At 54.5% G+C, this 136,619-nt stretch overlaps 8 protein-coding genes across 10 annotated transcripts; 2 read left to right on the top strand and 6 right to left on the bottom strand.

Moving 5' to 3' along the window:
- Positions 1-16,694: 16,694 nt before the first annotated feature.
- RPN1 (ribophorin I) lies at positions 16,695-24,238 on the bottom strand. Of its 2 annotated transcripts, XM_030956777.1 has the most exons (11): positions 23,914-24,238; positions 23,244-23,308; positions 21,751-22,057; positions 21,298-21,507; positions 20,142-20,334; positions 19,716-19,815; positions 19,308-19,446; positions 19,016-19,135; positions 18,299-18,544; positions 17,064-17,280; positions 16,704-16,974 (listed from the first exon to the last, which is right to left on the bottom strand). In XM_030956777.1, the coding sequence occupies exons 1-10, from the start codon at positions 24,139-24,141 to the stop codon at positions 17,098-17,100; spliced, it is 1,791 nt and encodes a 596-aa protein (XP_030812637.1). In that variant the 5' UTR covers positions 24,142-24,238; the 3' UTR covers positions 16,704-16,974; positions 17,064-17,097. The 2 variants fall into 2 exon arrangements, with proteins under 2 accessions (XP_030812636.1, XP_030812637.1); XM_030956776.1 differs by having other exon boundaries at positions 16,695-17,280.
- A 12,194-nt stretch (positions 24,239-36,432) lies between these two features.
- Positions 36,433-55,674, top strand: RAB7A (RAB7A, member RAS oncogene family). The gene is made up of 6 exons (XM_030956666.1): positions 36,433-36,550; positions 51,328-51,388; positions 52,476-52,602; positions 53,370-53,588; positions 54,079-54,207; positions 54,338-55,674. The coding sequence occupies exons 2-6, from the start codon at positions 51,336-51,338 to the stop codon at positions 54,431-54,433; spliced, it is 624 nt and encodes a 207-aa protein (XP_030812526.1). The 5' UTR covers positions 36,433-36,550; positions 51,328-51,335; the 3' UTR covers positions 54,434-55,674.
- An 8,834-nt stretch (positions 55,675-64,508) lies between these two features.
- LOC115908249 (histone H1x) lies at positions 64,509-65,834 on the top strand. The gene has a single exon (XM_030956712.1). It carries the CDS (start codon positions 64,740-64,742, stop codon positions 65,394-65,396), a length of 657 nt encoding a protein of 218 aa, XP_030812572.1. The 5' UTR covers positions 64,509-64,739; the 3' UTR covers positions 65,397-65,834.
- A 3,553-nt stretch (positions 65,835-69,387) lies between these two features.
- Positions 69,388-71,867, bottom strand: LOC115908250 (histone H2A type 2-B). Of its 2 annotated transcripts, none has more exons than XM_030956714.1 (2): positions 71,849-71,867; positions 69,388-71,629 (listed from the first exon to the last, which is right to left on the bottom strand). In XM_030956714.1, exon 2 carries the CDS (start codon positions 71,561-71,563, stop codon positions 71,183-71,185), a length of 381 nt encoding a protein of 126 aa, XP_030812574.1. In that variant the 5' UTR covers positions 71,564-71,629; positions 71,849-71,867; the 3' UTR covers positions 69,388-71,182. The 2 variants fall into 2 exon arrangements, with proteins under 2 accessions (XP_030812574.1, XP_030812573.1); XM_030956713.1 differs by lacking the exon at positions 71,849-71,867 and adding an exon at positions 71,701-71,752.
- A 1,381-nt stretch (positions 71,868-73,248) lies between these two features.
- Positions 73,249-78,697, bottom strand: HMCES (5-hydroxymethylcytosine binding, ES cell specific). The gene is made up of 6 exons (XM_030956736.1): positions 78,515-78,697; positions 76,651-76,794; positions 76,192-76,311; positions 75,494-75,654; positions 74,835-75,027; positions 73,249-74,420 (listed from the first exon to the last, which is right to left on the bottom strand). The coding sequence occupies exons 1-6, from the start codon at positions 78,695-78,697 to the stop codon at positions 74,214-74,216; spliced, it is 1,008 nt and encodes a 335-aa protein (XP_030812596.1). The 3' UTR covers positions 73,249-74,213.
- Positions 78,698-78,826: 129 nt separating this feature from the next.
- Positions 78,827-98,326, bottom strand: COPG1 (coatomer protein complex subunit gamma 1). The gene is made up of 24 exons (XM_030956734.1): positions 98,099-98,326; positions 95,579-95,631; positions 94,722-94,802; positions 94,553-94,624; positions 93,667-93,746; positions 92,341-92,416; positions 92,130-92,222; positions 91,711-91,797; positions 91,403-91,560; positions 90,651-90,784; positions 90,012-90,079; positions 89,103-89,291; positions 88,551-88,646; positions 86,922-87,165; positions 86,478-86,553; positions 86,096-86,199; positions 85,858-85,983; positions 85,393-85,461; positions 84,885-85,027; positions 83,265-83,436; positions 82,223-82,320; positions 80,781-80,919; positions 79,741-79,839; positions 78,827-79,176 (listed from the first exon to the last, which is right to left on the bottom strand). The coding sequence occupies exons 1-24, from the start codon at positions 98,133-98,135 to the stop codon at positions 79,046-79,048; spliced, it is 2,625 nt and encodes an 874-aa protein (XP_030812594.1). The 5' UTR covers positions 98,136-98,326; the 3' UTR covers positions 78,827-79,045.
- A 2,085-nt stretch (positions 98,327-100,411) lies between these two features.
- Positions 100,412-102,334, bottom strand: LOC115908422 (urocortin-3-like). Its single transcript, XM_030956972.1, has 2 exons — positions 102,320-102,334; positions 100,412-100,888 (listed from the first exon to the last, which is right to left on the bottom strand). Exons 1-2 carry the CDS (start codon positions 102,332-102,334, stop codon positions 100,412-100,414), a joined length of 492 nt encoding a protein of 163 aa, XP_030812832.1.
- Positions 102,335-103,059: 725 nt separating this feature from the next.
- COL7A1 (collagen type VII alpha 1 chain) lies at positions 103,060-135,387 on the bottom strand. Its single transcript, XM_030956764.1, is given in 121 exon segments — positions 103,060-104,062; positions 104,162-104,329; positions 105,025-105,141; positions 105,234-105,317; positions 105,667-105,756; positions 106,176-106,211; positions 106,310-106,358; positions 106,562-106,615; positions 106,695-106,772; positions 107,107-107,223; positions 107,510-107,572; positions 107,675-107,737; positions 107,813-107,866; positions 108,082-108,135; positions 108,209-108,289; positions 108,370-108,405; positions 108,491-108,562; positions 108,800-108,871; positions 109,101-109,157; positions 109,246-109,281; positions 109,399-109,434; positions 109,511-109,555; positions 109,717-109,776; positions 109,983-110,018; positions 110,341-110,412; positions 110,551-110,676; positions 110,803-110,862; positions 110,962-110,997; positions 111,121-111,165; positions 111,698-111,742; positions 111,890-111,931; positions 112,028-112,063; positions 112,146-112,214; positions 112,302-112,382; positions 112,471-112,506; positions 112,592-112,654; positions 112,813-112,845; positions 113,078-113,122; positions 113,318-113,353; positions 113,630-113,665; positions 114,162-114,206; positions 114,293-114,355; positions 114,496-114,540; positions 114,662-114,733; positions 114,902-114,946; positions 115,126-115,161; positions 115,255-115,464; positions 115,600-115,731; positions 115,973-116,008; positions 116,128-116,175; positions 116,345-116,380; positions 116,558-116,593; positions 116,752-116,856; positions 116,950-116,985; positions 117,124-117,159; positions 117,343-117,387; positions 117,582-117,653; positions 117,824-117,859; positions 118,039-118,119; positions 118,204-118,239; positions 118,336-118,371; positions 118,531-118,611; positions 119,220-119,261; positions 119,338-119,364; positions 119,471-119,515; positions 120,548-120,619; positions 120,716-120,760; positions 120,847-120,882; positions 121,008-121,088; positions 121,230-121,265; positions 121,382-121,441; positions 121,539-121,610; positions 121,783-121,812; positions 121,913-121,939; positions 122,019-122,054; positions 122,158-122,202; positions 122,313-122,348; positions 122,535-122,579; positions 122,713-122,748; positions 122,891-122,950; positions 123,071-123,133; positions 123,246-123,299; positions 123,442-123,468; positions 123,766-123,879; positions 123,965-124,033; positions 124,227-124,280; positions 124,354-124,389; positions 124,680-124,751; positions 125,074-125,166; positions 125,369-125,413; positions 125,529-125,555; positions 125,702-125,743; positions 125,845-126,002; positions 126,074-126,217; positions 126,295-126,421; positions 126,503-126,639; positions 126,716-126,862; positions 126,947-127,066; positions 127,229-127,375; positions 127,454-127,582; positions 127,663-127,809; positions 127,884-128,009; positions 128,091-128,234; positions 128,304-128,429; positions 128,593-128,739; positions 128,823-128,951; positions 129,173-129,322; positions 129,397-129,513; positions 129,675-129,821; positions 129,939-130,058; positions 130,746-130,895; positions 131,450-131,572; positions 131,651-131,780; positions 131,878-132,041; positions 132,244-132,402; positions 132,486-132,579; positions 132,673-132,702; positions 132,704-132,836; positions 132,919-133,099; positions 133,208-133,298; positions 135,290-135,387. Coding segments are annotated over 121 exon segments (9,159 nt in total). The 5' UTR covers positions 135,368-135,387; the 3' UTR covers positions 103,060-104,012.
- Positions 135,388-136,619: the final 1,232 nt, after the last annotated feature.

Here is a 136,619-nt window from a genome sequence, read left to right as displayed (position 1 = left end):
CACCATGAAAACCCCATTCCCTCTATTTCAATGAGTGCTTTGCTTTTTAACATAGGACAGTGCTCTCAGGCACATGGTGGGATTCTTGGGGTTTTCCTGGGCAGAGCCTTGGACTTGATAATTCTTGTGGGTGACTTCCAACTCGGAATATTGTCTGACTTTATGATTTAATTATATTTGCTTGGTCAACAGAAGAAAGAGATAGGTAGCGATGGCTGTCCTGCAGCAATAAGCATGCATGGTGACCACAGGTTGCCATCCTGCCTGAGACACTGACAGTGTCACCAGGTGGGAGGAAGCTTGTCCCAGGTAGGTGCTGTCAGGCTGGATCTTGGCTGTAGACTCCCCTGTGGTCCCTGTGCTGGATGACTCTCCAAAGTTTCCTGATTCTCTTTTTGACCTGTCCAGTGAACTGGGAGGTTTGCTGATAACAGAGATTGTGTTGATCATCATTTCTGGAAGCTGGAGCATTCTCTGGGATGATTGCACCGACCCTGATGATCAGGAGTAAATGGGATAAATGGGCTTTTCAGTGGAATTGTGCAGGAGTGACTACTGCCCCAAAAGCTGCTCAGGTGGAGCTTAGGGACCTTTCTGTGCTGGTCTGTGTGTTACCAGAACATCAAAGGCTGAAAACTTCATTTCTTGTGGCATGGGAGTGGGAGGAGATGGGCAGAGAGTGGAAAGTCACCCAGGGGTGGGAAGCATTAAAGAGGGCTGGGCAGAGGGGTGCTCCCCACCCAGGCTCCCTGCTCTGGAAAAAGCCAGCTGCCCAGGTGGAGGAGGAAACCGGCGGTGATGGTGTGTTCCGGATGTCACTGTGCAATCAGGGAGGCTATTCAGAGGTCACTAATTGATTAGGGCAGCCACAGCAGGAGGAAATTACTTCCAGGAGAGACAGAAAACCACACTGCCCAGCCAGCTTTGGAGAGGTCTCAGGGAGAGCACAAAGTCCTGAAACAATGAAAACACTTCGGAAAGAGGCCATGGTGGCCATTTCTCTGCCATGGTGGTTGACTTGGGATATGGCCTGGAGAGAAGTTTTCCACCTGCCTGTGCTGGTTTTGGGGACCCTGGGGCATGGCAGGGCTGTTGGTCTGGGAAGCCTCTGGAGATGCTGGTGGCTGTACTTGGTGCTGGGGCATGAGATGGAGCTTTTGGCTCTCCCTGTAGCCATCCCTCAACAGACTTATCATCTCTTCTGAGCTCCATTTAAGAAACTTCATCACCAGGAGGGGATCTCAGGATTAATTAATTAAATGCTGATAAGCAGAATGGACACCAGCTCAGAGAATGCCTTAAATGCCAGCTGATGTCCACCCAGGCAGGATGCTTTTTTTGGTTGACTTCTTGACACACAGATTCCCTCCAGTCAGAGGCTGACCTCACAGTTGGCCATTGGGCTACTCAAGCCAGAGCATCTCAAATGTAGCTTTTCCTTGCAGCCTGGAAAATGCCAAGTTGACCTCAAGAGTAAACCTGGGCACTGTCTTGAGCTGTGAGGAGGGAAGAGCATGTTTCCTGGAGGTGCTGAAGGGACATCCCAGCCTGCAGGGGTGAGTAGTGGGGAGCTGGTCCTGCCTGCTGGGGCTGCCTGAGGCAAGTGTGCTGAGCTGGTGAGAGCTGCAGGAATGCACTGTCTCCGAGTCTGCTCGTTTGGAAATGGTGCTCTTTTCAACGGTTCTGTTATCAGATGGAGCATTTCCTTCATCAGTGTTAATATCCATGTAGTGAAACAATGAAAGGGCTTCCTATCAGTTCCAAATAGGACGTGAAAAGCTCTCAGCGTTAAGAGTAGAGGATGCTGGAATAGGGCAATGGGAAACGCCTGAGTCACTGAAATGCCTCTTTGATTCCATGAGGCTGATACGTTCAAAAGGGAAGAAGAAAAAAATAAAAAGAGAGAGAGCAGAGCTAGTTAATGATCTGTGGGACAGAGAACAGGAAGGGGCAGCAATTGCAGCGTGGGCTCTGCAGAGGGGAGTCACAGGGGGGGATGTCTGGCAAAGGCTTTGGAAAGTAGAGAGTGCAGCAGGGAACTGAGCACAGTGAGCTGCCTGGCTTGTTTTCAGAAAGGGGGAAGGCATGATGGAGAAATCCATTCCCAGCCTAACCCTGTAGCCCTTATCCTGCTGCCACTTGGCCAGTGTGTGCCAGCTCAGTGTGGGATCTATGAACTGCAAAACAAACTTTCAAACCACTGTGATTTAATGGTGCCCAAAGCACTGCAGATTTGGAGTAGGGGAAGGAAAATACTGCTTTGCAAAGCACCCAAGGCCACGAGCCCAGTGCTCAGAGGATCTGACACTTTCCATCATCTCTTGTCCCAGCTGGGGGACATGCACAGCCACTTGTGCCAGAGCTGTGCCTGCTACCCTGGGGCAGAAGGAGCAGGATATTCCGACCCCACAGAAATCCCTGGCCTGGAGTAGGGCAGGCAGCCAGGGCAACACACTTTCTGCTCTTTTCTGGAACTGAAGGTCTCCCTGCCTGTCCCCACTGGCCAGGTGTAAAACTCAAGGCCACCAAACAAACACAGGGGCTGTGATCTGTGCCAGGTCAGAAGCTGTGGGCAGCGTTTTTGTTGTTACAGGAAGGGCTGCAAATATTTCAAACATAACCTGTTTTCTCTCTCTGTTTTGCAAACCCCCAGTTGCCTGCAGGCAAACAGCCCACTGGGCATAATGGAAACTGCCTCACTGTTCTCTCAGGGAAAATTCCTCAGTGGAATGAGTTGGAAACTGTGAAGTGGAGGAGGTCAGACTTGCTCCTTCATAGTGGTAAGAAGCCTTGGCCATCAAGGCTCAGTAAAGAGCAAACCACACAGAATCAGGTTTCTCCCCACCCTGAGAAGCCCCACGGTGGGCTGTATCCAAGGCTGCTCCCTGTGGGGGGTGATGGAGCAATGCACACCCTAAATCATTCCTCTCCTGGCTGCATGGCCACAGGTGGGATGTGTGCAGGGGTCCCTCAGAGCCCACCTTTCAGGGCTGTGTCCCACCCCCATCGTGCCTTGCCCAGGAGAGTCACCTGTCTCCCTGTTTCCCTCCCTCCATGGGGCACCCAGTCCCAGGAGAGCCGTGTGTGATGTGCAGCACACACCACACAGCTCCCATTGCACACAGGACAGGGCTGCTCTTTGTGAGGAGCAAGAGGCAGGCGATGAAAAGCCAGGGGGACGTGCAGAGGCTGGAGGGAGCGCAGCAGCGGGCAGGAGCAGCTGAGGAAGGCTCACACACAAAGGGCCGTCCTGTCTTCACACCTGCAGGGCGGCAGGGCGCTGACAGGGACAATGACACCACTGACAGGGACAATGACACCACTGACAGGGGCTGGTCGCTGGCAGGCAGGGGTGAGGTGCCTCAAGTAAAGGCAAGCGGTGCAGTGACAGGAGACAGGGCTTGAGTGCAGAGGGGAAGGCAGCTCTTGTGGGCATGGCTGGGGACAGGGATGGGTGCAGGTCAGGCGCTTGTCTCTCCTCCTCTCTCTGCCTGTCCAAGCCTGGATGGTAATTTGATGTGAATCCACAGCCATGCTGTGCCCTTTCTGTGCCATTTACACCCAGGAGAGCAGGTGGGGCTGGGGTTCTCTGAGAGCGCAGAGTCCAGGTGGGTGCTCAGCAATGTCTAGTCCCCACCACACATGGGTGAGTTCCAGTATGGAGTTGTGGTGGGCACCCATCACCAGAGGGGGATAAGCCCCAGTTACCAGCCCTTTCCTTGCAGCATGCACCAAACCTCACCACTTCTAACCCCAAAATACCAGTGTGGCCCAGCTCTTGCTCCCCAGGAACTGGGTGTCTGGTGCTATGGGATTGCTTCCTCTCACTGGGGCCAGCATCTCTTGGGTCCTGCTCCCCTCAGCCTATTGTCACGGGTGTGGGGACGCCTGTGATCACTTCTCACACATTCCCCGTGCGTGGGGTTGAGCAGAGATTAGGGGTGCTGGGGAAGGAGGGTCCTTGCGTTAGAGAGCAGGCTGTAGATGTGAACATCCTTCGCGTGCCTTTGAACAGCTCGGTGTCCCGGTGCTTTGGGCACAGGCGGGCCGGGGCCGATCCTCGGGAGCTCCAGGCAGCGGGAAGAGCGGGCGGATGGTGCGAGCTCCAGGCAGCGGGAAAAGCGGGCGGATGGTGCGAGCTCCAGGCAGCGGGAAAAGCGGGCGGATGGTGCCCTCCGGCGGCCCCGGGGCCGCAGCCGCTGCCGGGGACCCCTCAGGCTCTGGGACAGCGAATTGAGATGTCCATCCTGTTCTTTTAGTCTGTAGGGATGCTTTCCCTCCTCTGGTCTCTGCTTTTCCCTGGCTCCCCGATGCTGAGCTCTACTCCCTGTCTCTCGACCCGGGGGATGCTGTGCGAGCATCAAGCTGCTCCCGAGCTGTGCGGCCAGAGCCCTCCCTGGAGAGGAGCCATGGGGTCCCTGCAGCCCCAGGCTCTGAATCGCCCCCAGGATCCTGAGCCTGGTCAGCTGCCACCCAAGGGGTGGTAACAAACCCCAGTCTTAGGCTCAGGAAATCTGGGGATGATCTGGTCCTGGGTGGGCAGTGAAGGGGCCGTACAGGGATGGGGTGACTCTGAGAACAGCCTGGTGGGATGGACACCCCCAGCGTGGGCTCTGTTTGGTGCTTGGGTGTCCCCATTGTGGCTGCTAGCACAGCCAGCTTGGACCCTGAGTGGACCCAGAGTGTCTCTTTCCTGTCCCAGCTGGAAAGGGCTGGTGCCTGACAGTTTTCCTGTTTGGGTTACACCCCACAGTTCCCTAGCAGCCTGTCCCTCACAGGCTGGGTGGGGAGGGCAGCTCCCCTCCTGCTGCACCAGTGCCATGCAACAGACCTCCTACAGAAGGAATGGTGGAATATTTGGGCTGGGCAAATCAGCCACTTCTGAGATCTGAGCAGCCCGAGAGACCATTATGAGGCTTTCTGAGAAAATGGCCCTTGGGTCCCTGCGGAAGGCACATCCCTAGGTATAACCCTGACCCTAGGCAGAGGAAGAAACGAAGACTAGGGCTAAGAGTGGTTCCAAGGAAAAAGCCATGGAGGCAGCCATGTTGTGGTAGTTTTGTGCTCCCCTTGGGATGCCTTTCCAGCTGCAGTGTGCCTGGAGCTCTGGGCTTTGTGGTTTTCAGAACGCTAACCCTAGGCTTAACCCTAACCATAGGTGAGGCAGTGAAAGGTGCATGGGGGTGTGGCTGGTGCCTAGGAGAATGGTGTGGAGGAAGCCATTTTTTGGCTGTTCTGTATTCCCCCGGAATACCTTTTGTAGCTGCAGTGTGCCTGGAGCTCTGGGCTTTGTGGTGTCCCATACCCTTACCCTTGGCATAACCCTAATCCTAGGCCAACCTTTAAAAGCCATTTTGGGTGACGAGCTTTAAAAAGCCATCATCTCTTTCCAAGCAGAAATATGGGGATGGAGCCATGGTTTTGCAGTCCTGTGTTGCTCTTGGCATTCCTTTTGCTGCTGCAGTGTGCCTGGAGCTCTGAGTTTGTGGCTTTCAGAACCCTGACCCTTGGTGTAACCCTGTCCCAGTGGTGGCTTGGAGGCACCTTTCCCCTCCAGCTGGATTTGCTGCAGCAGGGATTGGTGTGGGGGGTGATGGGTGCCCAGACTCCCCCCAACAGGCTTTGCTGGCTCAGCCACACGCTCACACCAGGCCAGCGGTGACAGATGTCTCCTGGAGCTGTCACAGGACGACAACAGAGCACAGAGCTCCCTGCCCTGCCCCACAGATGGGCTGAGGCAGGGCCGCCTTCAAAGCAAAGCGTGCATGTTCCCCAGCCTGCTGGGATTACAAAGTTAAGGGCTGGCATTGTTTTCCCACTTTCAGAGGGGGTGGATACCAGGCAGGATTAGTCTGGCAAAGCTTACCAATGTGCTCAAAGGGGCACAATAGGACCTTGAAGAGAAGAAGCTGCACTGATGACAGACAGAGGAGCGTCTCTCAGCAGCCTCTGCCTCCTGACGCAGGCAAGGATGTGCTCGGAGCAGGTGCTGCTGCTTTGTGGCTCTGTCTCTGCCAGGACACCCCTCCCGTGTGCCCCAGGACCCCCCAGCACCACTGGGGCTGTGGGCAGGCCAACAGGGCACAGGCCTCTCTGCAGGGGAGAGAGGAGGTGGTGATCTGAGTGCCTCTGTGCTGCTGACAGTCCAGGTCACCCCTGCAAGCCCCTGAGGTCTGTGCTGCCCACCACTCACTGCAGACAGGGGTGAGCCCTTTGCCCTGGCAATGTCTGTTCACAGAGGATGAAGCTGCCTGTATTGTGGGCCAGATGTTTGCTTTTCCATTTCTTGGTTTTATAAATTAGATTTGGCTCAAGAGGAACAAAATTCCCTGTTGGACTCAGGGACTCTGACAATACCTTGGAGCAGGGGGAGCCCACCATGGCAACCAGCCTTTTCCCAGAGCATCGGTGTTCCACAAGGCCATCACTGCCATCTAGGTGCTCTGGAGACCCCTGGGATGATGGGACATGTGTGGAGACACCAGGAGAGCCTGGGAAAAGGGGGACATGCAGGTAAACAGCTAATGTGTGCCTAGGCGTTCTTTTTTATTTTTTATTTTTTTTTAATCATTTGCAATCAGGAGCAATTAGAAATAAAACCTGGAGAGCCACAAACCCCCTGTATTCCTGAGTTGCTGCTCGCCAGGGCTTTCCTGCCCAGAGACCCATATCAGCACAGCCAGTGCTGCTCTGTGCTTGGTGCAGCTCTGGAAACTGTGGTCACAAGGGAATTGGCAGCCTGTGCAGGCAGCCAGCACTGAGGTAACACCTTCTGCCTGAAAACAGGTCCTCTGTGGGCATGGGCAGGGGCCTAGGTCTCCTCAGGGGGCAGGGGTCAGGCGGACTGGATGCAGCTCCAGGAGTGGGGCTGTAGGGAGGGTATTACATGCAGGGTGTTGTTTCCCTGGGGTGACTGGTGACATCCTGAGCAGGCACTGGGCAGAGGAGAACCTGTGTCGCCTGCTCTGTGCAGGTTCTTTTATGCTTGCCCCATGATGTTCCTTCTTATGGGATTTTTGCTGACGTCTCAGTAACCAGCAGCCAGATCTAACTGAGTAGAAACACGTACCTGAACAGGGCTGCAGAGCTCAGCAAAGCAGTGCCAGGGGCATTCACTGCAGCACAAGGAGCTGCTCTCCCAGTCAGCTGCAGTGATTGCCTGGACTCCTTGCTGAAACCACAGCCTGGCAGCACAAGCTTTTGTTTGTCTGTGATAACTTATTAGCTCTAATAACTCGTTAAGTGGCAGGGTGTGCCATCACTTGCCTGGCCCAGCTCTGCCAGCATGGGCTTGGCACCATCCTGCTCTGCAACAGCCTGTGCCAGCTGAAGGCAGGTGCCACAGGTGCACCCAAACTGCCACCACAGAGCCTCTGCCATGCTCATGGCCTGCCACATGCTGGGGCACTGCAAACCAGGTTGAGAACCAAAGAAGCTCAACACACCTCAGGTTTCCTACCTAGCTAGCCTCAGGATGGCTGTCCTGGAGCAGAGACACCAGCCTCAGGCTGGGCTCTCTTTGGGGTGGCTGCAGGGGATTTTGCTGTCAGCATGGTCCCTGGAGCAGCTGGAGCATCCGTTGGGCTGCGTGGGGCTGCCATGGTGTGTTTGTGAAACCCAGCACGCCTGCGGTTGACCAGAGCGCTGAAATAAGCCTGTCCGGAATTGGTGCACTGCTCTGTATCCTGATGTGGTGAGCAGCTCCGACTGGGGAGGGTGGGGGCAGCCCCACTGGGGTGGCTGGTGGCAGAGGGACTGCAGGAGCTTGGCAGCAGCGGCATGGGGACCACGCGCAGGGCCCCGCCGGCACCCGGAAAGCTCAGCCAGGCACCAACGGAACTGTGATAAAAATGAATGTGACCAGGACAGCAGTGCGGGGGAGATTAATGTCAGATTGTCAGAGGGGAGGAAACTCAGGCAGACAGCACTCAAAACAGATACTGGAGCACATTTGGGGGGGCCAAAGGGGGTAGATGCTGCTTTTCTCAGCATTGCTGCATCTGCAGATCTGCATCCCCCCCTATAGCCTTTGAGGAGAGAGGAAGGGACAACAGGTTTACCTGAGGTGTGTCTACCACCCTTGTCAGCCCTGTCCTGCAAATCCTCCCACCTCTGCAGGCAGGGGACCTGCCCCTCTGTACCAGCCTGAACAGAAACATCAGCACTGCTCGCTGCCTGAGACTTTGATGTACATCTCTTGTGGGTCCTGTCCAGGCCGGGGTTGCTCTGCTGCCTATCAGCAAAGCTTTGACTGTGACGGGAGCACTCCCTGCTGCAAGAAGGTGCTTCTCCGTGGCTGTGTGAGGAGCAAAGCTCCCCTCATCACTGGTATCAGCTGCTGTGGCCTTGCCCAGAGACAGACTGGTTGTTCACTGTCTCCCCCACTGCCTGGTCCCGGTATCACCACAGCTTCTTCAGGACCCCACAGCTTCCACCCATGCAGCTACAACAGCCTCCCAGAGGCCTCCTTTGCTCCATCACATTTGGTGCACAGGTTTTCCCTCTGCCCTCCTTGCTGCTCTGTCTGATGGCGCACTCCATGTCCTTACCTAGCCTCCAGTGTCTCACCTTCCTCCCAGTTCCCATCTGTGCCCTGGGCATTGGGTATGCATCTCCCAAAAAAGTATCCAAGCCCCTTAACACCTGCCTGTGGCATCACGCCAAACAAAAGCCTCGCTGGGATAAATCAGAGAAGAACAGCCCCAAAGCAAGTCTTAAATAAGTAGTTACAGGAGCTGGGGTTCAGTGGGGCTATGTCCACCCTGTTCACAGCTTTGGCCTATCTCTCTCCCTCATCCTTCCCATTTCTGCCCTGCATTCCGAGTTTGGGGTTCAGCTCCGTGCTGGCCCGGCTGAGCCAGCAAAACCCCTGGAAACACCGGCCCAGGGTGGGCCGAGGCAGGGGAGCCAGGTTGTCCCTTTGTCCCCGTGGCGGGCAGGGACAACCTGCGGGCCTGCAGGGACCCCTGGTGGCAGCCGGGAGCCGGGGGACCTGCGGGGACAGCCCTGCATCCCGCGGAGATGGGGAGCGCCCGCATCCTGGGAGCAAGGAGGGGGCTCCTACCTACAGCATTCCCCGGGCAGCCGCAGCTCCTGCTCTTCTGCCGGAGGAAGGAGAAGGGGAACTTTCTTCTCCTCTGGGCTGGATGAAGAGTCAGGGAGAAGCATTTTCCATCTCAGTATTTTTCTTTCTCGCAGGTGTGCAGGGCAGTGGTGGGAGAGGCCGGCTGCAAGCACATGCTCCTGTGCTGGCTGAGCTATTGCCAAGGTGATGCCCCACACCTCTGGCTGTGAGGCTGGAGGTGGGCAGTGCCAGAGTGGGAGCTGACAGTCCTGGGCACAGACAGTAGGGCTGGGTGACAGAATCTTCTTCTGTGACCACTCAAGGGTAAATCCTGTAGGAGCAAGGTGTGCAGTGCCTGTCTGGGCTGTCTCGTTCCCTCACTACCTGCACTGGGCATCCAGGGATGCTGAATGCACGTGATAAAAATTGAAGTCCCCTAGCAAGTCATCAGTGAAGTGTAAGGATAACAAATTTTGGCACTGTCCTCCAATAGAATTGTTGCCAGTTCACGAAGCTGCCGTGTGAAGGCACCCCATGGCACAGTAACTGGTGTCCCAAAGGTAGCAAAATCTGCTGCCTGTTCTAATTCTCTGGCATGGGAATGTCCCAAGGTGGAGGTTACCCCCAATCCTGTGGGCAGAGCTGACCTAGGACCCCCAATCCTGTGGGCAGAGCTGACCTAGGACCCCGCGTGGGCCGTGCAAGCAAAGGCAGGGGGCACTGCGGGCACAGGAACCAGCAGGACTGGGGTGAGCAGGGAGGGCAGGCAGGGTGCAAGCCCAGCTCACTGCCCCTGGGATGGGCATCCTCCCGTGTTCCTGGCTCCTGCAGCTGCTGCCCATGCTCTGCACCCATCACTCACAGAGCTGGTGCTGTTCACAGGGTGCTCCCGGACTGCTGGATGGGATAAAGCCAGGAGGATTTTGGATCCATCCACCTGCTGGAGAGCTGCAGCCTCATTCAGAAGTGAGTGTCATTCATTTATCTGGATGATGAGGAATCCTTCAGCCCCCGTAGTTTTGTCTCACAAGCTCCTTTTCAAACAAGCCAGGTGTTATGTATCCCAAACAGCACCCCCTGATATGAAGGACACTCTGATGCTCTGGTCGTGTTATTTCTTTTTAGCCTTACCACCTCTGTAATTCACCTGCCCAGAACTGGTACTCACTTGATCCTCCATTCCTCAGCTCACACCTTGTCCCACATCATGTGGATGTGCTCTTTTACCACCAGCTTCTCTAAATCCTCCTCCTCATCCCTGTCTGAATGCCTTGAGCTTGTATGATCTCCCTGCGTGCCAAAGAGGCACACAAGACACCACATGAGAAGTGTGTTGGTGTGCCCACTGAGCAGCAGAGAAGTGTCTTGGTGTGCACACTGAGCAGCAGAGAAGTGTGTTGGTGTGCCCACTGAGCAGCAGAGAAGTGTGGTTTTGGCTGCCTGAGACCCCGAGCAGCTGGATCAGGCTGAGGACACCATCCTGCCTTTTAGTGGCAGCAGCCCCAGGGGCTGACCCTGAGCTCCTCGCTGTCGTTTCCTGCACCAGTCCCTATTTCTCTTTGCACAGCAGGTTTACCAAAGAGGTGCCAAGCATCCCCATCACCTTCCCCATGCCTCTTCAGATCCACTGCCACTGTGATGCTGCTCTGTGGGCAGTGAGCATGAACATTTCACCATGGGAGGGTATTTGGTAAGCTGGCATCTCCAGACCTTGGTCCAAGCCCAGCGAGCCCTGGACCACCCCAGCCAGGATCAGTTCAAGAGTCAAAGGGCAAGAAGTACCCATGATCTTTTTGCTTGTGAAGCTGGCTGAGAGCAAAATGTTTTCCTAATGACAAGCTCCAGGCAGAGCCTTGCACAGCCACCCAGTAGCCTTGTGCAGTCAGGAGCTGTGAAGGACAGCGGGACACCACCAGGCTGTGTCTCCAGCAGCTGGATGTGGCAGGGTGTGGTGGTCAGAGGCACAATGACACGGAGAGAACCTCACAGCCTGAGCCAACGTCTCCCCTCGTGGGGAGGGACCCAACACAGTGTGCAGTGTGGCTCCTGCTTCAGCTGTGAGCTCACAGCTTCTCTGCTCTCCACCTCTCAGCTCCTCTCTTTTGAGTGTCCCATGACGTGCTGAGCTCAGAGCCGTGGGACGCTCTCGGCTCGCTCTTTACCCGGCTCAGCTTTCTGCATCCTGCGCTGTCGGGCTGAGGCAGCCGCCTCCCTCCCTGCTGGCCAGGCGCTGCTCTGCACCTCAGGGCTGCGCCTCGTCAGCCACTGCCATGCTCAGCCCTCGTGTCCCCATGGCACAAGGATGCCTCCCATCATCTTCGGAGTCCCTGGCACAGCAGAGGCTTCAGGCTGGGCACTGCAGAGAGCCACACAAGTGACACAATTGGAGGACATCCCCAGACACCAGAGCCATCAAAGCTGGCTCTGCCATGGCAGGCAAGGCCCACACTGACCCTGTGGTGCTCCTCCAGCATCGGTGTGCATGGCTGCTGTCCTTGGGAGGAGGACAAAACTCAACAGTGCAGGTTGGAGCCCTGCACAAGATGGCAGTGGGGCTGGGCAGGGAGGGTGGGGGTCCCAGCCAGCCCACCACAGCCCCAGTGGGGTGGGCTGCCTTGGCTGTGCCTCAAGGCCCTGGAGCAGCCCCAGAGGAGCTCCCTGTGCCCTGAGGACGTTTCCTGTTTGCTGAAGCATCAGCCCTTCAACCGCCGCCAGTCCTGTGCTTCCGGCAGGGGCTCCCGCCCGGAGCCCCCCTGCATTATCAGCTCACCAGATGCCTTTTTCAGGATACTGTGGTAAAACTGTGCCGGGCAGGCGCTGTCATTTGGGGTTTTCTCTCATGTCAGCTTTGAAGACAAATTGGATGAGGAGGAGCAAGAAGGGGGGGAAAGAAAAAAATAATAAATTTAGGCCAAAAAAAAAAGAAAGAAAGAATGATGCTTGCCACCATCCTAGGCCAGAGCTGGCCCACGTGCCAGCGTGGCAATGGGTCCCCCAAGCGGTGTGGGCAGCAGTGGCCAGGGGCAGGGCAGGTGGGGGTGTCCAGTATGGCAGTGCCAGGGTGTCCCCTGGCACTGTCGGCCTCTAGTGGCAGTGGAGGCAGTGAGGTGTCACTGCAGCACCCCAGGCCTCAGGGCCCCACCAGCACCACAGGGATCCTCTCCCATCCCTCTGTGCACTGCCGCCCACCGGGACATGTCCTCATCCCAATGCTGCTGCCTGGTGAGACATGGTCCCCCTCTAGGACACAGACCCCCTTGCAATGGTGAGGGAGCGGGTGCTGGCAAAGAGGGTACAAGAATCCCTTACCCTTTGGCCAGAAGCAGCTCAGACTGGCCAAACCAGTCTCTGGGCCTCTGGTCCAAAGCCACCAGATGGTGCTGAGCAGCTGACAGACTGGGTAGACTGGGAACCAGGCAGCATTACTGGGGATGGAGGGAGGGAAATGGTGGAACAGGAGATGGGAAGTCTGTCTTTCCATTTGAGGAGCCTGGCAGGGAATGCTCACCAGGTCTGCCATGGGGATGGGGTACCCAAGGTTGTGGGCCCCACTGCAGGAATGGTCCATGGACAGATGGAGGGGACAGACCATGGATGCTGCTGACACTGAGGACTTGCCAAAACTCCCTGTGCTGGTGCAGGGTGTGCACAGCTGTGATGAGGGTGTGCTCCCTGGGGCTGCAATGCAGCAGGCAGCATTAAAGCATGACTGCTTGCATGGCACTTGGCATGTGCTCCAGCTCTGCTTCCTGCTGAAGTGGCAGGCTCAGCTCAGCTGGAGGAGATAAAACAGGTGTGCTTTTGTACGTGCACTCCCAAGGTGTACAGGGACCTGGCAGCCCCAGAGCTAACCACAGACCTGCAGGATTTGCTCTGAGTTAAGCCCAGTGATTTTCTTTTGCTGGATGAAAAATAAATAAAATGTGGTTGGTCCTTGCAGAGCAGAGGGGAGGTGTCAGCATGGGGAGGGGAAAAAGGGTCCATGGTATGGAAATAGTACTGGGCTATCCCCACCCACAGAGGATGGATGAGGGGCTGGCTAGGGCCACAAGCTATGGGTGGGAGTTACCAGGCACTTAATATAAAATCTGATTTTTTTTCTAGCGCTTGAGTTTGAGCATTCACTGGAGGATGGGTTGGACGTCCTGGGCTGGTCTTCAGGTCTAGATTTTCCCTTGGAAGACTCTAAACAAGAAGCCAAAGAGGGAGAAGCTGTTCTCTGGCTGCCTGGGACCACAGGAGAAGCTGTGGGTATCACCCTGGTGAGCAGGGGAGGTGTGGGAAGGTGGTGGGAGCAGTGAGATGTCTGTGCAAGGCAGGTGGCTGTGCTGTGCTGGGATCTGAAATCATGGCTGCTCGCTTTCACCAGCAAATCTTGCATTTGTGTGGTTTCCTTTTCCTTCTGCTCTGTACACTTTTTTTTCTTCTCTCTTCGTTTCTTTTGCTTCAGGGGCAAATTTCAGCCCTTCCAACCTTTTGGCTCCAAACTCTGTACAGGAATACAACTAAACACAAACTCACACAAGGGCTCAGCTTTAATTACATGTGAGATGTTAATCTGCTGGAGGGTCTCAAGTGCTCCTATATTTGAGCCTTTCCTTCTGCTGTTCTGCAATCCCCCTGGCAGATGCCTCCCAACTCCTAACAACCTCCCCAGGCTATTTTCTCTGAGAAAGATCACAAGTGAACTTCTTAGCTCAGAAAAGCTTCTGTGAAGAGCAGCAGAGACAGTCCTTCAGCAGCTCCCACCTTTCTCTTGAAGGCCTTGCTGTTTTTGAAGGCAGCAGGAAAATGGAGATGGTCCTCTCCACCAGCTTGGGATTCCCCCTGCCCACAGGTCTCAGGTTAAATGGCACGAGTGTGGCTGAAAGGAAGAGAAGTCCTCGTGCCTGGATTCCCTGGTGGCAGTGCCTACATCTCTGGCCAGTGTTGGCTGTGGTGCTTTGGGAACCTGCTGGCTCCAGTTCCTCACACTTGATGACCTGCCAAGCCTGGAAGAAACAAAGGATATCCTTGCAAAGCAGCAGCTGGAGTTCAGGGAGATCCCAAAGCCAGCCAAAAATGGTGCCAGCAAGGCCAGCCCTGGCCAGGGACCTGCTGGAGTGGCCCAGGTGGCAGAAGCCAGCATGGTGACAGTGGCTGGAGGAATAAAGCAAGCCCCACCCGAGCCACATGGATGAGAGACTGAGCTCCCTGACAGCTCCCTTTGGGCTGCCCTGCAGTGGCTCCTTCCTGTCCTCAGTGGGCACCTTGGGTCACACATTTGGCAAGGAGCATTACCTGGGCACATCATAGAGTCTGAGCAGGGAGATCATTTAAAAACCTTCTTGGATGTATTTACAGTTTGTAAACCCCAACCATGGGAGAGAGATTTTGAAGCCAGATCCCCTAGAGCCCTCAGAGCTGATGAGGAGACAGCAAACAGATGATAACCTTCCTGACCCAATAACCCTCATCCCTTGCCCCACCCTATGGACTGAAAGCTGCTCCCTTTAAATTTGGCAGGGACAAACAGCTAGAGCCCTAATTAGTCCATTTGCTGCATCAGGTGCTGCTGTTCTGCCTCTCCCCTGGCTCCTGCAGATCCTAAGCTCCCGGTAGGTGCTGTGGTTTTTCTTTTTTCTCATTTATTCACATTAGTAAATGTGCAGGAATCTAGAAATGGCTCGTTTCTAGGTCACTCTGGTGCTGTGTGTTTGTTAAAAGGTTCCCTGGTGTATGTGCTGCTGCAGGAGCAGCACTGGGGCAGAAAGGGCTCAAGGGAACAGTGTGGGAGGCACATCCCCCCACGGAGAGCAGCAGAAAGGAGCAGTGTGGAGAGCAGTGAGGCATCACTGCTGCACTGGCTGTTTTATTCTCAGCCTCAGGAACTGGGACAGCTCTCTTTGGGGACCTTTCCAGCTCTCCTTTCTAGCTGGGGCTGCCTGCATTCATCCTATTTTAGCCGCTGTCTTTGCAGATGCGGTTTCCATTAACAAGCAGTATCTGAAGCTGCCCAGTAGCTTTGTGGGCTGAGGTGTATGCTGATTGACCAGATCCCCTTGGGATACAAAGGCACAGGCACTGTCAACCCCAGAGGGCTTTCTAATAGGCACCACAAGCTCCAGTGTGCCCTGAGGAGTCTGAGCTGTGGCTCCAGCCAGGCAGAAGTGGTCTCTTCTGAAGGGTGGTACTGCTTTTCCTCTGCTGGGGGAATGGAAAGATAAGGGTATATTTGGGATCACCATTTTGATCCCTCTCCTCATCCTCTGGACCTACCTGCTTTGGCTGGCTGCAGCAGGCAGCCCTTGTCTGGCTTTGGATGCCCCTGGTACTCTGAGTATGGTGTGTGCTCTGGCTCAATGGATCAATGACAATTTATTTGATTTTAGCTATTTGCAGTTGGTCAGGCAGGACTCACTGTCTCAGGGTGCCCACAGCACCTGCACAGGGAGCAGATAGGCAGGGATTTAGGCTTGCTCACTCTGCTGCCAGGTGAGGTTTGTGGGCATGGGACAGAGCTGGCACCTGGTGACAATGTGGTGGGTGCCTGGGCTCAGGCCTGCTGCAAAACACTCCTGATTTTGGAAGCTGTGCTGTCTGGGGCAGAGGTCTGCATCCTCTGTGTAAGGAGAAAAGTATCCCAGGAGAGGAGACAACTTTTATCTCAGATAAAAGGGGCCAGTATGGAGCAGAGACAAGTGTCTGTGACAGACCTGGGCTGTGTAGGTCCAGCACAGAGGGACAGTAGTGCAGGTAGCCTGGCAAAGGGCTGGAAAAGTGTCCTGCTGCTTGTGCAGATCCAAGCACAGGGCTTGCAGGCAGCACTGAGCCATGGGGGCTGTATTTGCTCAAGCCAGTGTGCCACACGGGGTGCCAGTGCAGGTACTGTGGCAAACCTCCACTCCCCAACACAACCACGTTTGGCACTAATCTCCTCACCAGCCACTGCTCTGTGGGGCAGCCACGTGCTTTGCCTGGTCTGCAGGCAACCTCCAGACTCTCTGCAGAGTCTGCTTCCCACAGGTGCCCAGTGGAGAAGGCTACACAACACTTACCAACCCCTGCCCTGCACACACACCCACCCAGGGGCAGCTGCCACCACCTGCAGCTCAGGACAGAGGGACACACAGCCCCTTCTGCCCTTCTGGTTTCTTCTGTATGAGGATCACTAACCATGCCAGGCAAAGGCAGTAGGGGAGAACCATATTGCTGTCCCTGCAGCCACGTGGGGTATTCAACAGTGAACTGAGGCAAAGATGCACAGGAAAAAATCTTAGGAGACTGGTATTAGAAAGGGATTGCATACACCTCCCAAGGTGTCTGTAAGGACCTACATGGGCAGCACAAGTGATGCAGGGACTTTCGTCACATGCAGCACACAGTAAGAGGATGGCAGGACAGGATCTGTTGTTTTCTCCCTGTAAGGGTGTAGGTGCATGCACATCCCTGGGGAACAAGGGCTTGGCTTCTTCCCTGTCTGGGTCAGGGCTGTGTGAGGTGGCAGAGCTCTGACTTCAGGGCACACAGGAGGCAGGTAGTGGTCAGGGCTGAACTCGGTTCCACAGGGAACTGCACTCCTGGCCCTGGGCAGGATGGGGTCACCCAGCCCCTCCACCTCCTCCAACCCCAGTACAACACATAGACACAAGGCAGTGACTGTTTTATTTCAAAGTAGAACAAAGGTATCTTTTATTATTCTTTCCAGAGCTGAGACATTCAGCTTTGCCATAAGCATGTCAATGCTCAGACTGGCTCCTTGTGTGCGTTTACTCAGAGCACATCTATACAGGGCAAACCAAAAGCAGGAGATGTTTCATAACTTGGCTGAGTCTCACCTCTGGTAAAGAAATCCTGTTACCCAGCCAAACATGATGGCTTGGCTCCTTCCACAGCACGTGCTGCCGAGCAGACAGGCTCTATAGAAAAATCTAAAAACAAAATGCACTTTCAGACATTCCACATCAACTTTCCCCCTAATTTTGGGAGTGAGTTTTGGCTCCAAGTGTATCACTCTCACCTCCCTTCACACCTCTGCAGTTGCTGAAGCACAGTTAGAGTGCATCGAGGATGTTGTCGATTTTGGAGACCAGGTCCTGGCGCTTGTTGGAGTGCATCTTCTCGTTCTCAATGTACGTGTCCTTCTTCAGCTTGCCTGCCACCAGCCGCTCCGCCTCCACCGACGACTTCAGCACCAGCTCCTTCACCTGGCCATCCAGCTTCTGAATCTCACTTACCTGGCAGGGTGACAAACCCAGGGAGCATTAGAGGAGCAAAACAGAACAAAACAATCCCTACACTGAAGCTGGAATAGAAGAGATGGCAGATGATAGCACTGACTTCATCTTTTGCTAAGTAGAAACATCTCTGATCCCTAAATGTTGCTTCCTGAGCCATCACATTACGAGGAATATTCCATGAATGGGTAACTAAGGAGTGCAGATAAAAGGGCCTCCAAGGACCCAGGAGCTATAGTGGCAAGACACTGTGAAAGAGTATTTAATGATGGATTTTAAAGGCTTCAACCTAAATCACAGCTCTGACAGCTGGAAGCTGTGTCCCTACAGTTAATGTTCATGGTGTGTGATGGGAGGTCTGCAATGACAGAGCTACTCTTTGAGTTAAGTAAGAGATTAACCAAGGTGGCTATTAGCTAACAGATCTTAGAGACTGGAGTGTCCCTCACTTGGGGTTAAGTGGCTGTTTCAGGTAAGTATAAAAATACATTGAAGGGAAGGACAGTGGGTGTGTGCTTATTGTGCCATGGCTTTCAACACAGCAGAGCAAAACACCCCCAAAGGAGCATCATGTTACCAAAATTCTGTCAGCACCAAATGTAAATGTGCAAGAAAATAAGAGATGAGGGCGAAGATTTTGGGTTGACTGGTGTGAGTAGTAGAGTCAGAACTGTTAATTTGTTGATAGTTTCCATTTTTTGCTTAAGTGTCACTGCCATGAGCTTGATGAGAAGTATTAGGATTGTGTTACAAAAGCATTAACCTGTACAAATACAGCTGGTTCAAGGGCTGCTTAAGAAACAGCACAAGCAGCTGTTTACCAGCAACACTTACATGGCTGCATACATGAGATTACTGCAAAAATAACACTTTTCACACACTCTTGCAGAGATCAAGCCATTTTCAGATGGAAAAACCCAACCTAGACTGGCTGCAGAAATCTCCAATTAAAACATATGCAGAATACTTGACAGAGCCAAGAACAGGAGAGCTTATAAAATAAATTTGAATTCCTTACTTTATCACATAAGTCGGAGCCTTCTGTCTTCAGTTTAGACTGCAGAGAGGCTATTTCATTTGTCAGGGCCTTGTGCTCCATCTCCAAAGACTTTTTGCCACTGTTGAGGGTGGAGATGTCCCGTGACTGCTTGTATTTATTCACTGCTTCATCAAAGTGACGGTACAGCCCCAGCCTCTTGTTCACCAGAGTGAGCACCTGCTCTGTGATGCAGGCAACCTTCATCCTGGCTTCAGCAGCTGGATCCTGCAAGAGGGCAGGAGGGAAGATTAAAGCAGTCATATCTCTGACCTGCATCAAGCCATGCCTGCAATCTGCCACAGGACTGTTATAAAAACTGTTCCCTCTACAATTGAGTCAACTGACAGTAATTAAGTGAATGGTGCAAGTGCTGATTAGGGGAAGCACCTTTCAGCACTCATTCCATCCCAACAAATAGTTTAACAGTGAAAGCACTGCAGAGGGAGAGCTGCAGACATCCCTTCTTCTAAGGGGGATTCCTTTTTACACAGCAAGCAAAACTCTAGTTAGCTTTATGACACCCACCAGATCGGCCCTACAGGAGTAAGGCTCAGGTTGAACAAAAACAGGACTTCAAACAACCAGTAAAACATAAGAATGGCAGGAACATTCAGTGAGAATTACTGGTATGAAAAATCATCATTCAACAGCTGAGAAATCTGCTTATATTCCCACAGGGCTCTTCATCATACAGACCTTGGTGATGGAGAAATCCAGCCTGACATAGACAATCACAGTGAAGAACAAGATGTAAAAGGCTCCAACTACCAAGAGAGGCTCTTGCAGCATCAGGATTTTGTTGAAGGTATAATGAACCTACAAGAGAAGTTCCAAACACTGAGCAGTGCCCCATGTTACTGCAGGGTTTACTCCTCTCCTCAGGCAGCAGCAGAACCACCCAAGCAGTCCAGTCAGTGTTTATTTCTTGGGTGTTTTGACCGAGCTGCTGAATTCAGAGGAGGCACAACTGCTCAGAGGCCACACTCACCACGATGTCCTGGATGTGCTGCTCCACCAGGTTGCTCTTGTGTGCCACAATAACAGGACGTCCAAAAGTGTCCAGATATGTGTAGTGAAGCTCATCTGAGGCACGATTGATTTCATAGGGGCTGTCCACATGGATATTCCTGTGGGTAAAAGCAGACAGTCCCATATGACTCTATGGTGTTTGAGATGATGTAACCCAAGACTCGTCTGGGCAGTTGTAGCCTCTTGCACAAGGTAGATTATGCAGTTTAAACAATGCTCTAGAAGGAAGCAAAGCTGTTTTCCAAGATCTCCTCCATATGCACAGTCATGGTTTTGATTCACTGTCCCCAGGCCATTAGAGCAGACTGGAGAAGTGCCACCAACACAGCACTGTCTGCAGTAATAAGCCAGGAGGAATCACACTTACTTGGCTCCTTCTGGCAGGACAATCTTGACAGTCAGAGAGTCTGTAACTTGCTCATCAAACACGTGGTCAACAAACCTCATCTTAAGGGCATACTGATCACCTAAAAGTGCAGAGCAGAGAGTGGTTACAGATCCTCATAGAACAAGGGACAGCCTTGAAACTCAGATCCCACTCAGAGCAGGAGCATAATTTGCATGGATAATTGTGCAGCAGGGGGCACTAACTCACTCAGATATGCTTTAACCAGATGTCTACAAAAACCTGAAGGAAGCACAAAAAAGGTAGATTTGCATATTCTAGAAAAATACCTGGCAACTGTTGTTGCTAAGGTCCTGTATACCACAGCTTTCAATTCTTTTCTGTACAACAACTACCTTCAAACACACGGGAGGATGTTTTTTATTCCCTTCCCCCTCAGCCACCCACCAAGATTGTAGAGATATTCGTAGCTTGGCAGGTTATAGCCAATGATGTAATGGGTTTTCCAGCCCCCAAAAAGCGGGAATCGGGGACGGATCTCCATCTCCACAGAGTCATCCAGGACAAGAAGGTGGCTGGTGGAGATGTTCCCAATTTCATCTCTGTAATAGACGTCCTGAGCAGCAGCTGGGAGAATGGTCTGTATGGAGAGAAGCAGCAGTGAGTGCATCAGAGGGGAGTTACTTTCAGTGTAACTGGCAAAACCAATAAAGGCTGGTAAGGATTGAGAAACTGTGCTCCCACATGAGACATGACAAAATGGCCATTCAGTTGCACTGAGTGGTAAAATTGTGCTATTATAAGCAATCCCACAAGTGGCTGCCAGCACTAAAATCGCTTGGCGTCCAAATGAATGTGCTTTCTCCAGCTGAGTTTCAAACTCCCCAGACAGCAAGGGATCATCATGCCCACCAGGACAACAATTCCCTTTTCACTCCAACTTGCTGCCCTAGCTGACTTGGCTTGCTAGCTTTACACTCAGCAAAATGAGATTTCAGTTTGGCTGCACCACCCTAGAGAATTACAACAATCAATCCTGAAGGCACCAAGCAGCGAGAAAGCTTTTGGTTCAGATGAGAACACATAACACTTTTTACATCTGGCTAGCAGAGCCACAGCTTTAATTCTTGTTGTGTGCTTTGTGAGCAAGGAATGAACGGGTGAGTTTCCAATTAATCCCGTTCAACATGAGGAAGATATGACAGAGAGGCAACTCTGAAAGTAAAGGGGTGGGGACAGAATGAATGGTCCTTGCACGGTGGAAAACCAAAACAGAGATCTCAATATTAGGAGTAAGGGATTTAGAGGGTCCCTGAGATAGATTGGAGGGGTGGGAGTGTGGAAAAACACTGCATGCCCTGTTATGTGCAGTCTATTGGACCAGCAAATGCAATAAAGTGTATAACCTCCTAATGCTGCTTCCAAAAGCTATTCCTATGCAGCACAAGCTTTTTCTGAAAACAGACCAGAGTTTTAATATTCCCTTATTACTGAGGTATGGTTACCAAACAAAAGGCAAAGGACAACTTCATTTGTTTTTTCCTCTGGGGATCTAAGAAAAGGGGAAGTCACAGTTATAAAAATACACGTGCAAAATATCAACCTTAAAAGACTTGACAGAAGAGATCCCACTGTCTGGCTGTCTCTGGTAGTCATATCTGGAGAAAGGCCCTTTCAGCACTGCTCCTGTGTGCTTTAAATCAACTGTCTCTTCAACAGCAATGTTCCCCCAGTGAGACACCTCAATGACTCGTGTCATGCTGGTGATGGTCAGGAAGGGACTGTTATTTTCATAGTGCACCTTCAGAGTGTCCTAATGAGGGGGAAAAAGATGAACTGTCAGATTTAAAGTAGCAAGCTTCCCTCACAATGATCCACTCCATGTGGCACAGAGAACCCTCCTTGGCAGATGCACATGTTCCTGGCACACAGTTTAACTCATGCCTGACCTGCGATTTCTACGTGAAAGCTTCCCACTCTCCAGCCTCTGAGACACATCTTCCACGTCTGTAAAGTGCTCTCTGCAGAGCCACAACCCCCTTGCACAGAAATTTACCTGGCTGTATGGAGGGATGTCCTTGAACGGGCCATATTCAATCGTGTCCTCAGTGCGGGAAGGGTTGCCCAGCTTGGTGTAACTCTCCACGTTCCTGGAGGCCAGCTTGACACGAGTTGTTTGGGTCTTGGTGACGTATGGTGAGTAAAAATAGTGATTTCCTTCAAAGACCACAAACTGCTTCTCACTTTGGGTGATGTGGGTGGGATAGGGCTGCAAGACGTGCGTGAAAACCATTTCAACAGAGACACGGACCTTGGCTCCTGGGGCCAAAGGAGAGGGCAGCTTCACCGAGAAGAGCTTCCCACTGGAAGGGAGAAGAACAGGAGTGTCATGTGGGATCTCCCTGGAGAGAACATTCAGCTCCACCCACTGCAACATCCCCTGGGGACAGCTGACCACATAACACGTGTGTAATGTGTGATTTGGGCAGGTATTTCAATTGCTCCTCCAAGACATAGAGATGTCTTGTCCCAGCAGGTGTGATTACTGTGCTGGGGAAGCAGTACAGGCTCAACCGTGTCCAGGCACAGTTACAGTCTTTGCTTCACAAAAAAACACCTAGTTCCCTTTTGGGAAGAGGAATGGTGACATACTCCTCCCTAATCCTGCATTTATAAAGCTTCAGCAAGAGTTTTTTCCATTCTTCTCCAGATGACAGGAATGATCTGCATCAAAGGAAGCATAGGCACAAGTCCAGAAGACAAATCACAAACATCTTAAGCACTTGTTCCCACAAAATCTGTTCATTCTCAGATTTTTGCCCACATGATCTGAAATTAAGGAATGGCCAGAACGGGAGCAAGGTTTTGGACTGAGGTTCTACAGAATGGATTGAGACTCCACCAAATCTGTAAGGATTTGGACTGGACAGACCGAGGTGATGCCAGAAGCAAACATACTTCACGTCATACCTGGTGGCCCAAGGGCAGGATCAAATGAGACATCCAGCCATGTCAGAAGCTAAGGTCTCCCCTGGCATCTTAACTCCACGGGCACTGTATTCTTCAAACCCAGCAGCACTGTGCTGTCATTTTACAGGCACTGCTCACCTCTCATGGCTCAGAGAACACCTGCCTGCAGCACCTACATAATATTCTGAGCTTGGCTGTACAGAGCCTGATGGAAACAGCAGCATCCTCTCTCCTGGCAGCAGGAAGAGCCTGCACTGGGCCATGGTACCCAGCACTCTGTGGTGCTCTACACACTGCCACAGGGCACTAAACTCTCTGTAGTCACCACTGCCAACCACCTGAGAGCTCAGAATGGAGGAATGGGTAAGAGCATGACCAAACGCTTCTCTCACCTGGTGTCCCAGGGGGCCAGGGCATTACTCAAGGCACTGAGTACAAGAGACTGAGCACAGCTGAGGAAGAAAACACTTCTGATCTCTAGGTGCATGGAACTGGGGGATTATCTCTGCTTCACTGTGAGGACAGCTATGAACCCCCCATGCACACCTCCTGGTATTCGCCTTCGAGGGTAATACTCACCTTTTGCCCTTAACTTTGGTCTCTTTCACTTCCAAGGCATTCTCTTCCTCTTCCTCGCCTTTCACCTGCTCCCAAGCAACATACAGGATCAGTGTGCTGTGTGTTCCCATGTTCCCTCAGCCTGGTTCCCAAGCTGGCACAGTCACCGTAAGTTGCACAGATGAGAATATTGATCAAATGCTTTTGTGATTTCCCTTGTGACTGAGGAGTGAGCAGACCACGGGGAATATGGCTTCACCCATCAAGGTATACACTACAGAACTCTGCACACAGATATATCACAAAGCACTGCATGTACCTCTCTCTGCAGTATGTAGAGTTATCTAAAGTGACAGTATCTCTGGGGCTAGGACAGAAGTATTGCTCTCCTGCTCCTCCGACCCTCCTGCGGGTAAGGGCCGTGTCCCCCGTCCCCAGGGGCTGCCAGCCCTGCTCCGTCCGTGCTGGCGGCGACCCCAGCCCAGCCTGACGGTGTGAATCGCCCCCTCATGGCCTCCAGGCCTGCCACTCCCGCCCTCACCCCGCCACACACACCCCCATTCCCGGCCGGCCGCGGGATCCGGGAGCGGCGCTGAGGACCCGGCAGTGCCGACGTGTCCCTTCGGGCGCAGGGCCGGGCAGCGCCCCCGGCCCCCGGGCGCGGCGCTCGGTGCCCGCTCCCCTCGCTCACCTGCACGCCCAGGTGGGCCAGGCGGGGCTCCAGCCCGGGCTCCAGCGCCAGCAGGAAGGTGGAGGCGGCCGCGCCGCCCGGCGCATTGGCGAGGCTGAGCTCGGCCGAGATCTTGGCCAGGTGCGTGCTGAGGTCCAGCGAGCGCCGCACCTCCTCCAGCACTAGATCGGCGCTGGCCGCGGCGGCCGCCAGGCAGAGGAGCAGCAGGCGGCACGGCAGCCCCGCCATGGCCGGCACACCGCGCGGGGAGGGCACAAGATGGCGGCGCCCGCGCTGTACGGGCACAGCACAAGATGGCGGCGCCCGGTGGGGGAGGAGGCGCGCGATGGCGGCGCCCACCGGCGCTGGAGGCCCGGCCCCCTCCTCCCCGCCTTCCGCCGTGCCTGAGGTGAGAAGCTGGGCGGGCTCTGCCGGAGTCCCGGGGGTGGTTGCGGCTCGCGCAGCTCCGGCGCTTCCCGGCGGCCTGGCCCTATCGGCGAGCTTGGGTGTTCCCGCTGGGCGTTGTGCCCCTGCCGGTGCTGAGCTCCCCGGCCTCGGCAGGCCTCGGCGCCGGTCAAACGCTGCTTGTTTGGCCGTGCTGGGGTTTCCCATTTCTTTTTCTGCCCGAAAAAGAGCGGAAAAACAACTATATCAAATATTGCGGTGTTGCTCAGGGCTTTCAGATGCTCCTCAGCCTCCTCTCCTACCACGGCACAAAGCAGTTCTGTTTCTCCATGATTTTAGCAGTGGCTGATTCTTGACAGGGCTTCCAGGGGCCAGAATGTCAGTCCTGTGTTGGGCACAGGGATGGGAAGGCATTGGGAAATGTTGGGCACAGGGATGGGAAGGCATTGGGCAGTGTTGGGCACAGGGATGGGAAGGCATTGGGAGGTGTTGGGCACAGGGATGGGAAGGCATTGGGAGGTGTTGGGCACAGGGATGGGAAGGCATTGGGAGGTGTTGGGCACAGGGATGGGAAGGCATTGGGAGGTGTTGGGCACAGGGATGGGAAGGCATTGGGAGGTGTTGGGCACAGGGATGGGAAGGCATTGGGAGGTGTTGGGCACAGGGAGGGGAAGGCATTGGGAGGTGTTGGGCACAGGGATGAGAAGGCATTGGGAAGTGTTGGGCACAGGGATGGGAAGGCATTGGGCAGTGTTGGGCACAGGGATGGGAAGGCATTGGGAGGTGTTGGGCACAGGATGGCTCAGAGGAGCTGTCAGTGTGGATGGCACTGGGATGTAGCACCAGGCACTGCAAAAGGGATGGACTTTGGTGCTTTTTGTGCTGTTGAATTAATGATCCTCACATTGGCACAGTTCATCACACTGGCCTGGCACACATTGTTGAAGGTGAGGTTTAACACAAATAGAGTTAGGATGAACCCAAATTTTCTGATAAAAAAACCACAGATAATTGACAGCTAGGTGATGCCAGAGTGGAAGTGCTGCAGGTAGTCAGAGCATGGTAACCAGCCCTGCACTGACTTAAGGCAGCTGGGAAAGGAAAATGTTAGTGGTTTAACACATGACTGGGGAAGAGGTGATTGACACTTTATTCTCAAATATCTAAGGCAGATAAAAGCAAGGAACGGATGTTGTCTGCTGTGATTGCCAGAGCAGGGCTTTTGCCTGTGAGCCCTGTGGGACAGCAGACCTTTCATGTTTGCATAATGTGATCCAGGACTCAATCTTTCTTTAAGATCCTAATAGAGTCACAGAGATAATTCTTTGATTTGGCCTGAGATTGCCAAGTATCGGAAGAGGATTTCCTAAATTACGTGTTTGGATATGGAGTCAAACAGCCCCTTGGCAAAGGCTAAATAGAATGGGATGTCTCCTGGTGTGCTATGTTCAAAACAGCATAATTTCTCAGCTAGCTTTTCTCTTCTTCCCTTACCACCCCTGCCCCAACCCCAAATTCCTGTCATGGAAATTTTCTTGGCAAATTACTTGAATTTCCCTTTGATTTATGTAGGTAAATATATAAATGCCTGTGAACTTGGCAACTCGCCTGTAAGTATATCCTAGCACAAGCAGGTAGTTTTGTCACCGTGTTTCGGTGACAGTGGTGTTCTCTTCCAGCAGCACAGCAGGAGATGCCTGCAGGGGTGGGTTCCACCTCCTCAGCCTCATGTTTCCAGCCAGGGAAATATTCCAAGTCCCTCTGCTCTCCAGGAAAAGCCTGTTTATCTTGGCCTTGTCCAAAGAGCTGGGCTTTGGGGCCTGGAGCTGGGTAGGCATGTTCAGGGGGAAGCAACTGTGAAACATGAGAGGCTGAGCAGAACAGCCACCTCTAATTAAGGGCTGGCCAGCAGTGCTGCATCTGGGGACTCCCTGGTTGGGTCTGCAAGTTCCTCTGCTAGGAATGGCTGTCACTGTCCTTCCATGTGTCACACGGAATAAATGAACTCCAGTTGGCCTCTTTAATAACACATGCAGCTCTTATTTCCCTCTTTCCCTTAGGGCAATTTCTCCTGGTAAAGGGAGGGGAAGAAATAAATGCCTATGTCCCTTATGTCTGGAAATAATTGGGCTTCAGTTGTCCTAGGCCAAAAATTTCTCTCCAATGGGTTCATCTCAGAGGCTGGATTTGACCTGGCTGGTGAATGCCAGTTTCAATATGTGACCCATCCCAGACCCTGGTGAGCTCTGAACCAGACTGTTGTACACTAAGCCCGTGTTTGAATCCATTTCTAATTGTGATAATTGAGTCATGCTGAGCCTGTGCATCATCTGTTTCAAGACTTCAGCCCTACCACATAGACTAAATTTGTCTTTGGGTTGAAAAGGTGCTGCCTTTGGGCTTGTTCAAGGCTGAGTTTGGCTCTGCAGGCCCTTCTTGCCACTGCCCTGTGAGCAGAGCCAGGCTGTCCTTCATGCATGGGGTCAGTCACAGCTGCAGGTGGCCCCTGGCTGGCTGTGATGGTGGCTGGGACAGCTCCAGGGACAGCCTGGGGACAGCTTGCAGGCTATGCAGTGCCTGTGTGCATATCTAGCTACCCAGGCGTGGTGCCAAGTAACAGAGAGAGACAGGAGTTCAGAACTGCTTTTTTTTTTGTCTCTTTATATGTTTTTTTTTTTTTGTTCTCTCATTGCAAGGAATGTCCCCCTCCAGCAGAGAGCTGCAGGTCAGGAAGCAGCATGAGAGGTGACCGGCCCCTGGTGCCCTGCAGGCACTGGCAGAGTGCCCCAGCTCCCCTGTGCTGTGGAGAGGGTGTGCCAGCCCCAGAGCTGGAGCAGTGGGAGGGAACAGCCGGATGGAGCCATCTGCCAGGGCTGAGGGACCATCGTGGGCCAATAAATGCCTCTGGCAGGAAAGGGCATGACCAGAACCGCACCCCAGGAAAGGCTCTGTGCTCCTGTGTTTACACAGGGCTGATGCCAAACTCAGAGCTATGTCATCTGTCAGAGCAGTTTGCTCTCAAGGAGGGAAGGAGAAGTTGTTTTCTATGAGGAGTGGTTGGCTGTGACCACAGAAGCACACTGCAGCCTGTAGCAGCAGGGAACAGGATTTATTCTGCTGTGATCCTCATGCCAGAGGGGAGCTTGCACCAGGAATATGCAGGGACCACGATACAATGTGTTGCTCTCTGAGGAGCCCAGGTCAGGGACAAAAGAGAATAAACAGGGCTGGGTATGTGTAGCAGAAGTCATCCTGGTAACCCCTTGAAGATTTGAGTACAAATCTATCAGTGATCCTGAAAAAAACTCCCTGCTTCAGATTTTATTGGTGTTTCACTGTTTAACCCTGTGTAGGTAAAATCAGCCTTTTGGCTGCCAGTGGGAGGCAGAGGGCATTTCTCTCTCTTTATTCAGTCCTAAGCAAGGTGTTGGCAGTTGCCAGCCATGAGAGCACAGGTATGAGGTGGCTGAGTGGTGGCAGAGTCTGCTTAGCTTTGCTAAGGCCCTCAAAAAGCAGCTGGAGAAAAAGAACAACAACATTCTTCCAGTTTCATTATTTTTACAACCTCATTTTTTAACTTGTCAGCAAAACTCACACTGAGCCTCTGCCAAGCAAAACACACTATTATTCTTATTTGGGGTTTGCCTGTGATTTCCATGGAATGGTGGACTTAGGGGGGCTGGTTGGAGCTTGGTTCCTACTCTTTGTTTAGCTACCCGGGAAACACATCATGCCTTTGCAGAGAAAGTGGTGATGGGGCACTGTCTGTCCAGGGACTGCTCCTCTGGATTTTTTCAAGTTAATTTAGTTATCTGCAGTAGCCCCTCCCTCTCCACTCCTTATACAGTTCACCTTTCTTTAAAATATTTTTTTCCTGGTTTTAAAAAAAAATCTCTTTTTCTCTCCTTGTCAGACCACAAGACTCAGGAAAAAATAATGAAAGAAACCTGCCTGTGCACAGCAATTGTATGAAGCATTGGGAAACATTCAGGGAAAACCTCCTGGAAGAATGTGGGAGAGCATCTGTGAGTCCTGCAAGGGGTGAGACTACTGTGTGATGAGTGTTGTTGAAATAAGGAGAAAAAAATGTGGAAAAGAGGACATTTCATCTTTTTAAAGGTACTTCAAACTCTTCTTAAAGCTTACTAAAAATGTAACTGAAATAGCCATAGGCAGGCACTGGTAGGCTGTCAATGAAAAAGATCTGTTACACGTGTACAGTTAAAATGGAAAACCTGAGCAAGGTATGTGGTCCACACAAGGAGAGCTGCCTTGGGCTGGGTGGCTCTGGATTTTGTCACAGGATCACAATGTGTTTTGGATAGAGGGAACAGCGGTATTTTAACTATATTTTAAAAATGAGAGTGTGATCAGGGCTGCCACTCAAGTATTTCACAGTTCACACAGGACCGGGCTACACCCACAGCTTGAAAATGCTTTTGGTGGACTGGCAAAGCCAGAGGAGGAGAGAGGAGGGCAAAAGAGCCTATCTTGGAAAGGACAGATGCTGAGAACCAAAGAGGCAGGGAACCTGCTGTCCTTCCAGGCTCCAGAGGAGGAGGCTGGGAGTCCTAGCTGTGGGCAGAAAGGAGACCTGCTGGCGCCTGGGCAGCAGCTTCATCTCACCCTTGTGCTGCAGATCAACAAATCCTTGTACAGCCTGATAGAGAATTACACATCTTCATCTGCTTGTTTGCCCCAGGGCTGCAACCTCCCAGGGCCAGTGATGGAGGCAACAGCAGCCGCGTTTGGCTGAAATCACAGCGATAAATACATTGAAAGAGCCTGCAGCAGAATCAAGGTAGGAACACCTGAGAGGCTGGTGCTGAGATCCCTGACCTGGGCTGGGCGTGCTGCGGTCCTGGCCGGCAGCTGCAGGCAGCGGAGACACTTGTGCCCCGTCCAGCCTGGGCGATGGAGCCGGTTCGCAGCTGTGAGGGGTGACAAAAAGCCTCACCTGCGCTCTGGCCGTGTCCCTGTCCCCTCGGCCATGTCCCCTCGGCCGCACCCCCGCCATGCCCGCGCGTCGCCGCCAGGGGGCGCCCGTGGCGCGCCGGAGGGGCGGTGCTGGCGGGGGCGCGGTGGGGAGGCCCCGCCCATCGGCCCCGCCCATCGGCCCCGCCCGGCGGTGGCCGCCCCGCCCCGGTCGCTGCAGCCTCACCTTGGCAACGACAACAAACAATGGCAGGCAGGACCCGGCTCCCCCCCGCAGCATCTCCGCAGCAGTCCCCGGCGAGGCTGTTTGTGATGCGCTCTTTGTGAGAACGCCCGGACCTGCGGGGCAGCGGGCACCTCGCGCTGCAGGGATCTGCAGGTTTCATTGTGCCTTCCCGCTAGCTGCCAGGCTCTGGGTGTGCAGTGCCTCTGCTGGGGTCACTTCAGGAGGTGGTTTGTCCCCAGGGTGAAGGATGTGCAGGTTTCATTGTGCCTTCCCGCTGCCTGCCAGGCTCTGGGTGTGCAGTGCCTCTGCTGGGGTCACTTCAGGAGGTGGTTTGTCCCCGGGGTGAAGGACAGAAGGTGAGGGAAAGGCTGTGCGGTGATGCAGTGGCACCGCACGGGACTGCTGTGGGATTTAGTGCCTATCTCTCTGATAAATGCTGTTGCATTTTTCCTTCTGACCCTTTAAGGTCTGGCAAATGTGGTGCCAGGACCCAGCTGAGAACAGTACAGTTCTGTGGTCCATCCATCCTCAGTGGCAATGAAGTCTGGCAATGAATTGTCACTGGCCACTCTGCACAATGAGGGAGTTCCTATCTTCACATGGAGCAACTCCTCTTTCTCAGCTTGCTTTTGGAAAGGGAAGCACATGCTGGTGTATCTACTTAGGAGCCTGTTGTTCACAGAGAGTTTAAACCTGGATTTTAAAGCTTCAGTTTTGCAGGATCTGCCACACACAGCAGGAAGTTGAGGATCCCACTGACAGCAAACAAGAGGGGGGTCATTTACAGATTGGCAGTTGTTTAGGTCCCTCCAAGAGCCCCGAGTTCCAGCAGTGAGATAATGCAGATTTCTCACCAGGTTACTAAATTTTTGAATCCGCTGGCAAGGACCTTCCTGGATCCTGTTCTGTGAAGTGCCAGCTGGGATTTCCATTTCTCCAGCAAAGGCACCCCTGAGCCCCTGCCTGGTTGGACCAAAACCTCTGACCCAAGCGCAGCTGTTCATGGACCCTGGCATGTCTGGATGTGGTGGTCAGCAGTGGCCCCTTCCCAAGAGACTGCCTCATCATGCCCTGCCAGATGGATGGTGGTGATTCCTTCCCATCACAGGTCTCCAAAGAGAGGGAGCATTAACCCCTTGTGAACAGCATTGGTCTGCAGCACTGTATGCAGTCACTTTCCTGATAAGAAAAATGTTAATGATCAAGGAAAAAAGAAATGTGAGGGCCTTTTGATCATTTGTTCTTATTTATTTCTCTGAAGGCCTTGGGCTACCCACACAAAGCTCTCCTGCCTGCCTGCTAAGAAATGTTTGATAAGATGTTTGTGTTGTTTGTCCCTGAGTCAGCGAACCAACACAAAGGATGGCAGACGGTGGCTCACTTAACCCCACACAGGTCACCCAGAAAGCAGCTAGAAGACAGCCTTAGCCCCCAGAAGGCCAGCCTCAGCTCTGATGTTGGTGTCTGAAGCAACTGGGCAGAACAGATGTTCCTCAGGCTGGTGTTGTGCTGGGATAGGTGGGATAATGCATCTTCTGTAGCCTCAGTGCTCACGGGTTGGTTGAGAACTTCACTGAAGAAGACAAACCCAGAGAGATCCTGTTTATCTAAACAAAGTAAGAGGCGCTGATTTCTATTTGCCAGAAATTTAGGCAGTGATATGGAGCCAGCCCTGAGTGCTGGAACAGAATAACTGGAGAGCTGTAACACTCACTTATAAGCATTTCAGTTCAGGATCATGCTTTGCAAGGCATACCTTCAATTTGGTGGCTCAGAGATTTGCAAACAGTGAGTCATAACTCCCTGGGGTCAGAAATGCAGCTGCTGAGATACCAGGCATTGAAAAGTGTTGTCCAAGATACAAGCAAAGCAAACCTCAGTGCCCACACACCCTTATCCTTCAAGGCTGAGTATCTTTGTCACAGTCTTTGAAAACATGTACTCAAAATTATTCCAGCTTCTTGTGGTTACCATTGATACAGGATTTGCTTCTCCTTTTAGAGCAGACAAGAGGGCATTGCAAAAATCTGTCGCTTGAAAAGAGCTGAAGCAGATAGATGTGAAGTTAACATGTAGCACCCTGTGCCTTGCCTGATGTTTGAGGTGGGAATCCTGCTGTGGGACATGTCTGTGTCCTTCCCATGGAGGGTCCCAGAGGAACTTCCCAGGCCTCTGCAGACAGCTCCTGTCTCTTGGGATGCAGGATAGACCTGCAGACCCAGAGAGTGTGCTGCATTGCAGCCAGATTGGTTCCTACCCACAGAGAGCTGTCTTTGAGACATCTTTGGGCATTGACTCACTGCTAAGGAAGAAGCAACATGCAAGTCACCTGTCCCACTCACAGAGGTCATGTGGCTCCAGGCTCCTGTCCCATGACACATTCTGAGTGCAACAACAGCATGACATGGCCACCTTTGTCACAAAATGCTGGATGCAGAGCTCACGTGGCTGGTCCAACCCATGCAGAGAAGAGCAGCACCTGCAAAGTGTTCCAGGCCCTGCCAGCCACTGGCCTGTCCTGCCTGCCCTCATGGCTTAAAAGCCACTAATGGCATGAGCTGAGAGCTCTCAGGCTCACCAGATCTGCACTGTGAAGGCTTCAGTGCTCGGTAAGTGACAGTTCATGGAACCTGCTGCTTTGGTAACACACTCCTCATTCAAAACCTTGATCCCTGAAGCAAGGCCAGTTCTGCAAAAGCCTGTGCAGTTCTGTGCTGGCTGTTCATCTCTCCCTGTACCTATTTTTATACCATTCCTGTGGTTTGAAAAGCCTTTCAGAATGTCTTTAGCCTTTCAGAATGTGTTTAGAGGGGCACGGATCTGACAAAGTAACTGACTAACTCTGGCCTCACGGAAGTTACTTCAGTCTCTGGATCATCTTCTCCAATTGAGTATGAGAACAATCATATGAAATTACCTAGCATACCTCCCAATGCAGCTGTAAAAAAATAATTATCTGGTATTTATGACTGGCTGTAAAAGTGGGAAGGTGGTGGTGGTGTTGGAGAACCTCTGTAGATGGGGAGGCAGGGCAGCTGGGAGACCCGCAGGAGGCTCAGGTGATTGTCATTATTTGTGTGACAACCTCATGGATTTATGGTTATAAATAGTATGTGGATGCCTGTCTGGCTCCAAGCACAAAGTCTGGACCATGGAAATAACTCTTCCTCTGTGACTTTTCCATGGGCTTTGGTTTCCACCAGTCTAGGCCCAGATAACTGCAGCAAGCACAAAGCCATGCAGTGCCCACCTTACACCATGACCAGCAGCACGGGCTTGCCTGGCTTGCCAGGGCCAACATGGATACTTGTGTAAGGATATCCCCTGTGCTCAGCATGGTGTCCACAGCCTCTGCAGGAGGCTGACTCAAGGCAGAGCAGGTATTTGGACCTTCTCATCTCAGGGACTGAGCTGGCAGCTAAGGGAAGGTGCCAGCATTGCCACCTCCCAGTATCAAAGAGATGATAACTCTGCAGTGGTTTTGTGGCTGTTGCTATTGAACAGGGGGAAGCTGTCAAAAGAGTCCAAAGCCATTTCTTTTATGTGTCTCTTGTGTCTGGTGTGAGGGGACTTGGCACAATCGGGCTTTGCATCACGGCAGGTCAGCCCCACCCTCCCTGCGGGGCTCAGGTTTCAGTGGCTGCGTTTAGGCCCTGTACCAGGGCTTTAAGATGTTCATCCTCCAGCAGATGCTGGTGAGCACAGACACAATCCCTGCACTGTGTTCAGTGTCCTCTGCACCACAGACTGGAGATCTGCCATGAGATAAAGTGACTGCAGTTGCTTCCTGTAGTTGGTATCTGGTGATCAAGGCTTGTCCAGAGCTACCTTTTTGTTTTCGTGTGATGCTGCTCTATGACTTGGCAACTATCAGAGGATTGCAAAGGTGAAAGCATTAGCAGATTACCAGAACAGTATTGGTACTGCAAGCAGGGATTAGGGGACAGGGCAGGTTGTGCTCTTGCCTGGGTCTGTGCTCTTGCCAGTGGAAATGCATAGGTGCTCATGCAATAGCAGACTTCTAATGAACAAAATGCCAGCAGAAGCAGGGGGAATCTGCTTTAGACAAGATAAATCAAAGCCTGACAAAGCTTGGAGTATCAAGGCAACATTTTGTGCATTTACTGCATTTTAGTTCCCTTTTTTAATTTCTGTATGTTAGAACATTATAATGATAATTTGAGGAAGCTGGTCTGGAAGGCCAAGAGTGACAAGGGACAGCATTGCACAGCCAGCTGAGAGAGGACAGCTTTGCACAGGAAGCTCTGGGCAGTCAGTTTTCACTGAGGCACAGCCGCCAGAGGCTGGTGCTACATCCTTCTGGGCACAGAGGCAAAGAAAGGCTGTTCCCAGCGATGAGGAGGAGGGGCTGCAGGACTCTGAAGAGCTGAAATATGCTGAACAAATATCAGGGGAATAAGGGGACTCTCCCCAAGCTTTTAATGTCACACATGGGCAGGGGTGGGGCAGCTGTGTGTCCACAGAAGAAGGTGAACGCATTGTGGGGAATCTCAGATGCTCTCAGCCCATGGCAGGGATCTGTAGTGCCACAGCTGAGGTGATGTCCTCCCTGAGCCTCTCTGCAGGTGTTTTTGTGCCACTGCTCACTTCATCATCTCAGAAATGAGAAGGGAAAAAGATGGGCTCTTTTGGTCCAAGGACAAAAGCACAGGGGTGGTGTAAGATATATAATGTTTGATTGTCTCTAATTGGATCAGGAAGATTAGCAAATAGAGATTAGGTGACACAAAAGGAAGAAAATCAAAGCAGGAGACATTCTCACTTCCTGGTTTAGAGGAATGAGTGCATGAAATAGGTGGAGGTTTCTGCACCAGCTAATGTCTAAAGATCTCTTACTGTAACCTCAGAGATCCACTCAGCTTTGTGAATGCCCCTCAAGGAAAGAGAATGGATTTCTTCAGAGCAGTGTTAGTGATTGGGAATGACTGGCATTTGGTTTCAAACTGATCTGTCTTTATGGGCTTTCATTGGGGTTTGACATTTTATAGTTTCCTTCACAGGCTGCTAAACCTCAGTGTGCAGGGCTGCTCACTGCAGCACACTCTGGTGTGTTTATTAACAGGGCAGATGTTTATTTTGATGGGGAGGGGACAGGGGGCATATCAAGAGCCATAGCTCAATACTTCCATTTGCCACTCCATCCTCCTGCTTTCACTCTGTCACCCTGAATGCAGCTCCCATGCTGGATAGCAGGGACCTGTCTGCTGCCCCTGGTCCTCCCCAGGGCCAGGGTCTGTATGTCCTTGGAGGCAAGCAGGATCTTGCCTCATCAGCTTAAGAAAATGCTGTGCTCCCACTGAGGATTGGAAAGCATCTGTTGGTCTTGTCCAGAGCAAGTGGCACAGGAACTTTTTGTGAAGTTCTGCATTACAAAGGTCTGTAATAGGTGGTGCTAAGATTGCTCTGCAGTACAGGAGGAAATTTCACTTGCAGCTTTTGTTTGCTTTTCATATTGTGTAAATAAAAATTTCAAAAGGAAACTTTTAAGAAAAGAGAGCTGAGGAACACCCACTAATTTGCCAATAATGTCTGCCCATAAGAGCCCACCACGTGGATCTCCTGTTAAAGACAATGGACTGGGACAAGCCAGTGCTCTGCTCCACCAGCTGCTGATGTGCTGAAGGCTTTTCCTCTTTAGTCCTGTCTCCATCTTAACTGATACCAGGTTTTTCTGCAGCTCTTGGCATCTAATGGGGCACCCTAAAAGCACTAATAAACTGTTGCTAAAATTTTCCTTCTCTGGAGTCGGGAGCATCACTCCTATGAGGAGAGACTGTGCCTGTGTGGTCTGGAGAAGACTGAGAGGGGATCTGTAATCCAGGCAAATATCTCAAAGATAGCTCCAAGAGGATGGTGCCAGACTCTTTTTGGTGGTGCCCAGCAAAAGGACGAGGAGCAAAGGCCATAAATGAAAACTCAAGAAGTTCCACCTCAACATGAGAAAGAATTTCTTTAGGTTGAGGGTGGCAGAGCCCTGGAACAGCTGCCCAGGGAGGGCGTGGGGTCTCAGGAGACATTCAGGTCCCACCTGGACGTGTTCCTGTGTCACCTGAGTGACCCTGCCTTGGCTGGGGCTGGGCTGGGTGATCTCCAGAGGTCCCTCCCAACCCCAACAAGTCTGTCATTGTGTGATTTTCTTTTTAATATTGCTGGAATACTGCCTCAGCCCTTTATTTTCTTTAATTAGCTTTAAAAATACTTTTTTTTCCCATGGTGGCTTTCCTGAGTTCATAAGCTAACTAAACCCACAGCAGTCACATGACTTGGATGAGTAACAATATTCAAGTAATTGCTGAGTAACAAAATGAACCTGCTGCCAACAGAGAGTAGGAAATACAGATTTCACTCGTACCACCAGGATGGTTACCCCATGGATTTAGGTCCAGACACTTCAGAGGCTCCCTTTTACTTGCCTGCACTGTTGCTCTTGGTGCTGACAATTGCCTGGTTAATCAATCTGAATGTACATCCAACTGGCATCTTTGATCTTTTTTCCTGACAAGCGCCGGTGCTACTACCCCACTTTAAATTACAGCTGCAAGTAAAAATGTATAAATATTAAACATATATAATCTAAAATGTTGCCTCTTTCTTTTTAATAGCAATAACTGAGGGTTTTTTTCAAATAGCAATTTAACTCCGTGCTAGTTCTTCAATGCTATTTAGAAGACACCAAAGAAGAGATTCGTGCCTGTGTGTTCTCATCATTTATGAAGGTTTCTTTGGCCCTTTCCGCCTCCCCTCAGCCCAGGGCGCGGTGTTCATTGAAAGCCCGCGGGGGAGGCAGGTCCCTTCCCATCCCTCCTTTCTGTGTTGGCTCCAGTGGTAACACTAACATTTATTTTCACAAACATTTATTTTATTTTCCACCCCCACGGAGCTGGGCCCGCTGGGCCCCGGCGCCCTGAGATGGCGGGCGGGTCACGTGTGCGGCGCGCGGTGACGCCGGGCCCCGTGAGCGGAAGTTGTCGCTGAGGCGGAAGCGAGCGCGGGAGGCGGCGGGGCCCATTAAAGCCGACGAGGCGGGCGGGGGGCGCAGCGATCGGGCTCGGGCCGCGGCGGCAGCACCAGGTGAGCCCGGTGGCAACGCGCGCTGCCTGCGGGGATGGCGGGGCGGCCGAGCCCCGGGCCGGGGGAGCCGCTCGCGGCCCCTCCCCGGCACCGGGGGGCCCGCGGCGGAGGCGGCGCTGTCTCGGTGATCCCGGCCGGCTTTGCACCGGGGCCCGGCTCGTTTGCCCGCCCCGAGGCGGGCTCAGGCGGCCGCGCTGCCGGCGCCGAGCTCGCTGGAGCCGGGCCCGGCGCTGGCTCGGGACAATGCAGGGGGGTCTCCCCAGGCCCGGGCTCCTCCCCGAGGGCCTTTCCCAGGATGCGCGTTTGGCCCGGCCTTTGTGGAGCCTGCTCTGCGGAGCGGCCCCAGCGGTGCCTCCGGGCACGGAGCGCTTTGTCTGGGGTCTCTGGAGCTGCTGTGGCTCCTCCCGAACCCCGAAGAGGCTTCAGGGTGGCCGGTGGGGGAGCGCTGGGTCGGGGCGGTGAAACGCTGCTCGGGGGTCGGTGGGGAGCGCTTGTAACGTGAAGCGGCAGCCCCGGGAGCGATTAAACTGACCAGAGAGGCGGCCGGGGAGACTGGCAGTTATTGCGAAAGTGGCTGTCGGTGTGTGTAAAGCCTGAGTCAGTGCTAAGAACTATGAGAGTGGATGTTAGAAGTGCTTTTGTCTGTGAGTGTGTAATAAGGTAAATTAAGTGATAGATGCGTTATTAGTTTCCATATATATAGAGACTAATAAATATGGAAATGCCTGATGGTTGTACTTAAGACAATTGCACTCCCTGTAAATAGAGGGCTTATTTTAGTAGTAAAAACGGCTGTCTTCATGTGAAGTAGGATAGGTAACCTCAGCATCAAATGTGTGTCTCACCTAGCACTCTAGGCCTTTTGTTCTCAAAGCTGGAAGTTTCAGCATTATCTCCTGGAAAACTCCAAATGTTTGCTGATAAGCAGAGCTGTTGTGGTCTGTATGAGGTTTTTAGATGTAAACTGAGAACACATGACAGAATGAAGTCCCCCACCCCCAGCTGATAGCAAGCTGTTCTTTGTTTGACACTTGCCAGCATGGAACCCTCAAAGCTTCCAGTACTTGTCACTGGCTGGCCAGCTCTGTCCTTTGCCTAACAGTCTGTGTATCCATGTGGGTGTTGGGTTTGAGGAAGTGGAGATTCTCTTTTTAGGGGAATGGTATATAAGTAGCTGTGCCACAGTGTTTGGCTGGCTGTGACTTGAAGGCTGTGGTGGTACCAATGGCGTGTGAGCAGTAGCTGTAGCCTGGCTATGGTTCCAGTAGAACCAGGCTGCTGGAGTCAGTGTACCCTGCTCTCTCAGGAGCTGAATTTGAGGTTAAAGTGGGTGGAGTAATTTGAATATTCCTTGTTAAATAATCAAGGCCTCGTTGCTGTACTTACTCAGGAAGAACAAGTATACTTTTCTTTCCCCCTCTCCCTTGTGACTCCCAACAGCTGACTGAACACATGACTTGCCCTCCATGCACTAATGAGTGGACCCACCATGCCTGCCTGGCCTGAACCCTCAGAAGTAAAGCAGCTCTAATACTGTTAACTTTCAGGCACTGCCTTGTTTGTTTGTTTGGGGTCTGTGTTTGTTTGTTTTGGATTTTTTTTCTTTACTCTTTATGCTGTTATGTTAATACTCTATGTCTGGTGTAGAAAGGCTGTTATGGGGCTAATCTGACCCCTCAATAAGGAAGGCTTCTGAAATCTCATAGCAGTTTCTTGCTCTTCCAACCTGTAGTGCGAAGTATAACTGATAAGATGGAAGGGAGTTGCTGTGTTAAATGTTATTCTTCCCTGTGGTGTCCTGCAGTGGTCCCTGTCCTCAAACTCAAATATCCTGATAATAGCTCAGCATGGAATCACAGAATATTCTGAATTGGAAGGGGCACTCAAGGATCACAGAAGTTCAGTTCCTGGCCCTGTACAGGACACTCCCACATGTGTCTGAGAGTTCTCAAGTGCTCTTGAGCTCTGGCAAGCTTGGGGCCTTGGCCACTTCCCTGGGGAGCCTGTTCCAGTGCCCAGCCATCCTTTGGGTGAAGAACTTTTTCTCTGTATCCAGCCTAAACCTGCTTGACAAAGCTTCACACTGTTTTCTTGATCCTGTCACTGGTCACCAGAGTGAGGAGGTGGGGAACAGGACACCCTGAGTTGTACCTTCAGGGTGACAAGTTAAGAATTCAAATAACTCTGTTGCAGAGTCTGCACTACAGGCACCCTGTCAAAGCCAAGGAATCCAACTCTTTGAGTAGCGCAGACATGTTAGAACATTGATAAATCCTCAGCTGAAAGTGTAAAATGAGCAAGTTCTGCTCTGAAGTGACCTGGGAAAGACATGACTTTGCTTAGTTTGCTGATCAAAATGAAAGCTTGTGAGCAGGAGGGTTACCAGATTTATTTTCTGCAGCACCTTCTTAAAGCTTGTGTTTTAAGATACTTGTGTTGGAAGGTTGTGAGAATTACCTGTTGGAGCAAATCTCTGGCAAAGCTTGTCCTTGAGGAAACATGACAATTACCATCAAACCATCTGTGCGAAACTATAAATAGCTCTGTCTCTAACATGTATGGGATTTTGGTCTGACTTCTGTGTGAAAATGAGACTACTTTATGCAGAACTTAACATTTGGCTGTAAACAAAACTGGCTGTGCTTGGTTAGGGTGTGTTTTTAAATGCTGCATTGTGAGAGAAAGTTTGCAGGTACCTGGCTTGAGAGTAAGGGCTGTGCAATAGGGCACTGAAACTGGGGGATGATGTGGGCTCACAGGAACTTATTGTTGCACGTCCCTGCCTTCAGAATACAGCAATATTAGTAACTGAAGTCAATTGAATCTTTGTGAAATGAGTACAGGACCCTCACCTTGCATGTTGCTAGTGTTTCCTTATGCCTTCTGGGATTCTCCTTGGCTGTGACCTGACCTGCTCTGAAGTCCCTGTTACTGGGCCCTGGTGGACCTAAGATTCCCTTGCAGAGCTGTAGAGTAATTTAAAGATAGCTGGACTCTCTGCTGTAGAGGCAATAAAGACCTTACCTAAATGCTGCACTTGGTTGGGCACTAGCATGTGCTGCTTGTCTGGCAGCAGTCTTGCATCCTTCAGATGCTGAAGTACTTCATTCTTGCACAGCATTGTCTTGATAATTGCAATTTAATTACCTCATGAGTTAGAGTTGAGTTGGCTTCCCTCTGCAGCTTCCTAAAATGATCTTTTGTAGTTGCTGTGTAACAGTCTGCCTTCAGATATAGCTGTGACCAGAGATTGTGAGGACAAAAGTGTCTCTCTCTGCAGCATCAATCCAAACACGAGCTGTGCATCTCAAAACTGAATTAAATATAGATAATTAATTGAATGACAATAGTTGACACACCATGCTTATTTGTGCAGTGAGGAGCTCGATTAAAGGTCCCATTTCTCTTTAAATGCACCTTGAATAAAGCTCGCAAATGAGCGTCCAAGGTCAGGAGCTGCCCACGTGCTGCTCAGAAATAGCAGGCGCTGAAGGGATGCCCCTGTGTCGCTTGGTTCCCCTCTGGCTCCTGCTGTGCTTGTTGCTTTTGCTCTCTGTTGGTAGGGGTGGGTAGGGATGCAGCTCTGGAGCCCAGCGTGCTGCTGCATTTTGTGCTGGCAGATCTGCCCTGGTGATGTCATCGCTGCTGTGAGCGCTGCTCCTGCTCCTCCTCCCCGGTGCCAGCAACCAGCGCTCGCTCTGTGGGGGAAGCTTTGTCAACACTGCTGCTGCTCCCTCATGGCCAGTGACCCTGGGAAGGGAAGCAGGCTCATCAAGGCCACTGAAGTGTGTTGATTTGCAGCTTATCTCCAGTAGCCTTGACTTCTCTTGCCAGGAAACCTGTTATTGAGGCCACAGCTGTCTTCATAGGGTGGTGAAGCTTCAGGACAGGGTGCGCTGCCTTTGAGATGGGATTGAAGTGTAAACCTGTGGCACAGATTTCTCTCTGAATGATTTAAAGGCACTTGATACAGTGAGTGATTTGCTCTTTCTTCTGCATAACCACTTAAAATGGCAATTTAAGGTGGCTAATTGTGTCTAACTGTACTTGCATGAGTTTCAAGCAGAAATTGTTAAATGAAATTAAATGTCAATTTAAAAAAACTGTTTTTCTTGTGTCTGCCCTATATACTGTAACTTTGATCATTTGAGAGATGAGGTGGACTAGTGAAGTGGTGGACAAAAGTGGAGGCCAGTAACTGGAGCTGCCTTCAGAGCCAGCCTGCCTGGAGTACCTGGACCTTGGTTACTGGGCTGCCAGTTTATCTAACAAGTTTGTGCTGAGCCCTTGAACTCTTTCCAGCTGGAAGCAGAATCCTCTTCAAAGTAACCTGTCTGGTGCTTGTCTCCCTCAAGTGGGCTGAGTCACTCGGCTCCCAGACATGGATAATGATATCTGGAGTCCAAACTGGCACAGTGGTGACATTGTCTCGAGCATGAGCAGTGAGAGGGTTTTAGCTGAGACATGCCTGGGCCTGAACCTTTTTCCCTGCCTAGCAAGATGCCATTTGCCCGCAGAGTTCTCTTAACCTCACCATGCAAGTGAGATTTTTATTACACCTTTGTGGAGCTTCATTGTGGAGCTTGTGGAGAATAGGTAAGTTGGTGGTGTATTGATGCAGGATCTATGCAAGAGGTATGAGGGTATGAAGTATGAGTGTGAAACTGAATATCCACAATACAAATTCCTTGTTAGTCACTGACTCAGCTGTCATGGCAAGCTACCTGTTGCACTCCCATCCTGGTACTGAAATACTTGTCCTTCCTGCTCTGCAAATCACATTAGCATAGTATAGAGTGTGTGTAGGATCAAGAGTTCTGCTCACAGATCAAGGTGTAGTTCTTAGATTACAACCTGTCCCTAGAGAAAGCTTCCTCTCTAGAAGGCTCATTACTGACAACAGGACCTCCTGGAAGGAGGAGTAATGCTTTTGCCATTAGTGTTGATCTGGTGCTTCCCTACATCTGCTAGTAGGATCTCCCATCAGTATTTATCCTTTCTCCTCTATCAAGCTTCTTATGCTGTAGGAAACACAATATTCACTCTCAGATCTGAGTATCAGGTGTAAGTTGCAGCCTCTGGCAGACCTCCTAAGGGCTGTCATTTGACTTGGTCAAAGTCTCCTTTCAGTCTCTTGTTTCCTGCCCAGCCTCTAGGAACTCTGGCAGCCAGGAGTGGATAAACAAGGCGTGTTTACCATTGACAAGGTCTAAGATCTGTGTTTTGCTTACCTCTGCAAAAGTTATCTGTGTTTCTGAAACTGAAAGCAGGAATCTGTGAAAACTTAAACTGTAGTCAAAACTAGAAATTAATCTGAGCACTTAAAAAAATACTGTCAGATATGGTAAAAATCTAACAACTCAACTGTTTGTCAGTGGCCTGGCTAACTTAGAATATTTGGAATTGGCCAGCCTTATCTTCTGGACACATAGATTAAAAAAACCCAGCTGCCTCTGACTGTGTTTGTTTTATAGAAAGCAATAAGGGAGTTGTCACTCAGAGTAGGGCCTGATGTGAGAACTGTGCCGGGCTCTTGATATTCATGTCAGGGTTACTAAAACTGTTGGGTGGCTCCACTAGCTGGGTGCTGTGTGCCCAAAGGCCAGCAAACACCACTGTATAAACTGGGCTGTGTGAGCACTCGAGCTGTGTTCCAGTTAGTCCAAGATTTATTTTACTGACTGGAAAGCTGTCCACCAAGGAGGCCGTGGTGGTAGAGGCATCATGGAAGCTGTGCTGATGTAGCTGCAGCGCTGTGCGTAGGCAAGGCCCTTAGTCAAGACACATGGCTTGTTGCCTAGTGTCTCCCAGCAGCCAGCTATGTGCTCAACTCTCCTCCCACATCCTGAGATTGTCTCCCCCAGGGCAGAATAGGGGAAGTTAAGCTTGCTCTGATAAAGGGGGAGGGGTGTTAAAGCAAGCATGCCTTTTCTTGTAACAGCTTTATCCTTGGGGGAAATCTGCTGGGAACTACCTAAAGTCCTGTAGGATTTAACAGGGGAACTGCCTCTTACTGGAAGGTAGGGGCACAGCAACACTGATTCTTGACATGGTTCGAGCCTCCAAGAGAAGGTAGAAGATCTTGGGACACTTGCTATCGGTCTGTTAGGGTATGTGCCCAATCCTGAGAGGATATTTTGTGGTGTAAGGGCCATTTAGCTACTGGAGGAATCAGTGGACTAAAACTTTATGACCGGAAACATCACTGAAGCTTCTGGGTTTGGCTTTCTTGTTAAGATGTCTTCCTATAAGCAGAAGACTTCCCCTTCAGCAGCCCTGGCTTGCTTCCTGGGAATCCTGGTCTTGTTAGTGTGTAGCATTAGCTTCAAAAGGGTCTTTGTGGCCTCTTCTCCTGCCACAGCTGCAGTCTCCTGCTACCCTGCTACCCTCTGTGGAGATGGTTGGAATCATCCTCAGGTTGTTGAGGAGCAAAGTGATCCACCCAAGGTGCCTGCCCAGCATAGCTGCATCCCTGGGGACGTTTTCTTCACTGCCTTCCTTCCATTGCTTTGCCTCAGTGTGATTATCACCTGCAAGGTCCTACATGTGCTCCTGTGATCTGAGGCTTAGCAGCAGTCTGGGTGTTGTGCTGTTCCCATAGACAGCAAGAGATGTCCTCCAGACCTTTCCCACTGGTACTGTAAGCAAATGTGTTTTCATGCTTGTTCTGCTCCCACTTGCAAGCCGTGTAGTCAGATCAGCATGATGCCTCCTCATGAGAAGGTGGCTGTTGTGATGGCCAAACCAGTAGGAATCGGAGATCAGTTTTTGGCATTAGGGGTGGGGTCTAGTCCTACGTAGTTTGGACTTTTCTAGGGTAGAGTCATAATTAACTATGGCAGCTTTACAGTCAAAAACTTGCTCAAATCCACAGCTAGTATTTAAACTTTGTGCAACATAGAACAACTCTTGTCTGGAGAAGTGCCAGGAGGTGTAGCAGGCGTGTGAATCAGCGAGGCTTGGACTGAAGAGCTTGGCTTTGAGAACCTGGGCTTTGAGCCTAACTGATCATATGCATCAGTGCCTCTCAGGAATGCAGTGCTCTCCAAATCTCAGCCCTAAGGGAGCCACAGCTGAGCTGAGACCTCAGGCAGGGCAGGCCTCTTCTCATGTGCAGGTCCTGCAATGTCAGTGCAGACATGGCCCCTACCTGTGGCATTGCTTCTGCCTTCCCTGTGTTGTCGGCACTCTGGCAAGCTGGATGTTGGCATGTCTCCTTCCAGTGAGCTCTGAGTCCTTGCTCACATACGGGATGTGTGATAGAGCCTCCAGCTGAGGGTTGAGGGGATATCTGAGGTAAACTAAAACCCGACTACCACTGATAGGAGTGTCTATCCCGGCACTGGCTCTGGAGCATCCTTGATCACACCAGGAATCTCTTATGCTCAAAACTGTTCCAAAGTTTGTTTCCCAGCTGGGTTTTCTGCCTGTTTCTCCAGCTGCATGTTGCCCCATCATTCTCTTCCTTTAGCACTGAACTGTGTTAAGAGCATGTTACCCATGAACAGGACACAGCAGAGTATTTGTGTAGGCCTGGTGTCGGCTCCATCTGGGAGCTACTTCAGACCATGTCTGTTGGCTTTTAGCACCGTGTCACACTGGCTTGGTGCTTCTGTTGAAGCAGACAATGAACAGAACTTGAAGCCATGTGGCTGAGCTGCTATTGCTGGTTCCTAAGCTTCACTCAGTTCTAGAGCTGCTGCTCCAGCACTGGAGGCTGCAACTCTGCCCTCAAAAGGAAGTGGAAATTTACTGCAGACAGATGTAATCTAAAAAGCTAATTCCTCTGGGATACTGAACCATGTTCTAAGGTTCAGTTTTGATCTGAGCCATGTCAGTGCGCTAGCAGGCATCTAAAGCTCCAGGCTGTTCTTCAGGAAGGTGAAGCTTTTGGCATAGGACTCTCAGATGGGGGTGGGATGTACTGGACAGTGTATTTACACCTGACAGCTTGCAATGTAATGTTTTACACAAGGTATCAAAAATTAAGTTGTAGCTGAGGCTTTCAGCTCCATGAACAGAGGTAGTTTCTGCCTCACAGGGCTGTCTGGGAAAGGTACCAACTGGACAGAAGCCTGCTCTTGGTGAAGCAGCTCAGCTGCCTGCTGAGCTGCTCCTCTTGAGAAGGGAATGAGGAGCTGTGCTTGAGCTTTTGGCTGGGTACCAGCAGGAGGGAATATATTGGTTAGAACAGCAACATAAACGTGTTGGGAAGAAGGAGGTGGAAATCAGTTTTTAGATGCTACTGTAGAACAGCAGCTAGAGTGTACCCTTCAGTGAAGCTGTCACAAGAATATCTTGCCAGGTGCTTTTGGTGTGGGCTCTGCTTGAACTGACTGCTGCTCCATGGTGCATCTGCAAGGCCTGAAGGCACCTCTGATTGCATGGACTGTAGAGCCCATTGCCTCAAAAACAACCTATTTACAGGGAGCAGTTCTTGCAAATTGTCAGCCCAAATTACAAGATGTTCCTGATTTCCTTTTTAGACACAGCACGTGTCCCCACTAAATGTGAGGCTTTTCTTGATGGTATTTTCCAGTGAGCTGGGGAAGCTGAACTCCTGATAGTCCTGTCATGGGAGTGGGAGAGTACTGTCCTGCCTGTGCAGCCTTTGTCAGTGCAAGACTCAACCTGCTATCATAACTTCCTATGCCTCTGTAGTAGTGCTCCCTGTGAGGATACTGGATACATGTTCTACCTGTAGAGCACCCAGGTTTGGTAAGGAAAAGGTGCAGACTCTGTAGCAGTCAAAAACATCAAAGGCAGCCATATTTCTAGTTTCTTCCTTGAAGGCAGCTTGGCATTTCTTAAGTCATGTTGATATGAAGTTAGTAGCCCCTGCTGATTATCTTCTGACTGCTGCTGTGCTTTTGCCCAGCTGAAAAGACAGGACTTGTGTCACTCTTGGGAGAATGCAAGTGACATGTTTAATGTTCGTATTTGTTGGTCTCAGATTTGTGTTGAACTGTTCAGGCAGTCACTTGTAGCTTTGTATTGGTTGACACCTTCTTAGCAATGTCCGTCTGACCAGCCAGTGGGAACCAAGCTGCTGTTAAATTGTAACTGGAAAAGCTTTTTCTGCCCCATCTGGGGCTCTGCTGCAGTTGGAGTTTGAGGCTTCAATACAAAGGGTGTCTGGACTGCTCAGACACTGTACAACCAGGAACTGGGACTCTGGTTAACTAGTGGCCATAATAGGCTATGCCTTCCCTCAGGATGAAGCCTTGCTTTTTCAGAGCAGCTGAAAAATTGGAGCAAATTCATGTATCTACTGAAAGGTTTGGCTAAAGCACGGCAAGGTGCAGTGTGACTATGGGGCAAGTGGTATGTGCCAGGCTGTTTGGTGTGCTTGGGCCTCTAAAAACAGAATAAACATTCAGTGACCATCTCATTTCAGTGGCTGAAGATATAAGCAGACATAAGCCCTTGAGATGCCAAACGTGCTAGGGAACTTGATACTTTTGAGAGGGAACTGGTTCAGTCTGACTGAGCTGGTCCTGAATAATATTTCTAGCTTCAGTTTCCTTGAAGAAATGCTGAACCCAGTGAGGGAGGAGGGAGGGAATAAAAATAGCTCTCTGTAGTACAGAGACATCCATGCTAGAGAACAGTGAGTAGAGGTGCTGTTTCTGTGTCAGAAGTGCACTTGGCTGCATTTTGGGACACTCTTCCCACATTTCAGGACAGAAGGTTCTTCCAGAGCACAAGGGGAAGCTCTTGTCTGGTCACTGTGGTGAGCGTGCTGCCATGTGTGGTAGCCCCTAATGGACACCTGATCTGTCCACATCAGCTTGTTCATGGTTGGGGGTTTTTGTTAAAGGTCCTGTGGTGTAGCAGGAAAGTGGAAGCTCTGCTTATCAGCCATGGCACCCAGAGCAGACCTGCAGTGATTCAGGTTCAAATACACCTTTTTGTGGGATACCTGCTTGCTCTTGTGCTGCCTGCTGGGAGAGGGAGCAAAACTAGGCATCCATAACTCTGAGTTTAGCTGTGCTCAGTGCCTGCTGCCCTACCACTTTGTGCCTGGTTGGTGTGGTGTTAAATATTCCTGGCAGAGGACATAAGGATGAGATGTGCTGTCCAGCATCCTCACTTCAGCCCTGAGCTGGTTGCTGAGAAGGTGCAGGTGGCAGGCTGATAGCTGTAGTAACAGGGAGCTCCTGGTCCAACATTCCAGCCTCTATAGACATGTTAGGATTGTGATTCCAGCTGTTCAATAGCAAAACTGAAACAGTAAAGACTGCTCAGCAGCTTCAAAACTGGTATGGGTATGCTGCTGCTTAGGGAGCCTTGTCTTCCAAGGAGGTGAGATTCCCCTAGGGCTGGATGCTTTCACACTGAAACTGTCCATGAGCCATTTAGAATATTCCTTTTGCAAAGCCTGCTTCTGTTAAAGCATAGCTAATCTGAGGTCTGGTGAGCCATCAATGCAAACTGCTACTGTTCCTGCTTGTACCAACCCAATTAATATTAAAATGCCTACATTGTGACTTGACACGTGAACATCTCTAAGGAATTTGTAACCCTCCATTTCTGCTTTGAGTTAAAGCAGCTGCCTTAATATAGCAAGGGAAAGGACAGTTGTAATGTGCTCTGAAGCAACAAGGGAAACCTAATTAGACTTGGCATAGGCTTTATTTGCTCTTGCATCTGAGCTGTAGAGCTGTGAAGCTTCATAGGATGGGTTTTGACTTTTCCTTTCAGATTAGCTAAACCAGTGATGCTTGCAGCAATTTTCCCTTGCAGCTGCTGCAGGTGAGCGTTAAAGGTAATAACAGTATTGTGGGATAGAGTGTGCTATACCAGCTTAATTTCTTGAGGGTCAGCATATCATTAATGGCTTGTTTGCTTAGAGTATAGGCATTAAAAATGGAGTGGAAGGTTTCCTCTCCTGTATTAGAGACAGCTGTGTCATTTCTTTGGCACTGTTAAGCCAGGAGGAGGAATGGTTGTGGTGATCAGCCTTGGCTGATGTGGAGTGTCTGGTGGCTCCGGAGCAGGGCTGCCTGGGTGTGCTGCTCTAGGCTGTGTTCTGAGCAGTCATGCAGATGACTTCGCTCAAAAAGATTTCATGTAGTGTGAAACAGCTGAGTCTTGGATCAAATCTTAACAAACAAGTTTTATTTCGTGATTCCTCTGAAGAAGGAAGTGTTTGTTCAGAAGTGCTCCCGGGACTGGACACAAGCCCCATGTGAGCTCTCACACTGCCATCTGAAGGGTGTGTGCCTCAACAGGGTGCTGCTGTGGAGTAATTGTGTCAAATACCATAAGGCAAGACAAGCTGCATTCTATAGTGCAAAATAGTCTTAGTGCTGAGTCAGTGGGACTCCAGGCTATCTCAACTCAACCATTTTCTACAGGACCTGAGGATGTGTTTCCTTGTGGTACTGGGCAAGGAATAACTCTGAAGCCTTGGTCTGTTTATACCTGCAATAGAAGATTATTAAAGAGGGCTTGGCCCATCAGCTGACTGGGCTTCAAGGCAGCATCGGTCAAGCCTGGTAGAACAAGGGTGTGAGACTGGGCAGTGTCCATGCTGGTCCCTGGCAGGGCTGCAGTTCCTCACTGTCCCATGGCCCACACCAAATATGAAGCTGCAGCAGCTCTTCCTGGGCTATGGCTCACATCCGTTGCATCACCTGGGATGGAAGCTGAGTGTCTCACCTGCCTGGTGTTGATGGGGCAGTGACAGCCCTTCACACTGCTGGGTAACCTGTCAGCTATGACAAGAAGGCAGTGGCAGCTCTGACTCAGCCTGACTTCCTATGTCTGCAGGTGGCTGCTCAGCTGAGTTGCTTCTAAGGTGATGAATCCTGACAGAGCAGTTTTCCCTCCTCTCACAGTGGAACTTCAGGCTATGTTGAACTTGGGAGATAAGCATGCAGTGTGATTTAGTGTTGCAATTTAGGGCTCTGCAAATCCCTCCCTAAGCACGAGAACTAATGCCAGCTTGTCCAAAGCTGCTTCGAATACCAGGAGGCAGTGAGCTGCAGCAGCAAGTGATATTGGAAACACTCTGAGGAAAATAGAAGCAGTTCCCAGAAGCATGCTGGGTTCTGGCACAGCCACTTCCGGGTGAGTTGTTTTCCTCTGTCCTGAGGAAATCAGGTGACTTGCACTGGACCTGAACCTATGCAGATGTTTTTCATGACAGTTCAGTGTACACAGCTGTCTTAAGGCTGTTTTAAAGCCTGTTCACTTACTTCTTCCTCCATCTGGGCTGCTTGTGCTGCACAAGTCTCTGGCTTGGCTGGCAAAAGTGTCGCTTGTTATGTGCTTTGTGAACACAGGAGGTGCAGGCTTGAAGGGACTTCTGTGCTCTGTTCTAGCCATGGCTATAGGGGAGACAAGCAATGGTCTGTGCATCTTGGCAAGAGCAGAAGCAGAGCTCAGTGTTGGTGCAGTTGACAACTTTCAGCTGGCTCTATCTGGGTGAGCATAGCTGGACTGTCAGCTGGATCAGTGAACAGTGCAGCCCACTGGAAAAGTGTGGTGTTGACACTTGCAGAAACTGTCCTTCACGTGCTCTCCGGCATCTGCTAACACCCATCTAAGGCTGGCATCAGCCCTGTGGGTGACCTGTCACTGCTGCTCACTGCACAGCCCCTGGCTGTTATCTCCTCAGCACTGAGTCCTGTTTAGGTGTATCTGAAGGATCTCATGAGGTTATACAGGAAAAAAACCCAGAAGGGCCAAAGCCCAACTAGAACTTAATCTGACTGCTGCTGTAAAAGATAATAAAAAGTGTAAAGAGTGTTTTTGTGCATTAGTAACAAAAGAGAGCAAAGAGGCATCCCCATCCTTTATCAGATATGGAGGGAAACATAGTGATAAAGGCTGAGGAAGAGGCCTGCTACATGACTTACACACACTCAAGACTCAGTGGTTTGTGCGTGGGTACTGAGGGATCTGGTGGAGGTGCTCCCTGAGCCCCTTTCAATCCAGCAGTCGTGGTTCCTGGGGAGGTCCCTGTGCACTGGAAGTTAGCAAATGAAGCGTCCATGTACAAGAAGGGTCAGAATCAGAAGGAGGATCTGTGGAAGGCCTGTTAGTGTGACCTTGGTGCCAGAGAAGGTTATGGAGCAGATCTCTTGAATGCCACCATGCAACATGTACAGGACCTGGGTGATCCTAGAGGCCTTTCCCAACCTAAACAACCCTGTGACTGTGAGGTGGGTACAAAAAGTCCAAAAAGTGTCGCTGTAGGTGCATCACTACAGTGGTGCAGGGGTGCTCCTTCAGCTTCTGCAGCATCCACTGCCAGCAAAGGCTCTTCATGTCTTCTAACCCTCAAAGCTTGAGATGGTTAAGATCTTTTGCAACTGGACTAAATCTAGTGAGAGGCTTTTACAGCTTGAAGCCTCCTGTAGTAGTGGGGTGAAATGGCTGTGGTTATCTAGCACCTAAGGCTGTTGTATATCCCAGGAAGCACATAAGGATCAAGCTGCTTGAAGACATAAATCCCTGTTGTAGAAGCAAAGGCCTCCTTAGCTGTGAAAATCAGGAATAGCTCCTGAAGAGTAGGAGTTGTGTGCTATAATGAACGTGATATAGCAGGATGGGAATTTTAGGGTAGGCAAGTCCATACTCTTTGGAGTCAAGTAGCACAGCTGTAGCCATCCTGTGGCTCCTCTTGCTGTACTGAACCTACAGGGCTCCTTCAGGAAAGCCAAGTCCTTGTGTTGTGGAGCAGGTCAGTACCAAAACAGGGTCTGTGATCTGATCCAGCACATAAGAGTGGCTGGCCCACCCCCTCCCCAGAGGTATGGAGAAGAGCCTCAGGGTAGGAGGGGTGTGCTCAGCCCCTGGACAGATCCTCTACTTGCTCTCACCATGCTAAAGAATATCCAGAAGTGTATTCAGGCCTGCTGCAGCTGATGAACTTGTAGCTGCCTCATGGTCTGAAGGAGACCTGGGAGCAGATGAGTGTGGAACTCTGAAGCTCAGCTCTCTTTAATTGGGTGTACCATTAGTGGCCAGTTTAGAGCCTCCTGCCTATGAAGTTTTGACAAACAAGTCATCATCTGATGGAGTGGATGGCCATCAGTGGGCTGAATGTTGAGGTTTGTCACTGTAACCTTATTACACCAAAGCTGAGGTGGCAGTAGTCAGCTTCCTGTGCCCTCAAGAAAAGCCACAGTCTGGTAGCAGTTTGCTTTGTAATTCAGCTGCCCTGTGTGGCTGTTGCAGCTGCTTCAACCCCAGCATGTCCTTGGGATTTGGTTCTTTCACAAAGCACAGCTGCTGGAGAAAGCTACCCCCTCTCCAAGCTCATGATGGAGGAAATGCTGCTTTTTTTTTTCCTTATTTTTTGTTGGAAAACTACTGAACAGCACAAAAAAGCTTGAGTGTGGTATTAGACACATGCCTGCTTACCCCTCACTTTGTGGCATGTGTAAGAATTATTAGCCTGTGTTGGGAGCTGGTATGATTTACTGCACTGCCTCAAGTCAAGGGAGATGGCCTGGGCTAGTACATCTCCCAGATGGCCTGGAAATGGGATCCAGAAGGGCCTTGGTACAGTAAGTGACAAGTGCTCAGCTCATCTGATATTAAATTGCCACTGCTGGTCTGGCATGGCCCAGCCTGTGCAGTGGGCAGACACCTGGGCAGTACTGAGTGTAGCCTTGAACTGGAGTCTGGTTTCAGGACTACTGGGCCCTGCCTGTCCCTGGCTCCTTGCTGGGAGTCAGGTTTCCCAGCCTCCAAAATTGCTGCTTGCTTTCTTGAGGAATGACATACTAATAGTTTGTGATGGGATTGTTCTTCCTTTCTAGTGTGAAAGATGACTTCTAGGAAGAAAGTGTTACTGAAAGTCATCATCCTTGGAGACTCTGGGTAAGTGAAAGAACCTTTAAGATGCTAATCTGTATCTGGCTAGAGCAGTGCTCTTGACTAGTGGGAGCCTGGATGCACTGTAAGAAATCAGCAGTGCTGGGAGGAGAGATTTTACAGCCCATGATAGCTGTGTCACCTCAGGTCTAGGAACTCTTCACTGCCCTCTGTCTTGAATGTGTCCCTGCAGTATCCTGAGGTCCTGTCACAATATTAAATGGGGAAAATGTGATGGGCAGGCTACTGGAGTAGCAAGAGTGGAATAACCTTCTGCAAGGAGGACATGTGCTGTTGGAATGAGTGTTTCACTTAAAAAAAATAAAATACAAAACCCCAAAACCACTAGTAAGCATTCTTAGGTGGCTTCCTAAAACTCTGTCAGAGACATAGTCTGTACTGAGCCATCTGCTTTGCTTCTCTGGACTGGCTGGAGCACGCCCCTTGGAGTGAAAGGCTTTGCTCTGTGCTCTCAGCGAGGAGTCTGCTCTGCTGTCACAGGTTGCTCGCTGTGCAGGCTGTAACCTGATTCCCATGACCTCAGGTTTATTTATACTGCTGTCCCCAGCAAGCTGTTATTCAGGGAGTGTTTCTCAGCCACACAGAGGGCATGTGAGCCTCTAAGCTTGCTCTCGGGGGAGGGTCTCCACCTCTGGGTGCCTAGCAGACGTTTGTGTTTGTGAGCTGTTGCCATCTGAGATTGTCTGGTTTTCCACCTCCTCCTCCTTCTGCAGAGGCTGAAGATTACTGTTTGTGATGGGTTTCTCTGAAGCACTTCATCTTCCAAAATTGCCTTCATGGTCATAATGTGATGTCTGTTCCTTACCAAGGATCAGATTAGTGATGGGGAGGTGAGGTTTCTCAGGATGTAATCCTTTGTATCCTTGGGTAGCTAATGCTCTTACTCAGCTGGTGCTTCAGCATCTCTTGGTGTGCAAGCCCCTGCTAGCAGAGGTGGGTGCTTTGTCCCTGGCTGAAAAGCCAGGAGGTTATGGGCAGTGAAGGGCACTGGAATGTTCTCTTCAGGGTGGTTAACTCAAACACTGTTGTAGAAACAGCTTACCAAGTCTTTCTTTTTTGTGTTCCTGTGCAGGGTGGGAAAGACATCGCTCATGAACCAGTATGTGAACAAGAAATTCAGTAACCAGTACAAGGCTACGATAGGTGCAGACTTCCTGACAAAAGAGGTGATGGTGGATGACAGGCTAGTGACAATGCAGGTAAGGAGGGACCCTGCTGCCAGGGCTGCCATCACCCTACTTGTGTGGAAGCATCTGCTCTGGTGTAGGGGTCAGTGTCCTGGGTGTGAGTCTTGTTTGCACTGAACTTTGTTAGACATAAGCGCTTCTGGGCTTCTCTGCAAATTTTTTCATGGGCTGAACAAGGGAATGCTAAGATTAATCTGGGTTTAGCTAACAGCAGTGTTGCTAGGCCCTGTTTAAAAAACTGGATTTGGTACTGTCAGTAAACTAGGTCTTGTTAGAAAGATTCACTTCCCTAGTGTTCAAGAACTGGAAAGGACTCCCTAGGTCAGCCATTTGTGTCACCCCAAGTCCTGTGGGGTATAGTGTTAACCTGCCAGCCTGCTTATGTCTCTGGTATCTGCAGCTTTCATCTCTCCATGGTGAAACTGACTGCAAGGCAGCAAAAGCTGCAGCCATCAGAGGAGTGTTTGAACTCTGCTGCCGTCCAGGTGCATGCAAGCACTGCAGACAGGTCACCTGCTGACCCTAATACCCAATCCTGCTTGTCCAGGACAAGGATATGTCCCTGGCTGAGGCTGAACAGAAAAAGGGTCAACTATCTTTAGAAGGTGTTTCTGGCTCCTGATGCTTAGTGCCTACAGAAATCCCCATGCCTGCAGGTGCTGCTATCTGCCCAGCTGGGGACTATATATGCCTGGTGGGGAGTTTTGGAATGAATGCCCTAATTGCAGACTGCCTGTGTCAGAGTAGAACTGGCTTATCTGCCCTGTCTTTTGCTCCAGATATGGGATACAGCAGGCCAAGAACGATTTCAGTCTCTGGGAGTTGCCTTCTACAGGGGAGCAGATTGCTGTGTGCTGGTATTCGATGTCACGGCTCCCAACACGTTCAAAACCCTAGACAGCTGGAGGGATGAATTCCTCATTCAGGCCAGTCCAAGGGATCCTGAGAATTTTCCTTTTGTTGTGCTGGGAAACAAGATTGACCTAGAAAACAGACAAGTGAGTACTGGGACTTACTAACCTCCTCTTGAGAAACTGCTGGAGTGGGAGACCTTGTAGAAACACAGGAGAGTTACCTGAGAAACGGGAGTGGGAGGTGCCTGAGAGTGGCTCAGATGTTGTCTGCCACCGGAGAAGGGTTTCTCCTGCCTGGAGAGGTCAGGCCCCTGTGCACAGCATGCTTCTGCCCACTGGTGGAAGGATTGCAGCAGCTTCCTGGGGAGGGGGGTGCAAGGGGAGGAGCTGCTTCTCCTCCCCCAGATGTGCTGAGCAGCTCCTATGGGAGCAAGCCAGTGCTCTGTGGTCTCCTTGCCCTTGGGCAGGGTCTGTCAGGTGGTGGGAAGTGGTCTCCTGTGTTCTGTTTCAAGGCTGTGGCTTTGATGAGGTCAGAGCTGCTCAGGTTGGATATGAGGGATCTCTGGCCTTGCCCTGAAAATAAAACCCCTCCCTGCATAGCAGAAGGTAGTGATGCTGTTCTCTGTCCACCCAGGTCACCACAAAACGAGCACAAGCCTGGTGCTACAGTAAAAACAACATCCCCTACTTTGAAACCAGTGCCAAGGAGGCCATTAATGTGGAACAAGCTTTCCAGACGATCGCACGAAATGCACTTAAACAGGTAGGGAGGGAAGCAGTGTGCAGCCCTGCCCCAGAGCTGTGGGCAGCCTGGGGCTCACCCCCACCTTGCCCAGCTCCTTGCATGCTGGGAACTGTCTGCAGAGCATTGACTCCTCCTCCTCTCCCACTAGGAAACCGAAGTGGAACTTTACAATGAATTCCCTGAACCCATCAAACTAGACAAGACTGACCGAGCGAAGGCTTCTGCGGAGAGTTGCAGCTGCTGAGGGGAGTGGGAGGGGTTGAGCACAGTCCTTCACAAACAAATATCACACTTAGGCCTTCAAACACACAGCCCCTCTTCTGTGTTTAAAATGAAATTACAAAAAAAAAAAAATTGCATCTCCAGCTGCCAAAATCCACCCATCTCTCATGAGCATCTGAGTCCTGCACTTCAGAGCTCAGGTCCCCACACCATCCACATCACACTTCATGGTAACAGACCTTTCTCTTAGTTTAAAATGGAAACTGTTATGTATGTTTGGAACTGAATCTAATTCCGGGTGTCCAATGGAGAGAAACTGTTTACAGGTAATCTGTGTAACAAGTTACATACATTTTTAACTGTCTCGTGTTTTCCCCTGTGAAGGCTGCAGTTGGAAAGGCTGATTACCCATAGTTCATTGCAAGCTCAGCACTCAGTCAGACTAGGTTGAGTTTTGTATGTATCTCTGTTAATGCTTGTTACTTTTAACTAATCAGATCTTTTTACAGTATCCATGTATTATGTAATGCTTCTTTAGGAAAAATCTTATAGTACATGTTAATATATGCAACCAATTAAAAATGTATAAATTAGTGTAAAATTCCTGAATTACATGTTCAAGTACTGAAACACAGGTTGTGTAGAAAGTGAGGAGGACACTTGTGACCTGCGGCGTGCTAGCAACACAGAGTCCAGATAGAGGCAGTATTCTGTACAGTAGAGATGAACTATGTAAGCCTTCTTGTTTTGAGGCCAGAAAGGCTTCATCTTCTGGAAAAATCTGTCTGGCTTCCTTGTATCTAAATTCTCAGATTTGCATAACAGCATTGATATGCACACTGGATTATTGGATTTAAAATTAAATACAGCTATGAAATGACCTCATTTGTTCACCTCCCCTACTGCTTAACTCCTGACATCCTGGAGCGAGCATGAGGAGCCAGAGCTGAGGTGTGCCTGTGGCTCTTTGTGCTGTGGAAGGAGCTCCCACTTGGGGTGTGGTAGCTGTTTCTTGATGAATGACCTGGACTATGAATCTTCCCTTTCTTCTTACTGACTGCTAATCTGGATTTTTGGTATGGAAAAACTTGGCAATCTAGTCCCTTTCCTTTCTTCCTTTCTTCCTGGTATTTGTTCTTGCATTTGTAGCTTGCTTAAATGGAGCCCTTCTACCTGTTTTCCAGAGGTCTACATTCTAGTACGTAGGCTGAGCTCTTATGTAAAGAAACAAACATGATGCCAATAAACTTAACAAGAACAAACCTTCTTGTTTACTCCTGTTTCTGGCTCTTTTTTTCCTCCACTAACATGCTTTCTTTCCTCTGTCTAGTCACCATTCCAGCAAGCCAATGCTTGCTAACTGAAGGACAATTGTGCTTCTTCCTTACTATAAAGTTTGTGCCTTCCAGCTTGGTTTTTGAGAGTGAGGTGAGGCAGCCCTGCTTGCTTGGCTGGGGCACTGCTAGAGAGTTACCCCTCTGCTTCTCTGCAATCTGCTTGCAGGGCAGGAATGATGCTGGATCAGATCCCTCAGGGAGCACAGCCCTGTTCTGGGCGTGTGTCCTGGACAGCTTTTGTGTTTTGGGACAGGCTCTTAAAGCTCTTGCTGCCCTCCCCTTGGAGGGGTTGTGTGAGCAGAGCAGGCTCAGCCCTTCCTGCTCCCCAGCAAGGCTGGCCTGGGCTTCCTTGGAGTGAGTTGAGGGCCTTTCTGTGCTCCAGCCTAGTAAAATAAAGCCTTTAATTTCTAAATGCTGGCTATGACCCTGTGCTTGCACTCAGCAAGGCTGAGCTGACAACTGTACCCAGAGGAAGATGGAAAACAGAGTTTAGTGAAATGAGGGCAGTTATTTCAAGAGCTTTCTAACAGTTTTTGTGCTCCATATCCTATTTTATAGTGCTGTCCTATCATACTTCTCTCACTTGACTGGGCTTTTGCTGTCCACATCCATCTCAAATAACTGCACTAGCAATGTGTCCTGCTGGGACCACTTTTCTGTCTGTGTGCTTTTTGAAAGACTTGGACCTTCTGCTCATCTTCATTTAAAGTGTTGCTCTGCACTTGTTTTCTGTGGACACAGCTGGAATGTGGAGAAAGCCAAGCTGGGGGAGGGGGGAACAATAACCCTGAAGTTCTTGGGGAAAGGAGATGGTCTGAACTTTGCAGCCTGCTGCCTGGTCTTGGGTGGTGGGGCTGAGGCTGCAAGGGGTGTGGCTGAGCCCTCAAGCAATGCTGTGTTTAATGTCTTTCCAGTGAGACAAACTGGCAATAACCCAAGGCAGAAGGAAGAGTGCTCCAGATGAGGTGGGACAGCTGTGGGGCTCCTTGCCACAGGGTGTTATGGGTGCTTAAGGGGAGGGGAGAATTCCATTTGCCACCTACATATCAATGTTTTTACAGGTGGGAATACACAAGTGTACAAAATCCACTACAGAAGGCAAGCAGCACGGAACTGCTGCCCTGCTGTTACACTCAGGGCTGGTGGTGTCACAGATGGGGACTGATGTTCTGCATGAATCACTGTCATCACTGTGGTCTGGAGAAGCCAGCTGGACTGACTATTGCTGCAGGGAACACACACACTTAAAACCACTCCCTGCACCATTGGAGTATCATGGCTTTTACTTTTGTGATGACCTCTGTTGCTGCTGCAGTGACAGTGTAAAAATGCATGTAAAAACCCACCATGACAGTGGGTGCAAGGGTGACTTGTTGCCGGGTGAATCCCAGAGGAAACCCGGCCCTGGTGCATGGAGGCAGTTGAGCTCAGGCGTGGTTTTCCTCTTTGCCCAAGTCCTGGCAGGGCAGGAGGGAGAGACCCAAAGAAGGAGCCTGACTGGACTAGGGGAGGGAAAAGCCTCAGCTGGCTCAGGACAGAAGTGGGTGAAGCTGAGCGAGGCGGTGGCAGGGCGGGGTGGGCCGAGCGGGCAGGTGCGGGGCCTGGCGGCGGCTGCTCCCAGCAGGGCTGGAACGGCTCGGAAGGCAGCTGTGCTGTGCGATGTGCACACATGGAAGCTGGGGAATCACACCACCACATCTGTGCTGAGGGGCTGCGGGGGGGAGCCGTGCCAAAGGGATTCCAGGCCGGAGGGCGGCTCGGAGCTGCGGAGCCCGGGGCGGGAGCGCTCCGCACGCCTTGGCAGCGGCTCCTGGTCGGGTTTGGGGCTGGAGCTGCCCGGAGCCCCAGCAGGAGCCCTCCTGCCAGCCCAGGGCCTGCAGCCACAGCCCCCACAGCGGGCTCGGTGCCAGCCCCGGCCCTGCACAGCTGGAGCCCCAAACGGCAGCACCGCCCCAGCCCCAGGTGTGCAGGGACCCCCGGCGGAACACAGCCCGGGGCCCGCAGGGAAATGTGTGATACAAACACAAACGTGCTCGGGTTTCTACAGGTGCACCAAAGGGCTTTAGGGTGTGCAAACACTCATCCTCACAAAGCAAACCTCTCTCTCAAACTTCTCCACATCCCTAGGATACTTTAACCCTTTAATCCACCGCCTAAGCATAACTAACTTCCTCAACGGAGGACACAGTTTGCACACCCAAACACAGTTACACCGGCAGGAATGTGTGTGTGAGAAACGCCAATCACTTGTTTTTAAAATTTTATAAGTTTAATAGTAATAAAATGGTTATAAAAATAGTAATACAATTAGAGTAATAATATTTGGACAAATTGAATTTGGACAATACAAGACAATAGAGACAAAAAGTTACGGAGGTCCGGGTACCTTTTTCTGGGCAGCATAAACCCCAAACAGGACCCACATTAACAAAGGATTAACCCTTAAAAATAATAGCCTGTATAGCCTGCTGCATATTCATACACCTCATACATGATGCATAAATTCCATATAAATACAGGATTCTGTCTGGTCACTGTCAACTTCTTCCTCTGAATCCTGACAGAGCCTTCAAAGCAGGAAGAAGTTTGTTTCTTCTGATAAGAGGGCAATAAATTCTTTTTCTCTGAAAGATTTAGGTGTCCCGTGGCTGCTATCTCAGTGTGAGTCCTTTCTTTAAAAAAAAAATATCCTACATAGCATAGTTTCTATTTTAACATTTTTTATAACCTAAAACTATATCTAACACACTACTTAAGAGAATTAATACAGCATTACTTTCTAACACAACACATATAATATTAATTTTAATATTTGCGAAAAGCCAATCATAGAATATGCATTTTTCACAGTGTGTATGTATTTATTTACCAGGACACATCTTTTGGAGAGCAAAACCACAGGGGAAGCAGGAGAGCACAAAGAAGCACAGACACGGAGTTGTGTGTGTGTGAATTGCTGTGTTACACAGGCAAATCTCCCAAGGCTCAGACAGCACGAGTCATTACAGGTTTCTGTTTGAGACACGTGTGGTTGCTGCCTTACCCATGTAAACACATGTAGCATAAAACAGTTTTTTCTTCATATACATACATATATATACTCAGAAAAGGACAAAAAAACCCTCACACATAGTTATGGCTACACCCACATTTACTTTATTTCTATATTTATATCAGAAAATTTAAATATTAATTACATAGATATGCACATATACAAAGGTATGTATGTCTTTGTGTTAGTTACTGCCCCCATACATGGAGAGACAGAGATGATCACACACATTCAGACACATTTTAAATGATTTTATGCTTGTATTTTTATGGGTGTGGGTTTTTTCTCTTTGTCTATACACTTCTCTGTGTCTATTTTATATATATATAAATATTTTTATATACTTGTATATCATTTCTTTATTACTGTCTGGTCTTTATATAAAAGAGTCATTTACATGCAGCTCTGTATGTGTAGTTTAGCTATTTTTATATTTCTTTGAGAAAGAGAGGAGGGGAAGGGAGACAGAGAAAGAAAATTAAATACAGACATGTAAATAAATATCTAATTAAATTGGATGTAGAGGTGGATATGGGAACATTTGTGTGTGAGTTGGGAGGGGGAATGACTGGCTCCCTTGTGCTTGCTCTCCATATACAAATGCATGCAGACAGAGAATATATGTCCAGATCAATACATGCACACACACACACTGTATATACATCCCAGATATTACATATGGGGGCAGAAGAGAGGATGGGAGACACCACAGCCTCACACACACACACACAGATATCCCACATGCATTTTTACAGGGGGAGGGATGTGATGGGGGTATTCTGTGTAAGTCTTTCTCTCCTTCTTGGGGGAAAAAGGAAAAAATAGGAAGAAAGGTAGAAAATAGACACACACACTGTCAGTTACATATATAAGAATGAGTTACATATATGAGTAAATGTTTAAATAAAGTGTGTGTGGCTGGAGACATGGGGAATGCTCTGTATGTGTGGGTAGTGCATGTGTGCTTCATATTTGTACACATGCACGTAGGTGTGTGTGTGTGCAGCAAGAGAAACACTGAGCAGCTCAATCTCACTGTATATATATGTACAATTTCACATTTACGTATATGTGCATGCAGGGAGAGAAAGGGCATTGTGTGTTTTAAGGATACAGTGTGTGTGTGTGTGTGTGTGAATATCTCTAATTATATATGTAATAATATACAGAATGCTGTATTGATATGTATGTGGATATATAGCAAAAGAGATTGTGTGTTAGTATGAAAAATCTTGGTGAATATACTTATCCATATCCATATAAGTGCAGAGAGAGGTGAATGAACAGGTCACTCCCTCTGCCCTCCATATATAGTATATATGCATATATGTGTGTGTGTATTTATGGAAAGGGAAAAGTGTGTGTGTGAGAACAACTCTCTCCCTGTAGATGCATATACACCTATGGGTGTGTATATAAATAAATAAATATATTTTAGGTGAACGTGTATGCAGAGAGCTCTCATCCCTTTCTAAGCACAGATCTATGCATGCACATGGAGTGAGAGAACTATGCACATTTGTGAACAGCTCACAGGTTCTTGCTCTATAAATATACATGAGTGTGCAAACAGAGCTTTCTCCAGTTATATATGTCTATATGCATATATAAAGAGAATTCTCTGTGGGAAGTTTATATATATATAGATATAAATATATGTATGTATATAGTCTATTACAAAGAAAGGCATTTCATGGGTGAGAACATAGGCATACAGAGAATATACATCAGAAACTGTTGTATGTGAAAACAATTCTCAGTGTGCGTGTATATATGCACATCTATAAATATATAGCCTATATAATATAGAAATATACTTTATAAATACCATACCTGCTATTTCATCCCTCTAGTATCTAAGTATATATATGTATACATACATGGAGTGTGTGCACGTGTGTAGCAAGAAAGTTGTGTAATTGTATGGAAGAACAACTGTCTCTCTATAGATACAGGTATATAAATATGTATATCTGTGTGCAGGAAGAGAGGAAGAGAACTGTGAGTCTTAACAGCTCTTTAAGTACAATACAGAGTGGGAACTGTGCATGAAATCTGTATATATATGTATATATGCATCTATATGTTCATATATAAGGCAAGAGAGAGTACCATGTGTGAGAATGGCTCTTACCAGCTCTACTCATGTGTGTACATATGGAGAGAGAATATATCAGCATATATACATAGATATGGATATATTTATGTATCCCAGAGAGTTTATATGGAGGGGGGGCAAAGAGAGAGAGAGAGTCATGGAAACTGTGTGTGTATGAATTGCCCTCATTCATTTTGTTATTTATATATGTCTAAATCTATAGATGTGTCAAGAGAGAAGATGTGTGTGAGCAGAGACTATGGTTAGTGTGAATTCTTCACACAGACTATTGCTGTGCAAAGACCTTTGCGTGTGTATGTGTGCATTTATTTATATATAACAAGAGAGTTCTGTGTGTGCAAAATTTGGGCTATCTCCCACGTGATACATGTATAATGTATAATGTATGTATAAGTATGTAGTGAATTATGTGAGAAAACAGGCTCTCGTGCATACATATATATATATTTACAGACACATATATATGCATATATCTATACACACACACATATATATCTATATATATATAGATATATTACAGCTTTCTCCCTAAATAGTATTAGTATATGCATAGCCATGTAGTGAGCAAATTATGTGTGTGAACAGCTCCCCCCTAACTCTCTATGTTCCGTTAGAATTACATGTGAACATCTGTGTATATAAGGCTACGTATGTATATTTGCATATATACATATCTATACAGGAACAGAAAGGACTGTCATGTGTGAAAACAGCTCAGTGTATAGGTATATATGCATATACATGGACAGAGAACACTATGTATAAGCAATGCTGTCTCTAATTATATAGTATAAATTCATATATAGATAATTATTAGTGAACACTCTCTGTACACATGTACATTATACAGAGCCAGTACTGAGTGAGAAAAGCTCTCTCTCTCTCTCTATAATGTATCACATACAGAGAAAGAATTATACAGAGATGATGCAATTATATAGGGCAGGGAGAGAGACAGAGTGATGGAAAATGTGTGTGTGTGAGACAATAGGTCTTGCTCTTTTCCTCAGGTATATATGCACAGGTATTTATAGACAGCAGGAGAGAATAATGTGTGTGACCAGCTCTCACTCTGTGTCTCTGTGCATACCTGTATGGATGTATACAGTGAGAGAGAATAGTGTGCATGGATTTGTGTGCACACAGAGGGGCAGGAGAAAGGAGTGTGAGTGCTTATCCCCAGATCAGTACATATTGCACACATTATGCATGTAGGTCTGTGTGTGCACAGTGAGAATGTTTGAACAGCACGCTCGCTCTCATCCCGTTTCTAAAAATGCCAATGTGTGGGTATATATAGCCAGAGAGAGCTGCCTGTGAGCCTCTCACACTGCCTCTGTAGATATCTGTGTATGTATGCATGTATGGGAGAGCTGTGTGTGTGAACAAGACTGGCTGTGTCCATACAAGTGTGAGCGTTCATGTGGGGACAGAATGTGTTTCTCTGTGTGTCTGTGTGTCTGTGTTGTGTGTCTGTGTGTGTGTGTTTTTGTGTGTGTGTGTCTCTGTGTGTGTTTTTGTGTGTGTTTGTGTGTGTGTGTCTCTGTGTGTTTTTTGTGTGTGTGTGTGTGTGTGTGTGTGTTGGAGCTATTTTCTCCCATCCTCTGTGTTTCTCTCTCACACACACAAGCAGCCTCCCCCACCCATTCCATTCACACACATATTTCCACGTGTGTGTTCCGTTCCCTGCCCTGTCCTTGGAGGGGAGGGAGAGCAGCCCTGACTGACAGCCCTGCTCTCTGTGGCTGGGGGTTGGTGCTGGATGGTCCCTGTGCTGGGCGGTCCCTGTGCTGCTCCTAGCCACACAGCCGGGCTGAGATCAGTGCACTCACTGCCCAGCCCTGCTCGCACATCCACCCACCTATACACGTGCATTGTTCTTAAATTTTCATATGTCTATGCCAATATTTTTAAATATATAGCTATGTCTTTATGTGTATGCATGCACTTACATTTATTTTAAATTTACTGTAGCTATTACATTAAACAAACACTAAACAGCGATTAGATATCGCACATCTGTAACAGACACAACATACATACCAACCACACTGTGTAGCCGGCTTAGCTGTAAGCTTCCACCCGGCCACAGGGTTCCATTTACACGTGCACAGGTGTGTGTTTGCACGTTACACACCTACACATCATTCACCCCCCGGTGCCAGCCGTGCAGGCGGTGGCTGCCGTGTCCCGGGGGGGTGCTCGATGCTCCCGGTGCTCCGGGGGGCTCCGGGTGGGGGATGCGGGGCTGTCCGTGCCCTCTCCGAGCCCGAGCGCCTGGCCGGCCCCCGAGGGCAGGCAGAACTCATCACAGGGTGCCTGGCACGGCTGCTCGGGGGGCAGAGCCCCGCTGTTCCGGGAGCTCTCTGCTCGGGGTGGGGACAGGGCACCCGCTTCGCTTCGGGATGGGGTCACAGAGGCGGCTGGGCAGGATCCGGCCGCGCCCGGAGCCCCGAGACCGCGGGGACTCGTCCCGGCGGCGGCGGGGGCTGGGGCGAGGGAAATGGCGGAGAGAGCCGGGGATGGGGAGAGGAGAGGGGGAGGAGGAGGAGGGAGGGAGGGCGGCGGGGCTGTGCGGGCTCGGCGTGCGTGGGCAGGGGGCGGGTGCGAAAGCGTGTGCGGGTGTGCCCGTGTGTGTGTGTGTGTATGTGTGTGTATCCGTGTGTGTGTGTGTGCATGTGTGAGCGTGCGTGCATTTGTGTGTGTGCATTTGTGTGTGAGTGTGCATGTGTGTGTGTGCGTGTGTAGGAGTGTGTGCACAGCCGGGCACGCCCCCGTGCCTGTGCCCCGCGTCCCGGCCCACCCGCGGCGGGGGCACACGGATCCCACTCCCAAGAGCGGGGGGAGCGCCGGGGCTCGGCCAGGGAGGCGTCGTGCGCTCCCTTCCCCTAACAGCCGCGTTTCCCCGGTGGGATTTGGGGAGATGGGGTGAATTATGGGGGATAGGGAGGGGGCGGTGTTCAGAGCATCGCTGCTGCCCCCTTCCCCCCGCCCATGGAAGCTGCGCCTGCAGCGGGGCTCGAGCCCCCCGCCCGCGCCGGTACCACGGCACGCAGAGTCACACACTCCCCCCGCACCCACGGCCCTGAGCCCGGTCTGGAGGGTTCCCGGCCCCTCCCCGCTTTTCGCACCCTCCGCCGGGAGCGAGGGGGTCACATCGGACACGCAGGGCTCCCCCGGGGCCCTTGCCTCATAGACCAAAGGGATGAGGGTCGGTGGGGGGATGGCCCCAGTCGCGGGGGCGGGGACCCCCGGCCACGGCGGGGCATCTCGGCGCTGCTGCCGGCGGCCGCGGGAGGGCGTCGCCTGTATTAGATCCCTCCGGAGAACCCAGGCCAGCGCCGCCGCCGCCTCCCCCCGCCCGCGGAGGCCCCTCTTGGGCGGCGGGCGGCGGCGCCGGCGGTGGGCGGGGGGCCGAGGTGAGGCCCCAGTCGCCGCCGTACTGGGCGCCCCTCCTCGCCGTCGCCGCCACGCCGGCCGCGCCCCCAAAATCTGGGCGGGGGTGGTCGGGCGGCGCTCGGCGGGGGCGGAGGGGCGGCGGCGGGCCCGGGCCGGGGCGCGGGGGCGCGGCGGCGCGGGGGGCCGGGCGGCGGCGCGGGGCCCCGCGAGCGAGCCCCAAGAAGCACAAGCGGGGCTGGCGGCGGACCAGGCTGTTGTTGTTCTCAACGTGGTCCGCCCCGCGCCCATATAAGAGGCGGCGGCGGCGCCCGCCCCGGCAGAACGCGCACCGAGTGGAGCCGGCACAGCGCGCTGCGCTCGTCGGGCCCCGCCACGCCGCCGCTGCCCCCGTCCGCCCCCGCGCCCCGCCATTCCTCGCACCATGTCGGCAGACCTAGAAGAAACCGATCTGCCCATGGCCGAGGCAGAGGAGGCGCCGCTCTCCCCGGAGAAGAAAGCGGCTGCTAAGAAGGCGAAAGGAGGCGGCGGCGCCTCGTTGTCGCCATCGAAGAAAAGGAAGAACAACAAGAAGAAGAACCAGCCGGGCAAATACAGCCAGCTAGTGGTGGAGACTATCCGCAAGCTGGGCGAGCGCAATGGTTCCTCGCTGGCCAAGATCTATAACGAGGCCAAGAAAGTGGCTTGGTTCGACCAGCAGAACGGCAGGACTTACCTGAAGTACTCAATCAAGGCACTGGTACAGAACGACACGCTGCTCCAGGTCAAGGGCACCGGCGCCAACGGCTCCTTCAAGCTCAACAGGAAGAAGCTGGAGGGCGGCGGGGAGGGGGGCGCGGGCAACAGCGCCCACAAGTCCCTCAAGAAGGCGACGGTCTCCTCGACCCGGAGGGCGGAGAAGCCCGCGGCCAAGAGCAAGAAGCCCGAGAAGAAATCGCACAAGAAGGGAGCCGGCGGTGCGGCGGCGAAGAAGGACAAGGGCAAAGCCAAGAAGGCCACCAAGAAGGGAGCCGCGTCCCCCGGGGGCAAGAAGGTGAAGAAGTCGGCAAAGCCCAAGGCGCTCAAGAGCCGGAAGGCATGAGACCGAGGCGCAGGGAGCCTCCCGCCGCCCTCCGGGCTGAGAGCCCCGCGGCACAGACTGCTCTGAGGACAGACCCCAGGGGACCCGCTTTGTCTTTGTGTTGCTGACTCGCCTCCGCAGCCACCGCCGTGCGCGGTGAGCGGGGCTGCGGCTGCCCCAGCCCCCCCCCCGCCCCTTCCCCTTCTCTGCCGCTTATTTTGTCCACCCCTTTTCCCCCATCCCATTCTGCGGCTTTTCCCCGATCGCGCCCTTTTGTTTTCGGCCGTGCCCCTCCCCGCCTGTAGACGGTTCCCGGCCCCCACCCCCTCCCCGTCGCCCCGGTCCTTCCCGGGGATTTTTCCCGCCCGGTTTCCATAGCAGCCATTTTGCACGGGGCCCCCCCGCGCCACGTGGGCCGGTCCCGCTCCCGCCGCCCGCGCGCGCCCCGCCTGGCCCCGCCCCCCCGCCGCGCGCTGCCCGCTCGCGGCCGCACCGAAGGGCCAGGGCGCCCCCTGGCGGCCCGCGGCCCCGCCGCCATGGCAACGGCCCGGCGCGCGGGAGTGGCGCCCCCTGGCGGCCGCCGGCCGCACCTGTAATGGCCTTTAATGTTTTTGTATGGGTCTGGGGGTGGGTGGGTTGGGAGGGTTTGGGTTAGTGGGGTCGTTTTTTGGTTTCTTTTTTTTTTTTCCTTTTCATTTATCGTCGTTTCAAATAAATTGGTACAAAACGACTCTCCCGTGTGCTCCCTGCAGGCGTCGGGGACCGGGCAGGAAGGGGGCTGGTCCCAGGGGGGGGCCTTCCTGCTGTTCGGGGTCCGTGCGGGTGCTGATGGGCAGAGCCCGCACCCTGCTACGAGTGGAGGACAGGAGCAGAGGAAGGAGGGTCCCCCGCCATGGAGGCAGGGGAGGAGCGCGATGGTTGCGCAGCTGCGCTCCCGGAGCAGCGGGGCGAGGGTAGCCCCGGCGGACACCCGCAGCGCACACATGCCCCCAGCCGGCACCGATCCCCCGCAACACCCCGCTGGACAGGGCAGCTCCCAGGGCCCAGCCCTCGCCCCTCTCCGGCCGGGAGCATTCCCCGGTCCCGCAGCAGGAGCGGCAGCCGGGCACAGCCGGAGCCCCCCCGGCGCTGTCTATTTATAGCGACCCGGCGCGGTTGCGTAAATCCCGGCGGGATCTGGGCCATCTTGTTCTGGCGGCTGCGGGAGGCACCGAGGGATGAGCAGGCTCATCGCCCTCCGTGGCCCGGGGCTGCCGCAGAGAGGCGACAAGCACGGGCAGCCCAGCCCCGAGCACGGGGGTGGGGAGCGGGGCACGGAGCGGTGCAGGAACCCCCCAGGCCGGCTGTGCTGAGCCCTGGCAGCGCTGGGTTCAGGAACCCCCAGGCCGGCTGTGCTGAGCCCAGCGCTGGGTGCAGGGTTCGAACCCCCAGCCGGCTGTGCTGAGCCCTGTCAGGAACCCCCAGGCCGGCTGTGCTGAGCCCTGGCAGCGCTGGGTGCAGGGTTCAGGAACCCCCAGGCCGGCTGTGCTGAGCCCTGGCAGCGCTGGGTTCAGGAACCCCCCAGGCCGGCTGTGCTGAGCCCTGGCAGCGCTGGGTTCAGGAACCCCCAGGCCGGCTGTGCTGAGCCCTGGCAGCGCTGGGTGCAGGGTTCAGGAACCCCCAGGCCGGCTGTGCTGAGCCCTGGCAGCGCTGGGTTCAGGAACCCCCCAGGCCGGCTGTGCTGAGCCCTGGCAGCGCTGCCATCGCCGCAGCTCCCAGCCCCACAGCACGGCCCTGCCCCGTGCCGACCCCAGCCAGGGAGAGTTTCGGCAGCAGCACTGCCCGAGGGCTGCTCCGGCCCTGGCGAGCCCTGTGCTGGATGCTCCCTGTGCCTAGGGAACACAGCATGGATCAGGCCCATCCAGCATCCCCCGGGAGCAGGTGACAGGGACAGCAGCCAGTGGGGCCCAGGGACTGTCACACCAAGCCTTTCAGCACCCCTGGGAAAGGCACAGCCCCTTCCTCAGGGCCCCAGTCAGGCCTGCTTTATCCCTTTGTTCCCTGGAGAGCAAGCAGGGAGAAGGGAAGCAAGTTTTACTCCCTGAAGAAATGTCCTTTTGCTATTCCAGCAAGAGAAGGCAGCCATGCTCCTGGAAGAGACCAGCCCTGGTGTGCCACAGAGGCTGCAGTCTCCCTCCAGGTCTGTATTGAGAAGCAGCAGTCCCCGTCGTGCTGGCCCACAGCAAGCCTGGGACAGATCTGCTGCATCCTGGCACGGACCTGCATTGTGTCCTGAGTCAGTAGCTGCAGGTTAGGGAGGATCAGAGGGGATGCCCTCACCAAGGGCTGGGACACAGGGGCAGAGGGGCCACCCTGCTCCCCAGGAGGGGAGGTTAAACCAAGCCCATCTCAGGGCTCGGCTCTCCTCGGCACTCATCTGCACGGCAAACTGTAACCACCTCTCCAGGCAGACCTGCAGGCACATTCCTGTGGGCAGATAAAGGCAGAAGCAAGGCAGTGACCCTTCAGCTGCCCAGCACAGGGAAGGCAGCAGGGTGAGACACTGTGCCAATCCAGCTGGAGCTGCCTTACCTCACAGGCTGAGCCTGTCAGAGCCATGATGCTGGGGCATCCCTGAGTGAGCTCCCCTGGGCGCTGCCAACTGTGAGGACCAGGCTCTGGAGAGAAACCCAAGCCCTGGGGACTTTGAAGAGCCAGTGACTCATCTCATCCAAGTGCCAGAGCTGAGGGACACAGCTGGCAGAGAATGTGCTGCACGTGGTGATGCACAGCAGCTCCCACAGCAGGCAGCTTTCAGCTCCCAGTCTGTGCTCATCCCATCTTCAGGTACCCAGGAGACAAGGGAACAATCCTGCAGCCTCCCAGCCCTCTCCTTAAGGGAAGCACAGACCAAGGGACCCTTCCAGGCTCACCTGACCTCTGGGGAAGGCTCTGTTCAGCCAAGTCCTTCACAGGAGCTCTGGTGCTATGAAGCATTCAGAAGAGCCAGGACCAGTAACAGCTCTCCAGAAAGGACAAGACCTGTCCCTGAAGCTGCAGGCTTGACAGTGACCACATTTATCCAGCTTTATAGTAAAGACCAAGACTTCCAAATCTCCTGGTCACGACAGTGTTCAGCTGTGAAGTTGATGAGGTGATAAAGGCCAAGCACTTCAGCAATGCTTGCTGTGACAGACAGGATTTCCTTCAGTCTGGCTTGCACCATCCCAGCTTTCCCAGCTGGGCTGCCACATGCCAGCAGAGGCAGCTCAGAACCCAGCTGGGGCTCAGTGTGGAGGGCACTGTGTGTGCCACCAGCACCCAGTCACAGCAGCCTCAGCAGGGCCACACAACACCCAGGGAGGCTGCAAGCCCTGGGCAGCAGCCCCTGTGCTGGCAGGGCTGGCACTGCCCTGCAGGGACCTGCCCAGCACCCACACCTCCTACAGCCCTGCACAGACCAACCCTAGCACCACTGGGAGTCATCCAAGCTTCCCACAACCCTTCTTCCTCCCTAGAACCCAAACAGGGTGCAGCACTGGTTTGCAGAGCAGCCTCCAGGATGTCCAGCAAAGAAGAGGGTGGGAGAGTAACAAACAGCCTTGCAGCTCCAGGTTCCTTCCTTCCCTTCAGGATCTCTAAAGGGAATTTTCTCATCTCTACAAGGTCACCCAAAGGCTCCTGGAGCAGCCATGGGGCACCTTCAGCTCTGGGGGAGGGTCCTGGGTCCAGCCTCACTTGTCCTCCTGCGCTGCACCCAGCCAGGAGCAGCTGAAGCTTCCTGGCACTTGTGACAGAACAAGCCGGCAGTGTGGCATCCCCACAGCAGGGAAAAGAACCAGCCAACAGCATTATCTTCTCCCAGGGTAGGAAAAGGCTCTCTGTCTGAGTGAAGGGCAAACCCACAGTCTGGCAGTGGTCCTGTCTGGTGTTTTACTCGTCCTTCCCCTTGGAGAGCACAGAGCCCAGACACCACAGCCTGCCAGATTCCGTGGGTTTGGTGAGGTGACAAGACACGGCACATTTAAGAGCATTCAACAGGGAACCAGTTTAATCAGATATCAGGTTTGCACCATTCTTTTCAGAATCACAAGTTCTGCATTTTTCTAAGAAATACAAAGCACTCTCAGGTTTACAGAATGCTGGTCCTGGAGAAAACAGGAGGGAGAGAACAAGACACTAGGATACAGACACTAAGGATACTGGGCAGCAGAGAGGAAACTGCTCATCCCCACCTCGCTGGTGGCAACAGCCCTGCAGGAGGCAGAGAGCTCCCGGGGGGCTGTGCCCTGCTGTCCCCACCCCACTGGGACGGTAGGACACCTCCAGACCCCCATCAGCACCACACCAATGCACACAGCGCTCCCACACACCCGAATGGAAATCCCCTGCATTAAGCCAGCTGACATGCATCCAGGTTCTACTCTAGGTAACATTAAACTCAGATCCAGGGTAAGATACTTCATCCACAAGATTAACAGCTGATTCAATAGGTTGAACACATGCTACTTACAGCAAATAAATAGAAGATACTCTTTTTTTTTTACTTAAAAACCGTGTGATGAAGGTCTAGGTGGGACTGCCTCGACACTGCTGCATGCACACACGTATCAGCCTCACAGAAGCAGCTGGGCAGCAGGAAAGCTGTCTCTGCATCACCTATTCACGGGGTCACGGGACAGCTATCCTGCCCCCATGCTCAACATTAGCCACACAGCCGGGAAATAAACATGGCACTAGCCAGGAGTGGGCTTTAATGCAAACTGTAGTGGTTTTCAAAAGAAATATTAATCCATAAAGGGTTACAATTAACAGATATCATCATCACTTTTATTTCTCAGAGCCAGAAATAGTGCTGAACAAACAAACAACAACAAAAAAAAGAGACAGAGTATGTAATTTCCAGAAGTGCAACCAGGGTACAGGGCAGCTCTCAGCGAGACGAAGGGCTTCTGCAGCTGGGAGAGGAGGGGAGCCATGGCAGAAGATGGCAGCTCCCGCTCCCGGCGGGCGCCTGACCTTGCGACGCTCTCCGAGGGGATTTGTCACCGCAGCCTCCACCCCACCCCGCCACCGGGACCCACGGCTTGGGGAACACCGAGCACCCCAGCACCCACCGAGCCAGGGAGCTGCAGGGAGGTGACTTTACAGGGAGGTGACTGTACCCAAAAATAGAAACCTTAAAATAAATAGGACTAAAGCTTCTTTACAGTAGGCAATGCACTAGTTTAACCATGAACAAAACTAAGACTAACAGCCACTCCGTGCCGATGGAGAAACTTTTTCTCCTCTTCACGTTTTCCAGCCCCCTGCCCTCGCAGCTGCAGTGCGGCCAGGATGGCATTGCTGAGGATGGAGGCGGGGGCACGGCAGCAGCGAGTACACACCGGGGCGAGCAGGGCTAGCCGGGGGGGCCCTGCACAGTCCCGGGCTGGCGGAGGGGAGAGGCAGCCGGGGGCGCCTGCGTCCATCCCTCTGCCAGCCACAACAATCCTCAGCAGCTACCAGCAGCTCTGCACCGTGACCTAACCGCACGGCTCCAGATGTCACCACTGCCAGCAACTGCGATCCAGCTGCCTCCTCCAAAACCACTTCTTCCAGAGGGAAGAGAGGCAGAGTGGGGGCAGAAGCAGGGCCCGACCTCACCCATGCTCACCCAGCACCCTGCCACGGCCCAGGGCAGAGGGGCAGTGAAGGGCTGGTGGGTGCTGCCAGGGCTCACCACCGGCCAGGGCTGAGGGGCAGGACGGGGAACCGCAGCCCCAGTGGGAGGAGAGGTGAGGCAGTGGTGAGAAGGGAGCTGGGGGCGGGGGGACGGGGGGCAGCGCTCACTTCTTGGAGCTCTGCGTCTTCTTGGGCAGCAGCACGGCCTGGATGTTGGGCAGGACGCCGCCCTGGGCGATGGTCACGCCGCCCAGCAGCTTGTTGAGCTCCTCGTCGTTGCGGATGGCGAGCTGCAGGTGCCGCGGGATGATGCGCGTCTTCTTGTTGTCGCGGGCCGCGTTGCCCGCCAGCTCCAGGATCTCAGCAGACAGATACTCCAGCACGGCCGCCAGGTACACCGGCGCCCCGGCGCCCACCCGCTCCGCGTAGTTACCCTTCCGCAGCAGCCGGTGCACCCGCCCCACGGGGAACTGCAGCCCGGCCCGCGACGAGCGCGACTTGGCCTTGGCCCGCGCCTTTCCGCCGGACTTCCCCCGGCCCGACATGGCCGGCAGGCAGCGGCCCCTCGCCCCCGCCTCTCAAGCAGCGCCGCGCACAGAGGGTCCCGGCGCCTGCGGGGAGACAAACGCCGTTACACCGCGCGGGGCCCGCGCCGTCCCCGCCCGCGCCGCGCCGCCCTTACCGCAAGCGCTCCCGCCGCTCCGCGCCGCGCGCCGCCCGCCGCCGCACTGCCCGGCCCGCCGCCGCCGCGCCGCGGATATCGCTGCCCGCCCGCCAAGCGCCGCCTCCCATTGGCCGCCGCCGCTGCCGCCACGGCGCTGATTGGTTACCGTGCCGATCCCTGATTTGCATAGGGCTCCCAGCGCCCCGGCTCCGCCGCGGGCCGGCGCCCAGGGCGGGCGGCGAGGCAGCTCTGCCTGCGCTCGGCCGGCCCCGGAGCTCGCCGGGGCTCCTGCACCCCCTAGCTGCTTCTGGCGGCGTCGGGGCCCAGGATGGAGGGAGGGGTGTTGGCCCGAGCTCCCGTGGGTGTGCCCGTTTGCCTTGCCCAAACCCACGGGCCCTTCCTCGGCCAGCGGGATGTCTCTCCCGGGAGGATACCAAAGTCTGCGGGTGAGGGCGATGCTATGGGGAAAGAACCCCCGATAGGGAGGGCAACCCCCAGCGAGTACCACCTTCCCCTGTCTCCTCCCCATGTATCAAAGGGGAAAGTTTCCCCCAAACCAGTTTCTGTGGACAGGCCGGGTTGATTGTGGTCATCTCTGCGCCAGGTTAGAGGAACTGCCTCAAATAGCCTTGGGCGAGCAGCCAGACTCCAGTTTAAAGGTGATGTAGCTTAGCAATAAGGCATCCTCATTAAACACTCTGTGTAGGGGGGTTTTGGGGTTTTTTTGGCCATGCTGGTGGTGCTCACAGTCTGGAGGGAGATAACCTGTACCCTGTGCCTTTGCATTGCCCCTGCATCCCCAGGGGATGGATTATGTTCTCCAGAGCTGGGAAAGTTGAGCATCCCTCCACTCGTGCTCAGCATCTTCACTCCCTCCACAGCAACTGGAGACCTGAAATGAATTCGAGATGAGCTGGTGACCTTTAGAAAAGCTTCATCTGCAGTTAGCACTGACTAGGCTGGGGCAGCTGAGCAGCTCATCCTGGAAGAGTGAGGGGCAGGCAGGGAGAGAAACCTCCCGTTGTGGCTCCTGCACGGACAGGCATCAAGGTGACAGTGCCAGGAGCTGCTAATACAGTAATTCTCTTGCCTCAAGTCATGGTGACAGCAATGAGGAGCCAGCTAGCAACAGGCTCTCTGGATAGAAATCCTAATCCCACCCCAGCTTCCCCTAAGTCATGAAACCTGTGCTCAGCTGCCTCCGGAGCACGCGAGGGATTCAGGGGCAGATTTCATTCCAAGAGCACTTGGGTCTCCCCAGGTGTCCACCCTGTGGCTCCTGCCCTGGCTCTGCTGTCCCTCCCCAGGGACAAGCTCAGCTAGAGCCACCCTTGCAGCTCCCCAGGGACAGATGACTCTAGAGGAGCCCCAGAATCACCCCCCAGGGAACATTTACCACTGGCAAATGGACAAGATCCACCAACATGGCCTTGCAGAGCTCAGACCCCAAGAGCTCAGCAGTGGGTAGGCGGTTTGCTCCTTAGCAGACAGAGAGGAGGTACAAGCTCTGCCTGCAAAGCAGGAGCACTGGGGCTGCAGTGGGCAAGGGGCACAGACACACACATGGACGAGGGCACAGCACAGCCAGCCACTGAAGCCCATTTTATTGTTTCCAACACAAAGGAAGTACTGATTTCTAGCAAGGATTTCAGTGTGTGTAAGGCTTTTGGTCTGTAACATCTGGCTCTGTTTACAAAATCCCTGACCTCAAAAACAACAGCCCTATGCTGTTCTGTAATGGCACTTAGGTTATCTGGGCTTTAATGACTGGCCTTTTCAAATAAGGCAGAGTGCATCCCTCCCCAGATCAAGGAAATCCTCTCTAAGTCTTCAAATCTCATTAACAAAATGATTGTACAAACAACGTGACAGACACACTGTTCCACAGCAGGGAAACCTAAGCCAAGTCCAGTTCCTCCCTGTGCCCCTTGAACATCTCCTTGTTTAGGAGCCATGAATGCACATAGCAATGCTGGTGCAGAGCAGGGTGGATCTGGCAGATCTTTCCAGCCTGGGGCTTCCTCATAATATTTACTGCTTGCTCCTCAGCACCACAGCCAATCTTTTGAGGGCAAGAGCATTGGAAAGGAGTTTGTACAGAATCAGTGTGGAATTAAGTGGAAAAGAGGTATAAGTTTAACACCAAAAAAAGGGAAGAGAAAACCAAACAGAAAGAGACACGAACTATGAACATTGTCAGGAGGCAGAAGTTATTCATCCCCAGCAGGCTGAGATGCTTCTCAGGGTTCTCAGGGCTTTATCTTCGCTTCTCTCCCTGCATGACTGGCAGGGAGGGAGGCCACAACAGGTTATATTCACTCCCATCAGCACAAGACAAAGCTAAAATCTTTACAGACATCAACCTTTAACAAAACACAAACAAGACAGATAACAACCTAGAGCAGCAGATCAACACCTGAGAGGCTTGGATGATTTCAACACCAGTCTGCAAAGCCTTCCAAAAATATCATTTCTCACTCTGCTTAGGAAAATCAGGGGTAAAAGAGATGGCCAGCCATCTCAGCTGGTGCCTAAGCCTTGTGTTTCTTCGCAGCTGGCTGTCCCTGCTTCCCCAGCCACTGCTGCAGGACATCTGCGCTGGTTTTCTTGGGCGAAGGGCTGTGGATGAACTGACTTGTCCACTTGGGCAAATCGTTTTCTTTCTTCTGGGGAGAGCTCTCTTGGGATTTTTTTAACCAGCCCAGCATCCCTTTGTTGCTTGGGGTGGCTTTCACCTCCTGCATAGACAAAAGACAGTGTGAGGGAAGTCAGAGGCACAGAGGGAGCAGGGCAGCCACCCAGCTGCAAGAGCCGGTCCAGAGCAGGATGTGGAGGCTGGAGCAATAGCCCTGCCTGCAACCAGGCACATCTGTGGGAGGTTCCCCAGACTGCTGTGAACAAGCTTGTTCCAAGACCCATTTCACATGGAATTTGCCTCATTTGGCAGCAAAATCCTGGCATGGGCTGCCAGTTTTATTTCTGGAAGCAGAGGGAAGGGAATCTGTCCAGGGCTCAGCACTCCAGCATCAAGCACGGGCATGCTCTGCAGTCATTGCCTACTGCCACTCCTCCTGCAGCCTGGCAGCTCTGATCCAGCTCAGAGACATCCTTGTGGCTGAGCTCCCTCCTGCCAAGCCCCCAGCAGCACCCACCTTCCTGGCTCCCAGCTCGATGGGTGCAACACACTCGGGTGTGTTGTTGCGGATGTTGTTGACAAAGGTGGACACTGGGTGGAAAACAATGTTCTCCGTGGGCTGGATGAGTTTAACAGCTTCTTGGGTTGGCACTTCAGCAAAGTCCAGCCATTTCCTGATGGCTTCATCCCCATCCAGGATAGCTGGCATCCTAAAAGATAGGACAGTTGGAGCCAAAGCTCAGCAGCAATATGTCAGTGTGGTGGCAAAAGCCAGACTTGTGAGCTAGCAAGGAGCTGGCATCTTGGGGGAAACAGGGAAAACTGAAACAGCAGAATGCTCTTCAGCAAGGCAGAGGGTGCATTCACTTCATCCAGGTAGCTGATTTGCTGGAAGAGGCAGAGGGGTTTACTGCCAGGCCCTGGTCAGGCAGGGAGACCAGTTCCAGAAAGTGATCCAATTCCAACTGCCATCCACAGAGCACAAGGATGGTGATTTATGGAAAGGGCATGAGCTGGTGGCCCAAAATGAATCAGTAATGTTGCAGCACTTCTCCCCTAGAGCAGGAGGAGGCTACTGCACTCTGTGCCTGTGTGCTGCCACACTGGTGTCTAGAGGTGCAGGTCTCCTGCTTCATCCCCCTCCACCCTGCAACCCCCTTTCCTGCTCTCACTTGCCTGTGATGGATGAAGCTCACGTCCTTGGAAGCATCCACGGTGATGATGGTGTAAGTGTAAAGCATTTCTCCTCCCCCTGGTGGCTCCCAGCAGTCAAAAATCCCAGCCATAGTAAGCAACCTCCATCCTTTCCATTCTTCATCTCCCTCTGTCTCCTTGTCCTGCAGGAGAGAGGCCCCATTGTCCTGGTCACCACGGTCAGCCAAAGCAGCACAGATCTGCCAGTGCTGAGGCAGGTCAGTGACTCAGATCTGTCATGAACAGAACTAATCTGAGGCTCTCCAGGAGTCTCTCTACTGATTTGAGGTAACTCCAGGAGAGGTACCAGGACCCTCATCTTCCCACAGGGAAGCCAGTGCTCTCCTCCCCATCTGAATATCCCAGCCACTGGTTCAGCCAAATGAAAGAGGTAGTGAAACTCCCAGCCCAGTCCCCTGTGAGCCACACTGCCCACCCATGCAAATATCCGGCACGTGGGGAGCAGTGACCGTGACGGCAGGGACGCTGTGTCACCTTTCACAGCCTGGAGACCGCTGCGGTGGGGACCGCCAGCCACAGGGGGTGACAGAGTGCCGAGCCCAGCACGGCCCTGTGGGATGGGCAGAGCAGGAGGGAGGTGGGCTTTTCCCCAGGCAGCTGAAGGGAGCAGGGGCCCAGAGCTGGGTGCAAGTGCTCAGACACAGCAAGGGACTCCATACCGTGGCATCCTTGGTCTGGGGGAAGTAAATGAAATAGGGCTGCTTCCCCCCACTCTGCTGCTGCCACTCGTAGAAGCCATCTGCCAGAACCACGCAGCGCTTGCCCTTGAGGAGAGCACCCTGGGGAGAGACAGCACAAGTGAGCAGTGAACAGCAGCCCCAGGCGGCCTGCAATGGCAGAAGGGCTCCTGCAACCACCCAGCCCTCTCGCTCCTTCCCAGGACTTTCCTGAATTGCCTCTGGGATGCACAAATGCCACCAGCAGTGCTATGCTGAGCTTTACCAGTAAGTGCCTTTTCAGCTCTTCTGTTTTAGTGAAACCCCAGCTTTGCAGTACAGGCACTTGCTCCCCTGTGCAATGGCAAGTGGTGACCAGGACTGGCCCAGCAGATGTTTCTGCCCTGGTTTTGCTGACTAGAGGATTTCTTCAAGCAGGACACAAAGGTGGCAGCAGCTCACCTTGTAGGAGGACTTGCTCAGCATGGTATCACTGCGGCAGTTGGAGGTGTTGAACTGCAGTTTGGAGGGGTTGTCCTGCTTGAACCAGGAGGGCACCAGGCCCCAGCGCATGTCCATGAGAACCCGCTCGGAGGAGTCAGCATCCTTTTGAACAGAGAAACACCTCAGGTCAGAGCAACGTCACAGAGACCACGAGCATCCCCACGGCTTCAGACAGGTGTTTTGGGAAGTCCTGTGGAAGTGGCTTTGCCCCCTAAAAGTGGGGATCTGGCCAGCATCTCTGCCAAGAGAAGCTGGGGCTCACTGCCCCACCCTCACAAGCCACGTAGAAATAGCCACTAATTATAACCCTTGCAGATTCTTAACAGCCTTCATGTAAGAATTAATCTTCAGAAAGCACATTAATATTTTGCAGGAATAAAGAACTCTCTCTGTGAGGCTCACCCAACTCTCTGGAAGAATTAACACAGCTTCTTTTTAGTGGAAACGGCAGGAGACATGAAGTCCAGAGCTCTTGAGTAAACAGCCATGTCAGGCTGGTGTCAAAGTCCTCAAAGCCTCCCCTGGTGACACCAAAAATCCCAAAGGGGGAAAAGCCTCATTTTCATTTTAATAATGTGATTTCTGCTAACCTGGTGCACTTTGACTGCTTCTGCTTTGCATATTACCTGCCCTTGGACAATGGAAACAGTTTGTGGCTTTCGATTCTCCCCCAGCTTGCTCTCACTTTCTGCCCACAGCTGCCAGTGCTGGCAGCGCCTGCTGGGCTGTTTGCTCCCAAAGGAGTGCAGCAGACAGACACACAAACACACCTACTATGGGTGTGTGTATGCAGGGATGTTTATGTGTGCAGTTCTGTGAAGTCTTTCAGAGCCTCCCTCAGGGCAGGGGTGGCAAAAAGGGACACCCTGCACAGCACCAGCATCCCAACAACTTGAACAGTGATGGACAACTAAGCAAGTGTCTGCCTGTGACCTGTACCACACTCCCTGCCCCATATTCCTCTGCTCCATCAGCTCCACTGCCTGCTCTTAGGGGGATGTGAGACCCCTAAAGCAGGACAGGAGGGCATGAGGCTGATGGCATTGCCCACAGCACTCCTGAGTGGTCCCACCAAGGGTCCCATATTAACCTGATCACCGGTGCCAGTAACGGCTGTGAAGTGCAGCTGCCCCAGCAGCTGGGGAGGGAGAGCAGAGCAAGTCCAGATCGGGGTGTTCCGACTGAGCACACCCCGTTTCACCCCGCTGAACGCCAAAGAGCAGCAGTTGGCCGGGCAGCCCTTGTGTGCGAAACCAAACGAGCAGCACCAACAACCCTAGAGGCTGCCCAGGTTGTCCTGGGGAGGTCATATGAGCTTAAATTATGTACACCACAGGTGTACAGCTACTGGCCTGCTCGGGAGTTGAGATTTTCTTTTTCTCTTTGCCCTCTTCTACTACCAATATGACCTGGATACACGCCGCAGAGTTACGAAATCAAAAAAAAAAAAAAAAAAAGGTGCCTCAGGAAAGCCAATTCAAACCAGCAGAGTAATTACAGACACTCGCAAAAAAACTCTACTAAGGTTAAGCACTTACACAAATTTTTGCAGAAAACATAAACACTGTGGTGGAAACACAGTACCGATTCCCCTCCTCCTTCTGAACGTGTAAATATTAACAAGAAGCGACATTTCAGCCATTACAAAATTGAATACCTGCCACGTACAGCAAAGCGAAACGAAACAAACCACGGCCGTTCAGAGCGAGTCCCTCACCCCCGGGGAGGCACGGCCTGCTTCCCTCCGCTCCGCTTTGAGCCGCAAGACGCCCAGCACCCGCCCCCCGCCGGGATGCGGCCCCGCGGAGCCAGGGAGGGATACCTGGTGGAGGTGGCGGCGGGAGAGCAGCACGGGGCCGCTGGACTGCGGGCCCTTGTTGTAGGAGGGCTGGTAGCGCTCCTGCCGCACCCACTCGGGCTGCCGGTGCCGGCCCCGGCGGTCGCGGTAGGCGCAGGCCCGGCGCAGGTTGTCGGCGGCCAGCGAGCAGGCGGTGCGGCCGCACATCCCGCCCGCTCTGCGGGACACCGGGCTCCGCTCCGCTCCCGCCCGCCGCGGGGAGGGGCCGCGGCCGGGGACAGGGCCGGCCCCCGCCGCCGAAACGCCGGTCCCGCCCCCGACACAGCCAGGAAGAGCCACAACACTGCTTTATTGGAACCACAGCGGGAGGAGCACAGGGAGCGGCGGCTGCGACGCGGGGACAGAGCGCGGCGTAGCCAGAGATTAAAAACATGGTGATTTTATAGACAAAGCCCCAAGTACGGCTGTACTGCAGAGAACACAAAAGCTGCTGTAGTGACCGTGATCCTTATTCTGCTGCCGGTGGGGGCTCAGAGACAGTCCTGGGAAGGGGGTTTATCCGACGGAGGCCATGATCACATCCACAGGGAGCTCCTCCGCACTGCGGGCCGTGACCTGCATGGTCACTGTGTCAGTGAGAACAAGGCGAGACCGCACCAGGAGGTCATGGCCACCCCGGAACACACCTGCAGAGGACAGCGGGAGGAAGCGGTGAGCACGCTGCAGGCTGCTTTCCCCTGCAAGTCTGAAGATGAACACTACTGCAAAATCTGGCAAGTCCTAGTACTGGGCCAGGAGAGACCCTAAAACAGCTCAGTTCCCATTCGTTGTAACATACCTGGGACTCCTGCTACTGTAAAACTCATGAAACCAAAGTGTAAAATAAACTCCAGGTGAGAAGAGATCCAGGATTGTCTAAGAGCTCTGGTACTCATCTGTTCTGCTGGGTAAGGCTGCTGTCTTTCCCAAACCAGGCTCACTCCAAAGCAGGATGCCACAGATCACAAAGGCAGCAAATTCCACCCAGCTGAGCCTGGGGTGATCCCAACATCCCCTCCACCACAGCCCCTCCCTGATCCCAAGACAGTTGCTCTGCACTGCAGAGACAGAAATCACGGCAGGAACAAACCTCAAAATCCAACCCAGAGCACAGTGAACTCCATCAGGAACTCCTGCCCTGATTTTAAACAGGCAGCTCTGTGCAACCTCCCAGAGCTGCTCCTCAAGCAGAACCTCAACCCACAGCTCACCTGCCAGGTACAGTGTGTGAGAGTTCTTGTTATCTGGCACTTTATCTGACCGCTCACAGGGCTGCATCCCCAGGAACTTCACAATATTGCTCACTGCCTCTGTTAGAAAAAAGCAATAAAATGGGCTCCGTGTCACAGATCTCTTAAAGGGGCACATAAAGAGCACCTAAAAGTGACTCTCCCTACATGTTAGAGTTCATGTTCCTTGTCCTGAGGGACACACACCACTGGTCAGAATCGTGGTTTTGGAGGCCACAAGGACTACAAAGACAACACAAAAACCCTCACCACCATGGGAGAGCTCTGTTATCTGATGTAGCAAATGTGCAACAGAAAGAAGAGGGGGAGTCAGTCAGACAAGGGCAGAAGGAGAATGCAGCTGGCTGCACTTACTGCACAGCCCTGTCAGCCTGCTGACTTCTCTGGAGACTTGAAAAGGGAGGAGATGTCTTGCAGGAGACACAGGTCTTCAGGAGAAATATGAAAAGGCCTCAGGAAGAGTATTTCAAACCCCAGGGGGCTGTTCAAGGGAGCACAGAAATGGCTACAGGACAAGGACACTCTATAAGGCATCAAAAGAACTGAGTTTTCACAGGCTTGTGAGTAAAACAGAAGGACTCTGATACACGATGAAAGAGAAGAGGGTTTACTCCACTAGCCTGCTCACCAGCCTCATGTCTTCTGATGTTTTCATTTTTTATTACTGGTCTCAAGAGGAATGGTGGGAGATCATAACTAAATTATGGTCTGTCTGCTTGGAAGGGTTAAGTACAAGAGCAAAGCAAGCTATTCTCTTGCCTCCACAATCCAGCCTGGTCTCTACTGGTCACAAAATACTCACTAGTTTTTTTGAAACCTGAACTAACTCATCATGACAGTAACTGTAGCTCCTTATTTAACAGCTGTGGTGTAAAGCTTGTGAAGGGTTTTGCCCCATTAGCCTTTCTGTGACAGATCTAAAGTGAGCCAGACTGGGCCTCTGGACTCTGCCTGCAAGAGGGAAAATAAGAGCTCTGCTGTGCTCACACACCCTTCCTTACCTTCAAGGGTTTTAATAGCAGATAAGGTAAAGGTTTCTTCCTTTTCAAACTCATCACCCACTTCATCCCAGGCTGCTCCAAAGTTTGGCTTCAAAACTCGCTGGATGTGATCAGCCACTGTGACCTCCAGGTCTTCAAGCTGGTGGTAGAAGAGGTTCAAGTGAAACATGGTTGTTCTTAACCCTGTTATCCTCAGAGTGAACTTTAGACTGGATCCCTTAAGATCAGGTGAATGCAGGAGACTGCCTCCACTTCCATTTCTGGTTTGCTACTGAGCAACTGCTAGGCGTGAGAAAGGCACAGTGATGCCATTTCCAGGGCTTACGAACCATGTCCCAGCTCTTGGTCTGACAGAGATCAAAGCACTGGACAAATGGCCAAAACAGAGGGAAAAACAAAAGCTTATAAATAGCTGCTTGAGCATTTGTTTCCCTGAAATGCATGTAAGCTTGTGTTTTGCCTTTCTGGCTTATCATTTTGTAGGCTGGTACAGTGAGACACTGTCAGATGTGTGCCATCACCTAACACTGGCACCAGGGTAGCTGAGCAGCTGCTGTGACTGCACCTGTGCAAGGCAGAACCAGGCTTGTCTCTCCAGAGTGTGTAATGAAGGACAGGCAATGCCCTGAAGGACACCAGCCTGCATTAATTCCAACAACTGCCACAGAAAAGAATTTCCTCCTGATTCTAGTTAAAACACATGGAAGAGTTTAAGTATCACTCAATTGCCTTGGTGACTGGTAGGAGGCTGAAAGAAGTGTTAACCTTGTTTGTTCCATTGTGAAAACCTCTCCCCACTCTTTCTGGGAAGACAGTGACTCACTGCACAGCAGGGCCTCTAATCAGATTCACAGCAGCGACATGGAACGCACAGAAAACAGTCTCTGGAGCTAACAGGCCAAGCTGAGGCTGTGAGCAACATCCCTCCCTCTTCAAGGAAGAGAGATGCTTCTGCAGCAGCACTGCTTTCAGCAGTCTCAGTGCTGGGGAGGGAAGAGCTCCACCTTCCTCAGAATAAGAACAAGGATGGCAACTTCCCTGTGCCAGGCAAGCCTCTAGACAATTAACTGTGCCACCACAGGAACAACTTGTGAGAACAAAAGATGCTGGATAGCCCTCTGTCTCCATAACCCTGAGTGTGCATTGCTGGAGCCCATAGGGCAGTCAGCCAAACTTGGAGGATGCACCATGGCCTCCCAAAACATCCATATCCTGCACAGTCAGGTGTCCATCTACAGTGCAACAGGAGAATACTCCAAATGAGGCAAAGCGAGCTCTGCAAACTCCCCTCTGCATCAGAAACAGCAAGAGCTCCCTCTACATGATGCTGCCCACTTTGGTGATGGTGATCACATCATTGCTTGCAGGGATCAGAGTTCAGATTGCAAAACCCCACAAAATGACAGCAGTTTCCAGGATCAGGTACATGCCCAGCTTCTTACCACATACTCATCCTCATAACCCTCGTCGTCCGTCTCGCCCGTGTTGGGATCACAGTCCTTGACAGTGAACTTCATCATGCAGCTGAACGTGCAGGCCACTGGAGACAAGAAAGCAAAGGCAAAGCTCACATTACCACCACATCACTCCCCTAAGGTAGAATGAGGCTGGGAGGTTTGGGGCAGCCAGGCTCTCCCTGTCACTGTCAGCAGCACAGGCTTAGCCTCTGACCTAGAGAGAGCGCTCCAACAGTTTCTGTCTCTCAAGGACAAGCTATTTATTTATAATGTTAAGCAAACAGTGATAAAGACAGGCTCATGATGCTTGTACAGGACTATAATCCTCAGATCAAGTGCTATTACTTATGAACCTGACATTGTGTTGGGAATACTAACTAAACATGTCCCATCAGCACCTTGTGAAGAGGCAAGATCCACATACAGGGATCATTTCCTGTGCCTCTGAAATGAAAGCCCCTTGCACTGCAATGCTGCAACTCATTAATACCACTCAGCTGGGAGAAGAAGTGATGACTAATCCCTAGAAGATGGGTACTGCTGAGTGAACAGCAGCAACAGAACAGAGCAGTTCCAGAGCACAAACCAGGGAGACCAAAGCACAGGTAAAGCCTGATTCATGTTCTGGACAGTGGCAAACAGGGAGGGAGATGTTCAATTCAAACAGACATCCCATAAATTCTAGCGGTTTGTCTGAAATACCCCTTTGCTACTCAGAGCATCTGGGCACTCTCAGCATTTTACAAGCATCAGCCTCCCCATGTCTAACACAAAGGATGAAGGACATGCCAGGGTGCACAAAAGACAACTCATCTGCCAGGTCTCACAGCCCAACTTGGCAGTACTACAGCACAAGGGAACCAGCAGAGGAGAAGGAAGACTTGACAGCCCCTAAAACAGCAAAGACAAGTCACACTCAGCATCACTCAGGGCTGCACCCATACACAGGCTATAAATATCTGGCTGGGATGTAAGGTAGAATGTGTGAGGATAAACAATACAGGAGAAAAGAGTGCAGACTGTTTACCTGCTGTTGGATCCTCTTCAGACAGTGCCACCAGCGTGTAGCAGGTACCTGGCTGGTTGTACACCAGGGCTTTGGCAGGTACATAGCCAACGACCTCATACCCCTCTGTTGGTTCCATCTGCACTGTGACATTCTCCAGGATCTGATCATTCAGGGTGTTGGTGCAGTCAAACTAAACAGGAAAGGGGAAAGCAGCAACAGCTTGAAGCTGCTCACTACTTGCAGAGCAGCCTCAGCTGAGGCACAGGGGGCCTGGTGTCAGCCCGTGAACCCCCAGCTCTCTGTGCTTCCATGGTGCACCTCACTATCAGCTGGCTCATGACAGAGTAACTTGACTAAAGAGTGCTCATGTAAATACTTTAGGGGAGAAAATAAAACCCTGCTGGGGAGTCCAGTGCTCCAGCAAGCTTTTTTTTTTAAGGAAACAAGACTTAAAATGAACCAGCACACACCAATCCAAGGCCTGCCCTCTGCAACTCTGGCAGGATCACACATTCAGTGAGGGCAGGGATGTGTCGGATTCTGCCTGTTTCAGTTCCACCAGTTAGTATGGAATTTTTTCATTCAATTACCAGTAATTCCTGGATTAATTCTTTGCTCTACAGAAATGCAAGTACTGTGTTGCCCATGTCATCCCACTTGAAGCTACAGGGACACGGTGCCTTCACAGCAGATGGAAAGATGATTGTTGGCATGGCTTGAACAAGGTACAGCCTGAGCAAGTTTCAGCAAGCCTGAAGTTTTCAGCAAGTCTAAACTTGCTGATTAGACTTTGTTCCAGCTGCAATGCCAAATCTTTTAAGCTCACACAATTGCATCTGGTGGATGGACAATAGAAACAAAGGTCAAGCCCTGTGAGGGCAGTGTAAGCAGTTCTGAGCTTTGAGGAAGGAGCTGGCTAAGGACAAAACACTGCTGCTCACAAGCTAGCAAAGGACTCACTGTGCCTCAGACTCTCTGAAGCCCAGGCAAGGGGACTGGCACATCAATCCTAACATCTCACATTTAGCAGCAGTGTGGTACAGCCAAAGCCAGGATGTACAGAAGAAAGCACCTGTGCTACAGACTAAAACAAAACATAGCAGATAAAGAGCTCTCCCCCACTGGATCCCTTTCTTGGGTACCCTTTTCAGCTTCTCAGATGTAGTAAGCTTCACTCTTTCATGCCCAAACCATAGGCTTGGGGACTCTGAAGAAAGAACACAGATCCCCCTGCCAACTCCTGAGTGAGAACAGCCCCACCTAGTGCTTGTTGGATTTGACTGTACCTGTAAGCGTTGCTCAGACACACACCCCCACCCTTACTCATTTTCTTTGGGGCTCTGCTACCATGGATAAGAAACTAAGGACTACTCATTGCAGTGTTGTGCTTTGAACACAGACTGTGGGTGCTGCATCTCTGGAAGTGTTCAAGGCCAGGCTGAATGGAGTTCTGAGAAACCTGGTCCAGTGTAAGGTGTCCCTGTCCATGGCAGGGGGGTTGACACTAGATTATCTTTAAAGTCACTTTCAACTCAGGCATTCTGTTATATCCCTGAGAGATGTCTTCACAACAAAGCTTTTGCCAGTCAGGAGCTTATCTTCTGAGAGTCCTCAGCAGCACACCCCAGAGCTACCCACCTGGAACACCATGTGGTTGACAAAGGTGTGCTTCGTGCAACGAACCACATACTCTGTCTCCAGCTCTGTCAGGGCCACAGGCTCTGGGGAAGACTTGAACAGTGGGCCCAGCCCCCGAAACTCTGGGATGGCCCCCAGTTGCTCTGAAATAGAGGAAACAAATTACTGCCTTCCTCAAGACACAAGGAGGTGTAAGCAGTTTCAAACCCCTTGTTTCAGCTGCCAGAAGCTGCTACAGTGAGCAACTATCCATCAAATACTCATAAACATTCCCTAGAGACTTTTAAAATGAAAAAGAGTCATCCATTGCTCATGACTACTGCAAGACAGAAAAAGAGGACTGCAGGCACCCCCACCCTCCAGGAGTGAACAGCTGACCTTAAGCTGGGAGCTCATGTCACTCCCTGTAAGAAGGTAAGAAGAAGCCAGAGGGGCTAAGGCAGGCTCAGCAAGAGGTGGCTACAGAGTTCTCACACGTGGACAGAGCAGAGGCCTTGCATCAACTTACCTTGGAATATTTCTTGCCGTGTTGCTGCCACTTTCTCTGGCTGTTTCACTACAGCAACAGGGGCATTTTCTGCAAATGAAAAAGAAAACAATCAAACAAAAACAAACCCAAAAGAATTGAAGGAAAAGAGTAAGAAATTACTAAATCAGAAAACAGATCAATGTCTGGAGAGGAATTTGACTACAGAAAGCAAGGGAGCTCATTTCTCATTTGATTTAGACTAGACACCTGTACTCGGCTTCCTAAGCAGCTTTAGAACTGCAGCAGCTCCAGTGAGGATTGCCAGCTACTACTATTATTAGCAGTTGGACTAAACTGAAACATTAATGTGAGAGCAACCAGATTTGCAGGCCTTAGTCTTTCCAGGAGATGCAATCTCACAAAATTCAAATAGGAGGGAGCCCAGCAGTTCTCAGCAAGCCCAATGCAGGGAATCACTAGCATTCAGGGGACCTGATTCCTCACCTGCTCTTTGCTCGATGATAGGAGCTGTTGCCAAAGGAACAGATTTCAAGTCAAAGGGTTTCTCAGAGGGCTCCAGGGTGTATTGATGCAGAGCCCTCTCCAGGCCAGGGATGGACACCGTCAACCCTGGGGACAGAAAGGACAGGTCACTGAAACCACAACAATGCCAGGTCTTTAGCTTAACTCGTGTTAGACCAGGAAAGAGGTGCAGACTTGTTTTAAGGCCTTCCTGCAATACCATTCAGGATGTAGCCAGCATTGAGGGCCTTCTGCTTCTGCTCCAGAACATTCAGGTAGAAGGTGGCTCTGTCTCTCACTTCATTGTCATCATCCATCACACATCTGAGGGGAAAGTGGAAAACTTTCTTCAGAATCCACATCACTAAGAAACATCACAGGGCCAGATCCAGCAATCTCCTAGTAATTATATTAGAAAAGCAGTAATCTGCCACGCATGGCTTCTGTCCACTTTGTGGTGCTGAATGCACTGGTGATCCTATCACAGGACCACAGGTACCCCCTGCACCTTCTCAGACCCACAGGTAGAAGAGACTAGACAAGCTCTCAAGCAAACAGGGTATTTCACCCAGGATGTTGAAAAACTCTGAGGCCCAACTGACCTTCTCAGTAACACCAAGATACTGGGTAACATCTCCTCATTCTGAGCTCCAAACTTGGCAAGGGCACTTACAGCACCTGTAGCAAAAGTAATGGAAACTGAATTAGAAAACAAAGGAATCAGCTGAAGTTTCCTCTATTTCTTGGCCTTGATCATGTCAGAGATGCTACACTAGTAAACTATGTACATTAGTAAAACTGCGACTAGAAAGAAGCAGAGGTGAAGTAAAGTGCCTGCAAACTTCTGTCTAGTTTCAGAACCAGTGCATATTCCTTCTCAGCCATGGGCTGCCTCTTCCATCAATACTACTGCAGGATCTTTGCTGTATAAAACAATCTGCTCAGGCCTAGAGCAAATCACAACCCTCAAAAGCAGAGCCATTCATACACTATGGCTCCCTGAAGATCTGTGCAAGGGCAGAGAACTTTCCAGGTCTGTCACTTACCTGCCCGGACTTCTTCATGCTCCAGAACAACCCTGTTGTAGATGAAGCGAATATATTTGGAGGGGTTGTTGGTTTTGGGCCCTTCCTGCCCCAGGAGGTGGAGGATACGAGTGGCCAGCACAGTGAACTCGCAGTCCTCAATGAATTCACAGAGGTGAGACAGGCCTGTCTCTTTGCTCTCTGAGTTCTCCTCAATAATGCTGATGATGCAGTCCACGATGGCTCTCTTGTATTCAAAGCCACCCTGAGGAGCAAAAGGGAACTGCTCAGCTGGAAACATCAAAGTATTTTAGAGACTCTGAGCTAGCCAGACAGGAGAAACATTCCTTTGAAAGGTCACTCACACTCAGTGCTTTTTAATGTGTGCTTGAAAAGAGGAGGGCAGTAATTCTGCCCTCACTTTTGACCCTCTTTACACCCAGAGGGCCAGCTAATATTCCAGCTCTCTTGCCAGCTTCCCTCAGAATGGCTGTACTGGAGAAAAAAACCCAAAAAACAGAGTCCTAACCCAAGAGTAAAAGGATTCATCTGGCTGAAGGGTTTTTATCTCCATCAAAATCCTCTGCTGCTAGAATTAGTGCTTAAAACCAGCCATATGGAAGGAGAAAAAACCCAACCCTCTCCCCTTTAGCACCAGACATCTGAGGATGAATCACAAGAGAAATGTATGAAGGATCATATCTGCCACAGCAGGACACAGCAAATAGCTCCATTAGTGTGGGATGATAGGCAATCAATACCTCCCCAGGTACAGCCACGACCTAACATGCCAGTAATGCTTGACAATCTTCAGACATTATTTACTGATGTCCTCAATACACACTGGGGGATTAAACTGCACACTACCCTCTGCCAATTACATGCACAGTGCTGGGCATTTGGATCCTTCTGGAGGTACTTCAGATTAAAAAAGCTTTAAAACAGAATGCTTTGAAGTACAAAACCACATTCAAAATTATACCATCCACCCACAGAAAATATGGGAAAGGAGAATGGTCCATTTTTCACAGGAGCAAAATGAGATGCTCCACTTTGTTCCCAACAGAGAGGCTGTAATTGGCAGGAAGTGATGTCAGAGCAAGCAGTGGTGCCAGCTGTGCTGCAGCCATGTTGGATCATTTAGAAACAGCCTCAGGAAACCTCTGTAAAGCTGTCTTTCTATGATTTTTGTCTGGCTGAATGCAGAGAATGGTTATAGGAACTCGTGATCCCTTCACTGCCAGAGCACAGACACCAGAACAAAAGTGGTCCTGTGTCATCAATAAATAGGTTGTTATTGAATCTTTGTGTACAAGACAAAACTTCTTGGAATTTGCTGTCAAAGTATAAAGAAAGCTGGTTCAAATGTGAAACACACATGGACTGCCAACAGATCTGCTGTTGCTTGCATTTGCTTTGAGAGTTAATAAACCCCCATTAAAAAAAAATCACACAATGAAAACCACACTAAAAATATGCCTGGCAGTATGCTTATAACTATTGTGCACAGCTGGGCATTTCTGCAGTTAGACTGCAAGCCTTTTAGAGAGAGGCTTTCACTGCACAGCCTTATCAGTAAAAGCTTGACACTCATAGGGAGCACTGCTCATGCACACAAGTAAGGCAGACACAGCTGTCCTGCACACTCACCTCCTCCCGAAGCATAGTGAAGAGGAAGTTCATGAGGACGGCGTGCTTGCGAGGGTATTTCTGACACAGAGCATTGATGGCCTGCACCACTACCACCTGCAGGAAAAGGGGGCAAGTAAAATCAATTCTGTTTCACCCTGCAGGAAAAAATAGCTGAATTGTATCAATTTTCTGCTGGCCTCCCTAGGCTGGAAATCACATTTTTGTCTTTATTTATTCAACAAATGCAGTTCCAGAAGGTAAAATCTTAAAAATTGGAGGACACAGATCTTTATGCCCTGGCCAGCCCCTAAAGAAAGCCCACACCCACTGGAAAGAAGAAGGAGATTTGATTCTCAGAAGGCATCTCCCCAGGAGAGAGCATGTGATTTTGGAGATGTAGGACTGAGGCATGGCTTAGGCAGGCAGCCTCAAATACTTTCTCCTCCCTGCAAATATTCTGCTGCTTCTGGAAGCAGCTCCATGCAGGTTTAGAGCACACACACAAACATGGACAAAGACCATGAGGTTTCTTCAGGAATCTGGGTGTCCCTCCTCCTTCCACTTCCTTACTTTGAACTCATCTGAGATTTCTGACATGAAAGAGGAGATCTGCTTCATGAGCCGGTCAATGCTGCTCTCACTGCCGGTTTTCAGCAGTGTGGTGATGGCCAGGGTGGCAATGCTGCGGTTGGAGTCTGTCACAAGGTTCTCCAGGTCCAGGTTACAGGCAGTCACAGCAGATGGGTGCTTCATGGCCACCTGCAGCAGCCAAGGAAGAATGAAAATCCCTCAAGAGATGCAAAAGACACAGCTGGCAAAACCCAGCAAAACTCACTCCCTCCCATAGAAATAAGTGGTATAGACTGCACACGAGGGACATTTCAGACAAACAGCTAATCTGGAGTTAAGGTAACCAGCTCTTGTTTCCTGCAGAACTGCACCACTTGCTGGAAGAAAAGCAGTAGCAATAAACAGTCTTTTATTATTTTTAACTCTCTGATTTTGCTCTATATAGTAAGAAAAGAAAGCTATGAATTCCCAAAAAAAATGTAGCCAGACTAGCTGTGCAAAACAGCTCTGTAGGCAGAAGCACAGCAGTTACCAGACACTGCCATTCTCTTTTTCTTTTATAGTGTTTATAAGGAGAAGAGAAAAGCTGCAGCAAAGACTACCACAGAGCAGGCAAGAAGCATCATCAAGGTTTGACCTCTGTTTTACACCATGGGAAGCTCAGAAGGGAAAGTGGTAACGCTAAGACCAGTGACATTCTAAGAGACCAATGGAAATTATCAGGTTGTTTTTTTTTTCTGTAGAGTGTTCTTTGAGATTTTATTCCAGACGGAAAGCAATGAAACACAAGGCTGTAGCACAAGACAGAGGTTATTCACACAAAATCATCACATAATCTGACTGCCTTCTGCAGTCCTCACCTCCCTGCACACGAGACACTACTGGAGCTCCCAAGAGACTGGCTCCTACCTTGTTGAGGGTACGGACAGCTGCGTATCTTAGTGCTGCTTTCGGGGAGCTGCAGAACAGCTGCAGAACTGCAAGGTAGGAAAACCAACACAGGCAGATGTTTAGGCACTCTATTATTGAGAGCATTTCATACCTAAAGCAAGAATTTCAGTGAAGAGACAGTTGCAAGCATAATGTAACTAGAAAAATGCTTAAGAAGCAATTGTACCTTTAACAGATTCCTCCTTCTTCTTGTTCCCTTTGCCTTTGTCACACCCCTGCTGACAACTAACTCTTACCTACCTCCCTCTTCTTCCACAGTGCTGCTATCCTCTGCTCCTTGTGAAAGCCAAATTCATCACCTTGTCATCTTTCCTATTAAGTTAATTTCAACTGCTGTTCTCTATTTCATGCAAGCCCTGCTCCTTTCCCAGAACTGACCCATGAAGGAGCCCACACTTGAACACACCAGGAAATACCTCTACAAGAACAAAGCTACTCCCACACATCACAGGCTCTCACCAGCAGCATAAAGCAACAAAGGATAGAGCAGCATAAAAAGCCTGACACTACACAAGGCCCTTGTTTCTGGGGCCAATCAGCAGGGTCACCACTGGAAGCTCATAATTCCCTCGCCATGACCATGAGCACCACACTTACCTGAGACAGCTGGAGCCAACTCCTTGGCAGTGCAGTTGGGCAGGTTAACAATGGCAGATGCAGCTTCATACACCACCATCTCATGCTTGTTTCTCAGGCAGCTCTCAATGAAATCAAACAGAGGGCTATCGCGGCTAAGGGACAAAAATAACCGACGACACTGAATTAAAGCAAAGGTACTAACAGAAGTTAAGAATTCAGCAGCAGAAATGGGCAGGTCCCACAGCCCATGGAAAGGTAAAAGCAGCCATAAACCCACTTTGTCCCCAGATGTTGCAGTGGTCATTATACTGTACTTCCAGCATGCTTGACAGTCAGGCTGCCTTCTGAGAAGATACCCTCTGCCTTACAGCCTAAAGGGAATCCCCCTCAACTCTCACACAGTAGGAAATGACTGTACACACCACAACTCTTATCCACCAGGAAGCCACACTGCATACATGCTAGATAAACAATTACAGAAGAATAAACAATTACAGAAGACAGAGAAAATGAAGCAAAACAAAGAACAGCTGTGCAAACAGTCCAGAGAGACAAGATAGTATTTGATGTACAAGCAAGACTCACAGAAACCATCTCAAAACAACCAGGAAGACTTCCTATAATTTCTCTGCTTTTATCCAGCAATAAGAGGGTAGAAGGAGCATGCTGCTCTTCAAAGACAGAAATAATGAGATGGCAAGTGAGCCTGCAAGAGGAGATGGAAGCAGGGCCAGGAAGTTCCTTCAAGCAGGGCAAAGGAGCCTGCTCACCTGCCAGCCTCCTCCTCCAACAGCTTGCTGGCTATTCGGATCATCAAGCAGTAGGCAAATGGGGACTTGAGGCCGTGGCGTGTGAACTTGCTGAGCATCTTGTTGACTGCCAGGCGGTCGTTCTTCCGCACGTGGTACAGCAGGCCCAGGGCGTGGTACTGTGCAGAGAAAGAGAATGTCACAAACCCACGGTAGGTTCTCTCCCCCTTTGTCCCTTCTGTCGCCCAGTGGTGCCTAGCTGAGCTCCAGCAATTTGCTCCACGCCCAGCTGCTGGTGGCTATTCCCCTGCTGGAGGTGGGTGTCCTACCTGCACCATGATATTGTCACTGGAAGCTGCCTCCTGAGCCTCATTCACCCAGCGCTTCACCACATCATAACTGGTCTTCAGCAAGTGCTGGAAGGAGATGGAGCCATAACAACCCATTAGATAAGAATGGAGTAAGCTTTGGGAATTTCAGCTTATATTAAGAAGCAATGAGCCTTCCCCATGAGTGTGCTGGCAGCAGCAACTTATAGAAGAACAAGGGATCAGCATGCAGAGATCTGGCCGTAACAGCTGCAGCCTCAGGAGGTTGATGATCTCTAACAAAGTCAGCGCCAGTCCCTCAGTTCACAAAGACACGAATAGCAACAAAATCCTGAAATTCCCAAGATGTCCAGTCCCACCAGAGATGACTGCTTCCCTGCTTGATTGTCCCTCAGGCCTGTGCTGCAGGGAGTACATACCAAGGAAGACACGAGAGCAGAGCTGGACACACTTGGCACTTTGTCAACAATCGCCTGCTTCATGTAGCGCTCAATGGCCTGCAACATGGTACTCTGCAGGGAGAGGGAAACAACACTGATATGGGAAAGCCTTTCTGACTGTGAAAGGCATGGGATAAAGCAGGAAAAAGTGAAGGGCACAGAGCTGCCCCACGGGAAAAGCAGCACTTACATCAGTGATCTGACAGAGCGCTCTCACAGCAGGGCCTCGGTAATTGTCATCCTTCCCAGTCATGTCTTTGGTTAAGCTGGGAAAACAGGAAGCTCTCAATATGGCACTCCTGAGCCAGCAGCTCTCAGGTGCACACACAGTGCACACAGAGCAGCAGGCAGCCAGCATCACGGCTGAATGCCAAGCAGGCAGCTGCAGGTCTCAGGCAAATCCCACTGGGGTGGGAAGGCAGGAGGAAAAGATCAGTACTCAGGTCAGTGGGAGACCATCTGTGAAGGGCCAGGAATTCATCATATTGCAGCACTTGAGACTGGCTTCTGCCTCAGCCCTTTACAGCCCCTATACCGACCTGCTCCTGACTCCCCAAGAGGACATTTAACTGGCATGAGGTCCTAGGTTACAATATAAAGATGTATTCTATTCCCATCCTCAAGAGCTGTTGAAACCAGGAGGGCCATTGTTTTTTCCTTATCTCCTGTTAATGGGCCCATCAATGCCTTGCCAATGACTCAGAGATATCAAGGACCCACGACATGACTCAGATATCAGCCCATTGTGAGATGCTCTGCCCAGGGGAGAGGAGCTAAGCATCTCTACCTGGATATAATCTGGGCTTTGGGACAGAACAAGCTGCCCTTACCCACTGATTTCCGGAGGACAAGAGCTACCAGATCTTTTCTACAGGATCACCACTTCAACAAGACCATTTCATCTGGACTGCTACCACCACCCTAACTAGCAGGGGTGTCAGCTTGTATTCTGACTCTGTCAGTGGTTTTTTTCTTTTGTATTATTGTATGTGTTTGATTTTTTCCCTTGTCCTAATAAATTGTATTTCTGACTTAGAGTCTCTCACTGGTTTTGCTTTCAAACCAGAACACATGATCAGCAATTCAGGAATGACTCACAGAGGGAATTTTGTTCCCTGGTGAAGTCGTATTCAGTGCTGCTACAGGAGAAGTACATCCTTGTCTACCTGTTGAAAGCCTTGGGGTTTATGCCAGAATTCTTCAGAACATTTCAAGGCATTCAGACAGGAGTTAATGAAAAGCCTTTGCAAAAGGGGAAAAGCCAGCCGTGCTACCATATCATGTAACCAAGAGAGACTCCAGACATCCATGGGCATGGGGTATGGGGACACAGCATATTCTGCATCTATCACTATGAGTTTAATGTCTGTATTTTATTGAGCTTTTATGAAGGAAAACTTTTTCCTCACCAAGGACATTCCCTATCATCACCCTGCTCAGGGACTACTTCAAGAAGCTGGACAGACATTATTGAAGAGCGTGTCAGTATTACAGCAAGAAAAGTGAAGTGACTGACCTGCTAGTAACAATGATCACATCTTCTGCAATAGAAGACATCTCTTTGATAGTGAGGTAACACATCCTACGAAGAGTTGGCTGGCAAGGAAATAAGCAAGAAGAACATCAGCTGAGATGATCCCAGATAGGAAGGGATCTCAGTTTTCCCTGCTTATATAATTTTATCATGAAGATCACAAGATCACAAGAACTTGATACCTTCAGAGTGCGTCATTCCCTGAGCGTAAAAGATGAATAAAATCCAAACTGATGAACAAAACACCTCTTCCTCTTCTAAATCCCTCAGTCTTAGGGTGAGGCCATAGAGATACCAGATTTAGCTGGATGTACAGTTTCATCTTCCACTTGTCATTCATATGAACAAGGAGAAAGCCTTGAAACTATTTCATGGTTTGGTGGTTGAAAGCCTTGTGTTGCTCCAAAAGCAAGAAAGCAAACAATTTCTATTCTTGAGTCTGGGGATTTCTGCACTGGTCTCATGATTTTAAAGCCTTGCAGTTTGGGGGCAACTAATGACAGTGCTACTGCTGTGAGTAGGCACTAACTCTCAGCCTCCTCCAAACACACAACTGTTGACTCTCAGCAGGATATTTTAATGCTGGGCACAAAGCACAGGAAAATCCACCTGCCTACCACAATCTCAGAGTTAAATGGCAATTTAGAGAGAGGGATCTCTGCCTCAAGAGCAGTGCAGACTTCAGTTAAGCTGCTACAAGATCTGGGAAGGGCTAGGAAGCTGATCACCATTTCTAAACTTTCATCCTACTCTTCTCACTCAGATCAGGTAGATTCAGACAGGAGAGAAAAGCTGATTGTATAAAATGTGTATGTCAAGGGACAACTTGTCCCACCAGGTAAATACAGAAAACCGAAGGTAGACTTACATCATTGGACTGAAACAGCTTGGTCATAGCAAAGAAGGATTCGGTGGCTTCCATGACGCCAAGGTGTTCCCCCTAGTTGTGTGGAAAGAAGAAAGGAAATCCCAATTATCACAGCCAGCTTTGGGCCTGATGCACATCTCTGTACAGATGTATATTTTCTCTCTCTTACCTGGTTTATGAGATACAAGATCTTGGTGAGGATATGAGCACATTTTCGTGGGTTTATGGGAGTCTCATTAAACACTCGAGCCTGGAAACAAAGCACAGACAAGGACTGACACTGTCCCTCCTTGCAAACATTGTCCTGCCTGTCCCAGCTACACATTGTGAATGACGTATGGCAAGACACATAATGACTTTGGATCAGATTTCCTTTTAATTCCTGTTAAACATGGACCCCTTTAAACAGCTGTTTTGCAGTCTGGGGTTACAAATCCAAGAGCAATAGAGGTTTAAAGGCTAAATTCTCATCACTCTTTCACCCACACTGGCCTGCACTGTGTGCTAGCTAAAACACTCTTCCAACAGATGAACTTGAGCTTACTGAGGCCACAGGGGCCAACACCATTCCCAGCCTCACAAGCAAACAGAGAATGCTGAAACAACAGGGGCTGGGGATTGAGATGTTCACCTGCTCTTGAAAAGAATGGCATTTCTTCAGAGAAAATTCATAAAACTGTTTAATAACCACTCATACCCCTCTCACTAATATTGTCATCCACAAGACATTTGGGGTGTCCAAGGCCACTTCCCCATTCTTCCTGGTTTGGGGTGAGCTTTCCCAGATAATTTTATTCCTTTTATTACTATTTTATAGTTCACAGTCTTTAATTTGTTACAGAGACCATTTCAACCTTCTCCCTTCATCTGTCCAGTAATAAAAGAAGAACTGTTGCCCATTGCTTTCAGAGCAAGCAGGACTGTAACAAACCCTCATTTCCTTGCTGAAGTTCTCCAATGACCTACTCAAGAGAGGGAGAGACTCTATCCAGTGGTGTACACAGAGGAGATGGTCTGGAGATTTACCTCTTGCAAGACTGCACTCTTCTCCAGGTGCTGGAATGGGTTGGAATTCCCACCTGCAAAACAGACAGAGTAAAAGTCTCTCCAAGCATAGTGTCATGGGAAAGCAACTTTTTAACCATGCCCATACTTTAAAAGCAGTCTGAGCATTTTGGGGTGATTTTTTTTCATGAACACCAAGCAATGAGAGCAACTTCTTTGAGGTAATATTAATTGGATGTCTTCATGGCAGGCAGGGAAGGCAGAGCAGATGGACATTCTTCAATTTGCCATCCCCTCCAGAAGTAACTGACTGTGAGCTGAGGCAGACTGATCAGCTGTAAAACAACTGTGCTCCACTGTATCCCCAAAGACTATTTCCACCCTGGCCTGGGAGCTCGCTGGCAGTGGGAGCATCAATAGGACAGGCCTAGGAACAAAAGCTTAGACAGAAAGAGGTACTGCTTGCCAGACTGGTGAGTCACGAGTGTTTTATCCCTCCCATATAAACCAAACAAAAATCCACCAGTAAAGTATTTTTGGCTCTATCACTAATTAAGGGAACAAGACAGCAGACTAGATAGGCTGGACACAAAGTAATTTTTGTTGATCCACTTAACAAAGTAAATTATACTAAATAATTAGAATCCCCCAGCAATTAAGGATGAAATAACCAGAGGGAAAAGCACTATCATTCTGCATGGTCTCTATTAGATTGCCTCCAAAGCATTTGTGAGCTGCAGCTTTTCAAAAGCTGCTAGTTATTGATAAGCAGGTTTTAATTAGAACCTATGTTCAGCCTGGCCCTGGGACAAAATGCAGCCTTTTCCAGGGTTGTTCTAGTGCTTGTTCCAAAGCCTGGTCCACTAGAGAGGACATCTCCTGGGCCAAAATCTGACCTGACCCAAACTTGAAGCATGCTAGGCTGGTGCCAGGAGCCCTTTCTAGAGTAAGCCTTACATACAAAAGCAAACACATCTGCACTCTGGCTCCTTCCTGGTTCATAAAATGCCCTCCTCTGGCTCAGGAGAAGTTTGCAAAGGCAGCAGGTGGCTGAACAATACACAAACACTTATGTGAGGTAGAAGAGGTAGAACAAAACAAGGGCAAAGAGCAAAAATGTTTCTAGTATGAGTATGAACCAGTTCTAGGATAAATATGCTCATGTGTTCCACAAAACCTGCCCAGCAGCCCAGTATTTCCATGGTCCAGCATGTCTACAATCCTTAAATCAGCCATGAACAACACTGCATCACCTCTTTATCCTTCATAGCACTAAGGATCCTGAAATACATTGTACATGGGGTCTTAGTCCTCACAGCACCCTGCATCAGTTTTCTTCCATGGAGAGGGAGGGCAGAGCAAAGGTTGTGTGTTCATAAAGTTCCTAATACTGGATAACTAACAACAATTTATTATGATTTGTAGAGAAACATAATTTTGTGGCCAAAACAACATGTCAAAGGGAGTGGGAGCAGGTCATCCAAGGCTAGCAAAACCATGGAAAGCAAAGACACAGAAGCCAATTAACTGGATCCGTGCATCTCCTGCCAGCCCCAGCCATAGGTAATGTCAATACCTTGATGGGTGTGGCAAGGTACAAATGAAGAACAGCCCCCAAAATTAAAGCCAAGAGCAATTCCCCTCCAACAGCTGCGTCACTAAATTCTCTGCTTATCAGGATGTCACTGGAGGCCTTGGAAAAGGGAAACAAGGGCAAAGCATTGAATGCCCATTAAGATAAAAAGAAAGCACAGTCACACAGAATAATCACCAAGATGTAAGCTGAATCAATTTGCTTCAGGACACACTGATTTGTTATGCAGAGCAAGATGTGTAGAAAGCTTCACAGGAAGATGAAAAAGATACCACAAAGCTAAACCATGAAAGAAAACACTGTCTTATGATGCATCACTTCCACCTGAATTACACACCGCATAAAATATCAACCTCTCCCTTACTAATCAGCCTAAAGTTTTGAAGTCAGGCATGAAACTTCGTGTTTTGTTGGGGGTCTCAGATTTTCTGATCCACTGAAAGTAGCAGTGATTATGGGGCCAGAAACGATGAACTGGATTCTATCTGGCTATAACACCTGGTTCCAGAGCTGGGCAACTGTGAACAGGGCTAAAGTGCTCAGTATTTAGTCTCAGGCTCTGCACCTGCTGATGTGGCAGTAACCTCGGTGTGCTGTGCCGATGCAACCAGTTTAGTCTCTGGCTGCGGGTGCGAGGAGGAGGCAGCAGACTGCTCTAGTGCCCCCATAGTGCTTCCATAGAGCTCCCACAGTGGTTCCATAGTGGTTCCATAGTGCTCCCACAGTGCTCCCCACTGGTTCCATGCACACCAGCAAGCCCCCGCCGCCAAGCTGACACCAAGCCTCCCCTCCCAGCTCCCCCTGTCCCTCACAGATCCCCCCATTTCCACAGGAGGGGTCTCTTCCCTCACAGCTCTCCCCGCAGCCACGAAGGGCTCCCCCTCACCGATCCCCTCCGTGCCCACAGAGGGGTCTCTCCCCTCCCAGCGCCCCCGGCCTTCCCTCACCCGACTCCTCGTCCTTCTTGTCGAACTTCTTCAGCATGGTGCTACCGAGCGGCCTGTGGCTGCAGCCCTCCCGTCCCGTGGCAGTGGCAGTCCCAGCCTAGGTCCCGGTCCCGGTCCCGGTCCCGATTTCGATCCTGATCCTGGTCCTGATCCCGGTCCCGGCTCGGCCCCCGCCCCTTCCTGCCCCCGCCCTTTCCTGCCAGCCTGTCACTGTCACCACGGCCGCCGCACTGCGCAGGCGTGGCACCGCCCCCCGGACGTGTACAGGGCGTGGCGCAGAGCCGTGACTGACAGGGAGAGGGCGGGGCCAATCGGCAGCGGCGCGGTCTGATTGGCGGAGGGCGGGGCGGGGGCGGGACTGACGGGGATCTGGGCTGGGGTCAGCGCCGGAGGGACCCCGGGACTGCGGGGGACACCGGGACTGCGGGGGCAGCCCTGGGGATACCGGGACACTGCTCGGCACACTGGGGCCGGGAGAGCAAAGGGCCGGAGGCACTCACCACTGGTAATGGGGGTGGCGCTGGGATCCCTGAGCTGGGGAGATGAGGGGGCACTAGGGGCAGAGGGGGCTGAAGCATGGGGGCACGCTGGGTCTCGGGGAGGACAGAGGAGACACAGGGGCAGAACAGGGAAATGAGGAGATCCTCGCAGGCTCAGCGTCCCAGGAGCAGTTGGGAGTGGCAGGGCACAACAGTTGTCACTCAGGCTGCTTGCTCTGGAGTGTCCCACTTGGATGCACCAGCTCTGGCAGGTCTTCCTAAGACCGCTGTTCCCCACTGCTGCTCTTACCCTGTCTCTACCCTGGACCCCAAACTCCGGGCTCAGCCCCACAGCACATGCCCAGTGGGTGCAGGGGGGTATCTCAAGGGGCCAGGCACTGCCCAGGCATCACCTGAGCCTCAGGTCAGGCAGGGATGGCAAAAAACCTTTTACTCACCTTGCCACCTGACCCCAAGCACCATCTGTTGGCACATCCCTTCCTGAAATCCATCCCTTCCATGGAATGTGGGGTCACCCCAGTCACTTCTGTCCCTTTCCCAGAGCCAGTGCCCACCCCAGAGTGCGAGGGCTCACTCACCCTGCAGCAGGTAGTCCTCAAAGAGCATGGCCGTGTCCCCCAGCAGCTCCAGTGGCCCCCCTGGAGGTGTCTCCTGGCCTCAGCCTGGCTTGCACCACCCTGTACTTTGCACGGGGCGGCCGCACTCTGCTCTGCTCTGCTCTGCTCTTATCTCCCAGCTGGGCTGAAAGCAGCAGCTCCAGGGGCACAACACAATTTCCCTGTTGGCCCAGAGCTGCTGAGGGCTCCCTGGGCCAGGGGCTGGCTCTGCTGTTGGTGCCAGGTCTGACACACCTCATGTGGAATTCAATGACCTCCCGTGCTGGCCCCGGCCGAGCAGATGCCCTCACAGCATCTCTGGGAAAAGGGAACACAAAATGAGAGTGTAAAGGGGTGTGTGACAGTGTTCCCAGGGGTCCGAGGATGAGGGAAGAGACAAGGATCTGACTCTATGCTTCAGAAGGCTTGATTTATTATTTCATGGTATATATTATATCAAAACTATACTAAAAGAATAGAATAAAGGATTTCATCAGAAGGCTAGCTAAGAATAGAAAAAAAAAAGAATGAAAAACAAAGGCTTTTATCTCGGACAGAGAGTCCGAGCCAGCTGACTGTGATTGGCCATTAATTAGAAACAACCAACATGGGCCAATCACAGATGCACCTGTTGCATTCCACAGCAGCAGATAATCATTGTTTACATTTTGTTCCTGAGGCCTCTCAGCTTCTCAGGAGAAAAAATCCTAAAGAAAGGATTTTTCATAAAAGATGTCTGTGACAGGGTGCAGAGCAGGTATAAAGCACAAGCTGTGTTTGATGCCACATTTTATTGTGCACACTCACTCAAAACTCTGGCTTTGAGGGTTGGCCAAGCTTTGTGGAGGATTTTTTGTTCTTCAGTCACCCAGAGAGAAGAAGCACCCAGGAAAAGCTGCCTGGCTGGATGCAGCCCCTTTGGAGACATCTGGGTGGTGGATGAGCAGGGAGCAAAGCCAAGCACAGAAATCCCTGTAGTGCTGGGGTTGGGACCAGCTGTGCTCAAGCTCTGGCCAAGGTAAACCCAGCTGTGTCTTCTCCAGTGGTGCTGAGGTGAGAGCTGTTAAACCAAATGCTGCCATGGCTGCTGCCTGTGCCATGAGCACTGGGGCCAGGGGGATGAGGTGCCGTGTCCAGTCCCCTGCAGACACACCGAGGCTGCTCCACACTGTGCCAGCCCTGCTGTCCTCTCCAGCCCTGCCGGCTCCCAGGACAGTTCATCTCCTGCGCCCCAGCCGGGCCATCAGCTCAGCATTGGCAGCTGCCTTGGCCTGCAGCTCCTTCTCTCTGGCCAGGTCGAGCAGAATTTTCAGTAAGTGAGTGTGGACATCGAGTGACAGGGACACCTTCCTCCTCTTTTTGCTTGGAGCTGCTCTCTTGGTGGCTGGGCTCATCAGCCAGTGCAGGGCTTGTCTTTCTGATCCCTCCAGCGGTGGCAGGCTGGCTTCATCTGGATGAGACCCTGCCCCAGAGCCATCATCGCCCCTCCTCATTTTGGAGAGAGCTGGCAGCGTCTTGTTGTGGCTGGTGCTGTCCTGCCTCAGCAGCTTCCCTCCATCCACACCTCGGGGGGCTGCTGAGAGCCTCTCACGGCTGGGTCCCTCCCAGGCTCCTGCTGGTGGCCCGAGGAGCAGCAGGACGGAGAGCAGCAGGAAGGAGAGCAGCATCCTGCCTCGCAGCGTGCCCGGGGGTGCCTGCAGGGAGCAGTGGATTGGCTCTGAGCATCACCCCTATCACCCTGCCACTGCCCCACAGCCCTCAGGCAGGACACATCCCCACCAGGGTGTCACCCACAGAACCCCTCCACTCCCTGCACCTTTCAGGAGCCCTTCATTATTCCACCCTGATTTTAACCCCCTTGAACAGGGTGGGGAGTTGTGGGGAGGCTGAAGGGGGCATGGGAAGCAAATCCCCTGGGTGTCCTTGTCCTTTCACACAGCCCCTGGGCAGATGCTGGGCCCTCAGTTTCACACTCTCCAGCCCTTTGTCACCCAGGGAAGGAGACAACCCTGTCCTGCCAGCGTGCTGTGGCTGCTCCCCAGCCCATTCCTGCCCTTTGCCCAGGGAAATGCCTGCCTGGGGTTTCAGGGCTGGGCGGGCACTGGAGCTTTCTTCCTGCCACGCCTTCCCTGGCAGATGCCATTCCCCGCTCTGTTGCTGTGCTCTTTGGGGCAAAAGCCACCCACCAAGGGGGGACACGAGCCACTTGGACTAAAATACACAGGATATTGGGGCAGGAGGCTGGCCACAGGTCTTGAATTGTGTCAAGCCTCAGCAACCTTCTCCAGCCCATCCCTCACCTGGGTCGCAGGGAGGGCCCCAGGGATTGCAGGATGCTGTGCTACAGGGTAGGGGTCAGAGCAGGTGCAGGGACACTGCTGCACAAATCCTGCTATATAACTGCCTCTCCCCAAAATCAGTCACCCAGCAGAGCATCTCTGGGGTGAAACCCTTTGGAAAGCACCGGAGTAGAAAGCCAGAGGTGGTTAACTCGCTGCAAAGTGAGGAATGAAAAGCATCTAACCCCCGCAACCTATTTCCCAGCTAAAAGCCCCTGAAAAGCACCCCTGAGGGCACAGCCTCACCATTTGCAGCAGGTCCTCGTCTCCTCGATGTTCAGCAGTGCTCCCAGGCTGCAGGGACCACAGGCTGGGGGTTTGCTCTGCTCCCTGCCAAGCCCTGGCTCTTATCCTGTCCCAGCTCCACCTCTGACCCGCAGAGGGGGTGACAGTGACAGGGGGAAGGTGGGGGGGCAGCGTGTGGAAATGTTTTTAATACATTTTGCCTAATGGCAGATGAAATCATCCCAGGATGTGGGTGGGTGTGTGCCCCCTCGCAGCTCCCCCAGCTGCGTTTGGAGGGGATTCCAGGAACCTGGGACAGCTCACTTGCAATTGTTCCATGTTTGACTTGCAAAATGTTTTTTCTCCATCTAATTAGGCCTCCCTGCTCTTGCCAGTCTTGGTGATCACTTAAGGGAGGGAGGGAACATGCATATTGCTGGGATCATGGGCACCGTGCCTCACAAGGACAGCATGTCCAGAGGCATGTCACCTGCCTGCTGTGCCAAACCCAAGCCCTGCTTTGGCCCCTGGTTTGCAGGACACTAGTGGCTTGCAGCTCACCTTAATGTATTCCATCTGGGACACCACTGGTTTGCAGCTTACCTTAATGCATTCCAGCTGGGACACCAGTGCCTTGCAGGCACCTGCACCAGTCCAGCCTGGCCCAGCTGCCCAAGGTGGGTGGCAGCCTGTGGGCATTGCTGTGGGGTGAGCCCCATACACAAGGGTTTTGCTCCCAAATTCCCCCCTTAGGGAGTGTGGGAGCATCCCAAGGCTCTTAGGCTGGGTGGGCACCAGATGAGGAGAGCTGTGGGTGCTCAGCCCCACAGCCAAGGGCAGGAGTCAGAGTGCCCAGAGTTCAGACCACCCAAGGCTCTGCCCACCCCTGTAGTCTGAACTGATGGGTGACCCATCCTATGCCACCCTCCCCAGGACAGCAGGGAACAGAAATAATGCCATCCTTGTTCCTCCTCCCAGGGACAGCCAGGAACTCACACCCAGTAGCCAAAATTAGCTGGCAGCACTGATTCACACAGTACATCATGCAGCAGCACAGAGCCACGTGCTGACACGTCAGGGCCTGCACAGGGGGTCATGGCCTGGCTTGCATCAGCTGGGCACATGCTGGGCACAGGGATGGGGCACTGGGCTCCCTGGAAGGGGTGAGGAACCCCAGCCAGCACTGCCAGCAGTGGGCAGCTGGAAAGGGCAGGGGCATGGGGCATGCCTGAGTCAAGAGCTGTCCCCAAACTCCACAGGCATCTCCAGCAACGAGCCAAGAATGTGACAGCTCCCTGTGAGCACAGCTTTAATACACATCCCCCTGCATTGGTACACATAGACATTTGCTGTATATAGATACACACAGAGAACAGCAGGACATGTGGGGGCCACACAGGCCACCCAGCAGCCCTGGGGCTCGGGGGCAGTGAAGGGCATGTCCCTACTCAGCCCTGGGGGATGGGGGGAAGCAGGGGCTGCAACATCACTTTCACAAAGCCTTTGAGAGTAAGTGTGGGCGAGCAGGAACCGCTTCTAACATAGCACCATCCTCAGGTTTCCCTGCCAGGCCCGGGGGTGCAGGTGAGATCCCCCAGATTAAAGCCAGATGTGCTGCTGGCAGATATGTGAGCTGGAGGGCAGCACGTGGCAAGAGCCTCCAGTCTTCCCCACAGGTCATTGCCAAACCATTGCAGCCACAAAAGGGGAACTGGGCCCTAGTTGAGGTTAAGGTGAAATTTATTCAGATGGAGCTCACTGCAGGGTGAGGGATGCTGTGCAGGGAGGCACTGCCTGGCACAAGGATGTGGGCAGCTCTCCCAGCAGAGACAGGGAGCAGAGAGGGAGTTTGGGGGTCTGTGGGGAGCAGGAAAGGGTACAAGGGTATTATGGGAGGGAGCCCAACTATGCCGAGTCCTACCTCTGCTTCCAGAGAGAGGGAACAGGGCTAAGAACCCTTCTGTTGGCCAGAAATAATTTAAAAATTAAACTGAGAACAGCCCAGCGGGAAAGGGGGTTCAGAGCCTTGCTGGGAGGCAGTTTCCCATTTGACATAAATTTCACCTTAATGACAATAAACTGATATGAAATGAAAAACCCATGAGCAGCATAAAGACAGGTTAGAAATAGCACCAGGTTCCTGCTGGGGCTGGTGGGCACATGGCCGCAGGCCCCACGGGCAGCCCAGCCCCAGCCAGGGCAGCAGCTGGGCCCGAGCTCCAGGCAGCCCTGCCTGCCCAGACACTGCCTGCACCTACACCTTGGGCTGCCCTCCCTCCTTGCTGCCAGCACTGCCACGGGAAGCTGTGGAGAGAAGCGAGATGCTGTCAGAGCTGAGCTGGGGAGCAGCACTGTCCCCAGCTCTGCACAGCTGAGCCCGGGGCACAGGGTGGAGGTGCCCACCTGCCCTGCAGTGCAGCTCGCACTCCTCCTTGCTCTGGAAGCGGTTGGGGTTGCCCTGGCAGCCGCTGTAGACGAAGGGCCGGCACTCGGTGGCTCTTTGGTTGTAGTACCAGCGCAGGGTGTAGTGCTGGCAGCGCCCCTCGTCCAGAGGCAGCCTGCAGGGCTCAGCTGTGGGCAAACCCTGCTGTGAGGGCAGGCAGGGCTGCCAGACCCACCAGGCAGAGGAGGGGAAGCCCAGAAGGAGAAGGCTGAGCATGGGAAGGATTTGGCTGGAGGAGATGTCTCTGTGCTCTGCCCAAGTGCTGGAATTGAGGGAAGGAGACTCCACTCTGTCTCCCAGGACAGCTCCCAGCAAAGAGTTGGGGACATGACGGCCACAGCACTCCTTGAAAGGATTATAGAGGGACTCTCCAAAGGCTGCTGCCACTGGGGCTTCCTTGATCTCCTTGGGGCTTTTTTGGGATCTGTCCTGTGGCTCATGACCAGAGCACAGGAAACCTGCCAGGGCAGCAGGTCCCACCAGCCCAGCACAGCACCCATCACTGCTGGTGATGGCTTTGGTGAGGGGGATAGAGCACAAGGTCTGCATGGTGTGGGCAGCACAGTGATAGAGAAGGTGCAACCCCCCCAAGTACCAGCAAGAGGGCAGGAAACTCACAAGTCCCCCAGACAGATGGCACAGGGGCAGGAAACCCCAAATCCCCCAGACAGATGGCACAGGGGCAGGAAACCCCAAATCCCCCAGACAGATGGCACAGGGACCCACTGCCCAGCCGGATGCAAAGACACCACCCCAGCAAAACCCGGGGCTGGTTTCCCCAGCAGCTTAGCTCTGAGTGCCACGTGAGTGCAGGGAAGCTCACCATCCACTGTGGGCTGCTCAAAACTGTCCATCTCGGGGACCTCATCGTAGTCATCCTCCTCTCCCTCCATGTCATACGCGAGGTCATCGTTGTCGAGTGCGATCTGCCTGTCCTGCCCTGGGAGACAGCACCACACGTGAGCAGTCCTCACCACACACATGGAGCGCAGAAAAAGGGGGACAAGGACTGAAAGCACAGGGATGACACACCCTCATCCTCCTCAGTGTGTGACAACTTGAGCACAGGGACTATGTGAGCGCTGCCAGCAAGGAACGGCTGAGTGGAGAAGGACCCTGTCAAGGGGACACAGGAATCAGGGAAGAGGCAAAGGAGTCTGGGCTGCTTTCCCTTTATTTCCCAAGGGAAATCCATCCCTTTCAGGTGTGGAGCAGTGCAGCACTGCCCAACCCTGTTGCAGCCTGACAGGGTACGTGGACAGGGATGGTGGACAGGGAGATACCCCCTCCCCTGTCTGCACCACACACCAGGGCTGCCACGGGGGCTTCTGGAGGAGGCACAGCCAGGGGAGGCCCAGAGAGACAGCTCCCACTCAGAGCCCAGGAGGACAGGGACAGGGGAGGGCACAGGGAGGCACACATGCCGTGTCACCAGATCCCACAGATCCTCCAGACTCTCCATCACCTGTTTGGTCCTGCTTGTTCTCCTGGCGGACGATTCTTCCTGCTCCCTGGGCAGAGTGGAAGCTGCTCCTGGCCTGAGCCCCCCAGCCTCCTTGGAGAGAAAGCACCCACCTCATCCCAGCCCACCCTTTGCCTCCATCCCTCCAATCCCAGCCTACCCTTCCCTCCAGCACTGCTGACCCCTGCAGGACCCCTGCCCCAGTTCTGACACCCAAGAACAGATGGGGTACAGCTCCTGTGATCCCCTCAGTTGGGCAGACCCTGGCAGCACCCAGACCCCACTGGCACCAGCTGTCCCTGGGATTCCTGTGCCATCATTTCTGCCACACACCAACCCTTCTCCCTGTGCAGGGCCCTGCACTGATGCTGACCCTGGCTGAAGTGTCATGGAGGGTGCCAGCCACCTCCAGCTCCCCAAAACCAGTGGCACACCTGGGTGCCAGGGCTCCTTTTGTGCCACACGTGTGGGGCAGGGGGATAGGAAGGAAGAGCTGCAACCTGAGTGCTCACGTGAGTCCTGGTGCCGTGGAAAGTGGCCACCACAGGCTGTGGGAGAGACAGGGTGGGGTCAGGGGCAGTGGGTCCAGAGAGGAGAGCAGGTAAGTGTGTGCCCCCAGCCCCAGGGCAGCAGGGGGGATGCTCACCACAGTGCTGGCTCATCTCCTGCCTGACGAAAGCACGGATCTCCTCCTCCTGCCAGGCACACGAAGGGCAAGGGTAGTAATGGGGGATGGTGCAATTCAAGAGGAGGAAAAGCCCTTTCCCCAGGGTCTAGCAGAGCCCAGAGGTGAGGGCAGCCCCTACCTCAGTGGCAGTGGGATGGATCCCCAGCACCTCTTCCCACCCCAGTGACCTGAGTGCCACGAGCCTGTGCTGGCTCCCTTCTGGCTCCTTACCGTCATGCCCGGCTCCCCCTTCTCCCCACGGAGCCCGTGGGTGCCAGGACTGCCCTGGGGACAGCAGAAAGGAGGTGGGAAGCTGGCCCTGGCTGGAGCCCATCCAGGCAGGGCCAGGCACCCAGACACTTACCTGCTCTCCTCTCTCACCAGGGATGCCAGGCATGCCACGTGCACCGGGCACTGACTGTCCTGGGGGGCCTCTCTCCCCCTGCAAAGGACACGTGCTCAGCATCCAGCTGCTGGAGCCTCTCTGCTCTCCCCAGCACCATGGAGGTGCTGCTTTGCCCATGCCTGCCCCCCAGGGATGCCAGTGCAGGTGGGGATGGGGACAGCTCCAGCCCAACTCAAGGACAAGCAGGGTTCCAGACTCCATCCCCTGGCCAGGGGGACACAAGGGAGGAACCCAAAGCCAGCGAGCTGGGAGGGCAGGACAGAGCTGGCATGTGACTCCAGATGCCACACACCCTTCACCCACAAGGGGGACTGGGCCCTCCCATCCTCACAGCCCCAGAGGGGAGCAGTCACCTGTGGTGAGCACTTACCTTCTGGCCCTGCATGCCCTCAGGACCTCGTGGGCCAACGCTCCCTGAGGGCCCAGGGGGGCCAGGAGCACCGTCACTGCCCCGGGGACCAGGGCCGCCCATAACACCTGGGGCACCCTGGAGGAGAGCAGAGGGTGAGGCCAGGGGTGTCAGAGCCCCCAGCTTCAGAGCAGATGCCATGGACATCCTCTGACCCCACAGCTGGGCATCCCCAAAAAACCAGCAATGGTGCCTCCTTATAAAGAGCAGGGAATTGTTGTCAGTCCTTGCTTAGTGACATAATTTAGAGCAGCACTGAATGACTCTTCTGGGAGCATCAGGCTCTGATGTGCTTCCAACCAAGGCTCTATCCTGGTACAAGCAATGTGGTGTAATGCATCCCATCCCTTTCCAGCCTGCTCACCCGGTCTCCTTTCTCCCCCTGGTCTCCTTTGGCTCCCTGCTGCCCGTCAAAGCCGCGGTCACCCTGCAAAGAGGAAGGGACAGGCAGCAGGGGACACACAGCGTAGGGCAGGCAGCGAGGGGATGAAGTGCCAGCACAGCTTTTCCCAGCACTGCTCTAACCTACCTTGGGTCCCATGAGCCCTTCCTTTCCAGGAATGCCTGGTGGTCCTGACAGGCCCAGCTCTCCCTGGGGGACAAAGCAGTGTCCATCAGCCACCAGCCATGCTTTCCTGTCCCACCCTGGTGTCACTGAGGTGCTTACCGGCTCGCCTTTCCTCCCTGACAGCCCCGAGCGCCCCGGGATCCCTGGCTCTCCCTACAGCAGGCAGGACAGAGGCAGGGCAGTCAGTCCTTCACCCCTCAGTGCTCACCCCAGAGCCACAGGCAGAGGAGGGGACCCCTGAGCTTGTCAGGGGCCAAGGTCTGGCCTCAGCCATCTCCTTGCTCCCGCTGGCTGAGGGAGAGGATCCAAAGGGCCACAGCCCCAGGCACCATCCAGGCTCCTGCAGCACCCTGCAGGCACCCACTCACCTTGTCACCCTTGTCCCCGTTGAGGCCACAGGCACCTTTCATGCCCCGCTCACCCTGCAAGGATGGGAAGTCAGAGCCATGCCAAGGCAGCACTGGAGAGCGCTGGCAGCCAGAGAAGCCAACCCACCTTGAGGCCACGCATGCCCAGGGGTCCCATGTCCCCCTTGTCTCCCCGGGCCCCGGGTATGCCATCACGGCCAGGCTGGCCCTGTGGGAGAGCACAGAGTGTGACCAGGGTCTGCTCCTGCCCTGCTCTGGGGTGGCAGAGGCACAGACACAGCTCCTCACCGGCTCTCCAGGCTCTCCTGGTGCTCCAACCTCTCCCTGGGGAAGGCAAAGGCACCAGTCAGGGCAGGTGAGGGGATGGAGCCAGCAGCATCCCCAGCAGAGAGGCTGCCCAGCTTCATACCTTCTGCCCACTGGGGCCACGTGCCCCAGGGAAGCCCATGGAGCCCTTCTCTCCTTGTTCACCCCTCGTGCCCTGCAACAGAAAGCCAGATCAGCACAGGCCAGGAGGGAGAGCTCCATCCACAGCCACTGCATGGCCACAGCACAGCCACAGTCACCTCCAGGCCATGGTCCCCTTGCACCATGTCCCTGCAACACCAGCACATAGGGCACAGGGATGCTGTCATGCCCTGCTTCCTCTGTCCCTTGCCCTCCATGATCCCCAACCCAGCAGCTCCCAGCCCTGCACAAGCTCCCCCCAGCCCTGTACCTTCTCTCCAAGCATGCCTTGCTCCCCCTTGTCCCCCTTGTCCCCTTCTGTGCCCTTCAGGCCACGCTCTCCCTGCAAAGGAGGAGACACAGGGAGGGGTCAGGGGATGAGCAGAAGCTCAGACACACAGGGTGGGGAGGACAGACTCTCATGGGGGCAGGAACATGGGGTCTGTAGGGTGGCTGGAGGAGAGGGGACAATACACTCTGCAAGGGAGGGTCCCCCGGCAGGGAAAAGCTCCTCCAGCTCTTCCCAGGGGGACAGGAAAGATGGGGAGAGGGAGGACAGGGACAGCTCTTACCGGCTCCCCCTTGCTGCCCCGTGCTCCTGGCGGCCCCTCCAGCACCACAGTATCACCCTGTGCACCCAAAGCAGAGAGAGGGGGGGTGAGAAGGGGGCCAGGGCTGCTGCCTGCCTCCCCACTGCCCCCCGCCCCAAGGACTCACCTTGTCTCCTTTGGGTCCTGGGGCCCCAAGGTCTCCCTGTGAGGATGAGGGGAGATGCTGCAGAGATGCACAGCAGGGAGCAGGCAGCACCTCCCTGGGCACCCCAGTACCTGGGTATGCATCACTGTCCCCCCAGCCCACAGAGTCCCTTACCTTGTCCCCACGCTCCCCACGGTTCCCAGGCAAGCCCTGTGGGGGACAAGAGAGGGGTGCTCAGGAAGGCATCACCCAGACCAGGGTGCAGCTGAGGGAGGGGGGTACCTACAGCTGGCCCACGATCCCCTTCTGGCCCTGGGCGCCCGTCCTCACCCTGCAAGGAGGAAGGGATATGAGAAGGGAATTTAGGATGGGGGCACCCCAGCATCACCCCAGACCAGGGACAGCTGCAGCTCTGGCTCAGAGACCTGTCAGGCACCGTGAGCCTTCCTGTCCCTGGCTGTGGGGACATGGGGGGACTGTGGCAGTACCTACCCGTGGTCCTGGGTCACCACGTTCACCTCTGGCTCCTGGCAGCCCGGCCCCTGGAGCTCCCTGCCAGAGGAGGGCAAGAACTCATCCCCATTCTCACTGCCCACAGCTCCTCCCAGCCCTGCCAGGCACCCCCATGCCAGGGACACCCCACAGTCCCCACCAGCTCTCTGGGTGCCATGTGCCACCATCCAGAGGGGGCTCAGCACCCACTCCACAAGGGAACCAACCTCCCACCTCTCATGCTGTAGGGCTGCCCCTAATCCTACCTTGTCACCCTTCAGGCCAGGGACCCCTTGTATGCCCTAAAAGAAAGGAGAAGGGTGAGCAAGCCACGGGAGGAAACCAATGCCAGACACCCTCTAAAACATCCCTGAGAGCCCCACCACGGCACTGCACACTCCAGCAGCAGCCTGCACCCTGTAAAACATCTCTGAGCGTCCCACCACGGCACTGCACACTCCAGCAGCAGCCTGCACCCTGTAAAACATCTCTGAGAGTCCCACCACGGCACTGCACACTCCAGCCTGCCCCATGGCCAGGGAAGTGCCAGCTGGTCCCTGCCAGCCTGTCTGAGCCAGCAGGGCAGAGCCCACAGCCCCAGGAATGCTGTGCCACCATACTCACAGCTGGCCCTGGAGGTCCCACAGGTCCTGGTGGTCCAGCAGTGCCATCCCTGCCTGGAAAGCCGATCAGACCCTGAAGGGAGGAAGCAGGGAATGGGGAAGCAGAGCCTGGGGCTGGGAAGGAATGGGGCTTGCGGGGACCTCAGTGCCACTGCACAAGTGTCCAGGGTCACCAGGACCAGTGATGCCATGTTCTGGTTGAAGCCTTTACCCTCTCTCCTGGGGGACCTGGAGGGCCAGGCTGTCCATTGTCTCCTCTCAGGCCTGGCTGTCCTGGCATCCCAGCAGGGCCTGCCAAGCCAGGGGGTCCTGGCAATCCTGGCAGGCCGGTGTCACCCTGAGGTAGGGAAGTAAAAGATGAAGCTCCTCAGGAGTGTGCTTTTCCCTCAGCCAGCCAAGCTAGAGCATCACTGGGGCATCAGGGACATGATCAGAGCCAGGGTGACATGGGGACAGGAGTTACCTTCAGGCCTGGAGGCCCATCCTGTCCTGGTGGTCCCCGTGCACCGACACCCACTGATCCCTGCAAGGTGGCACAGAGCATGTGGCACATCACCTGGCTGCTGGGCACAGGGGTGCCAGGGCCATCATGCCACCGAGAGCATCCCCCTGGGACACGTACCTTCTCCCCTTTGGCTCCAGAGGACCCTTTGGCTCCCTGTGAAGACACCAAGCCCCCAGGACGACCTGGGCAGTAGGTGGCAGGGGCACAGATGCCAGCCCCCACCAGCATCCACTGTCCCCAATATCCACCCACCACCCCAATATGCCTTCTACTCACATCTTCCCCGGGATCTCCTGGCTCTCCAAACTTTCCTGGCTCCCCCTGGCAGGGAAAAAGAAGGAAAAAGCAGATGTGTGGGATTATGAACCAGGGGAGCAGCTGTGGTCACAGGGGTCCCAGGACAAGGGAAGAGACAAGAATCTGACTCCTTGTTTCAGAAGGCTTGATTTATTATTTTATGATATATATATTATTTTAAAACTATACTATATTAAAAGAATAGAAGAAAGCATTTAATCAGAAGGCTAGCTAAGAATAGAAAAGGAATGATAACAAAAGCTTCTGACTCTCAGAGAGTCTGAGCCAGCTGACTGTGATTGGCCATTAATTAGAAACAACCAACATGGACCAATCAGAGATGCACCTGTTGCATTCCACAGCAGCAGATAATCATTGTTTACATTTTGTTCCTGAGGCCTCTCAGCTTCTCAGGAGAAAAAATCCTAGGGAAAGGATTTTTCATAAAACATGTCTGTGACCAGCAGCTACAGCTGGATCCCCACAGGGTGGCCAAGCAGCCAGGAAGCTGAGGACCACACAACCCCTCCCCACTGACCCCCAGGGCAGCACTCACCTTGTCACCCTTGGGGCCTGGCAAGCCTCGGTCACCCTTGGAGCCCTGTCAGGGACAGCAGTGTTAGGGGACAGGGCACACACAGGGCTGGCTGGCCCCTCACAAGGCAAGGGGATAAGGTGATTGTAGGGAAGGGTCAATGAGGGGGATGAGGGCAGTGTCAGTGTCAGTGTCAGGGTGTGGGTGACTCACGGGCTCTCCCAGCAGCACACCCTCCAGCAGCGCCGGCTCTCCCTGCAGGGCACACATGGGTGCTCAGCTGTGCCCACTGTGGGTGCCAGGGCCCAGCAGACCCCTGCCCAGCCCAGCCCTCCCAGCCTGGCTCCTTACCTTCTCTCCCTTGGCTCCAGGGGGGCCGGTGATGGCCTGGGACAGAGGACAGAGGGCAGGTGAGCAGGGCTGCACGGGGATGCTCCCCTCATCCTGGCCAAGGCAGCTCTGCACTCACCTGCCCTGGGGCTCCAGCGTCCCCTGGCTCTCCCTTGGGACCAGCAGGCCCTGAAGGTCCTGGTAAGCCCTGGCACAAGTGGCACAGCCCTCAGCATTGGCTGCAGACAGCCAGGCTGAGCTGAGTGGGGATGGGGCAGGGTAAGCATCAATGTACCATCTTCCCAGGCACTCCTGCCTCGCCGTCCTTCCCGGGCACACCATCCCTGCCCGGCACTCCTGGCTTCCCACTCTCCCCCTGCAGGCAGTGACAGAGGGGCTGGGCTGTGCAGGCAGCCCCAGGCACCCTCACTGATGGCAGCCAGATGTGGGGGTCACACACTCACCACTTGTCCTGGCAGCCCAGGGACACCCGGCGGGCCCTGCAATGGAGACGTGAGCAGAGATCAAGCAGCATCCCAGGCACCAAGAGCACCAAGGGCTGGGTTTGGGGTGCTGCAAACCTACCCCTGGGCCAGGGGGGCCAAGGGGTCCTGGCAGGCCCATGTTGCCCTGGGGGCCAGGCAAGCCCTGCAATGGAAACAGACACATCAGAGAGGGGATGGAACAGCCAGGACCTTGGCTGCCCCTGTGGGAATATGTGTTGGGGTGGGACTGGCTGATTTAGGGGAGGCTGGATGGATTTGGGCAGCCAGGTGGGTACAGGCAGGGAGGGTATGAGTACTCACACGGATGCTGGAGCCAGGTTCCCCTGGGTCACCCTGGGAAGAACACACTGCATCAGCCTGACCACCCCAACCACCCCAGCTACTGTGGTCACAGGCACATCTTCATAGCTGGATCCAGGAGGGGATCCAGCCAAATGTCCCTCCCCCAGCCCAAAACTTCTTGAAACGTGGTCGTCCCTCCAGCCCCCAAATGTGGTAAGGCACCCTTTCCCTCTGCCAGGCTGGAGTGGCAATGCTGATGCAGATGCCAGTGCTGCTGCCTTACCTTGGCACCAGCTGGGCCCTGGGTCCCTGGGGGGCCAGCGCTGCCCTGCAGGGGACAAGGGGACATTATTGGGGTGGTGCTTGCTGGTGGCACAGAGCAGGGAGGGGGCAGCAAGACCACTCAGTCCCAGCAGTGCCACCCCACCTCTGCTCCCTGGGGGAATGCCCACCCTGGCTGACACCACCCTTGCATGACAGTGACATGACATGACACGACACATGGTGCAAGGTGGCTCCTTACCGGAGGTCCTGGGGGTCCTGGGTCTCCCTGATTGCCCTGAAGGGAGGAAGAAATGGGATCACTGCAGAAGTGGGTTTTCCCCAGTGGGAGCAGGGGGTGTCCCCAGGGAGAGCAGACCCAGACAGTGCCAGCAGCTGTTGTAAGCACCAAGCAAGACAAGCCTGGACAGGTCCTGCTAAGATGCAGGGGCCAAGGACCCAGCCCAGCAGCAGGGTGACCCCCACAGTTTCACCAAGCATTCACAGCCAGGAGCCCCCAGCTGTGTGCCGAGGTGGTGGGGCACAGGGACATGGGAGACACACAGACACCTACCGGGCGTCCCAGCACGCCAGGAAAGCCTGGCACGCCCTGCAAAGAACCACATCACAGTCAGTGGACAAGGGGAAACACCTCCCCCCCCCACATCACAGTCAGTGGACAAGGGAAACCCACCCCTCCACACAGCCCTCCTGCCCCCCAGGGAACCACAACCTGCCCTGCAAAGAACCACATCACAGTCAGCGGACAAGGGGAAACCCACCCCTCCACACAGCCCTCCTGCCCCCCAGGGAACCACAACCTGCCCTGCAAAGAACCACATCACAGTCAGCGGACAAGGGGAAACCCACCCCTCCACACAGCCCTCCTGCCCCCTGGGGATGCTCCCCATTCCCAGTGTGTGTACCCAGCCAGGGCACTTAGGAGGGGCAGGAATAGGAAGAGGCCCCCAGACCCCAGGCCCTGCATGGGCAGAAGGAGGTGAATGAGGCAGAAACGCTCCTGCTGGTGCTGGTGGTGGCTGGTGTGAGACCACAGGAGCTCCCCCCCATCCCAGCCTGCATCTCTCCACCATGGCCCCACTCACCGGCTTCCCCTCAGGGCCTGCCAGCCCTCTCTCACCCGGGAGGCCCTGGAGCAAAGGATGGAGACAGGGATGGGGTCAGTGCCAGGCAGGCCCAGGGGCAGTGCCAGGCAGGGGAGCAGTGTGGCACTCACCGGGCTGCCGTCCCTGCCCTTCTCGCCAGGCTCCCCTCGGTCACCCCTCAAGCCACCTTCACCCTGCAGTGGGGACAAGCACAGGGTCACAAGACAGGCAGGGACCTTCCCATGACCTCCCAGAGCCTGCTGAGGGCTGTGCCCAGCAGTGCCCTCACCCAGGGCTTTGCTCCCTTTGACATGGGAGACTTATAACCTCAGACCTTGTCTCCTTTGGGTCCCCGCTCGCCCTCAGCTCCGGGCTCACCCTGTGTTGGGAAGAAGACAGATGCCATCAGCCCTTGCTGACCACCATCCTCAGCCCCAGCCCATGATGTTGCCCAAGCTTGGTTATCTCAGCTGCCTTGTCCTTTCAGACCAGCCACACACCTTGGCTCCCTTGGGTCCGACGGGGCCGCGCTCCCCCGGGAGGCCCATCAGGCTGCCCTCCACCACATCCACCTGTGGGCAGGGCACAGTCAGGGCCAGCACCCAGGGCACCTCAGGAAGGATCCCTCAGGGGCAAAGCCCTCCCCAGGCCCCTGAGCCAAGGCACTGGATGTGGCCATCCATTCCCAGAGTGGCAGGCTGGCATTTTGATGATGATCTCCAGCAGCAGCCATCACCTACCTTGGGCCCTGGGGGCCCCGGGGGTCCAGGCAAGCCATCCCTTCCCTGAGAAGGGCAGAGAAATAGGGTGAGTGTCGAAGGGCACGGGAGAGCAGAGCAGTCCTGGCATGGCCAGGAAGGTATGGAAATGGGCATCTGCCCACCCCATAGAGAGCCCTGCATCCCCTCAAGAGGGGCACAGCACCAGAGGGGATGGAGGGCACCATGTCCCTGTCCCAGCTCACCTGCTCCCCTCGGTCGCCCTTCTCGCCTCGGTCGCCCTGTGCAAACACCGTGGTGGCTGTCACAGGGCTGTCCCCAAGCCCCCAGAGCAGGTCCCCCAGACCTCACCCCACACCTCCACACACACTCACCTTCTCGCCGGACCTCCCGGATTCCCCCAGCTCCCCAGCCCGGCCCGGCACCCCAGGAATGCCTGGCTTGCCAGGCTCCCCTGGCTGCCCAGGCGGGCCCTCGGGACCCCGCTCACCCACGGCCCGGCCCATGGGGCCCTGGGGGCCGGGGGTACCTGGGTCTCCCTTGTCACCTTTGGGTCCTCGCTCGCCAGGGAAGCCTAAGGAGCCCTGCAAGACAAAAGCTGTGCTGCCAGAGCCAGCCCTGAGGCAGGGCTGTGAGCCCTCCCCATGAACCCCAGCCAGCCCAGAAAGCAGGAGTGGGGCAGAGTGCTGGGCCTTGGCATCGAGCCTGGCTGCACTCACCTCTCGGCCCGGGGGCCCCCTCTCTCCTGGATCCCCCCGAGAGCCCTTCTGGCCCCGCAGCCGCTCGATCGCAGGCGGAAACGAGTCTGAGCTGCCATCATAGGCACCCGTGAGCTCCTTCAGGGATGAAACCTGGGAGAGAAGGAGACAGGTGCCATCAGCCCTTGCTGACCACCATCCTCAGCCCAGCCCATGATGTTGCCCCAGCAACATGGGGAAGGAGGAGAGAGCATCAGTGGAACCAGCTGCGGCAGCACCCCACAGTTCTGCCAACCCGTCCTAAATTGCTCAGATCCCCCAGCACCTCCCATGCCCTCTTCCTGCTGCCATGTGGCAGGAAAAAGCCCCAGCCTGACAGTCAGGAAATACATACCTTGATGCCAAGTGCTTCCAGGCTACGCTCAATGTTCTGCAATAAAAAAGACATTTAAAACAGAGTAGGTTCCCACCACAGAGGCTGTGGATGGCTCTCTGTGCCCCAGGGCTGGTGCTGCTGTCCCAGCACAGCAGCTCAGGGTAGGGACTCACCACTGTGGTGCCAGGGTCTCCACGTGCTCCAGGGTTGCCAGGTCGCCCCTAGGTTTAGAGGAAAAGAGGGAATGGGAAGATGTACAGAGGTGCAGCAAGAGGGGTGAGCAGTGCTCGCCCTTGGTAGGTTTCAGAGTTAACACTTTGCTGCCTGGGCAGGGGCTGTGGCTGTGACTGGGGTGCTTGTAGCCTGTCAGGCTCTGTGCTGGGTACTCACCGGCTCCCCTCGCAGCCCAGGCTCCCCCGGGTCCCCCTGAAACACAGCAAAGGGATCAAGGGGAGCAGTCAGGCTGCCCAGCACCAGCTGCAGCCCCAGGGTCCAGCCCTGTTATCTTGGGGGTGAGGACTCCTGCCAGGGGTTTATTCCCTCTGGGATGTGGTCCCCCCCAGACCTTTGCCTTGGGGGACTGGGGGGCAGGAGCACACTTACCTTTGGTCCAGCCACCCCACGGAGGCCTGGGGAGCCCTAGAAGACACGGAGGTGACACAATAGCACCCGGCCCCCAGGGACACAGGGCAGCGCCCCGAGGCAGCCATGGATGGGGGCCCTGCCTGCCTCAGAGCAGCCTGGACTCCAGGGTTGGGTGCTGAGAGGCACCATGGGGTGGAGAGAGAACTACACACCTGGCCTGGGGGGCCAACCTGCCCTGGGACGCCGGGGAGGCCAGGGGGGCCGAGGGGGCCTGGCACACCTCTGTCCCCCTGCTCGCCCTTGGCACCGCTGCGGCCCTGCCGAGACAGCAGCATCACCCCAGGGTCTGTGCCCGAGGGGGGCAGGCACCCAGCACCCCCATCCCACACTCCTCCTTGGGGAGTACTCACCTCTCTCCCAGGCAGTCCTGCATCACCTTTGTCTCCCTAACCAGGAGAGAAAGCAGTTGGAGGGATGCTGCCCCATCCACTGCCCCAGGATGGTGCTCCTCGTCTGGGCAGGGTGTAGCCACCAGGCTTGTGGGGATCACATGGGGACCTCACACCCATGGATCACCTCCTTACCTTTCTCCCATCCTCTCCTGGTGTCCCATCTTCTCCCTGGGAACAAAGGCTGCCTGTCAGTGCCCCACTCAGCGCTCTCAACATGGGTACAAACTGGAGGATGGCTCAGAGCATGGGGGTTCTTTGCCACATCCTCCCCTTTCCTTATGCTGTACTGGGATCACTATCCCTCAGCATCCTGGGAGAGCCCCAAAGTCATGCCCTGTTTCCCCTACTCACATTCTTGCCATTCAGGCCAGGTTTGCCATCCTCACCGGGTTTGCCCTGGCAGGAAAAGAAAGGCAGTGAGGGAGCCCCCCAGGCTCTCCACCAGCCAGGGGTGCCTGGGCCTCACTGGAGCCTCAAGGTGCAGGGAAGGGGGAGCAGGGCACAGGGTGAGCCCTGCCAGATGGATCCAGCTGGGATCCACAGAGGGCATGGACAGGATGTGTCCCTAGGGTGCAGCTGGTGGTACTCACAGGCACGCCAGGTGGCCCCAGGGGACCCACGGGGCCAGGGGGTCCCTGCTCCCCACGCAGCCCAGGCAGCCCCTGCAGGGAAAGGAGATGGTGGGAGCACAGGGCAGCCCTGGGGGCAGGGACTGTCACTGGCAGTGGCACTCTGCTGGGGACAGGGGAGATGCATGGCACAGGACACTGGTCCCTTGCAAGCCTGATGGCCCCAGCAGGAACACAAACCCACCCTCTCCAGAGGTACTTACATCCCGGCCAGGATCTCCCTGCTTCCCCGGGTCCCCCTGCAGACAAGGAGGGGGTGAGGACAGGGACATTGCTACCCTGCCAAAGGCCCCCCCTCCAGAGCATCCCCAGCCTGGAGCAGGGAGTGTCCAGGGGGACAGCTCCTCCCAGCCCATCATCCCTCTGTCCCACAGCTCCCACCCAGGCACAGAGCTCCCCCAGCCTGGCCCCCACTCACCCTCAGCCCAGCAGGCCCTGGGGGCCCAGGTTTGCCTTCCAGCCCATTGCGGCCATCCAGCCCTGGCGGGCCACGGTCCCCCTGCGAGAGAGCAGGGAAGGGTGGTTGGAGATCTGGGGTGGGATGGGAGTGCTGTGGGACAACCTCAGCCCCCAGTGCTCTCACCTTCTCTCCTGGCAGGCCTCGGTCCCCAGGGTCACCCTACAGGCCAAAGAGAGGTGAGCACCATCTCCCATTACCAGGAGCTGCACAGGGCAGTGTCCCCATTCAGACCCCCGTGGGAAAGGGGACACTCACCCGCGTGCCAGGGGGGCCACGGGGACCCTCCACACCCTGCAAGAAAGAGACACCCTCAGCAGTGGGGCATGGGGGGACAGGAGGGGTCCTGGCTGCTCAGCAGGCAGTGCCTGCACGCCAGGACCCCCAGCTCTCCTGCAGAACATCCCCCCTGATGGTGCCCCAGTGCCCCCCACAGCAGCACCCAGCACCTACCCGCTCTCCAGGCACTCCAGGGGAGCCAGCATCACCCCGGGCACCCTTGGCACCATCCTCACCCGGGTCCCCAGGGTCCCCCTGCCAGGGAAGGGCACAGTGGTCAGAGGGTAATGTGCTGCACCAAGCCTGTGCCAGAGTGCACAGTGCTGGTGCTGTGTGGTTTAGGGCTGGGGTGAGAGGAATTGTCTCAAAATAAGAGGCACAGGCTGAAAAAGAGGTGGCTGGGCTCAGTGCAGCTCCTGCTGGGGCAATGGGGACCAGAGTGTGGCTGCAGAAAAAGGCACTGAGCAGCACTGCTGAGCCACAGAGCCACAGCTGGGGACACAGTGCCACCCTGCACCAGGGCACAACCTGTGGCCAAAGCTGTCCTGAGCCTCAGCTGGGTTGTAAATTGTAAAAGCAGAATGCCCAGAGTGTTGGGTGCTGCCATGGGACCCCTGTGGGGCTGGGGAGCCAGGAGCACACCAGCTCCTTTGGAAAGCTCAGCCCTACAGGGCCTCCTCCATCACAGGGCATGAGTGTCAGCCCCTGTGCCCTGATGTGCCTCTCAGTCGTGGGGCACATCAGCTGCTCGTGGCAGAGGCTGTTCTGGGCAGGGAGGCCTTGATGGATCCCAGTGGGCAGGCAGAGCCCAGAGGACAGCAGAGGGTATCCCACCACCAGCATCCCAAGGACTCAGTCATTACCTTCTCACCCTTTATCCCCACTCCTCCGAGCCCAGCATCGACCTGTGGGGCAGAGAGGGGCTGTGGATGGGGCTGGACACCAGCCCATGGGCAGGGAGAAGAGGGAGGCAGAACTTACAGCTCGTCCTGGGGGTCCAGGAGGCCCCTGAAAGAAGGGCAAGGGAAGCAGATTAAGGGGAGCTGGCACAGCCCTGGGGAGGGCACAGCTGGCTCTGGGGTGGGGGGTCACGTGTGGCCCTGCCATCACTCACTGGGTCCCCACGGTCACCCTTGCTCCCTGGTGCTCCAGGGCTGCCCTGCAGGAAGGAGGGATGGAGTCAGAGGGGGAGGGAATGGGGGACCCGTGGGGTGTGGGTCCTGTGGGACGGGGTAGGAGTGGGTGTGGGGCAGTGCGCTGAGGGGCAGTGGGTGTGGGGCAGGGAGCTGTGAGGGGCAGTGGGTGTGGGGCAGGGAGCCCTGAGGGGTACTGTGTGTGGGGCAGTGAGCTGTGAGGGGTGCTGGGTGTGGGGCAGGGAGCTGTGAGGGGTACTGTGTGTGGGGCAGTGAGCTGAGGGGCAGTGGGTGTGGGGCAGTGAGCCCTGAGGGGCAGTGGGTGTGGGGCAGGGAGCTGTGAGGGGCAGTGGGTGTGGGGCAGGGAGCCCTGAGGGGTACTGTGTGTGGGGCAGTGAGCTGTGAGGGGTGCTGGGTGTGGGGCAGGGAGCTGTGAGGGGTACTGTGTGTGGGGCAGTGAGCGTGAGGGGCAGTGGGTGTGGGGCAGTGAGCTGAGGGGCAGTGGGTGTGGGGCAGGGAGCCCTGAGGGGTGCTGGGTGTGGGGCAGGGAGCCCTGAGGGGTACTGTGTGTGGGGCAGTGAGCTGTGAGGGGTGCTGGGTGTGGGGCAGGGAGCTGTGAGGGGTGCTGGGTGTGGGGCAGGAGCTTGAGGGGCAGTGGGTGTGGGGCAGGGGGGGAGCTGTGAGGGGCAGTGGGTGTGGGGGCAGTGGGGGAGCTGTGAGGGGTGCTGGGTGGTGTGGGGCAGTGGGTGTGGCGCTATGAGGGGTGCTGGGTGTGGGGCAGGGAGCTGTGAGGGGTGCTGGGTGTGGGACAGTGAGCTGTGAGGGGTGCTGGGTGTGGGGCAGGGAGCTGTGAGGGGTGCTGGGTGTAGGGCAGTGAGCTGTGAGGGGTGCTGGGTGTGGGGCAGGGAGCTGTGAGGGGTGCTGGGTGTGGGGCAGTGAGCTGTGAGGGGCAGTGGGTGTGGGGCAGGGAGCTGTGAGGGGTGCTGGGTGTGGGGCAGGGAGCTGTGAGGGGTGCTGGGGGTCCATGGAGCACTGGGCACACACAAGGGGCTACTCACATTCCTGCCTTCAGGTCCTGGGTCCCCCAGGTCACCCTTCTCCCCGGGGGGGCCACGGTAGCCAGGAAGGCCCTGGGTGGAGGGCAAAGGGAGATGTGCATTGGCAGGAGCCACCCCGAGGCCGTGAGGCTCTCTCCTGCCCAGGGTGCCCAGCAGCCCTGCACTTACCCGGGGACCCCTGTCTCCAGGCTTGCCAGGCAGGCCTGCTTCTCCCTGTGGGGAAAGAGGGGGTCGGTGGGGGGCAGTGGGAACAGGGGCAGTGGGAACAGGGGCAGGGGGAACAGGGGAGCCTCACTCACCGGGGTGCCTTCGTCACCTTTCTCTCCTCGCTCTCCCTGAGGCACAAATCAGTGGGCACCGGCCAGGAGAGAAAAGCACAAGTCACCAGCATCCCCCTGCTCCGTGGCAGCCCCGCTGTGCTCAGGGCCACAGTGCCCCAGAGCCCCGTGTCCCACACTACCTCCTTGCCTCGCAGCCCCGGCTGCCCCGGGGCGCCCGCTCGGCCTGGCTCCCCCTTCTCCCCTGGCTCTCCTGGGTCACCCTAGGCAGGGGAAGGGACAACAGTCAGGGCAGAGGCTGGGCAGCTGGGGAGAGAAGGGGCACAGCCGGCAGGAACAGCCCCTCTAGAGCCGGACAGACAGACAGATGGACGGACAGACGAATGGAAGGGCAGTGACATCACCTTTGGGCCACTCCTGCCTGTGAGGCCAACGATCCCCTGGTTGTTGGAGAGGAAGAGCCGGTGTCACTTGGGGAGGGGGCAGCTCGGTGAGCCCTGGCCAGGGGAGGGGCCAGGCCCACGGGCTGGGGTCCCCAGGGTGCCCCCAGACTCACCCGATCGCCCTGCTCGCCTTTGGGGCCAGCTGGCCCAGGCATGCTCAGGCCAGGGGGTCCCTGGACATGGAAGGACACAGCATGGAGCAACAGCACAGGCACCATGAGGCTGGGCAGGGCTGTGCCCTGTGCTTCCTATCCTCAAGGCAGTACTCACACGGGCACCTTTATCTCCTGTGTCACCCTTGGGGCCAGGAGGTCCTTCTGGTCCTGGGAAACCTCTGTCACCCTGGAGCAGACAAAATCAGCACCCCAAACCACCCATTTCCCCCCCCCCTCCCCCTCCACTGCAGCTGTGGACCAGGCTTAGGACCAGGATGAGTCCAACTGTGCAATCCCCCTCCCCAGCCATGCTCACAGCCATGCCCAGAGGGTGGAGGGCACAGCTGGGCCAGGGTTACCTTCTCTCCAACACCAGCCACGCTGGGAGCCTGCAGGGGAAGCAGAGGAGACCGTGCTGGGCACTGCCCATGGCTCCCTGTGCTGGGGCTGGGGCAGGCAGAGCTGGAGCTGCTGGGCAGCAACACTTACTGGCCTGCCAGGTGGTCCTGGGTCACCCTGCAGAGAGACAGGTGTCACTGCCAGCCCCTTCCCCACAGACCCCTGCCACCCCACCGGGACCCCCCTTTGCCCTCACCTTCTCCCCCCGGGGGCCACTCGGTCCTGGAGCTCCCTGTGGCGAGATTGGAGACCTCAGGGGGCCGGCAGTGCCTGGGAACCACCCAGGGCATGGCAGCTCCTGGCTCCCCAGCAGCACAGCCACCACCCTGACTCACCTCTCTGCCTGCTGGCCCCGGGTTCCCGGGGGCTCCCATCTCACCCTGCAGGAGAGGAGGAAGAGGAAGGTGTGTGGGCATCCTGCCACCCCCTGCCAGCGTGGCTGCTTCAGGGCAGAGTAGGCATCACTCCACCATGCCCCAGGTGCTCCTACCTTCTCACCCTGTGGGCCTGGCACACCACGGTCTCCCTGCAGAGCAAAGAGAGGAGGGTTCAGGGAGCCTTCCTCCCCCTACATCACACTGCCCCCACCCCAGAGCTCTTCACGAGTCAGCCCTGGATCCCACCCAAGACCCCTGGGCTGTGACAGCCATGCCCAGGCAGTGCCACCAGCAGCTCTCAGGGACACCAGGACCCTGCTTTGGGACTCTCTCACCTTCTCGCCCATCTCTCCCAGCTCACCCGGCGCCCCACGGTCTCCCTGGCATAGGAAGAACAAAGGGTCAGGGGCAGCAGGACCTTTGGGGACATCCTGGGTCCTGGCACAGAACCAGAACCCCCTTCTCTCTGCCAAGGGTATGGCAGGAGCATCCCTGGGTCCCTGCACCGCTCACCTTCCTGCCCTGCTCCCCCGGCGGGCCCCGAGGACCCTGCAGAGGAGAATGGAGACGTTGTCACCTTTGGTGTGACAAGGCAATGCCCAGGCTACCCAAAACAGGAGGGCTCAAGCCCAGGGCCTGGCTCCTGGCATGGGCAGCTCATGCCTGCCTTTCCTTCTCTCAGGACACTCACCCTGTCTCCTGGGTCCCCGGGGCGGCCAGGTGATCCTGGGACACCTTCTGTGCCATCACCCTGGGGGTTTGGAAAGGTGAGAGCCATGCTCATGCCACAAGATGCCCATTAGATGGGAATCCTCACTCAGAGTGGTGTGAGGTCCAGCCCCAGTGGGCAGCATCCCTGCCACCTTCTTACCTTCTCTCCCTTCAGCCCAGGGGGCCCAGCAGGTCCCCGAGGCCCAGGGTCCCCAGGGAGGCCCTGCAAGAGAGACAATCTCAGCCCCTGGGGATGTGACTCAGCCCTGGGCACACACAGCCAGTGCAGCTCTGATCCCCTCTGCCAGCCCTGTGGGCCTGGGGGCTCAACTCACTGGGGGTCCCGGGTCCCCTCGAGGTACTGCCCCATCCACAAATCCAGGGGGGCCCTGCAGAGAGAAGGGTCAGCTCCTGTGGTTGCCCTGAGGGCTCAGTCCTCCCCAGCACCCTGAGGGGCTGCAGTGCCCTTGGACACTCAAGGGACCCCCATCCAGTAGGGTAAAGGAGTCAGGGAAATGCACAGCCACTCACCCTTTCCCCTCGGTCACCCTTCTCTCCCTGCAAAGGTGAAAAAAGCAAATTAGGGCAGTTCTGGGCTGTTCCCATGCCCTCCCTGAATAGGAGAGGAACATGCTGGGTAGAGCCATCATCAGTGGCATCAGGGTATGTGCATGCCAAGTGCCTCTCCCCACACTGCCCAGTGCCAGCAACAGCTCAGGCACGAGCATCTTGTGCAGGCACAGCCCACGAGCAGGGCCAGGAGCAGCCCATAGGCAGCAGCTCCAGGCAGCTGCCTGTTCCCCATCCCTCTGCCCACAGATCCCCAGCCTTCCCCATGCTGCATCGGGGATGTACCTTCACAAACTCTCCAGGAGGTCCTGGTAGCCCCATGGGTCCGAGTGGACCAGGGGGGCCTGGGTCACCAAGGGGCCCCCGTGGGCCAGGGATCCCAGGTGGGCCGGGCCTGCCCTGCAGGACAGAGGGGCTCCATCAGTTGAGGTGTGGGCTGGGGGTGCTGGCAGAGACCCCTTCACACCCATATCCCCACACCTACCGGCACACCCGGCTCCCCTCTCGGGCCTGGCAGCCCCTGCTCTCCATCCGTGATCACCCTGGGCTCTCCCTGCACCAGGAGGGGGAGATAAAATCAGTGACCATGTGTGCCACATGTGCCCTGCTGTGGCCACAGTGCCAGGGGTCTGGCAGGGACATGGCGAGGCCCTGGGGCCAGGAGATGCCAGGCACCAAGCTGTGCCCACCAGGGTCCCCAGAGCTCCCCAGGGACCCCTGTGGGGCAGCCCCTGCCCTTCACCTACCGGGTCACCTTTCTCCCCCTTTGGGCCAGGGAGTCCCGTGGGCCCACGTGTCCCCTGGGAAGGAAAGATGGGAATGAGAGGGGTGTTGGGTGTGAGAAGTGATGGGGAGGGTTGGGGCCATACTCACAGGATCCCCTCGAGGACCAGGGATGCCCTGGATGCCCTAGAAAACAACAGCTCAGGAGGTGAACACATCTCTGCCATCCAGGGCAGTGAGGATGGGACGAGATGGAATGGGGTGGCATGGCATGGCATGGCATGGCATGGCCAGCCAAAGCAAGGCTAGACAGTACACTTTGCCTGGGATACACACACAGGAGCCAGCAGTGCCCCTGCCAGCTGCTGAGACCGCCTCAGCACAGGGAGCAGGGAAGCAGGGGCTGGCTCAGGGAGCAGGCAGGGCGATGGAGAGCCCATTGTGCAGCAGCAAAGCCAGGGGACGCCCTTACTCACTGGCTGCCCAGGTGATCCAGGATTCCCAGGGCGTCCAGGACTTCCTGGTGCCCCATCAGCTCCAGGAAATCCCTACAGGACAGAGGAGCATTTTGTCAGCATCTGGGGTACCCCAGCACTACCAGACTCCTTCAGTGCCCCAGCACTGCTGGTCCCAGCCCTGGGAGCTCAGGGCAGCCCCAGGGCAGAGCTGGGTTCCAGGGTGCCTTTCCCCATGTGCTGAGCTGGGGTGTGAGAGTGCAGTGTGGGGCTGGGCTGGGGTTCTTCAGAGGGATTTCCCCTCCAGCATAGATGTGGAGACCAAAGGGACAAGGGGCAGTGAGAGGCCCCATGGAGCCAGGTCACTGTGTCCAGGGATCCTGGGGTGCCTAGGTGAGGGGCCAGAGGTACTCACCCTGTCCCCCTTCTTGCCCGGACCCTCGGCACTCTCTCCTGGTGGACCCTGTGGCCCTGGTGGTCCTGGAGAGCCAGGAAGCCCGTGGCGACCCTGGACACACAGGGGAGAGGACAGGCTGGGTGGCAAGTGGTGGTCAAAAGGTGTTGCCTGTCTACCCCTGTAGCAAGGGCTGGACAGGTCCTAGCCCCACACCCACCCACTGGCAGGACAAAGGGACAAAGGAACATGAGGACATGGAGACCATGGCACTGCCCTCTCCAGGCTCTTATGCCCCCCTCCATCAGGTTATTACCGGCTGCCCAGGGAGACCTGGTGGTCCCATACGTCCTTGCAGTCCCTGCAGAGACAAAGCCAGTAGTAAGCATCCCCTGTGAGCTGATGTTAGCCTGGTTTGGGAGATGCAAACCTCCCAAAGCCACCAGCTGGTGGCGGGGTGTCCCCAAAGCACTCACTGCCTCACCGCGTTCTCCCTTCTCGCCCTGCAAGGGACAGAGGGAAGGGGTTAGGGGCTGGCACTCTTGTGCTTAACTCCCCACTGGGCTTCTGCTGTCAGCAGCTCGGGGTCCACGACCCATGCTGAGTACTTGTGGCACAGCACAGTATGGCACAGCCTTGAGAAGCTCACCTTGGGGCACTTCACAGTGCAGGGCTTTGGCTTTGGCTCCGGCTGGCAAGAAAAGATAAGCCTGTGTGAACCCAGGGATCAGAGATCCCCTGGCTCACATGGGTTGTTCCCTCTGCACACCCCTGAGGTACTCTGGCCCTTACCCTGGTGGAGATGATGGTGCAGAGGTCATCGGTGAGCTCTCCCTCCAGCTCTGCCAGGTCGCTGCCATGGTAGATGTACCGTGGGTCCTCACTGGTGACCATGCGCCGGAGCTGCTCCCTGTCTGCCCCCTCCATGCCCACTGCCAGCACCTGGACCCCTGAGCAGAGAGCACCCTCAGAATCCCACAGTAGTCCCTGCACACCCTGATGAGACCCTATTAATCCTCACCCCCAGCCTTGACATCCCTGGCCACAGTGATGGCATCATCCCCTGAGGGGCTGTCGGCCAGAACCACCAGCACTGCTGGCACCCCGGGACGGCGCCCTGCGCCAGGACTCAGCAGGTACGTCCTGGCAAAGGTGATGGCTGCCCCTAGACAGGGAGAAGGAAGAAGGGACAGTCAGCAGGATCCCAGAAACACTGCCCCAGCTCCTAGGGCTGCCCCTCACCGATGTTGTTGCCGCTGGGCTCCTCGTAGCGCATGGCACGGATCTGCTCCAGCACGGTGTGCAGGTCACTGGAGCGATTCAGGAGCAGCCAGGGTAGGCTGCGGTAGCTGTATGTGGCCAGGGCCACCTGCAAGGGTGCAGGGGAGCAGTGGGCACCACGGCCCACCCACGACCCCCCTGTGACCCCAGTGCTGTGGCAGCAGCCTACCTGTGTGCCCTCAGGGCCCAGGCGCCCCAGGGCAGACACGGTGTTGGAGAGGAGGGTGCGGACAGCGCTGGCTCCAGAGGAGCTGTTGCGGGTGCCGTGTACCAGAAAGACCACGTCACCGAGGGCATCCCTGCAGACTGCGGGACAGGAAGAGCTGAAGCCACCACCAGAGTGGAGACAAGGCCAGCCCACCCTGCAGGGACCCCCCAGTACCTGTGCGCTCACTGACGGACGCCTCAGCACCCGGAGTGCTCCCCAGGAGCGGCCGCAGGGTGAAGGTGTAGCGCTGGCCCAGGCGCAGCCCGGGGACCTGCTGGGAGCTGGCAGTGCTGGGCAGCGTCTGCCCCCTCTCCCCACCAGCTGCCACCCAGGGCACAGTCAGAGGGATCAGCCAGCCCCTGCGGGGATGCCTCCCACCGTCCTGGGGCCACCCACTCCTCTCACCTGCAGGAGGGCTCCAGGAGAGGACATAGCCAGAGGCACCGGGGACTGGGGTCCAGGTGAGAGTCACTGAATCCCTCTGCACCTCCGTCACCCGCAGACTGGTGATATGGCTTGGGGCAGCTACCAAGGGGAAGGAAAGGGTGTCCCGGCTTCATGGGGGAACCCTCAACGTGCTCCCTCCCCAGCCCAATACTGGGACAGTCCGTCCCTGGGTGCCCCTCTGGGCTCAAGCCATGTCTTGGGGGCTCATGCTGCCTTGGCCTCAGGTAGGCAGTTCCTTACTGGTGATGGCAGTGATGGTGGCTGGCTCGCTCTCCCGGCCCCCAGCCAGGCTGGTGATGCTGATGTGGTAGTGCCGGCCTGGCTCCAGTCCCGACAGGGTATAAGAGCTGGAGGTGGCTGGGAGCTGCTGGCTATGCTGGGGCCCCCCTGGCAGGGGCAGAGAGGGGTGAGGGGGTGCGGGTGGGGGCCGGCAGGGATGCAGGGGCTCCAGCCAGCCATGCTTACCTTCAGCCAGACGCCAGAACAGGCGGTACCCGGTGCTGCCAGCCACTGGCAGCCAGGTCAGGCGCAGGCGGTGCTCCGAGGCCTCGGTCACCTGGAAGCCGCTGACAGGATGTGGGGGGACTGCCTCCGCTGTGGGACAGAGGGGCAGGTGTCAGGGGCAGGAGTGCCCAGTGCCACCCTCGGGTGATGCCCCCTGCCCCAGCACTCACGGGTGGTGACGACAATGGAGACGGGGTTGCCTTCCCGGTTGCCAATGAGTGCTGTCACCTTCACAGTGTAGGAGACGCCTCCCTCCAGGTTGGGGATGTCAAAGGAGTTGGTGTGGCCAGGAACTCGCCGGCTGTTCTCCGAACCCCCTGCCAAGGACTGTGGCATGAGGCCCCCCACCCTGCTGCCCTCACAGCCCACCCCCATCCCCACCCCACAGTACCGTCCCTGCGGCTCCACACCACACGGTAGGCAGTGGCTCCCGGCACACCGACCCAAGTGACACGGGCAACATTGCTCCTGGATGCCTGCACCTCCAGCTGCGTCACCTTCCCCACCTGCTCTGGCACTGTGACACCAAGAGGGCCACTGTCACCCTGGGTCACAGCCAATGGCACCAGCCAGCAATGTCAGGCGGGGGTTACCTCACCTATCCGTCCCGTGGCAGTGACAGGGCTGCCCTCACGGCCATCCACAATGGCTGAGACACTGACGGTGTAGACAATGTTGGCGTGCAGCCCATCGATGGTGAAGGTGGTGGGGTCAGCAGGAAGGAAGCGGGATTTCTTCAGACCTAAGTGATGGCTGGGATAGGAAGGGCTCCAGCAGTGCTGCCCCAGCACCCCATGGTCCATACACTCACCATCACTGCCTTGCCACGTCAGCAGGTAGCCCCCAGCACCTGGCAGCCCTCGCCAGGTGACCCGCAGCTGGCTGGGACCGGCCTCCATCACCCGCAGATCCGAGATGCTGCCCACCTCTGGGTACTCTGCACCACCCCATAACACCACAGCATCACCCTGGGGAGTCCAAAGGGACCCCACAGCCAGGCTGCCATCCCAAGGGGTTGCAGGGGGATAGAGACAGCTGCAAGCCAGAGTGGGAACATGCAGTACCAGAACTCCTGGCACCAAACCCTGCCATGGACTTACTGAGGCGGACGGTGAGCGTGGCAGCACTGCCCTCCCGGCCGCCTGCCAGTGCCGAGACACGCACCAGGTAGGGGACACCCTCCCGGAGGTCACCGAGCTCCAGCCCCGTCTGGCTGCCGGGGATGCGCCTCGTCCTCTCCGTGCCATCTGCCAGGAGGAGGGCAGTGCAGTGGCTCGGTGTCACTGTCAGGATCCCCCGGGTGCCACCCTGGCCCTGCCCACAGACTCACCCTGGCTGTTGCGCAGCACCACTTTGTACTCGGTGGCACCGGGGACAGCGGTCCAGCTCAGCCGTACCCGCCTGCCCGACTCCTCAACGAGCCGCAGGTCTGACACAGCACCCACGGGTGCCTCCACGCCTGTCAGGGGACACGTGAGGCACACTGGAGCGGCACAGCCTGGACAGCACTACCCCCATACTCAGCACAACCCCCATACTCATCCTGGGCTGTGACCACACAGCTGGGGGTTCTCATGGCCAAGGCAGTCCTCAGCCTGAGCAATGCCCATTGGGACATCCCTCAATGCCAAAGGCTTGGAATGCTGGGGGACAGCTCAGGGGACCCACAGCAGCACTGACCTGTCTGAAAGGTGGTGACAGGGGTGGCCACCTCCCCACCATCATAGAGCGTGTAGAGGGTGATGCGGTACTCAGTGCCCGGCTTCAGCCCCGTCAGCTGGTAAGTATTGGTGCTGCTGGGGAGAGACACTGTTCTGGGGGGCTCTGGTCCTGCAGGAAGGGAAGGATCACAGCCAGCTGCTGGCATGGAGGGCCCACAGGGGCAACAGGCACCTCGAGCCTACCTGTGGCTCTCTTCCACTCCAGACGGTAGCCACGAGCATCACGGGCACTGGTCCAGAGCACTTGGATGGATGTGGGGCCCAGGATGTTGGTCTGCAGCGTCTGGTCTGTACCTGCCTCTGCAAGAGGGACCCCCGTGGGCCAGGGTACCTTGTGCCACCCTGCTGCAGCCACCCAGCCCATGTCCCTGGTCCTGCACATGGCAAGGATAGGGGCCACGAGGGCTGGTCCCTGCCCCCTCCCATGCACAGCAGCAGGATCACCTGTACCCAACACTTACCTGTCCTCTGCCGCACAGTGGCTGTGGGCCCCTCCAGCTGCCTGAAGAGTGGGGCCACCGTCACCACATAGTCGGTGTTGGGCTGCAGCCCCACCAGTGTATGTGACATCTGCCCGGCATCCAGGTCCACCCTCTGCCTGTCCTGCCCTGTGGGAGCCAGTGCAGCAGTCCCTTGGGGAGGTCAGCCAGCAGGTGACACCAGCTCCCTCCTGTCCTTCCTCAGGGACCAGCAGAAGCAGCACAAGCTGTGGGAGAGGCACCTACCTGTGCGGGTTGCCCAGGAGAGGCGGTAGCCGGTGGCGCCACTGACAGGCTGCCAGGCCAGCAGCATGCTCTGTGCTGACACGTTGTGCACTGCCAAGTGCTGCACGCCCACCAGGTGCCCTGTGGGAGGGAGGTGACTGTCCATCTTCCCCATGGGAATGGGGCAGGGGGCAGCAGGAAGGACCTTCACCTGCAAAGCGCTGTCTGCAGGAAGCCCCCTTGCCCCTGCTCACCAATGCTAACCACGCTGAGGTCACTGCGTGCAGCCCATGCTCAGGCAGCTCCTTCAAAGCATCAAACTGTGCAAAATGGAGCTCAAATGTCTTCCTCTTAATGCCTTAAATACTTTCTGTGGGTTAAGACTGCCTGGGGCATCTGAAGGAATTGGTTTGCCAAAATCTGATGCTCGCAAAGGTGCTGGCCTCGGGCCTCACCCCCACTCCTACCCAGAGATGCTTTCCAACAGCCTCTGCCCTGGTGGAAACCACACTTTCCTCCCACAGAGCACTGTACTCAAACCCTGCATTTTTTCAGTCAACATTTTTTATGTCATGGGAGGAAAGCTCTGGTGGAAACATTCCCAGAAGGCTGCAAAGGAAATTGGGAGCACACAGTGCTGCATCCTGTCCTGGGAGCAACTTTTGGGGCCCAGAGCATCACCTTGTAGCCATGCTCACCTGAATCCCCATCCCACCCCCACAGGCAGCCACGGACCAGGCAGCCCCATCCCAATGGGGCACAATGATTGGAGGGGGGAATCCCTGTGCTGGGAGCCCTTTCCTAACCCTGGCTGGGCACAGCACTTACGTGTCCGGGCGGTGAGGGTGGCAGGGACAGCGGGCTGCTGTGCATAGTGGGGCCGGAGCATCACCACGTACTCAGTATCAGGCTGCAGGTTGCTGAGTGTGGCTGACTGTGCGCTGGCTGTCAGGCTTTTCTCCTCTCTCTGAGGTGCTCCTGGAGGGGTGTGGGGGCACAGGGACATAGCACACACCAGGCCCAGCAGGGAAGGGGTGTCTGTGGGCCTGCACCCTGCCCTGAGGATGCCAGTCAGTGCCAGGGGTGGGGAGCACTGGGAAGAGGCTGGGACGTGGGCCAGGGCAGGGGCACCCCCTGCAGCACCCCAGGCCAGGGTGAGGCTGCCAGGTGTGTGGCTCCAGCCCCGTTCCTGGCTAGAACGGGGGTCTGCTGCCTGCCCCCCATGTGCAGCAGCCATGGGGGCACACGCCAGGCCCCCAGCCATTGTGTACGCCCAAGCACACACCCTGAACCTTGCACATGAAGCCTCAGGGTGCGGGAATACACAGGCTGCCTCCCCAGCTTGGCACAACACGCGCCCCACGCCCAGTGCACACGTGCCGGCTGCCGTGTGAGGGTGGGTGGATACACACCCACTGCACTCCGGGCATGTATCCCTGCATTCACACTCTTCTGTGCATCCCTCTGCCCAGGGGCTGCACAAAGGCAGGCTGCCCAGGCAGCCCCGACCCTCGCAGGGCCCATGCCCTCACCTTGCACAGCATAGCTGAGGCTGTAGCCCTGGGGGGGCTCAGGGCCAGGCTGCCAGGCCAGCCGCAGAAAGGTGGGTCCAGCCTCCACCACGCGAAAATCCAGCACGGAGCCAGCACGGCTTTCTAGAGGCACACAGAAACAGGGATGAGTCCCCAGCCCCATGCCTGCACTCACCCATCCCTGCAGACATGGACACTCACGGGTCCGTGCTCGGCCGGACACGGACTCGCCGATGCTGTTGGCGTACTGGGCGGTGACAGTGACCAGGTACTCTGTCCCAACACGCAGCCCCCGCAGCACAGCGTTTGTCTCCCGTGGCCCCACGCTCACCTGGGCAGGAACAATGTCACCCCCTCATCTTCCCCAGGTCACACGTGGAGCCACCAGGAACCCCAGGAGCTCTGAGCAGTCAGGTGGAAGCACTCACCTCCTGCCTCTCTGCCATGACGGGCTGCCCTAGCCCTGTCAGTGGCACGTACTGCACCCGGTAGGCAGTGATGGGGCCACTGGCTGCTCTCCAGCGGACCCGCAGATGGTCCAGGCCCCGCTCCGGGATCTCCAGGTTGGAGGGGCCAGTGTGGCTTGGCCCATCTGTGGGGTAGCACAGGGGCTGTTGGCTCCATAGTGCATGAAGCAGAGAGGAGATCTTGCTGTGGCAGCACAGATGTGTGCCCGATGGGATGGGATAGCCAGGAGGTCATCTTGGGGGTGGGACAGATGCTAAGGATGCACAGTCTGGCACCCAGCACTGTCAGCACCTGCGCCCCTCAGGGAGGAGGATGGGGGCCCATACCCAGCAGGCGCAGGGTGCCCCCAACAGTGGTGCACACCCTCCGTGTTATCAGTGGCACCAGCGTGTCCAGCAGCTTGAAATCGCCGACGTAGAAGAAGAAGGCATCAGTAGGCATCGAGGCCACACGGACCAGCTCCTTGCGGTCAGCGTTCTTAATACCTGGGACACAGGGAGGTGGTGGGTGAGGGAGGAACCTGAACCAAGCAGAAGACTCTTTCATGTGCTGCAGAAGCCTCACTCACCCACAGCAAAGACCTTGATGCCCTGGCTCTTCAGCTTCGCTGCCGGCCCCTCAGCATCATCCTGGGACTTGCCATCCGTGATGAGAATGCAGATCTGCAGGGCCAGGAAAGAGGTGTGAGATCCAGCATGGGGACCATGGGCCTGACACTTCTCCCCGTGTTGCCAGGGTCACTGCTCTGCACATACCTGGGGGACCCCAGGCCGGCGCAGCATGCGTGGGGCCGAAGAAGTTGTCAGCAATGTAGCGGAAGCCAGCGCCTGTCCGTGTATTGCCACCCTTGTAGCTCAGCTGCTGGATGGCCCTCCGGACACTTGTGCCATCAGTGTGCTGGGAGAATGAGAACTCCACCCTGGGGAGTGCAGGGGGACACTGTCACTGTCACCCAGCCCTGCCACCCTGCATCCCACCCGTGCCCCCTGCCTTGGGCTCACCGTGGGTCATCACTGTACTGTGCCATGGCAAAGCGCACTGCCTTCTCACCCACCACCTGCACAAAGGGCCCCACCAGCTCCTCCATGAAGGTGCGGACAGCTCGGAAGTTGTTCCTTCCGATGCTGGATGAGCCATCCACCAGGAAGGCGATGTCAGCCTCCAGCACATCCTCACACACTGCTGCGGAGCGGTGACAGCACTCAGGGCACAGACTGGCCCTGTGGCACATTGGTACTGAAGCCCTCTTACTGTCCCACCCACCGTGTGGACCCAGGGCTCAGCACCTACCTTGGCTCCTCTTCTGTGCCATGGCAGCTGGAGGACGCAGGAGCGCCGGGAGCACAGCCAGGAGTAGGAGTTGGCTGCTCATCGTGGGAGCCTGCAGGATAGGATGCTGCCACCACCGTCTCACACCAGCCCCAAGCCTTGGGGACAGCAGTTCGGGAGGTTCCCAGCACCACCCGTGCCAGCACGCCGGGCAGCGCTGGGAAGGCAGGGTGCCAGCGCCACCCCAGGCACCCCAGGGCGCGGGGAGAGCCCCGCTCCGGGCCGGGACAGGCGGGTGGGAGCCGGCCCGTGAGCAGCCGGTGGGGCTGTCCGCGGTGCGGGGGATACAGAGAGCCCCGGCCCGGCTACAGCCCGGGATCCGCCCCTGCCACCCCTTCCCCTGCCCCACGGCATCGGCACGGGCAGCGGCGCCCTTGGCCCCCGCCCGCAGGGGCTCCTCCGCCCCGGGAAGGGGCTCCAGGGCAGCGGGAGCCAGCGCGGGCAGCCCTGCCTCCAGCCCCTGCCCCGCCGCACGGAGGGCACCTGGCCCGGTACCCCCGCGATGTCCCAGCCCCAGCTCAGCCCTGCCTCCAGCCCCTGCCCCGCCGCACGGAGGGCACCTGGCCCGGTACCCCCGCGCTGGCTCCGCCGGGTCCCGGCCCCAGCTCAGCCCGGCCCGGGCGGTGCCAGCCCCGCCGCGGAGCGCGGCCGAGTGCCCGCGGTGCCCCCGCGGCGGCTCCGACGTGCCCCGCAGTGCCCCCGCCCCAGCTCCAGGCTCACCCGCCGCCCCCGTGGGGCCGCTCCGTCCCGCACTGCTCCGAGCCGTTCCGTGCCGAGCCGTGCCGGGCGCAGGCGGTGCCGTCGCGCACCGGCCCCCGGCGCTCCCGCCCCTTTATGGAGGGCGGCCCGGAGCACGGGCCGGGGGGAGCGGAGCGGCGCGGCCCCCGCCCAGCCCGGCCTCCCAAAGGGCTTTTCCCACCGCTCCCCTGAGAGGGAAGGAAGGAAGTAAAGAAAGCAGCTCCTCAGGCTCTCCCCGCTCCAGGGCCACCCGGGCTGCCCCGCGGCTGCACGGCGTGCAGCGGCTACGGGATGGGGATGGAGCAGGAGAGGGCTGGACACCCGGGAACGGCTGCTGCTGGATTTGCCACCGAGACCTCCGTGAGGGGCTGAGTGGGCTCCAGTAAGGCTCAAGGCAGTTTTGCCTCCAGCATCTTTCAGGAAGGTGAGCACCTCTGGCACCTGCCGGCAAAGAGCTGGCCACCCACTTCCTTCCATCCATCCATCCATCCATCCATCCATCCATCCATCCATCCATCCATCCATCCATCCATCCATCCATCCATCCATCCCAGGGGCACGTGTCCTGGAGACTTGGGGCCTGGATCCAGGCAGACCTGGATGGAGCTGCCACAGGGACTTGAGCCCCTGGCACCATCTGGGTTAAAGCCTGGCTCTGAGCACTGGCCCTGGGAAGGGCACTGGTGGTGAAGGCCTGCTCCCCATGCCAGCACAGCTCCCTCCAGGCTGCAGGACAGCCAGGCCTCATCCAGGATCCTTCCTGCACACACGGCTGGGGCCACCCAGCATGTGGGGCCCTGGCATCCATGGTTCTAGTACAGGGACTGCACTGGAGTCAGCTGTGGGAACATTGTCCTGCCCTGCTCAAAACACCATCTCACAGCAGGCTTGTGGCTGAGACCTACTCCACAGCTGGAGACACTTGCTGAAAAGCCACTGGTGATGTGGCTGCAGGTGCTGGGAGGAGGAGAAAGGGAGAAGATGCCCAGCAAGGCAGGCAGGAACCTCGTGTTGCCCTGGTCTCACTTCTGCCCATCCTGTGACTGGTGGAACAGTCCCCGGAGGCTCCTCCTCAGCCCAGAGTGCACCCTTGACCCTCGGGGTGCTCCTCACCCCCAGGGCACCTGTGGGACCACAATGCTCCTTGGGGCACATCACAGAGCACCTCATCACCTCATCTTCCCCACTGGTGCCTGTGCTCCCCTGGGGTTGACCCTGGCTCAAGGAACCTGCCGTGCACCCCATGCCACCTACCCTCTGTCCCCTTGGTCAGCCCTCATTCCCTGTCCCCAGCACCCCACGTACCTGTGCCCTCCTGGCCCCTGCCCCAGGGGCTCCCCTCCGGCTCCTGGCAGGGCAATGCACAGACAGGTCCAGAGGCATCTTCCTGTGGGCAGCAAGAGGAGCAACAGTGGGGATCTCTGGGGCCCAGGGCCACCTCGCAGCTGGGGGCCGGGGGCAGGGCCACCGGCCACCGAGCAAAGATGCTCCAGGGTCGGCTGCAGGCAACTTTCCCAGGCACAAGCTGTTCCCAGGCAGGGGAGGAGCGGCGATGCCCTCGCTCTTCTTAAAGGTACAGCAAGCAGTGCCTCCCCTCCTCTTCATTAGCCTTCCTCTCCTTAGACCTCAGCCCCGGCCCCCAGGGCTGGCGGGCGGGTTCCGGAGCTCGCCGTGCCCGCAGCTTTGCCCCTGCCTGCCCCAGCCCCGCGGGTCCGGCCGTCCGTCCAGCATCCTCAGGTCAAGACCGTCCCCAGACCCTCCTCCCGCCAGAGCCCGTTTAATGAAGACAGGGCGGCCTGTCCCAATTAGACCAGGGGCTTGGTTAGACAGGGAGCGGAGGGGCCTGCCAAGGGCTCTGTGGCTGGCCCCGGGCCCGGAGCTGTGGAGCCGCCCCACGGCGCGGTGCCGGCGGCGGGGCACGGGCGGCCGGGGGTCACCCGGCCAGCGGGGCAGCGCCGGGGCGGGCAGCGCCCAGCGGGCACCCGGGCAGCGGCACTTCACAGCCGTGCCAGGGGCTCTGCCCGCCACCTGGCACCCCAGGACTGCGGGCACTGCTTTGGGGTGCTCCACAAATCCCAGTCGCTCACGGCAGCACCTTGACCATCTCGCCAGCAGCGCTGCCCTTACATGTGGGCTGGAGCGGGGCACGCAGGGCTGCTGGGTCCCCAGAACCAGAGAGTCTCCGCCTCCGCGGTGTTTCCCAGCTTCCCTCCGCATACCAGGAGCAGGGAAGGAATCTGCGGCCGGCGGCGCGGGACGGTCCTGCCTGTGCAGATGGAGAGCGCCAGGTGCGAGTGACTCACGGGCACCCCCGCGCCGCTGCACGCCAGCCCCTCCGGGGACATCCTGAAAGGCTGAAAAGCCTTCTCAAAGCCTGGACGGCTGGCAGCCCAGCCACTAGTCATTGCCACAGCCCAGACCTGGGGTTCCCCATCTCCCAGCTGGCTCGGCCCCAGAGCATGCTGATTCCTCTCCACAGACATTGAACAAGATTTGTAGGGCTGGCCCTGACACCAGCTCCTCACCTGTGCATACCAACCTGGCTCCCAAGTGACACTCATGAGACATTCCAGAACACCTCCACAGGTCCCAACAACCCTGGTCTTTGCAGGGCACTGCCCAGGCAAGCACTAAC

Source organism: Camarhynchus parvulus, chromosome 12 (assembly GCF_901933205.1).
Source record: "Camarhynchus parvulus chromosome 12, STF_HiC, whole genome shotgun sequence".
Taxonomy (NCBI): Eukaryota; Metazoa; Chordata; class Aves; order Passeriformes; family Thraupidae; genus Camarhynchus; species Camarhynchus parvulus.
Note: the sequence above shows the minus strand (reverse complement) of the source record. Positions and strands in the feature narration are given on the sequence as shown.

What these genes read in the sequence shown, in the direction of transcription:
- RPN1 (XM_030956776.1), bottom strand. Translation starts at nt 24,141, where the DNA reads ATGGCGGGGCTGCCGTGCCGCCTGCTGCTCCTCTGCCTGGCGGCCGCC. An exon ending in TGGCCCACCTGGGCGTGCAG is followed by an intron (nt 23,309 to 23,913) that starts GTGAGCGAGGGG and finishes GCTTGGGAGCAG; the next exon opens with GTGAAAGGCGAGGAAGAGGA. An exon ending in ACCAAAGTTAAGGGCAAAAG is followed by an intron (nt 22,058 to 23,243) that starts GTGAGTATTACC and finishes TCTCCCTTCCAG; the next exon opens with TGGGAAGCTCTTCTCGGTGA.
- RAB7A (XM_030956666.1), top strand. Translation starts at nt 51,336, where the DNA reads ATGACTTCTAGGAAGAAAGTGTTACTGAAAGTCATCATCCTTGGAGAC. An exon ending in ACAGGCTAGTGACAATGCAG is followed by an intron (nt 52,603 to 53,369) that starts GTAAGGAGGGAC and finishes CTTTTGCTCCAG; the next exon opens with ATATGGGATACAGCAGGCCA. An exon ending in CACGAAATGCACTTAAACAG is followed by an intron (nt 54,208 to 54,337) that starts GTAGGGAGGGAA and finishes CTCTCCCACTAG; the next exon opens with GAAACCGAAGTGGAACTTTA.
- LOC115908249 (XM_030956712.1), top strand. Translation starts at nt 64,740, where the DNA reads ATGTCGGCAGACCTAGAAGAAACCGATCTGCCCATGGCCGAGGCAGAG.
- LOC115908250 (XM_030956714.1), bottom strand. Translation starts at nt 71,563, where the DNA reads ATGTCGGGCCGGGGGAAGTCCGGCGGAAAGGCGCGGGCCAAGGCCAAG.
- HMCES (XM_030956736.1), bottom strand. Translation starts at nt 78,697, where the DNA reads ATGTGCGGCCGCACCGCCTGCTCGCTGGCCGCCGACAACCTGCGCCGG. An exon ending in GTGAGCTTCATCCATCACAG is followed by an intron (nt 75,028 to 75,493) that starts GCAAGTGAGAGC and finishes CCTATCTTTTAG; the next exon opens with GATGCCAGCTATCCTGGATG. An exon ending in TCGAGCTGGGAGCCAGGAAG is followed by an intron (nt 74,421 to 74,834) that starts GTGGGTGCTGCT and finishes TTGTCTATGCAG; the next exon opens with GAGGTGAAAGCCACCCCAAG.
- COPG1 (XM_030956734.1), bottom strand. Translation starts at nt 98,135, where the DNA reads ATGCTGAAGAAGTTCGACAAGAAGGACGAGGAGTCGG. An exon ending in GTGATCATTGTTACTAGCAG is followed by an intron (nt 92,417 to 93,666) that starts GTCAGTCACTTC and finishes CTGTTTTCCCAG; the next exon opens with CTTAACCAAAGACATGACTG. An exon ending in CTGTCCGTACCCTCAACAAG is followed by an intron (nt 89,292 to 90,011) that starts GTAGGAGCCAGT and finishes TGGCTGCTGCAG; the next exon opens with GTGGCCATGAAGCACCCATC.